This window comes from Sceloporus occidentalis, unplaced genomic scaffold (assembly GCF_023333645.1).
Source record: "Sceloporus occidentalis isolate IW3139 unplaced genomic scaffold, rSceOcc1.0.p SCAF_3, whole genome shotgun sequence".
Taxonomy (NCBI): domain Eukaryota; kingdom Metazoa; phylum Chordata; class Lepidosauria; order Squamata; family Phrynosomatidae; genus Sceloporus; species Sceloporus occidentalis.
In genome coordinates, this window is record NW_028316983.1 from 11401007 (window position 1) to 11545185 (window position 144179).

General features: G+C 41.8%; 1 protein-coding gene across 1 annotated transcript; it reads right to left on the reverse strand.

Annotated features, from left to right (window-relative positions):
* Positions 1-21649: 21649 nt before the first annotated feature.
* Positions 21650-101450, reverse strand: SLCO4A1 (solute carrier organic anion transporter family member 4A1). Its single transcript, XM_089518470.1, has 12 exons — positions 101367-101450; positions 57245-58245; positions 50777-50867; positions 45623-45744; positions 39036-39147; positions 34014-34168; positions 32786-32981; positions 31187-31352; positions 30336-30508; positions 27150-27214; positions 23951-24099; positions 21650-23557 (listed from the first exon to the last, which is right to left on the reverse strand). The coding sequence occupies exons 2-12, from the start codon at positions 58062-58064 to the stop codon at positions 23408-23410; spliced, it is 2199 nt and encodes a 732-aa protein (XP_089374596.1). The 5' UTR covers positions 58065-58245; positions 101367-101450; the 3' UTR covers positions 21650-23407.
* Between the last annotated feature and the right edge of the window lie 42729 nt (positions 101451-144179).

Consider the following 144179-nt stretch of genomic DNA (forward strand, 5'->3'; position numbering starts at 1 on the left):
ACCATATATAAGATAGAGAGATACTATTACCTATTACAGACATGTTATTTTTCTCCTGTACCAGTCCCTTCCTTGGAGATAATTTAAAATGGGAACAAACCACAAAAATCTACACTATCCAAAGTTGATGGCTCATTTAATCTCATTTACACATTTCTTATCTTGATTTTGCTTGACTGGCCTTTAGTGTGGTGTAGTGGTTTGAGTGTTGCACTATGGCTCTTCAGACCAGGATTTGCATCCCAGCCCAGCCATGTAAACTCACTGGTTGACCTTGGGCAAGTCACATTCTCTCAAAGGATGGCAATGGCAAACCCCCCTCTAAAGTAACTTGCCAAGAAAACCCTGTGAAAATGCTAGGTTCTTTTTAGGATGGCCGTGCATCAGAAACAACTTGAAGGGACACAACAACTACAACAACAACAACCAGGGCAATTTAAAAACAGAAAGAAAAAAAACATATTCTTTCCTTGGATATGTAGCACCTATTAGCAACTTGGCAGATGTTCTTGCTCCAGTGGTATGGCTAGTTGTAAAAAAATCAAACAAATCTCAAAACCTGCATTACAGAATGATCAGACTGGCAAATTAAAGTCTATATAAGGGGCAAGGAATAGATGGTTGTGTCACATCTGTGAGGACCATATGAAAATGTCACTTTGCATTCTGTTTGCAGCAAGGCCATCTCAAGGCAATGTTGATTGTTAACCCAATAATGCAAGGCAAATAAATCAGTCAATTCTATTCATGTTTGTTAGCTGAAAAACACTCTTACCATTCCATTTTTCATGGGTTGGTTGACAAGACAGTTTGCTGAGGAGGAATGGACTACAGTGCATACAAATCTGTTTGCCTGTCTGAGAATTAATGTTGTAGGAAAGCCCTTTGCCCTCTGCTAGTGGTATATGGAAAATACCAGCAATCTTTCTAACTTGATGCTTTCAGGCTAGAAGTAGATTTGAAACCATACACGATGATGATGATGATGATGATGATGATGATGATGATGATGATGGTTCTCGGACCAAGCAGCAATCTGTTGACATATATATCTAATCCCTCATTGAATCCAGACAACATTCCAGGACTTCCGCAGACACTTTGTAGACATTGACAGTAATGACTGGTTACTTCAGGTGTCTGGTGAATCCATTTTGGGTTTTAGTCTGAACTTTAAGGTACCTATTCAAAGAGCTGAATTTACTTCAAACTTACATTGGATAGCATCTTCAGACAAAACTTAGAGGGAAGTCCTTGCTCCATTGACAGAGAAGCCGCCAGCCACCACTGTACATTGAGGAAGACAGATAAGAGTATCATTGGCATTGTGATGAGAGTCAGTTCCCAAATTCTGCAAGACATTCCCAGTAGTTTCATATAAAAGCTAAAAGGAATAGGGTACAATACTGATCCCTGATAAATCCCAAATGCTAGTGTCCCTTTCACATACCACACTTATAGCACTATATAACTGTCATCCTGTGGAATCCAATGGGGTTTGTAGTTTGATAAGGAATGAGATCCCTCTAGATGAGAATTCTGAATGCTTCTCCCTGAACTACAAACCCCAGGAGTCCACAGTTTGGAACTATGGCACAGCTAGTGGAAAACTGCAAGGCACATTGTCCTCTCACAGCACATTTGAGAACCACCACCACCACCACCACCACCACACACAACCCATGCTCAGAATTGTAAAAGTTCCAAGTGCTCTAGGGAGTAATAGAAGCAATTTCACCATATTTTGGTCCTTCCAGTTCTAGTTTTAAAACATTCCTGGAAAGAGGGAGGAAACATGACAGAACAGCTGTTCGGGGTATTTCTAGTATAAAAAGAAAAGGCAAGGAAAAAGAATTTTTTAAAAAAACTTTTGGACCTCTGAAGCTTCCAAACATGAGGCCTGCACATTGCTTTTACCCACCTATGCCATAAGATAACAGACAGAAAATCAAACACTAGTTCCACAGAATCACTTTCACATTCAACCAAATAGGACTGAAACCACTCAGTGATCCAGTTTCATAACAATGACAGTGAATGCTAGTGAAGGGTCTAGCTAAATCATCAGAGACACACACCCTTTCCTCAATTCCTGGCATAGCACATCTTTCAGACAGAGCTAAAGTTGCTTCTGTCCCAAAAACAGGCCAGGAATCAGGTTAGAATGGATCCAAATACTGAACTCAACCTATGAAAGCCTGGATATGTGCTGCTATCACTCTTTGAAAGTCCTAATGTTAGAAGAAACATCAGAAACAAGGAATCAGGACTTGGCTGAAGTCTCATCTTCATTGCAGAAATAATGCAGTTTGACAGCATTTTAACTGTTATAATTATAATGGCATATATTTAAACTGTGGTAGCGTACTCATGGGCCAGTTGGAGATTATTTTTCCCCATGCAATTGCAGTGTTGAAACCACTCTGAGCTTTACACTGGATTTTTAAAGGATCTATCCATGGTTCTGAACATATCAGGGGGCTAAGACTGAACACTTTACAAATCCAGAGCAGATTCAACAGTCCACAGTAGTGAAAGCCACCAGTGCCACTACCATGGTCAAATGGAGGTAATGTGCCAGTCTTTGCTTCCTTTTTAGCGTTTTCTTGAATCCCTCTAAGGGGACAGGTGGGCAAGCTGCAGCCCTCCAGATGTTGTTGGACTGCAACTCCATCACCCCTAAACAACTTAGTCTATATTGAGGAATACTGGGAGCTATAGATCTGGACAGCTGCCCTTTGGCCAACCTTGCTATAAAGTAAAGCAGTTTTAGTCAAGACAGCTGTACAGATGTTTTGGATTTTTATCGTTGTTATTGTTGTTTACTTTAGTCATAATTTCAAAGCTCTCCCCCACCCTCTGCAACAACAACAACCTTGGAATTAAGGTAAATCCAAAATGGAAAGTCTGTTAGAAAAGGTGCCGTTTGCCAGATTTTAAAGATTACAGGTGAGGAAGCCAAGCCTCACTGAGTTTGAACAGAACCTGGATTCTGGGAAGCTCAGACAAAACATTGTTATTCTGGCAGAAACAAATGAGATTCAAATGATAGACTTGCAGTGTGTGTGTGTGTGTGTGTCAGTAGCTGGAGAAGAACTGAACCTTATCCTGTCAAACTATAGATAACAAAGGAAGATGTCTGACTTGCTGTAGTTGATGTGTGCCTTCAAGTTACATAGAGACTAAAGAGTGAAGGAGAAGCTGCAGCTTATGAACATAAGGCTGTTCATTTCTTCATTGGTGCTCGAGAACAGCCAGGGAGAAGGAGGAATCTCAAGGAGAGAGCACTGTCTTGAAAAGTGTGTGTGTGTGTGTGTGTGTGTGTGTGTGTGTGTGTTCTCCCTTACTAGACTTGGTATTTTTTAAAATTTGAGTAGCATAATCTATATTGTTTTAAACTGCACTTTTTAAATTGCTTTTTGTCTTTTTAATTGCTGTTATCTTTTATGTATATCTTTTAAGTGTTTAATATTATAAATAGTTTAATTCCATTTTAACTTTCAAATTTTTCATACTTTTAGCTGTATTGTTCTTGTTTTACACTGTAAGCCACTTTGAGTCCCAATTTTGAAGAAAAGGCAGAATAACAATTGCCACCACCATTTGATGGACTTGATGGGCCTGACTCTATGATTCTAAGGTTAATTAAAATCTTCAGGCACTACCCCTGGTAACAGACTCACCTCTTGAGATATTATTATTATTATTATTATTTACACTTATATCCTCCCTTTCAAGGCAGCGAACAGCAAATTTAAAACATTATAATTAAAAAACAATACAAAAGCATTAAGATGTATAAATATAAAATTTAGAAACAATTTAAAAAGTTAAAACAGCCATACTTTAAAATATGTTTAAAACTTAGTAAGAATCAAAACAGTTTTTAAAGTCCACCCCTTGTCAGTTTGAAAAAGCCTGGCAGCACATTTTAAAAAAAATTGATACTGAAAGGAGAGTGGGGCTGGGGGCCTCCTGGCCTCTCTAGGGAGGAAGTTTAAGAGCCTGGGAACAGCCACCGAACCTTCCTTTCTCTTGTTCCCACCAAATAAGCCTGAAAGGGTAGGGGGACAGAGAGAAGGTCCTCTCTGCAAGATCTCAGCACTCTAGTGGGCTCATAAAGTGAAATACTGTCCTTCAAATAACCTGGACCCAAGTTGTATAGGGTGACATCACCAGAAGTCATCATTGGGTCTTAGGTTTGGGGCTAGGATAGTCCTCACCTGGCAATCCTATGGCCACAATTGATCAATAGCCAGGGCTTCAAAGCTGCACTCAGGAATCTGCCAGCTCTTGTTGCACACTGAGGATGGCCTTGCAGAAGGATGCAATGGATAGCTCCTTTTGCTAAAGTGAAAGTTACATAGTCAGGTATAAACCCTAGTTACACCTTTGTGTGCCAACAATAAGATGTCAGCCTATGAGTTCCATAGGCCAGCATGAGAAGGTACTTGTACATGGTTCTGTCACTGTTCCTTACCAACATTATCAACTAGTGTTGAAGAGTTGTTTCTATGGCAGTTCTCCAAGAATGTAGCTCAACATTGAACTGATTTTGAGCTGAGCTGAAGGTAAATTGGCTACACTAATCTGGAGAGCTCTTGCAAAAGTGCTGAATGTCAAATGCTTCTGTTGAATGTTAGAAAATTATTACAGCTGGGGAACATTCAATGAACATTTGCCAAATGCAGAAAGTTAGGAAAGTTAGAATTAGAAAAACTCAGATGAAAAGAATATTGTTCTTTAAAGATAGTGGTGGTCAATGTGTGACCCCGTGATGTTATAGGAGTGCAACTCCTATTTCCTTCACCACTGACTCTGCTGACACAGCCTGATAGGAAATGTAGTCCAACAACAATTGGTTATTTTTTTCTACCCACAAACTGCTATGGATCAATTCAATGTGACAAGGCAGGAGCTGTTAGGTTCCAAAAAATGACAGATTCATAGCTTGCTCAGAGGTGGGCCGTTACTAATTCTTACTCCCTTTAGAAGACTGCAGTGTAATCATGTAGCACTATTCTATGAGGGTTTGGGGTTTCTAAAAATAATTACTTTCCACAAGAGCCTTTGAACCCCATGAATTTCAGCTCCATTTTGAATGTCACCTCACCCAGAAATTTGACAGAAGGCTTCACATACTCTTTCCACTTTCCTAACAGCACCACCATTCTGGATGATTGTAGTGGGAGCAGATTTAATTGCTGACAGCTTTGGCTGATAGATCAGTTACTTGTCTCTAGATGAACAATCTGAAGTGGCGATTTCTCAGATTACCCGCAATATGATAAGTCACCATAAGTGACTCTTGCAGTTGAAAGTAGCATTGAATTTGCCTCCATCTGCATGTCCTCCAGCTTCTGGAGTCCAAGTGGAATAGAAGTCATGTGCCCATAGTTTTTCTTACAGTCACAAATGTCACATCATAGCCTGAAAGTTTCAAACATCTATCTGATGTTAAAAAGGAGCTTCTTTGAGAAAGGGCAATTATTTTTTATTATTGGAGCAGGAAAATGGCATACAATTGGTTTGCTGATTGCTTGTGTTAAGAATAGAAAAAACTCTCTTTGTGCCAACCTGGTACTATAATGTAGATGGGTATGAGAATAATTACTTTTCATTTTAGATAAGAATTTGCCCAAATTCCAAATTCATATTCAGAACAGAGAAACATTGTGGATTTCTCTATTCTGATGTGGATGAGCCTTTCTCAAGGCTGACTTGAAAATGTCAATTACCATCACATTTTCTTGCAGCGGATTCCATATTAGCAATGTGTTATCAGAACAGGATCCTTTCTCTGTCATTTCTTTTTCTTTCTGCATGCAGCCAGCTATGCCTCACTGGAGGACACCTCCAATGAAGATGTGTCAAAGCTTCCCAAGTCTCAAGCAGTCAAGAAATCTGATGCCCTTGTGGACTCTGGATCATCAAGGCTCTATTCAAGATGAATGTGGCCAGACTACAGTTAGGCTCAATAAGGACGGCCAAAAGCACTGTCCTGTGGCTGATCTTAGGGCTCCAGAGGGCTGGGCATCCATATGTGCCCAGCCCTTCTAGCGGAGCCCATGCACCATCTTGCCAGTGCAATGCCCACATGGGGTATGTGATGCTGATGCACAGGCTTCTGCACACCCAAATAGAAGTGGTGGCATCAATACACGCAAGCGCCATTATGGCGCTTCTAAAAAGAAGCCATTCTAGGAACCTTTTTTTAGAGTGCGTGTCAGTGCTGCGCTGTGGGGTTGGCATGGCACCGACTGGGGCAAAAATGGGCACCTTGGAGGCACCCATCTGTATCGCCCCTTAGATGAGGAGGCTGGGCCCTTTTCATGTGTGAGAGCAATGCCAAATGAATATGGAGTCTTTAGGTTGTTAGGAAATGTCTCCTGAAGAATAGGGACCTTCTCAGGAGTGAGGGGTCTTCTTTCAAATGAAGGATCCTTCTCCAAAGGAACTTAACATAGGAATTATTGCACCTAAGCTTTAGATGAGGCTCAGGCAAATTGACATAAATCTCAGAGCCAGCTCAGCCAAGTTGTTGAGAACAGTACCTATAGCTGATGTGTGTGCTCCCTCTGTCTTCCTCCATGCTCCCCTGATGACATAAATCACCATGTGGATTATTCCAACAAAGAGGAGAAGGATGTCATAACTCACTCCCAGGACAACCCAGTTGGATTGACCAATTGGAATTTCTCAGTTGAGGAAGAGAAAGGGAGAAAAGGATGACAGGAAGCTTCAATTTCTGATGATGCTCTCCAGAAATCTGAAGAGATGGCAGAGGCTGAAGACTCCTCTCCTTCAGTGAACACAGGAGGGAGAGGTGTCACACCCAGTGCAGGTTAAATACTAGATGCCAAACTAATTAGGCACTAGTGTGGCACAGGCGATTTAGAAGGAACTGCCCATAAATATCTTGGCAGTTCACTCTCAGCCTTATAGCTGACAACTGTCTTATCTGATTGCTGGAAATACACTCTTGTGTTCCTGTTTTGTCTTGACCTTGGACTAACTACATTTGGACTACTCTATTTAATTCTTGTTGGTCCATTTACAGTGCACCTTTGTCTTACATGGGGATCCGTTCTGGACTCCACTGTGTAAGGCAAGTTCCGTGTGTGCTTGAGCCCCATTGAAACTGTACATGGACTGTACATGCTGTACATGGACTCCTGGACTGACTAATGACAATCCATGTGCTTCTCCCTGCACCCTGTTCAGATAACCTGTAATTGACCAGGACTGGATTGACCAATTGGCATTTCCTACTTGCTTCCTGAGGCACCTGATGGCTCACGCTCAGGATACCCATCACAGGTTTTTTCCCCCACTGGCCAAAAAAATTGCCAGTTATGCTGACAAACTGCTGAGGGTATATTTCTAGACTTAAGAGGGTGACCTTTTACAAAATTGGAAGACACTCCTGGTTTTAAAGAAGGGCTACCTTGGGACTGAAACAAGTATTTCAGTCTTATGTTTGAGGATGTCCCCAACAGGATGCCAGCACAAGACTGCAAAATATATATCTGTGTCCTTCTATCACAAGGGACCTGACATCATGGGTAGGTATTGGGGGATGAGGGCAAGAAGATGACTGGAAAATTCTGTGAATTGTTATCCAAAAAAGTAACTTCCTAAGCTCAGGACTGCATACATAACTCTCCCCTACCTGGATGTGGAAGAACCAGAGAGGAATGGTCATCAAGGCTATCAACATTGCTAACAACATAAACCCTGGCAGCTGCATTCATGATAGAGAAACACTTTGGTGCAAGCAACATCATAACAAAGTTATTCTCTGGAGGACTGCAGGTCCAGGAAAACACATGTCTTGTAGGCTATACCTTAAGCAAGTGGCAGCAGGCACCAAGTTTGAGACCATTGCTTTGACAAAGGGCACAAAAGCCATATGTCTGCCTTTGACCTAGTCGCTTGTTCAAGATCATTTTGCAGGGTATTAATGCTCTTAACGGTTGCCCTCCATTCAGCACCATCCCCTTGGCCCCCTTCACAATGTACAGTAATTAAATGGTCTGTTGAGTGTTCACTGCTCACATTGGATATTGCAGTAATCCATGCTTTCCTCTCCAGTTTCAGCCAAATCTCCTCCATTATGTCAATGAGTTGGTAATGCCATTTTCACCCTGCAAGCAGCTTCCCCCCCATCTTCTTCAGCATATCCCTGATAGAAACAAAGACAGGCTGCAAACCTGCACCTGTGGCATTGCACTTTAATGGAACCTTATCTTTTTGCAAAGTCTAGCTATTGTTTTTCATATTGTTTTAATCCATTTTAAATCTCTTGAACATCTATCAATTTTAACAATTAATTGTGTTGTTGTTTTTTCCTGTTCATGGGAAATTAGAGAATAACATCCTTAAAGAGGCCAGTGACAAACCTCTCATATTGTGGTGGTACATTCGTGACAACTTTATGGTTTGGATGAATGGAAAAGAATATGTAGGGAAGTTTAAATTCTATATCTGTATATCCAAAAATCAAATTTAAATTTAGTACTATAGATGAACATTTACATAATTTCCTTAATGCTCTCCACACTACCAAGAAGCACACAATTAGAATAATAGAATCATAGAGTTGGAAGATACCACAAGGGCGATTCAGTCCAACCTTTTGCCATGCAGGAACTCACAATAAAAGCACCCCTGACAGATGGCCATCCAACCTCTGTTTAAAAACCTCCAAAGAAGGAGATTCCATCACTTTCTGAGGCAGAGATAGCTCTTACTATCAGGAAGTTCTTCCTAATGCTGAGATGGAATCTGTTTTCGTGTACTTTAAATCTATCACTCTGGGTCCTGTTCTCTGGAGCTGCAGAAAATATTTAAACAGAGCTATCATATAACCTTTTAACCTTCTCTTCTCAAGGCTAAACATACCCAACTCCTTAAGTCACTCCTCATAAAGCATGGTTTCCAGATCCTTTGCCATTTTGATCACCTGCCTTTGGACATGCTCCAAATTGTCACTGATCTTTAAATAAACCCACTGATTAACATATTTACCTGGACTCAAGTTCCTGCCATCCCAACCATGTTAAAAGAATATTGATTGCTATCCTCTTAGGCAGTTAGGAGGTAGTCACATTTACAATGATGGCACCTTTGCTCCAATTGCGAATGTCCCTCATTCCAACCTTAAAATTATGGCAACTGCACTGAGGGGTGGAGGACCTCAGGTTATGTTCTTGTTTGTCATGTACTGCCAAGTCAGCTTCAACCTATGGCATTCCTATGAATGAGAGGCCTCTAAGAGACCCTGTTGTCAACAACCTTGCTCAGCTCTAGTAAACTCAAGGCATGGCTTCCTTGATTGAATCAATCCATCTGAAATGTGCTCTTCCTCTTTTCCTATTGCCTTGGACTTTACTGAGTATGATCGTCTTTTCCATGTTATACCATCTCATGGTATGCCCAAAGAATGACAGACTCAATTTAATCATTGAGGCCCGTTACAAACGGGCATAAAGTACGGACTGGGTCTGTATTAGGATTGGAAAGGGGCGTCACTTCCGGACATCCCTAACCCTAATACGGACCGAGTCCATACAAAATGGCGGCGCCCGTTCCACACATGGGCCACCATGTTTACGTAGCAGACGTGCTGTGCCCGCACGTCATGTGGCGCATATGCGTCATATCCGCGCCGCAAAGATAAGCACCATTTTGGCGCTTCTTATTTGCAGCGCAGAGGAGCCTCGCGGTTTGGACGCTGGGGCTCCTCTGCGCTGCAAATGAAGGCGACAGCAGACCGCCCCTTCTGGGCGGTCTGTAATGCACCTTAGTTCAGGGGAACTTAATTTTTTTTCCAAAAAACTTTTTTATTTCTAGCAGAATCACAAGCATTTGGGTATGCAAAGCAATCTTGTAGCATCTTTGTGACTAACTGAGTGAAAGAAGTTGCAGCATCAGCTTTCTTGGACTTGGTCTACTTCCTCAATGGGGTATAATGTCATGGTTCCTCTTAAATTTGGCATTGCTTATGGCTGCAGCATGTCCAGTTCTGTTCAGCAGCAGTGCTTCCTAAATCAATTTAGAACAATTGTCATGTGCTAAATATCTGTTTGATTATAAATTCATCATGTGCTACTTCATAGCTGGCAAGCTAAATTATTTTAAAGGCAAGTCTGAATTAGGCATTTTATCACATCTAGGACCATGTAGGAAGGTCATTACTTCTAGTGTCCAATTAAAAAGGCCAGAGTAGGGGCAGGAAATTATAGTCTGAAATGTATTGTTGGCCTGATTAGAGGGCAGCCAGTCAGACAATTGAATTTGTTTTATGTGTTGTCGTGTAGCACAGCCAGCATAGTGATCTGAGCATTGGGCTATGACTCTGGAGACCACGCTTCAAATAGCTGCTCAGCCATGAAACCCACTGGCTGACCCTAGGCAAGTCACACTCTCTCAGCTTCAAAGGAAGTCAAAGGTGAACTGGCTTTGAACAAATCTTGCCAAGAAAATCCTATGATAGATTCACTTTAGGATTGCCATAAGTTGGAATCAACTTGAAGGTGCACAACAACAGTAGCAGCAAGGTAAAGTTTTTCCTTTGTTGCCTGCAGTTGGGCAGTATAAGTTTCAGTACTCTCCAATTTATGCAAGTCCATAATTTGAATCTCATTTCCAGTACATGTTGATTTCTGCCTCAATAACAATGTTTTGTCTGAGCTTCCCTGTATGCAGGTTCTGTTCAAGTGCAGTGAGGCTTGGCTTCCTAACCTGTAATTTTTAAATCCTGGCAAACAACACCTTTTCTAACAATTTTCTATTTTGGATTTACCTTAATTTCAATGGTTGTTGTTGCTGCAAAGCAGTGGAGGAAGAGAGCTTTGAAAAAATGACATATAAATATATATTAAAATGACATCTAGGTACAGCTGTCTTGACTAAAATTGCTTTACTTTATAGTAAGGGTGGCCAAAGCACTGCTGTCCAGATGTTGTTGGTCTGTAGCTCCCAGTATTCCTCAACCCTGACTGAGATGTTAAGTGATGATGGGAAGTTCCGGTCCAACAACATCTGGAGGGCTGCAGGTTTCCCACCTGTCTCCTTAAAGGGAAACAAGAAGATTAAAAAGGCAGAAAAGCCTGGCATCCTAACACATTGTCTCATTTCACCACAGTATTGGCATTGGTAGCTTCCACTTCTGTGGACCATTGGATCTACTCTGGATTTCTAAAGTGCTGAATCTTAGCCCACAGATATGTTCAGGACTATGGATAGATCCTTTAAAACCTAGGGCCTTATCAAACAGGGTTTTACCAGCTCAGATCCAGAGTCAGTGCGAATCGGTTGATGCGAATTCACGTCATAACGTTGATGTATTTTCACACCTGGTTCCTATCAATGGGAGCTGTTTGTGTGAGGCTTCCGCGGTGCTTCCAAACTGAAACCTCCTTGGCTCCTCATTTTTGTGAGTCTGCTAAAAAGTGAGTTGATGGGATTCGTATTGAGGCTCACTTCGAATTCAATGCGTATTGGTCTGGTGTGGAATCCCAATTTGCTTGTGCTCAGGAACACCACTGCAAACCCCCTGGGTTGCAAATTTCCCATGATGCAGCGTTTTCAGGGCACCCGGGGTGAGGAGCGATCGTTCCATTGGCGCCGAGGTAAGGCAGGGCTGAAACCTTTCATGGGGGTTTTGCGCATGTTTCACATTATCATAATGACGTAATAACGTTGCCCAGTTTTGATCTAGCTTTCGAAGGAGGGAGGCCGCTAGGGTTTTCTCCCATGTCCTTTTACTAATCCCAAGGCTTGGGCACATATCCATATATCTATATCTATATTGATACAGATATGCATATACACATATGCATACATATGCACTCCTGTGCATTTGTAATTACTTACACACACACGCACACGCACACACACACGTACACAGGCAAGCATGCGCTCTTAGATCCATGTCTTCTTGTCTATATATATGTGTGTGTTTATCTTGTCATATGTACAAATGCTCTCTTGTATGTTTGTAAATATACATACATACATACATGCACGCACACACACACACACATATACATATGCAGGATGAAATATTCATATGCATATATAAATATATATGTATATACATGCACAAACACAAAGATACATTGGCATATCAATATCTGTCTCCTTGCATCTATGCATGTGCACGTGTGTGTGTGTGTGTGTGTGTGTGTGTGTGTGTATGTATATTTGTGCTTTGGTCTATACCAATGCAATTTATATATATACCTGCAAACACACAAAGATATGCTTGTCAGGGATGATGGGAGTTGTAGCTCTTCATCTCTGGCTCGAACTCACCACCTTGTTACGCACCGGCCAGTGGTTAAAGCTTTGCTCTAAAGCAGCAGAGTTACAGAGAATAGGCTGAAGACCCTGACAAACTCTCCAAGCCTTCTCACTCTTGCTTCCACAGAAGTCTTCCCACTTCTTCAGGATCCAGCTGGCTCTTGTATCTTCACTTAAGACACCAGACAACTCAGTAGTCTTATATAAAAGATCTACTTTATTCTACTATATACAACTCCAACACAACTCCAATACAACAATACTCCTCACTGCTACTACCCACAAAATACATTAGGATTCATAGCCATTATTATAGTCCTTGGATCATACCACCCACTCTTGTCAGTATCCACCCAGTGGGCGTGTACATCCACTCTCATTGGTTCTCTTATTTCTACCCAGAATTAATGATTTCATCATCTCAGCCTTGACCACTTAACAATTCTCAGGTGTGTTCAATTATCCACTTTACATTTCTGTCCTTGGCATTCAGGACTTGTTAATTCCATTACCTTATACACCTGTGTGGCTTCTAATTGCTTCTACTGAGTCACCCTGACTCTCACATACATGTTTTATTTCATTCACTGTATATCCCATGTTGCTTTTTCCTTAACAATGCTGACATATGCTGACATGTCCCCTTGCATCTATACATGTGCACATGCATGTGTGTATATATATATACATGTGTACATATATATATGCACCATTACACTTTGGGCTATACCAGAAAAAGAAGAAAATAAATTAAACCAATAAAGGGATGGGGATGAAGAAGCAGCAATGGCCACATTATAACGTGAGGGAGCTAGCTAGATTTAACGCGCCAAACCAGGAATTCATGTGAGGCTAAATCGCACCAAACAGGAATTAAGAAGTGACCTCTTTCTTCATCCCGGAAGTGTAAAAGGTTGCGATCCTCTCGGAGCCCCACAGAGCATGCGCAAGGGTCCCGATTCGAATTGTTCAATCCACATTGCATGGTCTGGTGTGGTAATACAATGTGAACTCACTTCAATTTGTGTGAATCTGCATCGCGCGAATTCCCCTAGATTCAAACTGACTACGCAACCCCTCGATTCGGAAGGGCGACCAGGTGTAAAAATACATCAACGTTATGACGTGAATTCGCACTGACCCTGGATCTGAGCTGGTAAAACCCCGTTTGATAAGGTCCCTAGCCTAAAGCTCAGAGTGGTTCCAGAGCCTCATCTGCATGGAAGGAACCATCTCTAGTTTGCCCATGAGTATGCTACATCAGATTAAATATATGCTGCTATAATTCTCTAAAGCAATGTCAGATGTATGTACATACCTAAACTGTTGCTTAATACCCCAGATTACCAGGAGCCTTCAAATGTAAATACAAACAAAGACCTGGTAGAAGATGCCATATCATTCATTCATTTATTCATGATGGCAATGACAAACCTTCTCTGAACAAGTCTTGCCAAGAAAACCCTGTGATAGGTTCACTTTAGGATTGCTGTAAATCAGAAACAATTTGAAGGCACACAACAACAACATAACAACAACAAATAATGGTGAGTCAGTTCTGCAATTGATTCATTGGCTCTGTTCTAGTCAAGATTAACCAACAGATTTCCAACCTATGATTAAATGGTAAATCACTATCCTTCCTGAGGCTTTTAAGTCACAATTTGCTGTTTGAAGGGGGGTGTGAGCTGACTATATTGGTTTCTTGTGCAGTAACATTTTGAAAGATGTTGTACAATGAGGTATCCAGTAACTCTTTGTACAGTGCTTTCATCAAGCTGCACAATGGAAGGCAGAAGGTACCTGGGCACAGATCCATTTGCCCACCCATTGATTGGCCACAGGGGTAGGCACAGTTAGCATTGCATGGTCAAGGAAATGAAGCAACCTTTGCCCTCCCAGAGACCCAGAATGCACCCTAAAGATGCAGGAAGTCAAAATTTCTCCTTTTCCTGACTGCAATGCAAGTTGGACTGTTTCTGAATATAGATGTGCCTCAACACCAGCTAGGGTTGCCATTTGTCCCAGAAAACCTGGAAAATCCCAGATTGAAGGGAATAAAAATGTCCTGGCTGGTTAGGCCAGTTGAAGCAGTAAATCTCAGAATTCTTCTTCATCCCAGGTTGGTGGGTTGGTTAAAACACAACATTGGTGATGAAGCAGGAAACTGTGAAAGAGGACTGGCACTGGCTGGAGCCTCATCCTTCTTTGCAGGCTCTGGTTGCTATTGTACTGAGTAGCATTGCCACCTTATTCTTCCTCCTCCTCCCTCCTCCCTATCCCTGACAGACTCAGAAGGTGAGAAGGAAAGTCGGCAAGTAGAGATGGTTTTGTGTTGTGTAGTGACTGGGTCTGGGACTTGAACCTTGGGCTAGGAATCAGGTGAACTTCATTTTCTAATAGCCTCGAGAGAGTAAAGGGGCTGGTTATTATTAATGGTTAACTTCCCTCTCTTACACCAGCTGGGGGGAAAAGAAGAAAGAGAGAGCTCTTAGCTTGGTACTTGTACTGAAGTTGAAACAGAATAGTAGAAAAAGGGCAGTGATTAATGTGCTGAATTTGCACAATCAGAATTATTAATAGGCATAATTATAATAATTTGCATAATATGAAAATTAGATGTCCAGCTATGAGGGACTAGAAAATAGCAATCCTACCCCCAGCCACTGATTGGCCATGGAAGTGCCTTCAGTTTATGATTCAGTGGAGAAAATGATACATTGTAGTTGGTTGCTCCAAGAGGACAATTTAAGAAAGCATTGCCTTGGCTGCCATCTAGTGGCATTATGGAAGCAGTGGAAAAAGCTTATTAATTCTAAACCTACTAGGGATGTAAATATTTGAGCGTTTCATCTTCTCAGGAGAGGACACATAATTTGGTTGGTTTTCAGATTGTCTGGAGGTTGTGTTTCCTCACCAGTTTCCCTATTCTGTCTGTGACTCCTTTGATGTATGGTAAAAATACCTTCCATTTGAATATTGTAGTTTGAATTCATTACTCCAGGTTCTATTCTCTGAAGCAGGAGAAAACAAGCTTGCTCCATCCTCAATATGGCACCTGTTCAAATATTTAAACAGCATGATCATATCACCTCTTAACTGTGTCTTCTCCAAGCTAAATATACCAAGCTACCTATATCGCTTCTCCCAGGGCATGGTTTCCAAACCCTTCACCCTCCTCTGGACACACTCGATTGTCACTGATCTTTACAATAAACCCACCAATGAACACATTACCTGGATTGAAGATCCTGTTATCCCAACCATCTTAAAAGAATATTGACTGGTATCCTATTAGTTATGAGGTATTCATATTTACAATGATTGCACCATTGCTGCAACTGCAAATGCCCCTCAATACCCAGCTACCTAAGTTTCTCTCCATAAAGCATGGTTTCCAGACCCTTCACCATTTTGCTCACCCTCCTCTGGACATGCTCTAGCTTGTCAACATCCTTTTTAAATAGCAGTGCTTAGAACTGGGCACGGTATTTCAGGTGAGGCCTGAACAAAGCAGAAGAGAGTGGCACTATTACTTCCTTCCATCAGACACTATGGCGAGTTACACACCGCCATTAAAGTACGGAGTCAGTCCGTACTAGGGTTAGGAAGGTGCGGTGCTTCCGCACCCCCCTAACTCTAGTATGAACTGAGTCCATACAAAATGGTGGCCCCCCTTCCACATGGGGGCCGCCGTGATGACGTCATGACCACGCCACCTCTATATGGGGTGGCACGGACGTGACGTCGTCGGTCCGCGCCAGGGCGCTTAGTGCGCCCTTTCCACGGACCAGGAAGGAGCTCTGTTTCAGAGCTCCTTCCTGGTTTGCGGCGCCGCTTTGCTTCACTGGGTGCAGCCTTCAGACGGCTGCGCCCAGCGAAGCAAGGGAGAAAGGGGCCAAGCGGCCCCTTCCTCCTTCTCCCCGCCACCGCGGGGTGTCCTTGGGGCTTGAAGCCCCAAGGACACCCCTTTTCAGGCTGCGGGGAAGCGGCGTTTTTCCGCTTTCCCGCAGCCTGAAAAGCAGCGGATCGGAGCCTCAGCGGCTGCCGTTCTGGCAGCTGAGGCCCCGATACACCAGGGAAAGGGGCAGGTACAGCCTGCCCCAAATGGCCGGTCTGTAACCCGCCTATACCTCTATTGATGCAGCCTAGAATCAAAATGGCCTTTTTAGCTGCTTTGGATAGTTCTTCCTCATGTTTAGGTGGAATTTTTTGAAAGTAATCTTTTAATTGGATTTATGGTTTAAATCTTTTAAAACTTTTGCATCATATTTTGTTATTGCTATTTTGTTTTAACTTATATTGTAAGCTGTTTTGAGTCTCATTTTGGGAGAAACATGAAATATATGTTTATCATCAAACACACAAATTTTGTGGTCCCCAAAGCCCACGCCGGTCCCCTGAATCTGATATTCACCCCAAGACCAGGCCAAATGTGCAGTGTGCAAAAACACACATACTCCCCAATCCCACCCAGAACCCACTCCGTTTGGTCCAAAATCCTTTGGGGGAGTTGTGAAATGGTGTAAAGAAGCGAATGCAGATCAGATGTGATATGATGGTAGTTTTGGCTACCATTTTGACCAGGAAAAGGAGGAATTTTTGCACACTCTCTGGTAGATGTAGACCGTGCCCACAATTTATCCTGATAAAATCCATAGGACTTGAGGGCCAGAGAAGCAGCTTAGAGGCACATATGTTGCAGGAGCACACTTGCTCAGCAACCCACAGTCTGTCCACTTTGCATTTTAGAACACCTGCCTCTTGTCACATTTTTAGTTGTCCAGGGGACTTTCGGTGTAATCCAACATCCCCTTGCACAGTGTAAATATCCATATGTAGAGATACTCTATACCCGAACTGGGCAACCTTCCCGTGCAGTGTATAGTACAGTCATCCTCAATGTTCCTGTATGTGCAATTTCACTTCTACTGCTATCAACAAAATATGATTGTTGCGTTATAGAGAATAATTTGTGTGTAGTGTTGACAGTCAAGGACATCAAGATTGCAAAAGACATTTAGTCCCCCCCCCCCCACCCCGTTAACTAAATAAAAAAAATCATTCAGATTTTTGCATGTATCTAAAAAGTTTCTTTACAGAATAGAGCAAGCAAACATTGCATAGATCCATATTTCTTTTACATGTTCCCCATGTCAGTAAAACAAAAGAAAAAAGTGACAGCATGACAATTCACAATAAAAAAATCCAATCTGTACAGTACATCAGGGGAGCGGCGGGGGGAAGCATCCATCTTAAAACCATAGGACTAATGCACATTGTGGCTGCAGGTGTGGCTTTGTTTACATTCTGTGAAAGGGAACCTCAAATGGCAAACTGAAAATAGATTGGTCAGAAATGTGGATGGGGCAGGACATTCAAGTTTCAATTGGACACCATTGTGTAGAAATCTCATGGCACATTCTCTTATACTTCCATTGTAAAGTAATATGAACCTATCCCAGTGGTATGTACTGCATAAACAAAGGGCTTGGCCCTGATGGAGGAAAGTCAAAAGAATGCTGTATGCATCCCAACAATAGAAAGAAAATGTGGAAGATGCTTCCCTATATAACTTTGCATATTGTTAAGGTGGAAGCACTAGGTATGTGCTTTGCAGTTCAGATTATTAACCTGAATAGGGGAGGCTGTTTAAACTTCAAATTGTCTAGACAAAACTCTGTATGTTTTAAGAAGAGATGGTTAAATCATCAGGACTTCAAAACTATAGGGATTTTAATCTGTGGACCCAGACACAAAATCATCGGAAACAACTGTTCCATTTTGAAGCAGCCTTTTAGGGAGTCAGGCAAGTTTATCTCATCTCCTGGTATCTTGGCTTTCTAACAGAAGATGCCACCAAAGACTGAACTGCGGACCTTTTGCATGCAAAACACATCTTTTGTCATTCAACCACAGTTCCATTGTAATATTCAAACACAAATCATATTTGCACCCCAACCAAAACCCAACCAGCCCCATTTAATTGCATATGGAAAGGTAGCATTTTAAAGGAAAAGTCTGGCCTGCCTTTTGTAGTGCCATGCTAGTTTTCTATGAGAAGGTAGTTTTAAAAAAATAATCAGGAGTATCCAAATATATCTTTTAACTCCTGCAAACTGGAGGAGTATAAGCCAAGAAAAGAATTACTGTGTAACTCTGCTGATTGGGACAACTCAGTCAGAGCAATCAATCAATCCCATTCAAAGAACAAATGGAGTAAAAATTAGAAAAAGCAATCCCTCTCTCATAAATTCACACACAAACACATATTTTTTGGCAATTTTGTGGGACAAAAGAAGTCAGAAGCTCTCATTTTCTCTCCAAAAGCTGAGCATATCTTAAAACTGGCTTTGTCCCTTATTTTTTTAAAAAATAAACTTCATTGTGGTTTTGGTCCTGCAACAAACAATTCCTGTCATGTTCCTCTTTAAAACCTTTCCCAGAGAGGACAAGTCATTGAGTTTCTGTGGCTTTCTTTGAAACTCATTGCACAAGTATACTTGCCTTCACATTCTGCTTTTTTCACTTGAAATTTCATAGGTGGATTGTGTTATTTAATAAAACATGGATTTAAGATCATAACCCACCCCAGGACTTGAGGGGGTTTTCAGCAGACTGGTGATGCCCTTTCAATGCTAATGGGAAGCTCATTGAGGTTATGTGATGGCAGCAGCAATGGTGTCCTATTCACCCCGGGCCTGACATTTTAATCATTCTCAGTGCCACAGAGCAATAGTAGCTTAGTGCCTTTGCAAAAGAGGAATTCAGAGAAACATCAGCAATGGAGGTCTTGCCAAGATCCCAGGGTAGCCTGTTTGTTAATTTCGGGCCTGTTTAAGCTCCACTCTGTTACAAAAGTGGAATACTTCTTTGGTAATGTTTGGTAACCTACAATCTAGAATAAAGCACAGGCCATGAACCACATGTGGCCTCTGGGCCTGTTTTGTGGGCCCCCGGGCCTCACTTCTTTTTTGTTTCTTTTTGTGGCCCCCAGGGCTTTGCTTCTTCTTTTTCTTTTCTTTTTGGTAAAAAACCTGAAAGTAAACCAGATGTGAGGGCCTAAAACATGGCAAAAATGCCCCCCCACAAGGCCTAGAGTGCACTGGGGGGCACTTGAGGGAAAATATTGTTTGCAGTGTGTGTGTGTGTGTGTTGGTATGCCCTCCCAAGGGAGCCATTGCTCCCCCAGTTGCCCACTTCTGTGCTAGAAGACTGCAAAGTGTATCAATACAACTGCAGAAATGTGACAGGAGGGGATGTGTTCAAAGCGTCTCCTTGTCCCAACAGCCATACAATCTGAGCCTGAAAAGAGTTCAAATTCTGCAGCCCATTGTTGTTGTTAGCTGTCTTTGAGTTGACCTTGACTCTGGGTGTTCCTCTGAATGAGACATCTCTAAGACCCTCTATTTTCAATCTCTCTGCTCAAGTGCTGCAGGTTCAGGCCTGTGACCTCTCTGAGTCTAGCCACATGCCAAGAGAGTCTTCCTCTCTTTCTACTGCCTTCTACCTTTTCTAGCACCATTGTCTTTTCTGATGAGTCCTGCCTTCTCATGATGTGGCTAAAGTAAGGCAGCCTCAATTTAGGGCCCATTCACATTACAAAAAAAATCGGTTCTGAAACCGATTCAATCACGTGAAGTTCCTACTCACCCCGAATCTCACACAAGCGAATCCGGGGCTTGCACACCCGTTCCGTGTTAAATGGCCCCTAGCGCGGTGTTTTTGAAATCGGCGCAAATACCGTTTCTTTTGGAAAACCCCGGGTCCTGGGAATGAGAACTTGGCCTCGATCACGATCGAGGCAAATTGAGGGAGGGATTTAGGTCAGAGGGTGGGCAAAGGGCAAGGCATTTCCTCCCCTCATCGGAGGGGAGGGGGAGGAGGAAAGAGCCCTGGGAAGAAGAGAGCAAGGGAAGGCATTCTTTAGGAGCCTCTTTTCCCTGCATCCCCTGCCCAAAGCCCTCTGTCGCTGGGCATTCCTTCCCTTGCAGGAGGAAAAAAATCAGGTCACGAACGGAGCTCATGTCAGGCAACCCCCCCCCCCCCTTTTCAAATTCAAACAATTTTTTTTGAGCAAATATGAGCATTGAATACATTATGTTTGTATTCCAGAGGCAGATGGAGCTGGGCTTGCACTTTATATCCTTGGATCTCCTTGCCTTCTGCAGAGGGGGAAGCTACAAATGTTGCAAACAATCAATGTTACATTTTTAACAATTTTTTTGGAGCAAATATGAGCATTGAATACATTATGTTTGTATTCCAGAGGCAGATGGAGCTGGGCTTGCACTTTATATCCTTGGATCTCCTTGCCTTCTGCAGAGGGGGAAGCTACAAATGTTGCAAACAATCAATGTTACATTTTTAACAATTTTTTTTGAGTAAATATGCGCATTGAATACATTATGTTTGTATTCCAGAGGCAGATGGAGCTGGACTTGCACTTTATATCCTTGGATCTCCTTGCCTTCTGCAGAGGGGGAAGCTACAAATGTTGCAAACAATCAATGTTACATTTTTAACAATTTTTTTGGAGCAAATATGCGCATTGAATACATTATGTTTGTATTCCAGAGGCAGATGGAGCTGGGCTTGCACTTTATATCCTTGGATCTCCTTGCCTTCTGCAGAGGGGGAAGCTACAAATGTTGCAAACAATCAATGTTACATTTTTAACAATTTTTTTGGAGCAAATATGCGCATGGTTTGTCTTCTTGAGCAGATACAGCAAGGGAAGCAAAGGGAAAGCTAATGTTGCTTTTAAAAGCATAAAAAATGCATGGCAATCCCATCCTTTGCCTGGGACAGGGGCAGATCTGACCCAAAAGCCCACAGGTTTATAAAAAAAGAGAGAGAGAGAGAGGCATCTCTCTCCCTGCTTCAGCCGCTGAAACCCCTGTGCCTGGCTCTTTAAAAAGGGAGGACACTTTCCCCGATGCCCTGCAAACGTCACCATGACGATAGCTTGATTGGCAGCAGCCACCTCGCCAGCAGACACAGAATGCATTCGATTTCTAATTTGCAGGTCAAAATGCATTCGATTTCAAATTTGTAGTGGGCACTTGCTAACGGAGCGATTCGGGGGAGGGGCATCCGGATCAGCCCAGTTCCTTCCAGGTCTTTTAGACCAGTATGAATGGGGCCTTAGTCACCTTCACTTCCAAGGAGAGTTCAGGCTTGATCTGTTCTAGGACCCATTTATTTGTCTTTTTGGCTGTCCACAGGATCCTCAGCACTCTTTCCCAGCACAACTCAAATGACTTGGTTTTCTTTATATATGCTTTCTTCCTTATCCATCTCTCACATCCTTCTATGGTAATGGGGAATATAATGGCTTAGATGGTTCCAACTGTAGTGTTTTGTGTATCTTTATACTTTAGGATCTTGCCTAGTTCTTTCACAGCTGCCCTTCCTATTCCTAGTCATCTGATTTCTTGACTGCAGTGTCTGCTTTAATTAATGGTTGGTCCAAGATATGGAGAATCTTTTAACGATTTTGATTCCCTCATTATCTAGGCTGAATTTATGTAGATGCTCCATGGCCATTATTTTTGTTTTCTTTCCATTCAGTAGTAAGCCTTTGTACTTTCTTCTTTAATTTTTCCTAGTAATTTTTCCAAGTCCATTTTTTCTGCTAGTAGTATGGTATCCTCTGAATATTTTAAATTGTTGATGTTCCTTCCTCCTCCTCCTGAGTCTAAACCTGCCCTTCGTATATTTTCTGCATACAAGTTGAACAAATAGAGTGAAAGAATGCAGCCTTGCCTGACTCTTTTGCAAACTGGGAACCTTTCTGTTTTTCATATTCTGTTCAAACAGTGGCCCATTACACACACACTATGGTATGAGCTATGTCACATATAGAGGTGAGCCAGAGTACCATGTTATGATATATTGCAGAGGTAATAAAATGATTCTCACTGAAATAGGATACCCTTTGTAATCACCAAAATGAACCTAGCCATTTGGGCAACTAGTAGAAGACCAGTAGATGTTATGTTTCATGCTGAGCTGTTCAGAAGAATTTACCCTTCCATGAGATGCTTTCTTTGCTTCTAGGTGAGCATTATATTCTAGGTGAGCCACTACATGAATGAGCACTAAAGGAAGAAAAATCAAAACAAGAGGCAAAGTATAGGAAGAAGAAGAAAAAATAGAAAATTTGTGCTGTCAAAAGGCCTGCCGAAGATAAGGGTTAACTGACAAATGCATGGACATCACTTGATAAGTTGTAATTCAGTGACTCACACAGCTGAATTATAAATGGCTTCCTTTGAAAATGATGGTGCTTGAAGTGCTGTGGAAAACTGAATTGTGGTATTTCTCCTGTGGTGACTGATTCACATATGCACGTCACCAAGAACCTTGCAGCCATTGAGGGATGATGAACAGGAAGGAAAAGGAGCAAGACACAAGAAAGGCCTCTGATTTTCTGGCTAGGAGCAGCAATAGGCCAGACAAATCTCACTTATACTACAAAAAGTCAACTTGAATACATGGCCCACAACAGGTGTTTTGTCTTAAGTGCTTTGTACAGGAATGGTCTGAAGCTATGTTTAGCCCTTCTTTAAATAAATTAAATTAACACTGTGATGTCAGTAAAGTTGATGCTACAAACCTTTGTGATATTCTGAGGTCCTGTAGAAATGCAGTCTCTAAAATATACCCCTCACTTGGGCCAAGGAGGAAAAACACAATCCCATGCCCTATCGATACTGCCATCTCGACTGTTCTGAAAGATGGTGGTGCTCCATTTTTTAAAAATGACAACACCCACATGGAGAAAAGCCATCAAGATGGTGGCAGGAGTTTTTCTCTGAGATCCTCCCAACTCCATTTGTCTTTGCAGGAAAAGGCCTCAAAGATCTTCGCAACACCACATTTCAAGGTGGAAAGGCAAGTGCACAAGTGTTGCAGTGTGCTTTTTCTCCACAGAAAAGACTACAATTATACCAAAACTGCATTAAATTACTCACCCTGAAAATTGTGTATGTGTATGAACAAAAATAAAATAATATCAATCATTAACAGGAAGAGACTAATACATATTTTGACACAGTATCTTGTTTGGAAGTCACTTGTCGCATCCAAAGTGCTATACATTGTCTTGAGACTGATGAGGACATTTGCTCTTCTGGAGGTCACAGTTGCCATTTTCAGATGTGTTGGAACTGCCTGGGATGGATTCCGGTGGAGGAGGTTTGTAGAGCAGGCAGGAAAGTAGAAAAAACAAAGATCCCATCACCTGTAATAATAGGAATTGTTATTGTGAGAATCACTCTCTGTGCTTTTCCTTCTCTCTCTCCATCCCATTTCCCTGGTATCTAAACAAATAACTTCATTTATATACCGCTTCATACCAAACTATCAGTGTCTAAGCGGTTTACAATTGTAAGCTAATTGCCCCTAACAATCAGGGAACTCATTTTAGCAACCTCGGAAGGATGCAAGTCTTAGTCGAGCTTGAGCCCTTTTGCTGGTATTGAATGCGCAACCTTATGGTTTTGAGTGAGTGGCTGCAGTACAGGCATTTAACCACTGCACCTCTACCTCTATAGAAGCTGGACAGAATGAAGCCAGAAAGGTCCCTAGGCCAAGGCAGCTAAAATGATGAGGCAGAAAGATAATTTTGGATTACCTTGTATATAAGGCCAGCAATCAGGGTGTATCGACTCATGGCAAAATTCTGGTAGACAAAGCAAGATCCTTGTTCACCACATTGGTTCTGCCAGAGGAGACATGACTTGTCTATCATTGATCCAAAGGCAATTGGTCCTGGAATGCCACCTAGACAAGAGACAGTAATGAGAGATATCTGTTGCCAATATATATAATTATATAATCTTGTCCAACTACTTCAAACAACTTTACAGTATTTGGAAATTTTGGCCCTGTAGAACTCAGTGGAATCTTCCCAGTTGCAATCCCTGGCATTAGATTTGTTCCAAAAGTTTCCATCATAGGCAGTTAGGTCAAGCTTCAGTGATTAAATGTAAATAATAATTGGGGAAGTCTTAAAACAGACAATACCTGCTGGGATCATTTTCCTATATTTTTCAAAGCACCAGTCCCAGTATTATTGTTTTATATGCAAACACGTACACTCCCTTGAATAACAGCATAATTTATATTCCTTGAGTGAATAAAAGCCTTCGGTCTGTTCATCAACACAGGGATCTCTGTACAGCCTTTTGAAACAGCTAGACTTTAGAATGAAATCTTGCTAACATTTTGTCCTGATCTGTAAGTTCAACCATCTATGGTGATCTCCAAGGCATCATCCTTCTAAGAGCGGCAGAAGGTACATATTTTTGACAGTTATGTTCTGCTGAGCATGGAAACATTGGCCTGAATCCTACTGGTTAGTCCTCCCTATGGTAGACCCACTGAGTCAATTGTTGAATAATAAGTCAATATGTAGATCAAGGGTGAGCAAATCTATGGCAGCAGGGGCCAATTTTCCCACTCAGAGCCCCTATGGGCCACATTAGTGCGATCAGTAGGGCAGGCCAGTGGAGATGAGTGTGTGTGTGTGGGGGGGAGGAATCATTCTTTGGCCATGTCTACATGGGTCATTAAAACTGGCTCCTCTCCTCGCTGTAACCTGTCCACACAGGGCAGGACCAAAGCCTCAACTTGAATGTGGGCTGTCTTCAAGTTCCACAGCAAATCCAGGCCATCCCTGCCTTAAAGCAATTAAAAAATACCCACACTCACAAAAAGCCATACCTTTTGCTTCAGATCTTCCAGGAAAATCCGCAGCACTCTGCAGTGACTCTGAGGGTTGTTCTCACTGGCAGGATGAATCGCTTCGTGATTCACTCCTGCCCCGGGTTTGGAAAGCGATTTCAATAGACCCCGAGTTCTCATTATGAAAAGTTTTTTTTCCTTACCCTGTGAGATTGGTTTTTATTTTTTAGGCAATTGTGGTTCCCACTGGCAGCACCACTTTAAACTCCCCTGTCAATCATCTGACATACGCCCGGCGTGGAAATGGGGGGGGGGGGTTTGGAGGCTGAGAGAGTGTGTTCTGAGGCTGAGAGAGTGTGAGGCTGAGAGAGTGTGACAAGGGGATGGCAATGGAGCAAGGCAAGGCTGGGAAGGGAGCTTGGGGGCTGGGGAAGGGACATTGCCAGGCTGGGAAGGGAGGAGGAGCAGGATGGAAATGGAGGGCGCCGGGACCCAGGGGAGGCCTGTGAGAAGGAGGACAGGGCATGTTTTCTTTTCTTTCTTTTCTTCTCTTTTTTTTTGTAAATACAATTAAGCGCTTATATGACAGAGTGGTTGAGCACCTTTGCGAGTAGTTGCTAAACCATTCTGTCGCTTCATTGCTTAGTTTTATTTTTTTAAAAAGGAACCAAACATCACACCAATAATGACAAAACACCACTGGGGGGGATGACAAATCCCAAAAAAGGGGAGGGATGGGATGGTAAACACCCCTCTGCCATTAGTTCCTCCCCTCCAGAATACTGCAATTCCGATCTTTCATTCCCACTTGAAGCTCGACAAGCTTTGGAATCACGTTTTTTCAAAAGAACCTCTTTTTAGCTGGTGTCTGGAAAAACCGGTTCTTTTGCCTTGTCATGATGAAGTGAGACAGAGTCGATCACATTGCGACAGGAACCGGTTTCAAATGGAAACTAGGGTCATTTAATTCGCTCAGCAATCTGATTCTTTTTATAGTGGGAATGGGACCTGAATGGCTTTTTACAGAGTGTTTCACTGTGCCATCCATTGCCGCCATCATGGGTTGTTCTTTTGAGGTCACCCGATGCTCATTGATGAATGCTACGAACCTCATTTTTACCTCAGAGGGAACAGATTTCACCAGTGCCAGCAGTGCTAAGTGGCACAGTGGGATGCATGTACAGACAGCTGTCTGGTATCACTGCAAAATGTGCAGGTAATGGGGAGAATTTGCGGCAGCTTTGGGGCCAAAATATTCCTGAGTATTCTGTCCAGTATAGACCCATTCTGACTGTGAGTCCTGAGACAGGAATAAAGACTCAAGAAAAGGACAATAACACTATTCAAGACAGAATTTGAACCCTGGTCTCCAGAGTCATAGTCCAAAGCTGAAATCATTACATCATGCTGGTACTCCTATAAACCATTACCAAAGTGAATATACCTAAAGCTTTCTTTGGGTTCATTTAAAATGTGCCTGGCTTCTTCTGAAACACACTTTGAGCAATTGTTCTGAACCAATCTGAGGATTGTCTCAAGAGTCCTATTTTTCCTGCTTCCAAAGAAAACAATGGAAATATCATTACTAAGGGAGTGGAAGAATAGTGGATATTAAAATCATAATCATGGGGTGGCTTTTGTATGGAGTGTGTGTTATATGGGGTGTTTGTTGTAGTTATTGGGTTATTTTTAAACAAATGTAATTTTAGACTGTTTTTATTTTGATGTTTTAATTGTTTTAAAACTTTTATTGTAAAGTTTTTAAAAATGTTTTTATTTGTGAGCTGCCTTGGGCCCCTTTCTGGGAGAAAGGTGGCATAAAAATGAAATAAAGAAATAGCTAGATAAAAGGCAGCAGCCATAGAATACCTATTGGGAGGAACCTTTATCAAATGCATGTTTTAGCCAAAGGTTGTTGTCTGGTTTGGGAAAGGTGATGTGTTCAGGCCCTCATCATCCTGAATATCTGACTAACTGGCTTAATTGAGAAACTGTGGTGCTACATATGAAAGCTGAAGCCTTTTATGCCAGTGGGTCACTACGGTCCTACAGCCCTCTTGAGAGGGCGGGTCTTTGCACTGCTCCAGTTTTTAGAACACATTCACAAGCTACACAATTGATGGTCTAATTTTGATGGTGTACTGTACCTAGAGTCCTGACTACAATCCACTGGATTCCTAGAGCAAAGGACCGTTGCCTGTCAGGAACACACCTAGAACACATAAAATAAACATTTAGGAATGATGGCTGGCAGGAACAACCTGTGATAATTTCATAGTGCAATAGTCCTCCATTATATAATTTCATTAAATTGTAGACCTCAAATTAGTGGCTTCCATGCTATGGAACTCCAAATCTTCTCTAGGGTTTAGATAGCTTTAAAGGAACTGTCCAAAAAGATTCAACACTTTCTATAGCTTCTTCAAAGTTCAAACTAAAACCCAAAGCAGATTCACTGGCCCACCTACTTGGAGGCCATCAGCCAACACCTCATATGTGGTTCATGTCACATATTCAAATGCATCTAAAATAAATTAAACTCACATAGGAAAACATATACACACTAGATCATTATGCCAGTTTCCTGTAAGAACAGACACACAAATTAATAGTCAGACAGGTACTCAGAATTGTCAAGTTGTCCTTTTCCAAACTACACAGAAGTGACACGTACCCATCTGATTGCTAGATCTCTCTGGTCATGGATTATATTTATTTACTTTAAAAAAAACACCCAAAGCCCAGTGCTAGTAAAAAGCACTGCTAGGCGCTTGGGTTTCCAGTGAGAATAGTGGATCTCAGACTTGTGTATCTGCTATTTGAGGAGGAAGATGGCTAACCCCATCAAGAATGGGAATTTTGCCTACTTTATGATCCTAGGAGCCACTCATCCACAGGGACTCACTTTCAACAGGATTCACTTTCCAGTTTTTGGTTCTCATCCTTTGCACAACCATTGCATATGTTCACTATATCTGCACGTGGACATGTCTGTTGTTAACTATCATCAAGGCAGCTTTGACTTATGGTAACCCTATGAATGAGAAACCTCCAAGTCACACTATCATTAACAACCCTGTTCAGGTCTTGCAGACTCAGGGCTGTTGCTTCCTTGATTGAGACTATCCACCTGTCTTCCCCTTTTTGTACTGCCTTCTACCTTATCAAGCATTATTGCCTTCTCTAATGTCTTGTCATGTCATATCCAAACTATGATGGTCTCTGTTTAGTCATTGTGCCTTCTAGGGAGAATTCAAGCTTGCTTTTCTTTTGGATTCATGAATTTGTCTTTTTGGCAGTCCATGGTGTCTGCAGAACCCGCCTCCAGCAACACATTTCAAAAGAGTTGACTCTTTTCCCATCAGCTTTCTCTATTACCCAGCTTTCACAATCATCGGGGGTATTAATAGGGGAGTGCAGGGGATGTGGACCACACCGGGTGACACCTCAGAGGGAGGTGATCACCTTCTACAGTGGTCACTCCCTCCGTATAAAGAGACATGTCAGGGATCTGAAGGGTTAAAACACAGCACACAGGGAAATGCTTGATGTGTGTGTGTTTGGCCATGAGCATTCAGCAGTGTGGCAAGGCTGATCAGCACAGCTGAAGCTCATTGGCTCAAGGACACTCCAGTGTCCAAGTGCACGTAGCCATGGATGATGAAACATGTGTCTGGATTGCACAGGAGACACATGACATGGTTACACACCTGAACTCACTGGGTTTGGGAGACCACATGGTCTGGAGACTATATAGACCCAGGGGTTGCAAGGGATAGCTTGTGGGTTTGTAGAAGGAGTTGGATTGGTATGGTTTGGAGTTTTGGCGATCTAGTTTTGTATAATAGCACTGTGAATAAAGAGCACTTTGGGAGACTTAGTTTCTCTGGTGGTTTATCAGAAGAAGCTATAGCATCGGTTTGCTGTGTGTCCCCGGAGGTTATTGCATTGCTGCAGTTCATGGAAGACATCCAGTTGCTGTCATCCCAAATTTGACTTTGGAGCCACGCTTCGGCTTCTGGAAATTTGCCAGCTCTGCTCCAAGGGTCTGATTTAACCCAGGACTCGTTAGAGTTGCTGACAGTGGTTGTTGGACCCCAGCAGTTGCGCTGACAAGACACACCTCTGCTGCCCCACTCCCCCAGGCACAGAACTTCTATTGGCTGTGGCTGCTGGTGGGGATGGTGTGCTGCTGTCTCCCAGAAGCCCCTTCCCCAATGGGGATGGCTGCTGGGTGAGAAAGGGTGTTACCTCCCTTTCTTGCTCTCCCAGCAGTTGCCCCAGACTTTGAACTGGCTACTGAGAGGCAGCAGCACCTCACCAACTAGTGACCACTGGTGGGGTGTGGGGTGCCTTTTGGATCTGGCATGGCTGCTGACTTTCAACCCCACCCCTCCATACACAGAGCAAAATGCACCCCAGCAGCATGTGTATGTGATCAACTCCAACTGGGATGCATTTTGCTCTGGTGTGTTTTTGGGGAGTTGAATCCCAGCAACCAAACAAGCAGTGTCCCGTGGGTTTCAATCCCCCCCTCTCTCTCACACACACAGCAAATTGCCTCCCCTATGACTTGGGCAAGTCACACTCTTTCAGCCTCAGAGGAAGGCAATGGTAAACCGTTTCTGAACAAATCTTGCCAAGAAAACTCCATGATAGGTTTGCTTTAGGGTTGCCATAAATCAGAAATGACTTGAAGGCACAACACACAGAGGGACAAACACACATGATTTATGGAAACCCTGTCATAGGTTTTTCTTGGCAAGATTTATTCAGAGAAGTTTTTTCTCTAAAAGCTGAGTGAGTGACTTGCCCAAAGTCACGCAGTGTGTTTCCATGGCGGAGTAGGGATACAAACCCTTGTCTCCTGGAATCTCAATCCAATGCTCAAGCCACTACACCACATGGCTCTCATTTTCAATCTAGTTTCATTATAACATTTTCAAAAATGCTGGTGTTACTAGATAAAAATCATGCTTGTGAAAGAGAAAGCATTTTAAAAGGCATCTGCTTTTATGCAGAAATTCTTACATTCAGTCCTTGCAAGAGGACATATGGGAGGAGGTTATGGGGGGGGGGGGTGTGTGACACCATCAATTACCGCACCAGGTAACACCAATCATAGTGACAATCATACATAGAAATCAGAAATACAATGTTCCTGACTTTAGTATTCAGCAACATTGACTTGTAGCCAGTGCTAAAATGGAATGTATGTAAAGTGCACATTAATCTGCTGTCAGCACAGTGGAGTGGTATAGTGGTTCAAGGGACAAGCAAATTAGTCTTTTCTGACATGTTTTGAGGAGTTAAGTGTGATTCCTCTGGCTTACCGTAAAGTAGCTGTCAGAGCAGGAATACTGCTTAGGAATGTGAAGAGAATGACAACAAAGATGAAAAGCAAAAGAAGGGTCCTTCTCTCACAGGAAGATGAACATTTCCCTGCTGTAGCCAAACCAGATGAAGGGGTAGCAGGCCCCAAAATGCAGCTGCATTCATGGTAAACCTTAGAAAGCAAACAGCAACAGTACCAATTTAGAAGAAGTCCATGGATACACTACAGATTTCTGTGGATCAAACACGGATCTAAAAAACAATGTCAATCAAAATGCTGTCTAGTAAAGCACTCTCGATAATTCAGCTAGGGAAGGAAAGAAAATACAATATAAAAATCCCCAGGATGCTTGAAAATGGCACAAATATTATTTTCCTCCTACAGCAGGGAACTACAGTCACATTTTGGTCACTGCATATAAGGATGAAGTAATCAGGGTTTTACATCCTTAGAACCTATTTGTTCATTCTTCCCTCCCTGATAGGGGACTTTTGATTTATTTGGTGATTTTAAACACTAGTGGACCTTCCTACTATACTCACTACAAACAAACACCAAACAAACAAAAAGCAATAACAATTTTTTATGTCCCAAAATACTCTCTAAGGGATGTGGGACCCACCAAGTTTTACCAGGGTCCTGGGCCATTTTAGGACCAAGAGAGGACATTTTATAAAGGAAGTGACTCAGTGGTCACTACCGGTTCACTTCCTGATTTTAAAAAAGCATGACATGGAAGCCACTGCTATTATTGATTTTTATGTTAATCAAAATTTGGCTAAATATCAACTTGACCTTGGCACTGGCAAGATAGAAGAAGGGGGGGTGGAAGCTCTCCTCAGAACACACCTTTTTACCACTCTCATGAGTGGTTGATACTTGCTTGCAGCCAGCATGGCAGGGCGAGTAATACATAATGTCATCATTTCCACACACAGGACTGTACATCTCTCGAAGGCAGTCACAGTCCGCATTGCAGGGAGCAGACAGATTGAGGTGGCCTTGTAATAAGACACTGAATAAAACACACAATGGGCAAACAAACACTGGTTGGAATTCACTAAGGTACTGTAGTTATAGATGCATAGCCTAGACTGACTTACACATTTTTCAGTGGTTCATATTCACTATCCCTACATATACACTAGTTTAGGGAATACGTAGGGACCATGAAAGTCCCCTAGTCTTCATGTATCAAACAGCAGTATATTCTGGAGGTAAATACTGAGTGCAAGGACATGTAAAGAATATTTAGCTTATTTATATTCTGCTTTTTGTGAAAACAATCAAAGCGGCGTACAACATTTAATAATGTATGATAGCAATAGCAATAGCAAGTGCATTTTTATACTGCTTATCAGTGAACAAGCACTCCCTAAGTGGTTTACAATGTGTAAACCAACTGCCCCCCAACAAGATGGGTACTCATTTTACTGGCCTGCAAAAGAATGGAAGGCTGTGTTAAGCTTGGAGCCCTCCAAGATCAAACTTACAACACTGTGGCTCCAGTACCACCATTTAATCACTGTGCCACCAGGTCTCCTTGATCTTGGGATGATTTTGGTAGGATATCAAGCAATTGAATATAGAGGATAAGATATATTGTATATTGTATGATTGTACAATTTATATGACTTTTAGTGAACATGAATGATTGAGGTTTGTCAAAGCGGCCATATATACATCCTGGGAATAGCAGTCTTCTACTAGGACTCTCAGCCTTCACATAGATATGCATCTTTCTATCTTTCTCTCAGCTTGCCAAAAAAAAAAAGGCAGGGGAGGGAGTATTCATATTCTACTTGACCCTTGGATTATTATTAGTCCCATAGTAACTTTCAGCTTGCCAAAGTGTTCCCACTGGGGCTCTCAAAGGGTATTTTGTCTTCTCTGGCAACTTTTGGAGTGTAATGGTCCCACTGGGACCCTTAGTTTACATAAGCAGATTTTGTTACATGCATCCCCCCCCCCCCCCCCCAATTTTGGGTTATATATTTTTGTGACAATTCATGAAAGTCATCCCACAAATTTACAGTGGAATAGTAACACAGACCTATATTTGTAAAGAACACAGATATTTATACTTTATCATTAGACATGCTTATATGTTATACGTAAATTTGTAGATGTTTTCTTGCATTATTATTTTCTTGCACAAATTGGGGGATGCCCCTGTTAGGGTGAATTTCTTGTCAATCCCTAGACAGGTCTTTCATGATAAGCGTGTTTGCTTTGCAATATCAATGTACTAAATATTAAGCAGGAAAACATTTTTGGATCACTAGGAAGAAAAAAACGTAACAGAGATGTGAATGAACAGTGTTGTGTTTTAAATAGCTTTTACTGTGGATGTTTTAAATGATTTTTAACGTTAACAACCAAGGTTTTCCCCTGTTCTGCATCTTTAGAAATGCAGTTCCATCCAAGAGAGATAGTTATACTGCCTACCTTCTGTCATACATCTGGGTTACTCCAGCCATGGGCATGTTAGGGCAATCAATAAAAAAGATGAAAATGGCCAACAGACTTGACAGGGTGCAAAATAAACAGAACTTGATGATTCCTGAACAACGCAGCTTAAATTTGTTCACAATGAAACCTCCAAGGAATGTGCCTCCTCCTCCTGCTGGAACCACAAGGTAGCCTATATATAAAAAATAAACAAGAAAGTTCACATTGTAAGATATATTGTTTTATTAAAATATTTATGTCCAGTCTGCCTAGGATCCTGTTTCAGGAAAAAAAAAGCGGGGGGGGGGGGGAATATAAACAAAATAAAACAAAAGTGTTCCTGCATATGAAATTTGCAGATGTTTGATAAATTTGTCAAAATTGAACAAAAACAAAAAACTCTCCCATTTGCACTAGCCACATTTAATAGGTAGGGCTTTGTCCAGCATGTTGTACATAACAGCTTGTTGTTGTTGTTGTTGTGTGCCTTCAATTTGTTTCTGACATATGATGACCCTAAGGTGAACCTATCATGGTATTTTTTTTGCATGTTTCTTGAGAGGGGGTTTGCCATTGCCATCCTCTGAGGCTGAGAGAGTGCGGCTTGTCCAGGGCCACCTAGTGGGTTTACATACCAAGCCAGGATTCAAGCCCAGGTCTCAACAGTTATCATTCAGTGCTCAAACCACTACAGCATGCTGGGCCTAGCAGATACAGAGATGTTAATGGGATGTTTGCCAGGGAAAAAAAAGAACAGGCAACCTCAATTCTGCATCAACGTGGTTGAATATACAGTGATATAAAGTCAATTTTTAGAAGCTAAACATTCAATGTCCTGGGGCTGGATAGATGAACCTGTGGGTAAATGAATGTGGTTTTCTCCCACATTTCAATTTTTTAAACCTCAAGTTCTTTCCATGCTATATATGGAGAAATGTGTATATTTAATTTTTTAAAAATGAACAGGAATAATACTCTCACCTTGTAATGATTGCCATTTTTCAAATCTCACAAGAAAATTGTCTTACTATTCAGTCCAGACTTGGCTTGATATGTTACTTTCATATCATGCTTTCATACTTTCATACATTTGATCCAACAGTGTAACTTAAGCAAATGTTTTACAGGTGGAAAAAATACCAATAAAAATGTAGTAAATAACCACATCCAACTATTTCAGAAGCTGCAAGCAACTTAAAGCATCATGTAATAAGCTTTTTCTTACCAAACAAGGTTGCTGCTTCTGAGGCACTTAAGCTAAACTGGGATTCAAGAAATTTGGGACCAAAGGTGGACATGCCAGCAATAAGTGTTGCCTCCGTTGCTCCAGCCAAGCAAAGGAAGATGAAGGTTGGGTTCTTTAGTAGCAGCAGTACTGACCTGTAAGGTGCAAAGTAAGGGGTGGGGGAAGAAAGCAAGTTGAAAAAAACTGATATCCACCAATGATTTTGTTTATAAATTGACCATTACTCCTTTATGACCGGCTGCTTTCTTCCCATTTCTTGTAAGTTTTTAAAAATTCATTTATTACATTTTTTTAAAAATCCGTGCTTTCCTCTAACGAGGTTAGAGTTCTTCACATACCTCTTTCCTTCACAACAGTCTTGCAAAGTAGGTTGTGGGTGGAAGAGAGTAACTGGTCCATGGTCACTCAGTGTAGTTTTTATGGCTGACCACGGATGTGAATTTGGGTATCCCAAACTAGGCTATTGTACTTTGGAATACCATGAGACAACACAGAAAAGACAAAAGTGTTACTAGAAAAGAAAAAAAAGTGTTTGGTAAAGTGGACGGCAGTAGGAAAAGAGGAAGATCACATTGCAAGTGATAAGATGCCACAATCCCAAGTCTGCAAGACCTGAGCAGAGCAGGGCTCTTGGAGATCTCTAATTCATCAGGTTGTAATAAATCAAAGCTGGCTTGATGGCAAACAAGAACAACAACAAACTCTAAGTCAGCATTTTCCAACCTGTTGTCTTGCAGAAATTTTGGCTTACAACTTTTATAGTTCCTAGTTATGGATGGTGTGGACAATGGGAATTATAGTCCCAAATCTGCAGTGCTCCATATTGAGGAAAACAATGGTACTACACCATTGGAACTCCATCCCTTACTCTCTTCTCTGCTCTCCTTACAGAACTTATATCAGCTATATGAGCATTTAAATGGTGTTGTATGAGAAGAATAGATCATGGTGAACACAATTCCTGTTTTTAAAGAAAGCACCACAGACTGATAGAACAGTTAGCTTGCCCTTAGTACCAAGGGAAATATTGGCACAAATTATTAAACAACAGCATGCAGATGACATAAGGCATGCATAAGCCCTCAGCAGGATAGGTGCCAAAAGATATTTCACCATATCTAACATGTGGTGAGTGTTTGAATATTTATATTCAGAAAATGGTTCCAGCTGTGATCCTTTCCCCTGGGTACAAAAATGGCCCCTGGGGAGCCAAGATGGTCCCAATCATCTGTCCCTTTATTAAGACCAGTGAAATTTATAAATATCCAAGAGGATCTCTACTGGGATGAATCTCTTAAATACACCAGTTTATGGAAGTTTTCGCCTCCACCCTTTCAGCAATGAAATCAACAACACAACTCCAGCCTGAGGAAGACTTCCTGCTTGCCAGCAAACTAAATAAGCCCAATATCATTCTGGCAAGGGTTGCAGGACCCAAATATTCCTGCTAGGTTCTGATGCTAACTTGTGAGTTAGTGAGGTAAACAATAATGATACTGAGTCAAGGCACTGTTGTTTCAGGCATTCATGTTGAAAACCTCAGCTGTGTTCTGCCCTGCCTTGAAATACATAATTATTTGAAGCCATTTGAAGTTTCCAAGCTCCACCTGCCCAGAAGCTCTTAAGAAAGGAAGACATTTCTGGGAAGCTGGTCAAACAGATCCAGGTAACATTCCAGGCAAAAGATTATGATGATAATGATTATAATAATATTTATTTCCTACATGTCTCTTTCTATGGATCAAAGTGGGGAACAAAATATTAAAATACAGCAACAAATAGACACATAACACAGTTAAAAACATGAACACCAATTAAACATACATCATCCATTAAAAGAGCATAACATCAGTGTAAAAAGCATACATATTAAAGACAATTAACTTGTAATCTATAAAACATCTGGATAGACATGCTGGAAGAGATTGGTCTTTAATGTTGTTTTAAATGGAGATAGCTGTCAAATTTCCTTCCATAGGTCATTCCATGATTTGGGGATGGCTGATGAAAAAGTCCTCTGATTAATAGTTGCTAGCCTGGTCCTGTCTGACTAAAGTAAATGTCCTTGAGAAGATCTGAGTGTATGGGATGGATTATATGGGAACAGGGATCCTGTAGTTAACCTGGACTCAAACCACGTACCCCTTAAAATGTACAATAGCCTCAGTTTGGTCATTCTGACTTATGGTGAGAGTTCAGGGTTGATTTGCTCTTGGAGGCTCGAGAGACCACCCCTTTGGAGTGGCATCCTGCTGCCCCTTTCAGCACTAGATCAGGGCTGCAGCAACCTCACACTATGGCCCCGATCTGGTGCTTTGTGGCAAAATGCCGCTCCTTTTAGTGCCAGCAAAAAGGCACCCTTGCCACGGAGGCTTTTCGGTCCTCCATTGGTAGAGTGTGTCTAAATGCTGCACCAATAAATCACCGTGACACCCTCCACCATGAGGTTGGGTGCATGGATTGATGCTGGTGTGGAGGCAGTGTGGGGGTGACCGGCGTGCGTACACCATACCCCCATGACGGTGTCTAATGCTGGTCTGTTTAGCCCCTTAGACCATTTATTTGTCTTTTGGGCAGCCCGTGATATCCCTATCTCCTCCAGCACCCCATTTCAAATGAGTTTATTTTCTTCCTATCAATTTTACTCACTGCCAGCTTTCACAACCATAAATGGGGATCAGATATATCATGGCAAAAGAGATGTTTGCCCATTATTAATTAAAATCTTTTGGAACTTTTATTAAAACACATCTTGAACACCTCTTGCTATAAAAGAACATCACAACTAACTGAACATATATTGCTTGGTTTCTAGGCCCAAATAGGCCCAGGATCATCCTGGCCACAGACTCAAATACTCCTACTAGGTTCAGACCCAAAACTAACAAGGTTGCCTGCCATCACTAAGGTCTTCTAGGATTCTCCCTTAAAGAAGCAGTACACTGAATTCCTTACATAATCTTTTGTCCTCAAGCAACCTGCAGTTCTAGTCTTGGATATTTTGGCACTCAAAACCAAAAGTCAAAGTAATGTCCTTTTGCTACAGACTGGAATTAATCACTGTAAAATAAAGAACACACAGACTGGAGACAGGAAATGGATTCCTGGAAAACCTTCATTGCATTGCTGCCCAGCAGGGATAGCTGTTTCTCTACAATGTACTCAGTTTATAAAGAATATTCCCAAAGGTTGCATGTCTTGACACTCAAGAGCCACCCCATCAAAATTTGTCCAGCACCATGGGATTTGTTGTCCTTCCATGCAAATGAAAAAGATCAGCTCTTTTTTCCATAGGGCTCCCGTACCCTCAGAGGACAGTCAGAAAAAAAGAAGGGGAACTTGACCACTGGGGGGTCCTGGAGGCCACATCTTGCAAACCCCTGGAGTACCATGGGCCTTCCAATTCCCTGGAGTTAGGGATGCAGGACCCCCTTGAACATGGCAAAACCACAGATTAAAAAAAACATTTTTTTTAACTTGAGAGAACACCTCTCTAGGGATCTCTAGGTCCTCCAGCATAACTTTATGGCCAACGTCCAGCAGAATTTGACCACAGAAGGACCTACAAATGCCTAGAGAAGTGTTTTCTCTAGGAATCTCTAGGTCTTCCAGTGTGATTCTATGGTCAACCTCTGGCAGTGGTACACTGGAGGATGCAGAGATTCTTAGCGAAAATATATTAATCAAATCTGCAAATAATCAACTCCGCAAAGTCAAAGCCACAAATGTGAAGGGCCAACTGCATAGTAATTGAATTAATGGAAATTATCCAAGTGCTAACTTAACGTTTAGGTAATTAGAATCATAGATTTGGAAGAGAGTACAAGGGCCATCCAGTCCAGCCCCATGCCACACAGGAACACAAAGTCATGAGGCCAATAACTTAGCTGCTTTGAGTCCCATATTGGGAGAAAAGCTGGATATTAACAACAACAACAAATAATGCAAACCTCAGAACTGCATTTAGACCACTATATTTTACTACTCAAGTTTTTTCACATCCTTACTGGGTTAGTCTTGGCCATTTCCTAATGGGCACTAACACTCTGTATTTGAATTTAATTTCCTCCGGGGAAGAACTGAAGCATAATTTTGGAAAGTGGCATACAGTTAAGAATTCCACTCAAGAACAAGGCAGAAATGTCTTCCATATACTACCATGCATAAATCATACCTGTCTCCTGGCAACCAATACATGCAGGTCACAATCCAGCACAGGCTTAAGCTCTCTTGGAATCAATGTGCATGAATATACTTAATGTTATATCAGACAGCAAGCATGACTTCAAAGATTGTCCCACAAATTTAAAAATAGCATTTTCTAAACATCTGGTTTCATCTTGACTTGTCCATGTGGCATGATTTTAGCTGATGTTATTATGATGGAGGCATTATGGCTCATTCTAGCCCTATTACCTGAAGTCAAAGATTAGAAGATTTAACTTTCTGGATCACAACTCCCAGAATCCCCAAGCCAGCACAGCCATGGTAGGCTTGAGGATGTTCAGAGTTGACATGCAAAAAAATAAGCTTTTCAAGGTTTTTTTTTTTTTCAGCTTCTCTTCAACTTTGGTATCCCCTGGGGTACATCTACATTGCACAATTGATGCAGTTTGACACCACTTTAGCCGCCTTAACCCAGTGCCATTTAATTCTGCGACTTATCATTTTATGAGATATTTAGGCGCCTTTGTCAGAGAGCTCTGTCAGAGAGTTCTCAGAATAAATCACAAATCCCAGAATTCCACAGGATAGAGTCATGACAGTTAAAGCAGTGTTGAACTGCATAAATTCAGCAGTGTAGCAGCAGCCTTAGTCCCAAGATGGAAATTGTGAATGAATGCATTCCTGGTAGCTGGAACAATGATATTTCTGAGTTATGAATAAAGATATTAAAAGTTCATATATTTTCATTTCATTCCAAACACACAGAGACAGAGAGAGACAGTTTCAACATAGATCTCTCTATGTTGAGAAGAAGACACAAGGAGAAGTTCTCACAGTGGGAGGTCTTTAACCGTCTTTCCAAAATCAGGATCTGAAGCTGTTTTTTGACTGCCATCTTTCAGCTGATGGGCTTCCGAAACCCTCATGACAATGTAGCGTTGGGATCCTGAAATTACATGGTTTGTGACAAAAGTCAGTTTTGTCCCTGATATGACCAGAAAATTAATGTTCACGTCAAAAAGCAACCAGAAATGCTCTGCACCCATTCATTCATATTGTGTGTGTGTGTGAGTGTGGTGGGGGGAAAGGCATGGAAAACAATGCCATGCCTGTATCTCAAAAGTCAGTGTGCTTCCCACTTCCAACTTGTGGTTTTTGTGCTTTCAGCAGCAGCTGTGCATGGGATGATTGAGGAGCTAAAACCTTTAATGCATAATCTCCCTGCTTGAGGTGTAAAAGTCAAGAGGAAGGGGAAAACCAACAGGCACATTGTAACTGGAGTATAACCCTATTCCATTTCCATGTATTAAGTCAACAGCAAAGAGGCCCTAATTCAGTATGAAAGATATTCTCAGAGCGTCTACATGACGCATGCTCCAGCTCTGTCCCTGGGGTGTCATGATATGTTACGGTGCTCCTCTGGCACTGCAGCCACATGATGCAGCACCAAAAGAGCACCTTCAAGCCATGGCACCATGGCTATCGTGCCCTTTCCAGGGCGCAAAAAGGAGCTGCTTTTTGCAATTCATTTTTGTGCCCTAAAAAGGCTGGATTGGGGCCATGATGAGCAGTTGCCACAGTCCTGGTCCGGTGCACCTGAAGGAGGCTGCAGGCTACCCCTTAACTTTTTGGAATGGGAAGATTTGAAACCATGAAACAATTGTACCCCGGGGTGGCTATCTGTGGAAGACCAGAGAATGTGATGACCAGAAAGCCAGATTTGTCCTCAGGGTCCAAGGTACCCCATCTCTTATAGTGGACACATGGAGTATATTTCTGCAAAGGCCTCTTTCCAGATTTGAAACTAGACATTCAAGTTATTGAATGGTGTACCTCGGTTAGAGTAAGCAATCTGCCTCTTCATTTGATCATTGTTCTGTGGGTTGGCTCTGCTAGGGTTCCCAAATCTCAGGGCCTGGTCCTGTCTTTCAGGGCTTGGCTCCGCTTTTGTGGTTCTAAGGGCAAGGGGGAAGACCTTTTAAGGCATGAGCATTGCCATGAAACATATTCATATGTATGAATCATCAATGCATACCAGGTGCTGTAGGGCATATTTCAGAGGAAGAAACTAGCAAAACAATCTCTGAGTATTCCTTGTCTAAGAAAACTCTATGAAATAATAATAATAATAATAATAATAATAATAATAATTTGTTTTATTTATATACCACTGTTCCAAAGATTATAGCAATGAACAGCAAGTAAGCTAATTAGCAAGTAAGCTAATTTGCCCCCAACAGTCTGGGTACTCATTTTAGCGACCTCGGAAGGATGCAAGCCTGAGTCAAGCTTGGGCCCTTTTGCAGGTCTTGAACTCACAACCTTGTGGTTTTGAGTGAATGGCTGCAGTACAGGCATTTAACCACTGCGCCACCAGGGCCACCATGATGTCACCATGGGTTGACAGCTGACTTGAATGCACATGCACACACACATTCCTCTTTGGGGAAAAAACAATTAAACTAACTTTGATGCTCCACGTATCATGCTTAATTGCATCACCAGGTCCTGCCTCCATGATACCATTTTTGTAACATCACCTGGACCTTCCCCCGTGACATCACAAGGGAGTCATTCCTTCTCTAGATCTCAAGTGTGGGTCCTAAAATCTCATGATCTGGGATACGTCTGATCTGGCAACACTAGCCTCTGCCCTGACTTCCATTCCATTTTTCTTTTGCTTGAGCTTCTAAAAGCAAATTAAGGCGGGATACAGACCGCCTAAAAAGGGCAGTCTGCCAGTGCCTCCTTTTCCGCCGGCGGGAAGCTGCAGTGGATAAACTGCGTGTTTCCCATTGGTGGAAAAAGAACCCGCAAAAAGCGGGTTCTTTTTGCGTTGCGCTTGCGATGCCCAAGTGCGCAAATGGCACACTTGTGACGTCACAAGAGCGCCACGACATGTGGATGCTAAGCATTTGTCACTTCAAAATGGCAGTGCCCATGTGTACAGGGCGCTGCCATTTTGACGTACGGAACACATACTAGGGTTAGGGAGCGTCTGCATGGTGCGCACTCCCTAACCCTAGTACTGCCGCCGCCACGCCACATTTTGCCCGTGTGTAATGGGCCTAAGTTAATTTGTTTAGTATTTAGTTTACCACAGTTTCCAGTTTCTTCTTTCTACACTGCTTCTCTCAGTTATCAGTACATATTAATTCAGAGCACATCCAAAAACAACAGCAAAACACAATGTCATAAAGCAATCAAAAGCAAAAATTGAAGGTCTGATAGAAATCCATAAATCAAACAGAAGAATAGTGCTTTACTAATACATCAGTGACTGTCCATAAAAAGCATCTGGGGAAGTTTAGATTGAAGTCTATGAAAGCTCATGCTGCCAACTTCTTTCTTTCAGTTAGTCTCAAAGGTGCTACAAGGTTTCTCTATATACTGATTCTACAGACTAACATGGCTATATCTTTGAATTCTCTGACCATCCATAAAAAGTGTCAGAAATATGGACCATCAGAGAATCACAATATTTGGGCATACATTCAGCAGAGAAGAATTTAATAAGCATTTCTCTAATTTGGATTTATCATTTCACTGAAAAAAAGTGTTTATCCTTCCACTATTTATTATTTTCCTCCCCCCCCCCTCTCTCTCTCTCTCTCTATATATATATATATATATATATACATATATATATATATATATATAGAGAGAGAGAGAGAGAGAGAGAGAGAGATAATGCTGGATTCTCAATGAACTTTCTTCCCAATGCTTTATTCCCTTGATGTGTTTTATGGGGCTACCCCATTTTGTGTCCATGTTAGCACCTTTCCTTTCAGAAAAGCTGGTGTGGGAATAATGCTTTCATGAGTTGGCACCTCCAATTCCCAAATTAATCCCAGTTCTTTATTAAGCACTGAGATGATCCTGTTTTATGGCTGTTGGCCAGCTCAATAACATTTCTAAGATTTATAAGAGCATGAAAATTGGCTTGGATTAGACCGGGATGGAGATTTAAAATAATAATAATCACAGAACATTGACCCATAGAAAGAAAACCAATCAGTGACCACACACAAATATAGATGTGAGGCCAGCTGACAAATGTGAATGAATGGAACAGAATGGTTGTCAGCCAGGGAAATCTCACACGCTCCAACTGTTATTTCAGAAAGCACAATCCCGATTAATCTTTCATCATCCCACTTTTCAGCACCTTTTAAAATGTCCTAGTTTTTCTCTCCTCCTCCGGCTTTCTCCCTTTGTCCTCCACTTATTTTGCTTTGTGCAAACTGAGTTCAAAGTGCAAAAATAGCTCTCAGTTAACTCAAGGAAGGAGAGGAGAGAAGAAGGTGGAATCTTGTCCTTTCCAGTAGATGGGCAAAAGCAAACTGTTGTGGCCCCCTTTCCTAGCTTCTGCATTCTTCTTCATTAATGACATTTACACTCTGATGTTGCTTGGCCACATATGTCCTGGATTTTATCTGTGAAATGCAATCTCCACACACCTACCAAGCTGTCCTCAGGAAGAAGGTAGTTCTCTTCCTTTGATATATTGTCTTTTTTCTCGGATACCTCTTTTAGGTATACAAAGGGAAAGAGCCAGCCAAAAGTTAAAGCTCTTCAGAATCAGACTGATCCATAAAGTTAGGCCTAATTGGTTAACCTTTCTGTTGACACCATTTCTAAGTGATCAACAGTCCTGCAAATGGACCAATTACTCTTTTGAACTAGTCTCATTTTTCATTTGCAGTCTCCCTGGCATTCACTCGCACTAGTTAGCCTTTTGGCCTCACTTTGTGAAGACTTCCCCTGCTGCCAGCTTTAGCAGGCCAAGATAAGCTGCTAGGCATCTGGTTTACAAAAGAGAAGGAAACATATTCAGGGCTAGCAGTGTTGGTCATAAAGCAAAGTACAATAACTTTCAAGATCCACAAAACAATGATACCTTTGTTTGGCCAATGAAAATGCAGAAAATGTATGATGCAAAAGAGAATGAAGTAAGCAGACAAAAAAGGGGGAGTAATGTTACAGAGCTTTGGAAGCTATTTTAAAAGTGAATTGCTTACAACTGTAGTTTCAAAGACAGCCAGCAGGTGTAGTGGTTTTGACATGGGACTAGAACTCTGAAAATGTAGGGGTCAAACCCCTGATCAGTTATGGCAAGCCCCCTGGTGACCTTGAGCAAGTAACACTCTCTCAGCCTAAGAGGAAGGCAGTGGCAAACCTCCTTTGGATAAATCTCACAAAGAAAACCCTAGGATAGGACTGGTGTCAATTTAAAGGCACATAAGAACAAAACCTCCAAGTTCTGACAAAAGACGCTAGTTACCACTACGGTGACAATTTTAAAAAGTAGCTATGGGCCTGAATAGACAGGCCAAAATAAAGCTGCTTCAGGTCAGTTTGGAGGTAAGCTGTTTAAATGATGCATGCATCCTAAGAGGCCAGAAGCTGCGCCAAAGCAATACTCCAGTCCTAAGGACAGGAGTGCAGCTTTGGCGCAGCTTCTGGCCTCTTAAGATGCTCATTAATAAATTATTAATATATACAATCAGGGTGGGTGCAGAATGAGCCCAAAAGAGTTGGCAAACAAAGTCTTCATGCTGCAAGTGCCATTGGGCAAAATCCACCATGTATCAAAGTGTTTGTCTTACAATTAAAGGCCTGAAAGGCAGAAAGGGAGGTGTACAAAAATAGAAAACAAACTCAAATGAAGAAAAGGCCCATGCAAAGGCACCAGAGGAGGGAAATATGTGGGAGAGAATTTGTGTTGTCTTTTTTCACTCCCTCCCATATGGAAATAGCCCAGCATGAGGATGGTTTCTTGAGCCCGACAGAGTGTTGAATGATACAGTAAAGGGTATGGCAGTGCCAGACTGTTCTATAAATGAGTTTCTGGGCACCACAGTTGAAAAAGGATATCAAGAAGCTGAAAAAAGGCCCAGAGAAGGGAGACCAAAGTGTTTAAGGTCTGAAAGCCAAGCCTTCTGACAAATGACATAAGCCAGGAGTTGTCTACGTTTATCTTGGAGAAGACTGAGAGGTGACAGGACCACCATCTTGAAATATCTGAAGGGATATCGTGTAGAAGATAGAGCATGTTTGTTTTCTGCAGCTCCAGACACTAGAACATGAATCAACGGATTCAAATTACAAGAAAAGATATTCCATTAGGAAGAATTTCTTTACTGTAAGACCTGTTTGAAAGTGGAATAAACTGTCTTGGAGAGTGGTGGACTCTCCTGTTTTGGAGGTCCTTAAAGAAAGAATGGATGAGCATTTTTCAGGAGGGCTTTAGATGTGCATTCCTGTATGGTAGGGGGTTGGAACAGATGGCCCTCATCATGACTCTATGATTCTATGATGCTTCCAACCCCTCCAACCTCTGGGTCTCAGTAGGGATTATGAGATGCTATGGATTTCCGCTAGTTGTTGATAGACCAAGGATGAGGAAAAGGTACAGTAAAGTTCCATCAACCAGAACAGTGGTATAATTTTGAGTATCACTTTGCTTGCATGGGAGATTAATGCAATGTTCCTGTGGTTACTGTAATCCCTGGTATCCCCTTTCTGAGGACTGGAATGTATATTGAGTGTTTCCAAACTGTGGGCCATTTTTTATATATATATTTCATACTTACTGACAAATTTTAGTTAGAGCTAGAGCAGATTCTGTCTCTGCAGCTTGAAGCAACTCTACTGGTATGACAACTGTTCCTGGTGATTCCAGCCCCCCCCCCCCCCCCACCACAAAGTGCCTGGAGTGCTTAGCTTCCATGGTATTTTCTAAAATTGTGGGTTCATCTTCAAATGCTTCTTCTTTGAACAAATCTGTCATCTTTTCATCTCTTTTATATAATTATTCAGTGTATTGTTTCCATCGTGTTTTTATTTGTACTTGGCCATATAATGCTTATCCTGCTGGACTCAGTAATGGATTTCTCTAATAATCCAAAAATCTCTGTAATAGCAAATTAGAAATCAATGCTCATAGCTGTGTGGCAGGAACCTTGTTCAGTTGTCAAAGTGTGGATCCCAGGGTTTTTCAAATTTGTAGTAAAAAGAAAAAAAGAAACTTTGTCAAGCTCTGATCAAGTTAACTTAACCCTTGTCCTCACCTTCACTGATCAGTCTAGCTCTGCTCCAAAGAACCGATTAATCTGACCACGCTTCTAATAACTTTAAAAAGCTGCCCGTGTACACTTGCTTTGTCTGCTCTGACCAAGAGCATCTGTGCAGATTCTACCTTCAATCTTCTAAATTAAATATTCCAGGGATCTAAACGGGAGACCTTCAATATCCAAACCATGTGCTCTACCACTGAGTAATACTCCTTCCCAAACCTAACCTGGAAGTGGTGTAGGAGTCTCTGTCACTTGCTCCCCCCCCCCCCCCGCAGCCGCAACCTCTCAGAGAAGACATGGATCGCTGTGTGAATAAGTTTGGTTTGAACATACTTGACATACCTGGCAGGCGATGTGGGTAACCCAAGATGGGAATCGCAATCAAAAGGGAACCAGCCCCAGCACCCAAGAATCCTATCCACCAAGCTCCAATCCATAGAGTATTGTCTGGGGTCAGATCAATTCTGGAAGTAAAAGACAGAAGGAGAAATGGATAGAAATCAGTTTACAAAGGGTACCCCCTGATCTTCTCGCATATGAATATCACTCAGAGGCAAACTACACACCAGCTAACTTCCTGTTAGTGAGTTACTATGGAGTTTTGCAAAAGCCAGAATCACTCAACCCACCTTCCCCATTTGGACATTGCCATGTTGGTGAGTAATGGGGGAAGCAGCAAAGACGTAGCCAGCCATTTTCCTTTAGTTCAGGGGTGGGCAGCTATGTAAGGAGAGGGGCCATATTAGCTCCCCAGAGATGGAGGGACCCCACCACACCTGCACCAGCAAAAAAACATTTGTTGTGTTTCCAAATGCCCTCTAGGGGACCAGGAGGATATTTCACCATGTTTTGGGGACACTTCCTGTTCCAAAAAAGAGGCCTCTCTTGGCCTGGGGTGGACCCAAAACATGGTCAAAATGTTCCCCATCCCACCTAGAGAGCGTTTTAGAGCATTTTCCTGATCCTCAGGGGTGCTGGAGGCCCCCAAAGAGGGCCCTCGTGGCTGCATATGACCTGTGGTTTACACTTTGCTACAAATTATTTGTGAGTGTTTCTCACAAAATGAGAGCTGTGGAAAAGGTAAAAAAAAATGAATACAAAACACTCAACCAGAGTGGGCAAAGTAATTCCCCCATCCCAGAGGCTTTTGCAGCCTTCACACTTCCCTCAGTCATACTGAGGAGTCATACCTGTTTCATAGCCATTGGATCCAGTGGAGCAAAGTCAAACATTTTGGGTATCACAGAAGGACAGCAAAGTTTTAGTTAATTTAGGAGCTGTACATACAGTCCTTAAGGGGCAGCACACAGCTGCCCTGTTGGAAAATCATTGCATTCTCTTTCCCCTTCCTCAGATAGATAGGATTTTCCTGCATGCATCTCTACTGTCTTCCACCTCTATTTGCATGCCATTTGGTCCTGCTAAATTACAGGGGCAATAAATACCTTTGTAAGTTGGTAAACAGATCATGTGATCTAAGTGACTTCCTTAGGAAGTTCTCTCACACAATAGATCTCTCCTGCTTTCCCTTCGGTCTCTCCAGGGACGTAGCCAAGGGGGAGGATCTTGGGGTCCGGACCCCCCCCCCCTTCCATTAGAAAAATGAATGGTGTGTGCTGCTGCGCCGCTGCACCCAAGCCCCATTATAATGGTGGCACTTAGTCTGGACCCCCCCTTCCTAAAATCCTGGCTACATCTCTGGTCTCTCCATCACCATGCTCACTCAACTTTCCTCAGAAAGATGGTGAGATACAAACTTCTTCTTTTAACTAAACTATTCACCAGATAGGTTAGGATGTAGCTTCCATGTATATGTAGATTTAAGCCATTAGTAAAGTTTTGTTTTTTAAACTACAAGCTATTTGTGTCAGCCTCAGTTCTTATAGAAGCATCTTAAGACAAAAGAACGTTTCTGCTGCTCTGCTGATTTACAAGCTAGACCCTAACAGGCTTGGCTTTGATAGTTTTGATATTTTTGTTTCCTTACCAAGGGCTGAAGCCTTAGGAAACTTGAATTCCCCTACATGCCCCTTCTTTAGCTGGATCAGGACCCTGGCAACACCGCGGCCCAGACCCGGCCTTTGGAGGCTGCAAAAAGTGGCTTCTTTTTGTGCCCTCCAAAGAGTGCCACAGCTGCAGCTGCGCAGCTGTATGGTGCCCCTTCAGCGCTCTGTCATATGGACGCAGTGCCAGAGGCACGCCATGATGCCGTGCACCATCTGGAGCGGTGCACAGCATCATGGCATCCTGGGGGTAGAGTCAGGATGTGCGTTGTCAAGATGCTGCGCCCCAAATCTGCCCACAGGCAGTATGTATAGGGCCTTAGTTAATACTTAGTTGCATTTTTACTGCTTGGGATGGAAAGAAGGATTTTTGTTGTTGCTGTTTACTTGTGTGTGCTTTCATGTTGTCTGTTGACTTATGTCAACCCCACAAATTTCATAGGATTGTCCTAGACAATGAATACTCAGGTGGTTTGCTATTGCATTCCTCTAATATATAGCCCATATCAACTGATATTACAGCCAGACTGCCCTATACACAGACTTGAGGTTATGTGGATGGAAAGCCCCATTTAGATGAATGGCACATGTGCCTGTGGCATGCGTCCTGTGCCGCCCATGAGAGCAAGCCCCATTCACCTAAATGGGGCTTGACCATGCACAAAATTTGCTTTACACAGGTGTGGTGGGGTCTGGAATGGATCCCCCATGTAAAACAAGGGTCGAATGTACAAGCTTTTCTGTTGCATGTGCTAAACTATTTTCTTTCAGTTTGGGTCAACAGGAGCTGGTTGCTTCCATAACAGTGGGGCACTGAATCCACCCTAGATTTTAATCCAAACTTTAGGGGAACTGTTGAAGGCTGTTGAACCCAGTGCTAAAATGGGCTCAGTGGCTTGCATGCCACCCTTACAAAGAAGGCCAGAAGTTCCTAAAGTTTCGTTCTCCAAGTGTTTTGGACTTCAACTTCCAGAAGTCCCAACCAGTTTGGTCAACAATCAGGAATTCTGGGAGATGAAATCCAAAACATCTGAATGACCAAAGTTTGGGAACCACTGATCTAGGCTTAAATCCAAGGCAAATTAACTACTCCACCGGTATGGAATTCACCAAGCCCTATGGCTTTGGTTAGTGTCATCTTGACTTGCGTGTATCTGCTGGATCCATCAAAGGTAGCAAAGTGGTATGGAAGAGCCCTGGACTCCAGCAAGTCTTCCTAAACTTCATAATACCACTTTGCTCACAAAGCTTAGCATGAACAGCACTTCTGATGGAATTCTGCATCAACCCTATGGTAGGATTAACATTTCTCATTTCATTTGTGGGGAGGAGGACAAGGAAGGGCAGAGACTAGAGGGGGCTCACCTCAAAGCTCTAAGGCCCATTCTGGGATTCAAAGTTAAATTGCAAGCTTAGTTTTTTAAATTAATTTAAGATTAAAGATTTTGTTCAAGATTAAAGTACAAAAAGGGACTCTTTGTGACAATTGTTTTAAAAGAAAAAATACCTTCTGTAAACTTTGGCAATGTTATACACACAGGTCAGTCTTTCATTCTTTTCAGCCAAAGGTTCTGTACCTTTGGTATGCATATACATAAACACAAATACATAATATATTGCATTTGCTGACTACAATAATCATTCGGTATGCAGCAGGTGGGCCAGACATGTAACAGATCCTTTCAAAAACAGGATGTAGTGTGAAATCTGCAGAGTCACAATTGTTGTTTTTCCTAATTATGTCTGTTCCTCTTGGTTGAACCTTTAAAATATCCTTATTCGTCATTAAAGTTCTGGATAGAAAGTGAACCTGCTGTTTGAACATACTAGATCAAAGATGGGGACCTTATGACACTGCCACTATAACTCAATTCTGACTCTTATGACCTCTCACAATTGGTTATGCTGGCTAGGGCCAATGGAATAAGCAGTCCAGCAACATCTGGAGAGCCACATGGACTTCAACTCTTAGTTCCAACTAGTGTAAATCTAATGGATCAATGAGATTTACAGAACTGCCGAATTTGCCATTTGGCAGTTGATTCAGTGGATGTGTTTTAGCTGGGACTAGTAATTGGATTTACTCATTTATGCTTGTGCTACGTAAAACCATTATCCCACTATATCTACTTTGACTGGCCATAATTCTCCAGGGGTTAAAGCAGATTTTTTTAATATCCATGCCAAAAGGGAATACCAAGGACTTCACATGCAACCTTTTGCACTAAAATCATGGGCTCTCCTTCAGAGCTGTGGACTCCTTTTGCTATCCAGAGTGTTGTGAGTCCACTGTTAATATTTAGGAATCCACAACAACTGCACCGGCTACATAATGGTTGGCCCTGTGTCCTACTTTACAGAAGGCATGCCTCTGTTGGAAGGGCTGCCAGAGGTCTATTTAAAAGTGTCCTATCTTTGAAAGCCTTTAAACTGATGTTTAAAGCTAAAAGAAGGAACAGCAGGGGCCTTGAATTGGCCAATCTACAATTATCACCTACTGGCCTTCCACATTGCAGAAATAAAGCAATTTAACACCACTTTAAGTGTTATATTTCCATCCTGTAGAGTTGTCGGTTTGTACTTTTGTGAGATATTCGGCCTGGTCTGTCAGAGAGCTCTGGAACCTTACCAAACTACAAATCCCAGGGTTCTGTAGGACAGAGTCATGATAGTTAAAGTAGTGTCAAACTGCTTAATTTCTGAGGCTGATACGTCCTTGGACAAGAGATGGAACTACAGCCAGTAGTCATGGCTGGTGGTGCCCATGTAAGTGGGGGAGCAAATCCAGTCTGGATTTTAATCCAGACTTCAAAGGAACTATTCAAGGTTCAGAATTCTATGTCTCAAATAGGTTCAACACAATGGACAGCACTTTTAAAATTTGGAATAAAACACAGAGCAGATGCCTTGCCTCATTGATACGGAGGTCATCAGCCACCATTGGGCAAACACAAGGAGCCTCTGATCATAGACTTCACCATCATGGTAAAGATATGGATTTAAAAATATATATTTTATTGAAATTATGTTTGAAAAATGTTTTAACTATTTTAAATTATTCTTTTAAAAATAAAACTGTTGCTTAATTCTTTGTTTTAACACTTACATATTAAAGTTTTAGCTTGATCCTTTCTAAATTATTGTAAGCCACCTTGAATCCCATCTTGGCAGAAAGGTTGGATACAAATTAAATAAATAAATTCATAAATAATTTGGGGAGAGCCTGAGGGCAGTTTGGGAATTATCTTAGGGTTTGCATTCCAGATGCGAGCAAAGCCAAATGCAAAGTAGGCATGGCTGAAGTAGGAAAGGTACAAAAAAGAAAAGAAAATATAAAATATATCGCCTGTAACTTTTTCACACATGAAGTACAATAATAGACAACTGTAGCATGATATAAGTACATTGATGCTAGAAAGAAAAAAAGAAAGAAAGACAGACGTGTTAACACAAAATTGCTGTAAGAAGGGAAAATAAAAAGTGGTTAACTTACTGTCTCCCAATTTCAGTGTAAATATTTAGAAAGACTCCTCCAACCAGATAACCAGCTGCAGGACCCAATATGGCAGCAGTGTAGAAAATGGCTGAAAATGAAAGACATCAAGATTGATGTTTGGAAAAATGCAAAGTGCAAAATGCAAAGTCTGTATACTTAAACTGTGCTTTCAGATATATACGGAATAAATTAGTCATAGCTGTTATGCTCTCAGTGTTTCCATGTTCTGATCTGTTGCATTCTGCAAACAGCAGATATTCATACACCTGAGTCTGTAGAACAAAGGGAAAGTTATTTTTATGTGATTCTTCAGCATAAGTGCAAGCCATGAGAATTTTTGCCCTTTGTGACTTTCTTCAGCCTCACGGCCTAGACTGTCCCTGAGTAATCTATGGATTCTAATAATGATATAATTATGTCACCATGCATCTTAGCTTGGCTAAAATGACTGTCAGTACTCAATCATGAAGGGAAGCAGCACCATCCTATTGTAATCATCATCATCATCATCTTGTAATAGCTGTAGCAATAGCACTTCAAAGCTTGATTCAGGAAGAACTGCTGGCCAAGCCAAAGACAGTGGGCATCTGTCTCCCAGTTAGCTGGTGTCCCCCATTGTCTGATATAAGAGGATATTATAGGCCAACAGAGAGCCAGCATGGTGTAGTAGTCTGGACTATTAAATCCCTGTTCAGCTGTGGAAAGCCACTTGCTCAGCCTCAAGTAAAGGCAACCCCCCTCTGAACAAGCCTCACTAAGAGGACCCATGACAGTTTCGCTTTAACGTCTCCAAAAGTTGGAAATGATTTGAAGGTGCACAGCAAAACAGGGCAACAGGACATCATTTTTCTTGCTTGAGGCATTTGCTAAGTCCACAGCTGTGACTTGTGTGTTGCTTGATCAGCTACAATGGGTACATCTACACTGTAGAAATAATGCAGTTTGACAACACTTTAAGTGCTCTAGCTCCATCCTGTGGAATCCTTGGTTTTGTAGTTTTACAAGGCCTTCAGCCTTCTCTGCCAAAGTGTACTGGTTCCGCACAAAACTACAAATCCCAGGATTCCTTAAGATGGTGCCATGGCAGTTAAAGTGGTGTCCAACTGCATTATGTCTACAGTTTAGATGCACCCAGAATGTGTTAGAAGAGATGCTTCAGTCCCCCCCGGGGTATTCAGGATTGGGCAGGACACATTGGCTGGGATCCAACATCAGCACATAATGCAGTTCTGTGTCCTTTCTCTACTCTGGCAGCATTCAAGTCCCAAGACTGGCAAGGAGAAGGCAGAGAGAAGAAGGAATTCTGATTGTGCATATGTGGCTGGTATGGTCTCCAGGAAGGAAGGATAAACAGGGTGCACAGTCCTTCCCTTCTCTAGAGAAAAGGCCAGAATTGTCAGAATGTACAAGGTCTAGAATCCTGTTTCTCAGTGAATTGTTGAAAGATGAGTCAACGCATAGGTAAACTCAAGTACTTCATTAACTACTCTAATTGGAACTCAGCTTTATTTCTGTACAAGATTTGATGGCAACATTAACCACACCATTATCATGTCAAGAACTGAAGATGTGAAGTAGGTCTAAACCAAGATAAACTAATCGTTTCAGTTGTTTGTGTTGTGCCAGTGTAAGCTTTGCCTGGATTTTCCCAATAATTTTGTAAGTATTAAACCCTTCCAAGTTAAGCAATGACATATCTCAGGCATTGCTAGACATCATATAATACTTATAAACATCCCAGTGACTCATCAAGCTTGCATTATCCATTCTGGAATCTAGTTAGTTATGGATCTCATGGCTTAAACATAAAACCTAAGTTTTGGACTTTCATGCTCCTTCCCCCACTTTTTAAAAAATCACCTAGACTGATGAAGGACACGCTATTGAACAGCCATAGTTGCTTTTAATAAAGCAGAGCTGGGAAAAGCACAGCCTTCCAGATGTTGTTCGACTGCAAGTCCTAGCAGCCTTAGCCACCATAGTTAATGGTAAGGAATGCTGGGAGTTGGAGTCCAGCAGCATTGGGAAGACTAAACAATTCCCATCCCTGTAGTAAAAGGATTTATCTGTGGATTTGGAATTTGTTTTGTTCCTGAGGAGGCCACATAGATATTAGCATGCCCACTCACAAGTCACCAAAAGCAGAGGAGAGAAAATGACACTAATTTGCATTTAATTACATGCCAGTTTAAATGGATAGATACAAATTTTGGGAAAAAAAATGCTGCATTCAGCCCTTTGTATTCACAGATTTTGCATCCAGAGATTCAATCCTCCATGGCTTGAGAATATATATTTTTTAAAAAAAATCATACAGCAAACCTTGATTTTGCCATTTTATATAAGGGACACCATTTTACAACAGCATTGTATTTAATGGGACGCAAGTATCCAGGGATTTTTGGTATTCATGGGGATGGGTGGATCCTGAAACCAAACCCCAGCAGATACCAAGGGTTCCACTGTATAATTTAAATAGAAAAACCATGCACCTCACTATAAGGGCCAAAGTTGTGATCAGGTGTACTTGCTCAACCTGCTGTTTTTTTGATAAGGCAAATTCAAGGGGTTCTTTCCATTCCCAGAAATGTTTATTATTAAATTAATGTTTTTATGAGTTTCTGGACAGGGTTTACAATACAGGCCTATAGCAGGGCTTCATCTAGTCCAAGGGAGAGGGTAGTGATCAAGGCTAGGTTGTTCCTAAGTGGACAAAGCACACACTGTGCCTAAATACAACACAGGGTTCCTTCTATACACAGAAAATGGAGGTGGAACCTTTTGTGCTGGCTGAATGAAAGTGGAGGCAGATGTTAGTATTAGAGGGGGAAGGTATTAACAACCCTGTGTGATGCACCTTTTCAGCACTCAAGCTGCCTAATAGCTACATCTGTGACTAATGTTCCCTTTTGTGCAAAGTGTAATTAATTGAGAAAACTAAAGAGCTGTGTGTGGCAAGACTGTAAGGTTCAGGTGTTCATTTCCCTGTGGAGACAGAGGGAACACAGGTTATTTTACATCTTGCAGGGCACTCACATCAACCAGCAGAGTAGGAATTATCTGGCATGTGCCACCCTCTTTCAGTAAATCTCTGCAAGAATGTCCCAGGCAGTTTAGAGCACTGCAGGACCTCTACACAAATAACCTGCATTTAAATCTTGTTGGTAATTTTTTGGGGGACTTTTTGCTGTTTTGAATCCTAACAGAGAGATAGTCACAAAAGCAGGTAATTCTCCCCTTGTCATCAAGCCAATTGATTCCATGTTGCTTTTACATGGACAACCCATCCACCTTGCAAGGATCCGACCTGGCCATTGCCTGCTAACTCCCTCCCCACAGTCAGAGCATGGGAAAAGTACTAGTTTTGGACCACAATTCCCACAGCCCACCAGACTGCATGACCACTGACCATGATGGCTAGGGTGGTCTTGATGTTGTGATCCTTAACACAGGCCTGAGTGCTACTGTTGGTGCTAATCCATTGAGTCCACTGGATTTAGCCTCTGTGTTGTTTCATGATTCAAAAATTGATTCTAGGTGGAGTAGGAGAAGAAGGTGAGGAGGAATCTATTGAGATTTCTCCCATTTCAAAGTGAATTGGGAAGCTTTTCCCAGGAGAGATGTAGTGGTACATTCTGAAGTGTGAAATCTCATCATGACATTTCCCACAGTATCAGTCCCAAGGAACACCTAAAAATGTTATTGTGTTTCTTCAAGTCATTTCCAACTTAGGGTGACTAAGGCGAACCTAAACACAGGGTTTTCTTGGCAAGATTTGTTCAGAGGGGATTTACCACTGCCTTCCTCTGAGGCTGAGAGAGTGTGACTTGCCCAGGGTCACTCAGTAAATTTCCATGCCCAATCTGGGATTTGAATTCTGTACTCCAGTTGTAACTCAATGCTGAAACTAGTACACGACATTGGTTCTCTATCCAAAAATGCAGGCAGCTGTATTATATGATCAAGATGGTATAGTATCTGACTTGACTGGGTCATGAATGAGTTCTGTATATCCATTCAACCCACAGATTACACACAATTTGATTTTACAAGAGAACATACAGTAAACATTAGAAGGATCCTACCTCATAGGAATGTTCTGAGGATAAATGCAAGGAAGAGCCTGAAGAGCTTTGCACCTTATAAATGCAACAGAGAAGTCCATGTAGTGATGGAAGAAAAGAAATGATCACCAAAATACTTTGATGATCAAAGCTTGCAAAGGTTAGTTTTTGGACCATAACTTCCAGAATACTCAGCTGGCATTGAGCTGTGGTTCAAACAAGTAACTTTTCCAAGATGTCTTGGTCCATTTGGAACTCTATAAGATGGACTACTGCAACTGTGCTAAAATAAGGAGTATTCCATCAAGAGTTCATTATTGACATCAATAGGATAATTTCACTGAGTAATGGAATGACATTTATCATGCTACTGTTGATCTTTAGTCCTTGTTTTCTTTGATCTAAATTATAAATTCTACTTTTTAATCCAATTTAATTTTTGAAATTATGTGGACTGTTTGTACATTAAACCTCTGTTTATATAACCTTCAGCGGAAGTTCCAGTGAACAAACCTAAGAACTTTGGGGTTCTACTGAGTCCTAACATATGGTACAAGTAATGCAGAATATTGTTATGAATTATTTATTTATTAGATTTATAGTCCAAGCTTGTGCCCCAAATGGGACTCAAAGTGGCTCACAAAAAAAAAAAAAAAAAAAAAAAGCTGAATTGAAAATACAATCAAAACACGGCTTAAATCCAACTGCTAGTCCAAACAAGAGTAGATTCATTTAATTGGTTTACCATTCACTCATTGAATCAAGGGTAGGCAACCTTTTTGAACCGGGGGCCGGGTTGCTGTCCCTCAGACAACTGGGGGGCCGAAGCCAAAAAATAAATAATTAAATATTTTTTTTAAAAAAAATTAAATATATAAATAAACCAGGACAAATGTAGGACAAAATTTTCAAATGGAAGACACTTTTTTTAAAAAAAAATGGAGGACAAGCGAAAAAATTTGCTGATTTTAAAAAAATGTTAATATAAATGCATGTTTCTGAGGCTTCTATAGACAATTGCCCCCCTAAGGCCCCGGCGGCAATCGGCAGCAGGAACGGGCTGGGGCCGGTCCCAAGGCCTTGCCGGGCCGCATCCGGCCCACGGGCCGCAGGTTGCCTACCCCTGCATTGAATGGTAAATCAATTCCTATGTTAAGCTCACTCGTTTAATGGTTTTCCTGTAGCAAATCGGTTTTGGCTTCAAATATTAATGTACATTTTTTTACAAAAAAATATCAGATTGAAGAGATTGCAACAGCCACTTGGAAGAAAGCCTATTTATCAATATCTTGTTGGCTGTCAAGTCCATCTGTATGAAAAGGTTTCTCCCATCTGGGGGAAGGATGCTAGGCCAGTTTAACTTTCCTGGACAGGATGCTCCAGAGCAGTTAAAGAGGCACTTTCTGAAACATGGGTATGCAAAACCTGCAACAGTTTTGTAGAAATCAGGTCTATATTTTGAATTTTTTTTAAAAAAAATACAAAATGCCCCAATGACCTCTCATATATTTTGGGCCTCTGGGCTGTTTAATACCTGGGTGCTCTTTCCCAAAAGCAAGTGACTTTCAGGTTTTGGAAAAAGATCTCATATTCAGGGGCTTAAAACAGTTTGGGGGCAGCATAAACAGTACAGAATTAATCCCATGTGCCCTTTAGGGGTCATGGGAACATATTGAATAGCATACATACATGTATATTAGGATGGTCTATGACAGTGGTTCCCAACCTGTGGGTCGGGACCCCTTTGGGGGTTGAATGACCCTTTCATAGGGATCACCTAAGACCATCAGAAAACACATATTTGCAAATAGCATTGAAAATAATTTTATGGCTGGGGGACACCACAACATGAGGAACTATAATAAAGGGTCACACCATTAGGAAGGTTGAGAACCACTGGTCTATGAGCTCTGGTGAGGAGCATGTGCTACCTCAGATGTCAATAAAGTTATATACAGCAAATTATGTAACAATGTGTAATTCAATATGTAGTTAGCCTCCTACATTCATTGGTTTTCCTATTGGGGAATTTGATGATTTGCAGATGTGGTTAATATATTCTCTCTAGTAATCACTGGGTTCTCCAGCAAAATTCTATGGTCCACCTCCACCAGACGTTGTTCATAGAGTCCATTGGTGGACTCAGAGACTCCTAGAGAAATATTCCATTGGATTAAAAAAAATAGCATTCACAATGTATTTATATTTATTTATATTTGTGTTTTCTCACTTTCACAGGGCAGGCTGTGCTCCTAACCCCCATGAATATAGAGGACCAACTGTAATTGGGATTATGTGCTCATAATCAGGATCTGCTATACCACTAACCTATCTTTTTTGTAGTTGAAAATACTGGTAAAGATGGAGAGAAACGAGAACAGGATCAGTCGTGATAACTTACCAATATATACAGGGGAATAGTTGGACTTGACATTTTCATCCAAATATGTCACTCCAAGGGTATAAAGTGGCGTCGCTCCAATTCCATGTAGGAACTGTCCAAGCATGAAGACAAAGCGGTAATTCGAGAGGCTGGAGACACTCTCTGAGCATCTCATGCTCTGATTGGAGGAGCACATGCCCAGGTCCTCTGAGAAGTGTACTTCATATTGGCTGGTGGTGAACTGGGGCAGTGCAAAGACAATGGACCCAATCCCCATGATCAAGACGCCCCACCCAAGCCACCGTGGTTTATGCCCATTGCCCCCAAAGTAACTGACAAATGTCAAGCACACGCAGGCGGCAATGTCGTAGGAGCTGGCGATCAGCCCGCTTTCGTAGCTCTGCAGGTCGAATCGCCTCTCTATTGAGGTGATGACTGTATTAATGAAACCATTCACTGTCATTCCCTGGAGGAAAGAAGCCACACAAAGGAAGAACAAGACTCCTTTGGGTTTATTGAAGAACTGTAAACAATTTGGAGTGAAGCCGCCCCACCCGCACACAAGAGCTTCTCCTTCCGAGGAGACATATTTAATTCCTGCATTGAAGTGGTTGTCATTTTCTGATATCATGTCACAGAGGGGCTTAACGCAAGAGTCCGAAGGGCTGTTTGCATTGGAGTAGAAAGTGCCATTGCTCAGAGGGGTATCACAAGATTCCTTGGGGCTGGGTGTATCAAAAGGAAGGCTGTTCTCCATTGAGTTGGATGTGTTTGAAAAAATAAGTTTCTGGGTACAATTGAAGCCATTTTCTCCCACCAACTTGTGAGGCATTTCCATCAAAGAGGAGCTAACTAGTGTGTTATGCTTTCTTTCTCCTTCTCTGTATCCCTTTTCCCACTCTAAGATTGGTTTGGTGTCCTTGCAACAGTGGATTATCTTCGGTTTTTTGGAGGAGAGAATTTGTCATAAATGTGTGGATGAGTAGTTGGGCAAAGAAGAGATCCTGAGCCACTTCATTCTGTAAATAAAATAACATCAAGAATTAGCAGATCATATTTTGGCCAGGATCCTCTGCTGAAGTTGTGTAATGTAAACATCTGCCTGTGGATTTATGCATTATGTTAAGCAACATGGAATGGTAATGTTGTGTAACTAAATCAGGTACATTATCACACAAGCCCCATTCTTTACACAGTTGTGCTTGTTAAAAAAAAAAAAAAGAAACATACCAGTTTGTCAGCAGCCATTATTGCACATCTTGTCAATTGCACTACTGGGGCTGCATCTGCAATCATGCTCTCTTCCAGACTCCTCCTTAACCCACCTGTCTGCCCCCTGCCCTATGCTCTACACAGCACAGCATGCCTGCCTATACATACACATGTATATAACTATATTAATGCAATTTCAGAATTCTTCTAAAGCTTAAAAAGAAAAGAAATAGAAAAAATACATTAAACCAGGCTGCTTGGGAATAGCAAGGTGGGCATGGGGAGAGGAGGAATCTGTGACATTACATGACTGCCAATATTGCAACTGTCACAGCAACAACATTTTGCACATGAGGATTATGCTGTATATATATTGCATGGAGGGCTATGAACACCTTGTCTTTCATATATATGTATACACACACACACACACACACACACACACACACAGTAGAGTCTCGATTATCCGATTATCAGATTATCAGTAATCTGACATTCCGGATTATCCGACGTCGGATAGGTCAGTGGGCGTGGCTTAGAGCCCTTGCCACGCCCCCAGCCGGAAAGGGCTCCAAGCAAAATTTTTTTGCAATTTCTATTTTTATAATGATTGGAAGGCTTTTCATAGCGATTCAAGGCTTTCCATAGTGATTGCTAGGCTTTTCCTATGACCCTCCGGATTATCCAACATTTTTGGCTATCCGACCTGTGGGACTGCCAGTTTACGTCGGATAATCGAGACTCTACTGTATATATATGTATGTATTTATTGCAGGGAGGGCTATATGAATGCCTTGTCTTAAACGCTTTATTTATCATTCTAAAACAAAATATTCCAAAGTCACATATGGTCATTTTTTATAGACACATTCTCTTGTTGGTTCTTATGAGCATTTTCAGTGTTTGTGATGATATTTTACATTTTAAAATAATCATAGCAGTTTCTGAAACCTTTCAATATATCCCTTCTGTCCACTGTTGCCATTTCTATCTTTCACTGTATGCTCGTATCAGGAGTAGGTCCAGAAAGAGGGAAAACAAATGTAAGATACCAGAAACATAAGATGAATCATCTCTGAAGATGCCAGCCACAGATGCTGGTGAAACATCAGGAATAAATCCTTCTAGAACATGGCCACATAGCCTGAAAAACCCACAAAAAACAATGGATGCCGGCCATGAAAGCCTTCGACTTCACATAAGATGAATAAATGTAAAAAAATTAATAAATAGAAGGTGTCAGGTTCAGACTCTAGCTGGCCTCTACACATAGATAACGGTAGAACTAGAAACAAGAGACTCATTCCCCTATAGCCAAAAGAGATCAAAAACTGAGAGAGATAGAGATACACAAGGGAAATGTGATATTTTCATCCAGATACGTTGCTGCAAAGGTATAATGAAGCAACCTGAAGACTCAAACAACACATCCAGCGCTATTACGTTTACTACTTAATGCAACAAGATCACTTTATTGTAATATTACAGAAACTCCCACAAGTCACTCACAAAAATGCAAAATCTGTCTCTGAGACTGATTTTTTTTTAAATATAAAGTACAGTGTCTTGAATTAGCTCACCTGAAGGAAAACTTGTCTGAACATTTCCCATTAATCGCAGGAGAATGAATAAAATCAGTATTTACATCCCTAAGAATTCCATGCTAAAACATTTTGTTGTAACTCCCACTTGGGCTTCCTTTCCTCTTCAAGAACCCTACATATCTTGAGTATTCAGGAGGACCCTATACTTTTCTTCCTCTCCTCCCCACTCTCTTTCTACTATTAAGAGCTGCTTGTAAATTGCGACTAGGTGTTCCCATTGTCAAAATAATTTTCTTCCAGGCCTTCACATCTGTTTGCCACAATGCAGCACAAGCTTGTTGGTAGATAATTGGACTATGTGCACTCTATGGAAAAATTTGCTTGGAGGCAAAGGCAGATGTATGGGTTTCTTTTTTTTTTTTTTTAAAGAGATTTTTGCCTTTTTGGATTCCACTGTCCCTTAGAAATTGCTGTATGGTAAAGACTGAGTGTGCTCTCTGATCCAAATCACAACCAAATAACAAATTTTGAATGATCTCATGCTGCTTTAATATTGGCAGTGCATCCCAAGGCACTGACAAGGTACAAATGTCCAAACAGGGACACAGCCAGGATTTTGGGAAGCGGGGTGGGGGTCCAGACTAAATGCCACCATTATAATGGGGCTTGGGTACGGTGGGGCGGCAGAACACACCATTCATTGTATTTAACGGAAGGGGAGGTCCGGAACCCATGGACACACACACCTCGGCTACATCCCTGGTCCACAGAACGCTTCCTGGACTCAGTGTTTTAATATGCGGCTGCTGTTATTTTTGTTGTTGTTGTTGTTGTGTGCCGTCAAGTCAGTTCTGATTTATGGTGACCCTAAGGCAAACCTATCATGGGGTTTTCTTGGAAATATTTGTTCAAAGGAGGTTTGCCATTGCCTTCCCCTGAGGCTGACAGTGACCACTTGCCCAAGGTCAGCCAGTGGGTTTCATGGCCAAAATGGGAATTGAACCCTGGTCTCTAGAGTTGCAGTCCAATGCTCAAACCACTATGCCACCTAGCAACCTTCTGACTCACAGCCTTACTGATTGTGGGGATCTTCACATCCAGAAAAGATATCCAGGAGTAGCTTTATTAGCCATATAGCAAAGTATAGTATCATCCAAAATCCACAAGACAGTTACCTTTATTGGACTAACCGAAATGCACGTTATACATGTTGCAAGCTTTCAAAGCCAGTGGAGCTTCAAAAGCTTGCAACATGTATAATGTGCATTTTGGTTGGTCCAATAAAGGTATCACTATCTTGTGGATTTTGGATGATAATATAGTTTGATTGTGGGAATGTTTATGCTAAGCATCTCCTTTGAATATTTATGACCATTTCATTCTAATGCCTAACTCTCAACCATGCACACTCCACATTTACACCTGAGCTTGAATATTATGCTCTAAGCATCTGAGGAAGCAGATTGCAATCTAGAAAAGTGCATGCTAAAACAAGTCTATTAATCTGAAAGGTGGCACTAGACTCTTTACTGTTAGCATGAAAAGTAGGGCTGTTCACACAAACTAATGAACATTTAAGATCACTTTGTTAAGGAGGTTTCTATATTTCTCCTTTCAAACAGTTCATGGTAATCCCATGGGGAAAGTTCTAACACAAGGACACTGACATCAGAAACATCCCCCCCTCCAAAAAAGGGAGAAGGATGAAACAAAAGCAAGAAAAAAAGAAAGAATGTTTAGAAGCGATACCTCCACAGAATGAATACATTCTAGCTAGCTTGTACCATATGCCCAGAACAACAACTCCTGTAATAGCAATTCTGTACATTGTAAAGATCCTCCCTTTTCTACATCATTCATTCTCAGTTTTTTTCATGAGCAAAACATTCTTATTGGAGTGAGAACTGTTTAGTGGAAATGTATATTTCCACTATGTATACAAATGTATTATTATTATTATTATTATTATTATTTAATGTTTAGGTCTGTTATTCAATTATTGTTTTATGGAGCGTTCTTCTGATTAATCTTTTTTGCCTGTTGGCACATTACAAGAGACATGTTACAAAATTTCTCTTAAAATAAAATTCAAACATGAAAGCTCTCTCAGTCAAAATCTCTCAAAAATACTGTACCTTTGAAGGGAGTTAAAAGAACTAATGAAATTCCTCACAGGGATTTTAGTAGGGTTTCCAAAATGATAAGAATGAGGGGAATCCCACCTTGGCATGCTCCTATACCTTTAGCAACTGATTGATCTGTACTATTAAATGATCTCAACTACCAGTACTATTAAGCAGAAAGATTTCCTTCATAGCAAGAAACATATATTGTCTATGCACTGTTAAAGACTATAAATCACCTTACGTTAAAGTACACTTTGACAATTTAATTGTACTGTGCTTTTACACTGCAAGTGACTTTGGGTCCCAATTTTGCGAGGAAAATGGGATAGAAATAAATACAATAAAAGCACTGCAATACTAGCTGATAAAACAATGGCAGTATCAATTTTTACATATCACTGCATATAGGTTACCAGTGATGCCTTCCAGATCAGACTTGGAGCTTGAAGTCCTAAACGCCACTGCATAGAAGAATTCATAATCACGGCACTGGCTAACTATATTTTGACATAGTTTGAATGAAAACCAATGGATTCAAATGACAAGAAAAGAGATTCCAGGTAAAGTTTAGGAAGAACGTCTTACATGTAAGGGGCTGTTCAGCAGTGAAACAGACTGTGCCAAGGGTGCAAGACTCTCCTTTAAACAGAGGCTGGATGGCCATCTCTCAGGAATGCCTTAGCTGTGTATTACTGCATGGCAGGGGATTGGACTCTATGACCCTTGGGGCTCCTTCCACTTCTATGATTCCATGGTGTCATGTACATTACTATTTAAAAAGCATAAAACCTTAACCGTTCAGACACACACCAAGTGAGCCTATTAAGTCCAGAGCCTAAATTATCTAACTGCACCACTAATACTTTGTTAACTTAACATACAATATCCAGTGTTGAGTTGTGCAGTCTCCAGGATAATGGGTTTACCAGGTCAACAGCATTCTGTTCCTTGAGATGACATGGGATGAAACCCTGTCAAATGCTTATGATGTTATAGAGGGAGGATATCTTTTTGGGATATCAAAGAAGTGAGGCAGGCAACTGTTGGGAATGGGGCAGAACATTTTCTGGAAGTGCACCTACACTGTAGAAATAATGTAGCTCGACACTACTTTAACTACCAGGGCTCCATCCTACAGAATCCTAAGATCTGCAACTTTGTGGACCACCAACACACTTTGGAAGAGAAGGCCAAAAGCCTAGTAAAACTCCTTTGGATTTAGGATGAAGCTACAGCACTTAAAGTGGCATCAAAATGCATTATTTCTATAGTGTAGATGCACCCTGGGTCAGCTCAGGGATGTAGCTATGGGGAGAGGGGGGGAAATAAGGACAATGCTCCCAAATAAAAATTCTGCCCCCAATTACATTTTCTTTCAGTCTCCATATGTTGACCACTGCAGAGCAAGACACTGAAAATTGTTCATATCTGGAAGTATTCTATTTGCTGTGTTCATATTCCCTTGGGTATTTTGCCTGCTTCTTGTCTTTGGATGACTAAATTCCATTTCAAAATGCTCAAATGAAGTCTTAAGTTACTGCAATGCTACAAACATGGGCACTGAAGAAAAACTTTCACAGGAGTGGATTGGGGACAGAATTCTTATTCAATGGGACAGTGTTCTCATTTTGCACCCCCGACCCATAGTTACACCTTTCAGTCAGCAGATTGTAGATATAGGAATGAGGGCAGTCCAATTAAATGGGTCTAGATATAGGGCAATCAAATAGGCCCAGAATTAGGACAACCCATAGCCAGTTTTTTTTTAAAAAAGGAAAAAACCCTCAAAACATTTTTGACAGCTAAGCAAGCAATAAAATGTGCCCCCAAGTTGAAGCAGTTGCCACCCTTCCCATCCTTTTGTATAGACTGCATCCACACTACAGAAATAATCCAGTTTGACACCACTTTAAATGTCATGGCTCCATGCTATTGAATCTGGAGACTGTCATTTGTTGTGACACCAGAACTCTCTAACAGAGAAGGCTAAATGTTTCACAAAACAGCGATTTTCAGAATTCCACAGCATGGAGTCGTGACAGTTAAAGTGGTGTCAAACTGGATTATTTCTGTGTGGATGCAGCCAGGGCCATGCATACAGCACACGTGACACATAGGGAGGTTTTCCAGGCTTGATATACCTGCTAGAACTTGTAGAAGGCTCACTACCAGCTCCTTAGGGCATTTTTTTCTAGGTCCCAGAATCAAGAGCCAGTCCAACCTGCTGCTATACAGAAATATGCAACCAAAGCCATCCAACCTCAGTTTAAATACCTCCGAAGAAGCAGACTCCGCTGTACCCCAAGATGGTGTATTCCATGAATAGCTCTCACAGTCATGAAGTTCTTCCTAAAGTTGAGGTGGAATCTCTTTTCCTATCGTTTGAATCTACTACACCATGTGCTAGTTTCTGGAGCAACAGAAAAAAGCTTACTCCATCCTCAACATGACACTTCTTCAAATATTTAAACATTGCTATCATGTCACCCTTTAACCATCTATTCCCTAGGCTAAACATACCCAGCTCCTAAGCCACTCCTCATAGAACATGGATTGGAGATATTGGAAGATATTGGGACCAACCACTAAATTCAAGCCAAGGAGCTCTACAGGAATTGCTGCATGGTCCGTGGATACAGGAAAACAGATGAACATGTGCAAACAGATTTCTTTCTCTTATTTCCTTGTTTCCTTTGTTCTCAATATCGCCTCTTAGGAAGCAATGCCAAGGATGCCATTTTTGGGGTAAATTTGTGAAGATCCTAAGGAAAACTAGTGAGAAATTTACAGTCTATAGTTTTTTGTGGGTTTTTTGGGCTATGTGGCCATGTTCTAGAAGAGTTTATTCCTGACTCTTCTAGAACATGGCCACATAGCCTGAAAAACCCACAAAAAAACTGGATGCCGGCCATGAAAGCCTTCGACTTCACAATTTATAGTCTTTTCTCACTGTGTCCACGGCTGTGGCTTGATCTGACAGCTTCATTAGAAACCATGAGTCATTGCAGGCAACTTAATGAATGTTTGTTGGAAGAATGAAGATCTATTAGCACTTTTGCCAGGAGATGCCAAGGTGTTTTTTTTTTCAAGACAAAAAAGTAAGTTCCCCTTACTAGAGTGATCACAGTGAAAAGGGGGCTCATGTGATAAACTTGCAAGACAAGCTTTTGAGTATTAATTAGTTGCTGCAGGAAGGTAGTTTTACAGGAGAAATTTGCTGCATTTTTATCCTCATTGCAATGTTTTAATGCATTTTAATTTGTTGTTGTTTTAACAGAATAGTATTTTTAATTCTTTAAAATGTTTTTTTACTATTACACTTGGTTTGAATTGTATTTTATTTTAATCTGTGGCTCCTGCCACACTGCAGAATTAATGCTGTTTGACACCGCTTTAACTGTCATGACTCCATCCTATGGAATATTGGGATCTGTAGTTTGCTTTGGCACCAGAGCAATCTGATGGAGAAGACTAAATATTTCACCAAACTATAAATCCCAAAATTCCATTGCATTCAGCCATGGCAGTTAAAGCAGTGTCATACTGCATTCATTCACCAGTACAGATGCAGCCTATGTTGGGGAATGGGAGAAACAGGTGCATATCTTTCAACAGTATAATTTATTCACAAATAGAAGATGAACAACAACCGATCCCACTATACCCCAACCCACTACCCCACCAACAAAGGCTCTAACAATGAAATAAATCAGGCTTAGGCTTCTTTGTAAAAACGTACACAATAGGTTGACTTACAAAGGCCAATGGTTTCATAACATCTCATGTTTAGAGGCTCTGTAACATGTGCACTATAAATGTAGAGAGAGAACTGCACATCAGAAAATGGAGAGTGAACAAACTAAGATCAACTGTACACTAACTGATGTAGAGACACAAAGAGAGAGAGGATGTGGTTATGACCAACAAAGAGGAAATAACATGAATACATGTGACGCCTAAACTCTTAGAGAGACATGCAAAGTAGAAATGAGTGAGCACAGGAAGGCTCAGGTTGCTGTCTCTTAAAATATACCACCTTGGTTCTCATACTGGTGAAAAGGCAAGATATAAAATGTATACATAAATAATTGGCATGAGGAAGCCATGTATATCCATACACACTTTCTCCCCAGTTCCACGCTTCAATTCTCTTCCTTCCTTCCTTCCTTCCTACCTTCCTTCCTTCCTTCCTTCTATTGTACAAACATTGAAGAAGTACAGTGCATATACAGTGAGCATTTGGAATCCCCTGTGGTTTGGTTCCAGCACCCCCATGGATACGAAAATCCGTGGATCCTCAAGTTCCATTAAATACAGTGGCATAGTAAAATGTATCCCTTGTATAAAATGTCAAAATCAAGTTTGATTTTGGAAATTTCTATTTTTGTATAATATTTTCAAGTCGTGGATGGTTGAATCTGTGATAAGGAATCCATGGATATGGAGGGCTGACTGTATAAACAGCTTCATGTTGAGCCAGAGATCTCTGGCACTAGCAAGAAAATAGTGGAGATGGGTCCCCAGCTTTTAATGCCACCTTACATACAAAATCTAGAACATCTCATCCTCCAGTGCCATTCACCCTATTTGTCCACTCACCCAGAGGCCCATAAACGTATATTTCCTGAAACTTTAGCTGCACTCTAAGGGTGCATCTACACTGTAGCAATAATCCAGTTTGACACCCTTTTAAGTGCTGTCACTCCATCCTATGGAAACCTGGGATTCTGTAGTTTACATTATCTTTAGCCTTCTCTGCCAGAGTGCTGGTGCCTCCCAAAACTACAAAACCCAGGATTCTGTAAGATGGAGCCATGGCCATTAAAATGGTGTCAAACCCTGAGACCTGGATATCCCATACAAGAAAAGTCTTCGACTATCAGCAAAACATTTGAACAAGATGCTGTTGCAGAATGGCTTAAACACTTAAAACCCAATGAATAATTTCAAAGACCTTGTTCCCCAACCCATCAAACTACACACAACAGGAAAGCAACCAAAGGCTTGGCCTCTCACTTGATGGTGGGATCTGTCAAAGTTTTGGGCACCAAATGCAATGGTTTAAGAAACAATATGACACAGTCTTTCATCAGATTATCATTTTAATCAGCATAACAAATCACAGGGCCAATTAGGAGAGCTGTGTGGAAACTCAGCTGCAATGACTGGGCAAGAAGATGAATGTTATGACTGAGCTGCCAAATGGCATGTAAAATAATCCTATTTCTCAAAGCACAGCTCAGTGGTAGGTAATCTTCTCTTTCACTTTCACTGGCTTTGTGGGACTTCGATAAGGAATTACTACAGCAAATGAGATTCACCCTTATCTTGTGTTTTCTCATAACTAGGAGTGGTTTAGGCCACACAAAGTGAAATTCATTACATTTATGATGCAATATATGGAGAAGTCTGAGAACTGGAAATATAATGATCTATAAAAGTTAGCACGTCATGGTGTGTGGGACTGATGAGATTTGTAGTTCAATTATTTATTTTTCTTTATTTAGAGCATTTATGCTCCACTTCACACCTTCAAAGAGGCCCTGAGAGCAGTTTATAAATTGTTAATCTGATAGTTCCCTGCCATCAAGTTTACAATCTAAAAAGATATAAAAGACAAGTAAAGAGAAATGGCAGTGTGGGGGAGATTTAATTAGCTAGCTCTGGCTGCTCTTCTCTCCCTCAGAGGCCACAGTCATGGCAGTTCATAGAATCACAGAATCATAGAGTTGGAAGAGACCACAAGGGCCATTCAGTCCAACCCCATTCTGCCATGTGGGAACTCTCAATCAAAGCATCCCTGACAGATGGCCATCCAGCTTTTGCTTAAAGATCTCCAAGGAAGGAGACTCCACTACACTCCAAGGAAGTGTGTTCCACTGTCGAACAGCCCTTACTGTCAGGAGGTTCCTCCTAATGTTGTGCTGGAATTGTTTTTTCCTGTAGCTTGAATCCATTGTTCAGGGTCCTAGTCTCTGGAGCAGCTGAAAACAAGCTTGCTCCATCCTTAATGTGACACCCCTTCAAATACTTAAACAGGGCTATCACATCACCTCTTAAGCATCTCTTTTCTGGCTAAACATACCCAGTTCCCTCATAAGGTATGGTTTCTCCTGGTATGAACTGGCCCTAGGGGTGTCATAACTGTCAACCTCCAAACTGGGACAAATGTAAAAAAAAGTAGGACAAAAGTAGGAGAAAATTTAGGCCCAAATGTAGGACCTATTTTTAGAATGGAGGACACGCAAACAACTAAAAAAAATCTAATAATTTAAAAAAGCATTAATATAAACGCATGATTCTTAGGCATGCACAAAATGTAGGACATTTTGGCATTATTCCTAGACAGATGGCAGAAATGTACTTCCCTTTCTGGCCAACCCCCCACTCCCATTCCAAAACTCACATGACACACATTTGGGCATTGAACATGGCTTTATTTAACATGGGAATCTATACATGGGAAAAATAAACATGAGAAAAATAAACAAGGGGAAATGCATATTGGAAATGGCACCTACCTCCCCCTCCCCCTCCTCTCCTCCTCCTCCTCCTCCTCATTCGCGGCACCAAATGGCACCAGGAAATGGCCCTTTCCCCTCCCCCTGGGCCAGAGCTCCTCCTCCTCCTCTGAAGTTTCTCCTCCTCATTGAGGCTGGCCAATGGCAGACTGGGGCTGGAAACAGCCCCGCCCCCGCTGTTTTGCTATTGGCCAGCCAGCCTCAAGGGGAGGAATTGCTCTTTCTGAGCCCCATGCACGTGCATGCGAGCTGCCTCCAGCCACAGGCAGGCAACTGCTGGGGGCGGTGCGGCTGCGCCAAAGCACTGCGCACAAAGAAGGAGCGCGCAGAGGCGCAGGAGGAGGCAGCGGCAGAGAAGGAGGTGGTGGGTGGCCAACTGGGTGGTCAGCTGGCCGGCCGGCCACATCAGCAGCCGGAGCGCTGGCCGCATTAGCAGGCCAGGCACCAGAGCCGGCCCCAAACCTGGGAATTAGCTGTAACCGGGACAGGACTGTCCTGGTACCGCTAAAACCGTGAATGTCCTGCCTCCTGGCAGGACATGACAACCCTAACTGGCCCAGACTCTGAGATCCTCTGGAGAAGCCCTTCTCTCCGTCCCAACACCATCACAAACACGGTTGGTGGGGCTGCAAGGGAGGGCCTTCTTGGTGGCTGCCCCTAGACTCTGGAGCTCCCTGCCCAGGGAGATCAGAACGGCTCCTTCCTTGACAGTAGAGTCCAAGAGAGGACTGTGTTGACCATGTTCACACAGGCATTTAAAGAATTGCTATAAGGAAAGGCTGGTATGTTGGACCAGTTTAAAAATTCTTTCTAATGTTCGTTATTTTAAAAAAAAAATTTTTTTAAATTTTTTTACTGTTTTTTAATGCTGTGAAGCCGCTCTGAGTCCCAGTCCTGGGAAAAGAGTGGGATGGATGGATGGATGGATAAATAAATAAATAATTTATTTCCAGGCCCTTCACCATTTTAGTTGCCCTCTTTTGGACACACTCCAGTTTCTCCACATCCTTTTTGAATTGTGGTGCCCAGAACTGGACACAATATTCCAGGTGAGGCCTGATTAATGCAGAATAGAGGGGCACTATTACTTCCCTTGATCTAGACACTATACTTCTATTGATGCAGCAGTTGGTATGGAAAGAGGGCTTCTCCTCAGCTGCTAGGAGCAAAGCATGATGGTGCTATGCCTGACTGCTCTTCTCTCCCTCAGATGCCACAGTAGTGGCAGTTGGTCTGGAAAGAGGGCTTCTCAGCTGCTGGGACCAAGGCATGATGGAGCTGTTCTCAACTTCTCTCCTCTCCATCAAAGGACACTGCATTGACAGTTGGAAGATGGAGGGAGGGCCTCTCACAGGTTGCTGGGACCAAGGCATGATGGACCTGTTCCCGACATCTCTCCTCTCCATCAGAGGCCACAGCACTGGTAGTTGGTATGGAGGGAAGGCCTCTTACCAGCTGCTAGGACTAAGGCATGATGGCACTTTGCCTGTCTGCTCTTCTCTCACTCAGACATGACAGCACTGTGAGTTGGTATGGAAGGAAGGCATCTCATCAACTGCTGGGACAAAGGCATGATGACTTCTGTTCGCTTCCTCAGAGGTGACAATAGTGGCAGATGGTATGGAAGGAGGGTTTCTCCTCGGCTGCTAGGAGAGAAGCACAATGGGGCTGTGCCCGATTGCTCTTCTTTCCCTCACAGGCCACAGAACTGGCAGTTGGTATGGATGGAGGGTCTTTCATCAATTGCTGGGACCAAGGCATGATAGCACTCTGCCTGACTGCTTTTCTTTCCCACAGTGGTCACCGTAGTAGCAGCTCATATCCAGGGAGGCCTGCTAGGACCAAGACATGATGGCATTGTCCCTGACTGCTCTCCTCTCCTTAGGATGCCATAGCATTGGCAGTTGGCATGGAGGGAAGGCCTTTCACCAGCTGCTAAGACCAAGGCATGATGGTGCTGTGTGCCTGATTGTCTCACCCAAACGGTGTGATGAGGACCAATGCTGGGGAAGACTGTTTGCGTAACTGACTCAAACACTCATTATAGACAAAATTGACTATTAGCAGCTTTTAGTGGCAGGGGTCAGTTCCCATGTCAGTGGAGTGGTGAATCCCCCCCCCCCCAAGTTTGAGTCTAAACTTTGGAGAAGGTTTAAAGGTACTGAACTTATTTTGGAGGCAGAGTTGCTTGGGTAGCTCCTCTACAGTATGGATTAAAACACAAAACAAATTCAATGCCACACTGACAGGGAAGTCACCAGCTGCCACTGACAGCCTTGTTTTAGGAAGTCATCCAGGGATTGTGAGAACCAGTATGATGTGGTGGTTTGAGTGTTGGACTACGACTTTGGGAGACTAGGGTTCAAATCTCCACTTAGCCATGAAAACCCACCAGGTCACGTTGGGCAAATCACACTCTCTAGTGCCAAGAAAACTCCATAAATTCACATTAGGATTGCCATAAATCAGAAAATACTTGAAGGACCACAACCATAGATTCTATTGTCTTCTGAAGAGTATCTTAAAGTCATTAAACCACAAAGAAAATGACTCACACAGATTTCTAACAGTAAATCCTAAATGTCAACAAGCCAAATTTCAGAAAATCTCCTATCCCAGTCCCAACAGTCACCCATCCTTGATGATAGAGACAGATTCACCCCATCCCACCTGCTCAAATTGCATTAGTAACATATATTGAATCTGTTCATGGCCTATCAGGATTATCCATATTATTTCTGTCACAGATGATAAATTCCACATGGAAAAATGTAATCCCATCTTTCATTTACAAAGTGGGAGTTGGGGTCGGGGGAGAGAAAGCTTGCCAAGAATGTCGCAAATTGACAGGAAAATGGAATGTTCCTATTCAGATCTCCAGTAGAAAGGAAGAGTGGATTAAAATAACTGAAGCACTTGTGGTGTTCATAATTTCTATCAGGGACCCCGGAACTGTTTTTAAGTTGGTGGGTTGGGGGTGCTCAACATTGGCAGCCAGGTTCTTATTAATTTTCCGTACTGGCAGGAACTTGCAGGGGACAGCAAATTGCTTTTACAGACCATTATTATAGAAAGATCTATAAATAGAAAGGCTCTTACAACATATACATAGAAGCACAACATATACATAGAAGTGTCTTCCATGTGCTCAGTGAGCTTACTTACTCCCAAGTAAGTGCACATAGGAAAGGTTGCAAGTAGCCTTTACTATTCCTGGGAGGGTTCAACAAGAATCACGGTCGTAATATTTCTTCTTGATCATTTAGTGCATTTCTGACAGGCTTATCAGATGATTTTCTTAACTGAATTTTAAATGACAAATTTTAGATGTAGATTTTGTTAAAATATGAGCACATCTTTTTAAATTGATGTGTGTTTTAACCAATGTGTTTTAACTAATGTTGTTGTTAATTGTTGCTGCCCTCTGCCTCGGTCCATGGGGAGAGGTGGGTAAGAAATAAGCATATTATATATTATTATTTCTAACTGCTAATTCCTCAGGAGGGTCAACTACAGAAGGGTCTTGTTGGTCCAATTTTGCCAGATCTTTTCAAGAGGGGCTTTGCCTCCCCAGTCTAGACTTAGGGGAAGCTCGATGCCCTGCACTTGCCTCGTTTCAAGGTACTTCATTTCCATGCACTGAAATTAATTACAGCAAAATGGATAAGAGTTTCTTTGACGATGAAGAAGAAGCCATGAACACCCATTATAAACACTGATGTGTCCATAGTTTTTTGTGGGTTTTTCAGGCTATGTGGCCATGTTCTATAAGAACATGGCCACATAGCCCGAAAAACCCACAAAAACTATGGATGCCGGCCATGAAAGCCTTTGACTTCACACTGATGTGTCCATTTAGACGTTATGTTGGGCTGGATCAGCCTTCCTCAACCTGTTACCCTACTGATATATACATACCCACATACTTCAGAGAGTAAGCACTTTCCATGGTCACATATGCTAGGGAGTTATAAAGTGTCCAGAAGGCACCAAATCAGGGCAGGCATGGCAAGGCTATCTGACAGTTCTCCCGATATGAGTCTGCTCAGATCCTGGGATACTCAGTATGGGTCTTCTTTCCATCCCATCACCTACATTGTAGAAATAAGGCAGTTTGAGATTGCTTCAAGTGCTGTAGCTCCATCCTATGGAATCCTGGGATTTGTAGTTTTGTAAGGTCTTTAGCCTTCTCTGCCAAAGAGTGCTAAAGCTTCATAAAACTATAAATCTCATAATTCTGTAAGATGGAGCTATGGCAGTCAAAGTGGTGTCATCATGCATTATTCCTACAGTGTAGATACACCCTATGATGCTTTTTAAAAATCCTGTTTATGTGTATGTTGTAAATCGTTTTACTATTGGTCTATGAAATCTTGGAGGTTATGAGGATCAGCAACTAGATTCAGGTCATGGAGCTCTACAGGAATCACTGCCAGATTCATGGGTACAGGAAAAGAGAAGATGTGAAAACAGATTCCTTTCTCTTTCTTGGTTCCTTTTTGAACTTTTTTTCTCAGTACTGCTTCTTAGGAGGTAAGGCCAAGTATGCCATTTTGGAGATATACTTGTGAAGATCCTGAAGAAAACCAGTGAGAAATTTACAATCTGCTCTCACCGTGTCCACAGCTGTGATTTGATCTGACAGCTTCATTAGAAACCATGAGTTGTTGGGGCAACTTAATGCACATTTGTTGGAAGAATGATGAATTATGAGCATTTTTGTCAGGAGATTCCAAGGCAATTTTTCTTTTTAAAGGGGCAAGAAATCTGCCTTTAGGGTTTTTATGTACTTTTAAATATTAATGTTGAACTTCTCTAGCAAATGGATTTGTTAAATGTTACTATCAATTCTCCCACATGCCCATGTTCCAAAAGAAATTAGCTCAATGGCCATTTACTAATTACAGAATCATAGAGCTGGAAGAGACCACAAGGGCTGCCCAGTCCAACACCCTGCTTTGAAGAAAGATGCCATCTAAGCACTCCTGACAGCCATCTAATCTTTGTTTAAAACCCTCCAAAGGAGACTCCACCATACTCTGTTGCACAGCTATGACTGTCAGGAGGTTCTTCCTAATGTTAAGGTGGAATCTCTTTTCTTGTAATGTGAATCCATTGCTCCATGTCCTAGTCTCTGGAGCAGCAGAGAGAAAGCTAGCTCTGTCCTTAATATATAACATCTCTTATCACATAGGAGTAAATAGTTGACCATCTCAGTTCAAGTCAAACTTCTCTCCTTACTTTTCTGCTTTTAATTTTTAATGTTTTTCAGTGCTCTCTTTTCTCTTTAAACAAATGGAGAAATTTGTCCTTGTTGTAACAGATAATTAGATACTGCTTATTGTAGCAAGTGTGCAAATCACATACAGATAAAGAAATTAGTGCCTTGTCCATTCAGAGCTATACCACCTGTAAATATGTAGAGATGAAATGGGCAAACTCATCAGCTAAATGTTATGGCTAGAATTCTGTTGGTGTTATATACCTATGTAAGACCCCTTAAACAGGCAGCTGTACTCTTTCAGCAGTTGTGCTATTGTGCAATGGTCAAATTCAGTACATGGTTGCATACCTTCTGATGTTTCAGTCATGAAATCCAGCAGCATGTGTGGCCAAGCAACGTCACAGAATGGTCAAGTAAATGTTAATATTAAAAAACACACAAGCTAGGTATGGCTGAAGCAGTTTGCTTTTGTCTGAGCCTACTGGGAAAGGCAAGGTTCCAGCCCCCTCCTCTTCTCTTCCCCACTGCTGCACTGATTCAGGGTAGGGTTGCCATAAGTGAGGACCTCCAAACCGGGACAAATGTAGGACAAATGCAGGACAACGTTTTCAAATGTAGGACACATTTTATAAAAATGGAGGACACTCAAAAAATTGAGGCTTTTTTTAGAAATGTTAATAGAAATGCATGTTTCTTAGGCATGATCAAAATGGAGGACGTTTTGACATTATTCGTAGACAGATCACGGAAATGTACTTCCCTTTCTGGCCGCCCCCCTCTCCCCATTCCAAACAGCACATTTGGGCATTGATCATGGCTTTATTTTAACATTGCCTCTTGCATATTTCAGAGGCTTATTCCACAACCAAACCCTTTGGGTTTAACACTGAACATGGGTTAACATGGCTATGCATATAGAACATGGTTAAACAAAAAGTGGATTTGCCCTCGGTTTCAGGTGTCTCACCAAGTATACTTCTCAGAAGTGTGTACTTGGTCAAGGGACTTTGGTTTTTCTTCATTTTGACTTGTTTTGTCTGTATTCCACCCCACTAAATAAAGGAGACATGAAATGGAGTTAATGGGTACAAGTTGTTAAACAAAAAAGTCTTGTGAGACTCTGTAGGCAAGAGGTGCACCATGTTAAGAACTGCATTAAGCACACTTAGGCTGCTGCCACACTGCTTTCACTCTCATCACTCCATCCTATGGAATCCTGGGATTTGTAGTTTGTTGTGGTGCCAAGGCTGGGCTTTGAAATCTCAGGCATAAGAGAGGCAAAAGGCTTGGGCTGCATCTACACTGGAGAAATAATCTGGTTTGAGACCACTTTAACTGTCTTGGATGAATGCTATGGAATTCTGGGAATGGTGGTTTGTTCCAGCACCACAGCAGAATGGCAGTTAACCCCTGGAAAGCTCTCTGACCAAGGTGACCAATGCCCTCGCCCCAAAATGTAGGGCACCCAAGCAAAAATATGTAGGACATGGCCAAAAATAAAAGCTAAAAACACCCATGTAATTATAAATCCATGCTTCTTAGCCATGATCCAAATGGAGGACCTTTTGAAATTTGACAGAAGAGGACATGTCCTGGAAAAGGAGGAGGATGCCTGGTCACCTTGTCTCTGGTCCAAAATACACTGCAGAAATAAAACAATGCTGGACTGAAATGCCCAGAGTTCCTCACCAAAGCTGCATCCACACTGAGGAAATAATCCAGTTTGAGAATGACTTAACTGTCCTGGGTTAGTGCTGGGGAATGCTGGGAACTGTAGTACATTGTGGCCCCAGAGCTATCTCTGACAGGGAGTCCCATAACCCTCCAAACGTAGTTGAACTGCAGTGCCCAGACTGCCTCCCCAGGTGCATCCACACTGAGGAAATGGTCCAGTTTGAGACTGCTCAGTGCTGGGGAATCCTGGGAATTGTAGTCTATTGTGGCCTCAGAGCCATCACTGACAGAGAAGTCTCAATGTCTCCCAAACACTAGTATTCCCAGGATTCCCTAGCACTGAGTTAAAGCAGTCTCAAAGTGGGTTATTATTCCTGCAGTGTGTGTGAGAGATATAAAAGCTAGGGACTGGATTCATTTGGAGGATCTCTGTGTCCAAAACACACTGCTTGGACTGCCAGGGCTCAGTGCTTGGAATCCTGGGAATTGTAGTTTATTGTGGCATTGAGCTTTGGCAGTTAAAGGGGTCTCAAAGTGCAGAGGGGGGGGGAGAGAAAAGCCAGGGAGTGTGAATGAGAAGCTCACCTTGGCTGTGACTACTCTGAGAGGAGGAGGAGGAGGAGGAGGAGGAGGAGGAGGAGGGAGGGAGCCAAGGGAAGTGGCCAGGACCATCAGCCTCCTCTCTTCCACTGAAGACTGCTGGCAAGAAGCTCTGCCCCCCCGCCTCCTCTGTGGACCATTCAGCTTCCTTTTGTCAAAAGAGCTCTGGTGCCACAAGAAACTACAATTCCCAGAATCCCATAGCACTGAGCCATGGATGTTTAAGGGGGGGGGGGTCAAACTATTTCTGCAGCCTTTTGCTATCCCAAAGCCCTTCCTATTTACAAGCAAGGCAAAATCTCTTCCTTCCAAGCCATTGAAAACCAACCCAAGGGGAGGGCTGATTGCTTCTTTCCCATTGGTCAGCTTTGGGAGAAATTTGCATATTCCAAGGAAAGGTGTTTAGGGCCTCAAAAACGACCCTGTGATAAAGAATTACAACAATACTGAGTGGTAGACATTTAAAAGATGAGGCATTTAGACTCCCAGGGAAACAGGAACGATTGATGGCCTTTTTTTCTTTGCTCACTGTAACCTGAAAGTAATGCCTCTTGCAGGGTATATATACCAAGTGGGCTGGCAATAACTCTGAGTGGCAGATGTCTTGAAGCCCTGCTCTCTAGGCTAAGCCAGGCAGGGAGGCGGGGAGGGTGGCACACAGACACAGCCATGGGGAGGGCTGGAGCTGCCTCCAGGGCCTTGCTGGGGGGGAGGTCCTGGGGGAGGGGCCAAACTGGGGCGGGACCATGTGGCCCCGCCCCAAACCAGGAAAGTCCCGCCCCCAGGCGGGATATGGCAAGCCTAATTCAGGGCAAACTACTTTGGTACTTTGAACTCAATTTGCAGCAACTGAAGTAAGATGAGGACTAAGAGTGAAAATGGGAGTAGGAGAGAGACATTTTAAAAGCAGCTGAAAAGTGGGATACCAACAGCAACAATTTATTTATAACACATGTCCCACCAAACGGTGGAACGTCAAATGTACCGTAATCAAAAACAAGAAAACACAACATTATAAATGCTAAAATACTAAATAATATGCTAATATACTAAAACAAACTCCTTATATAGCTAGAATACTAAAACAAACACTACCCATCTTGGCAACCTTGGGCACACACTCAGCAATCTATGAATGCAAGGGAAAGGTCTTCATCCTCTTGCTATAAGAAACTATGAGGCAGGCTTGTATTAAGAGCCTTGCCAGGGAGCTGTATAGAACCTTCTAAAAATCCCATGTTTCGTTGCCAAGAAAACCTACTAACACTCAGAAAACATGGTGCAGATACTAAAGATGTTTGCATTTAAGCACCACTGTTTCTTACCCAAGTGGGTAAGATCCTTCTCCAGCTGGAGGTGTAAAGTAAGATTGCTCCACAAATATGGAGCCAGATCCTGAGAGGCTCGCAACCTTGATAGAGCCATATGCATTGGGATGTTGGAAGTTGGGATGACAATGGAGGACAAATAACCCTGCCAAATTGAGGCTTTGCGGGGCAGGGTATGTGGCTGTGTAAGTGGAGTTCCATAAGCTTAACTATTTCCCATGGTCTAAATCAGGGGTAGGCAACCTTTTTGAGCCGGGGGCCGGGTTGCTGTCCCTGAGACAACTGGGGGGCCGAAAGGGGGGGGAGCTTCCACCCTCCGGGGGTGGGGCCGCGTGCCGGGGGTGGAGCTTCCACCCTCCGGGGGCGGGACTGCATGCTGGGGGCGGAGCTTCCACCCTCCGGGGTGGGACTGTGTGCCGGGGGTGGAGCTTCCACCCTCTGGGGGTGGGGCTTTCTCTGCTCCCTTTCCCAACCTCCCGCTGTCTGAGAGACAGCTAGAAGGGGGAGATTGGGAGAGGGGGTGACAGGCGCGCGCCTGCTCCTCCTGCCCTTCCGTGGACCCCAGCTGCCTCTCAGAGAAGCAGTAAGGGCCCGTGAGAGGCAGGAGCAACAGGCGTGCGGCCCCAGCTCCTGTCCCCGGGGCTTTGCCAGGCCTGAGGTGTCCTCCGAAAGACACCTCAGGGCTGCCAAAGCCCCATGGGGAGGAGGAGGCGTGTGCCTGCCCTCTCCTCCTTCGCCCCTTCTTTCAGCCGAAAGGGCTCCAAGGGGCCCTTTCAGCCGAAGGGGAAGGCCGAAACCACTCTCACTGTTAAAGCAGACCTTTTAGCATTGAAAGCACTGAAAATACACAGAAATGCACTTTGGAAAGTCACACTGTCTCACCTTCAGAAAGACTGCATGTCCCATAAACTGACATATCACCATCACTACCACTCTCCTTGTAAAAGCACACCTTTCAGCATTGAAAGCACTGAAAATACATAGAAATGCACTTTGGAAAGTCACACTGTCTCACCTTCAGAAAGACTGCATGTCCCATAAACTGACATATCACCATCACTACCACTCTCCTTGTAAAAGCACACCTTTCAGCATTGAAAGCACTGAAAATACATAGAAATGCACTTTGGAAAGTCACACTGTCTCACCTTCAGAAAGACTGCATGTCCCACAAACTGACATATCACCATCACTACCACTCTCCTTGTAAAAGCACACCTTTCAGCATTGAAAGCACTGAAAATACATAGAAATGCACTTTGGAAAGTCACACTGTCTCACCTTCAGAAAGACTGCATGTCTTCATCTTTCTTCCTCCCTCCCTCCCTCCTCCTCTTGCTCCTTCTCTCCTTCCTTCCTCCTTCTTCATCCTCCCTCCCTCCCTCCTCCTCTTGCTCCTTCCTTCCTTCCTCCTTCTTCCTCCTCTTCTTCATCCTCCCTCCCTCCCTCCCTCCCTCCTCCTCTTGCTCCTTCCTTCCTTCCTCCTTCTTCCTCCTCTTCTTCATCCTCCCTCCCTCCTCCTCTTGCTCCTTCCCTCCTTCCTTCCTCCTTCTTCCTCCTCTTCTTCATCCTCCCTCCCTCCCTCCTCCTCTTGCTCCTTCCTTCCTTCCTTCCTCCTTCTTCCTCCTCTTCTTCATCCTTCCTCTTCCCTTCCTCCCTCCTCCTCCTCCATTCCTCCTTCTTCCCCAGCGCTTGCCCCCGCCCCCTGGGAGGCCAGAGGCCATCCCAGGGGGCGGGGGGAAGGAGCGCTCCGGCGGCCCCAGCGCTTGCCCCCGCCCCCTGGGAGGCCAGAGGCCATCCCAGGGGGCGGGGAAACGGAGCGCTCCGGCGGCCCCAGTGCTTGCCCCCGCCCCCTGGGGCGGCGGCAATCGGCGGCAGGGTCGGCCAGGGGCCGGTCCTACAGTGCTCGCGGGCTGCATCCGGCCCGCGGGCCGTAGGTTGCCGACCCATGGTCTAAATCCTCTTGTTAGTCCTGAGTAGGTTTGAATAAATTGATTCATCTACATGTTGACTCATTTTTTTAACAACTAATTCAATGGGTTTAATCTAGTTGGGACTAACTGACAGGATTGGGGGCGGGTTATAGACCGCCCATTTGGGGCGGTCTGCACCCGCCCCTTTCCCCAGTGTATCGGGGCCTCAGTGTGCAGAGCGGCAGCTGCTGAGGTCCCGATCCGCCGCTTTTCAGGCTGCGGGGAAGCAGCAAAACGCTGCTTCCCCGCAGCCTGAAAAGGGGTGTCCCTGGGGCTTCAAGCCCCAAGGACACCTCGCGATGGCGGGGAGAAGGAGAAAGGGGCCGCTTGGCCCCTTTCTCTTTTAGTCCGCTGGGCGCAGCCGTCTGAAGGCTGCACCCAGCGGATTAAACCAGGAAGGAGCTCCGAAACAGAGCTCCTTCCTGCTCCGTGTTCAGGGCGCACTAAGCCCTAAGGATGTCACGTCACGTATGGAAGGGCCGCCGCCGTTTAGTGCGTGACGAGCACGCACTAGGGTTAGGGTGGTGCGGAAGCACCGCTCTTTTGTAACCCTAGTGCGTGCTCGTCACGCACTAAAGTGCCGGTCTGTAACCGGCCCTAGTTGCTCATTCTTGGATGGTCCATAACTGTTCATTGGGGCCTTCAATGTTTCACTTTCTCCACTGGGATTGTAGAAACAACCACTGTGCTTTCCCCACTCCACAATGGGACATTAAACAGGTACATTGGTAGAAACACACTTGGTTGCACAATGTCGGTATTCATCAAAACGATGGTATAGTGCACTCACTGTGTTGCCACATGAGTGTAGAATTAAACTACACAAGCATGATGCAGGATTTTGGACTATATCATCTATCATTTATTTAATCACACCAATTCACACTAAAGAAACTCAGATCCTACATCAAAGAGATGGAGTGTAATTTTACACTCATGGAGTTTTTTAGAAAATGATTCTATGATACAGATGATGAAGAGACTGGCAGCCTCAATAAAGAGATAACAAGGAAAGCAGAGGTTACAATGTTAGACTGGGATGTGGGAGATCTGAGTCTATCCCTCAGCAAGCTATGAAACTTGTTGGGTGACAGATTTATATAGGCCAGAATTCTGTTGGATCATTATACTAGTGTCACTTCATATTTTCATACTTTTATACAAGCTGGCAAACATTTCACCCTTTTCCTACAACACAATGGAGTCACCTTAAAAGTTTATCTGCTTTCCCTGCCCTGTGTACTGGAATACCTACTGGAACAACTACCAAAAAGAGCCATAAAATGTCTCCTGGAAGAGTTGTTTTATAATCCTGTAGCACCACACTTTTCTCCAGCTGCTCTGTTTCATAGGGTGGTTGTGAGGGAGGAGAAAAGCCATTTATGCTACCTTGAACTACTGGAGGAAAGGCAGGATTTAAAAAAAAAACAGTTCTAATACAATTCAGATCTTACATACGGTAAATCTTAACTGTGTTTCAATTTTTTAAAAAGGGCAAACATCATAAACCATGGTTTGAAGTTGATTTTTGTAGTAAAGCACAATTGAAATGAACCATAATTTCTCCAGGTTCAGATGTCACAATTGTCCGTAGTCTAAACAGGGTTAAAAATCTTCTAAATTGTTTGTAATTGTTGTTGTTGTGTGCTTTTAAGTTGTTTCTAACTTTTGGTGACCATATCATAGGGTTTTCTTGGCAAGTTTCTTCAGAGGGGGGTTGCCATTGCCGTCCTCTAAGTATGAGAGAGTGTGACTTGCCCAAGGTCACCCAGTGGGTTTACATGGCTGAGCCAGGATTTGAACTCTAGCCTCCAGGGTCCATCACTCAAATCACTACACCACGCTGGCTCTAAAGTGTGCATCACAGCTATGCCTCCACTATGAACTTGTTTATGTTCAAACACTGTTAGCTGTACATTGTCTTCTTAAGTACAGTCTATACACCAGAGCCCTCCAGATGCTGTTGGACTGTAACTCCCATCAGCCCTAGATGGCATAGCCAGTGGTGAGGGATTATGGGAAATTTGAGCCATCAACACCTGAAAGGCCACATGTTTCTTATGCTACTATAAGAAACTATGAGGCAGGCTTGTATAAAGAGCCTTGCCAGGGAGCTGCATAGAACCTTGTGAAATACCCCTGTTTAGTTAACAAAAAAACCTACTAATACAGTACTCTGAAAACATGGTGCAGATATTAAGCATGTTTTTGGTTAAACACCACTGTTTCTTCTTAGGTGTGAGATATAGTTCTCTAGGGGTGAGCAAAGGGATATAAGAAAATAAATTCACCACTTAAATCAAAAGACAGAAACAGCAGCTTAAAGGCTGCATGCAACTATTCCTAAAAGTATAGGAGAAAGCCATATATCTAATCACTGTTACCAACTGTAATGATTTTTTTAAAATGTACTGAGCAAGCACAGAATCAGATGACACTTGCATCCTCCCCTTCAGTTTGTTTCCAGTTCATGATCAATAGATTCATTTTGTCATTCTATAATGGGAATAGATTCGCAATCCATTTCTGGCATCACTCCATGAAAGACTAGCAGTAGAGTCTAAGTGGAATTTTGTATCTGCATCCATCAATACAAACATCTTGTTTCTTTAAAGAGCCAATACTTTTTTCAAGTGTGATGTTGCAGTTCATAAAAACTGAAGAAAATTCAGGGTTGCCAACTCCCTTTTGACTCTTTGACTATGATTTGAGAAAGCTTTTTCATACATTTGAAAAAGATAGTTTTCAAACTATCTAGAGGTGTGTGTGTTGGGTAATGTAGGTGTTGTTCTATCTATGTTCATGTCAATGTTTTATGTTTCATGTAGAATGTATGTTGGAACTCAATAAAAATTATATTTTAAAAAAAGAGAAAAAGATAGTTACAGGACAAATGTTGTTTGAATGGAGAGCCAGTGGTGTTGTGGTTTGAGTTGGGACTAGACTCCAGGAGACCAGGATTCAAATTGCCGTTCAGCCATGGGTGACCTTGGGCAAGTCACATGCTCTCAGCCTCAAAGGAAGGCAAAGGCAAACTCCCTCTGAACAAATCTTGCCAAGAAAAGCTAGTGATGGGTTGTCATAAGCTGGAAAGACATGAAGATACACAACAACATTGTTTGAATCATTCCTTTTGGCTGTCTTCCCAGGACAAAGCAAATTACAAAGTAACAATTCTCTATACTCATGTAAATACAGCATCAGCATTGGAGGAAACATTTCCATACTTTCCAACCATTATCAGTATACCCCCCCCCCCCCCCCCGCCCCAGTATCATGTTTGGTGACTTGCACTGGCATAACAATCATCTATTATCCTGGCAAAGGGCACTTTTTTGAATAGAGGGTAGTGACAACATTCCCCTCCCATTATCATAATGCCACTTTACCTCTGCTGCCATTTTGACAACCCTGCTGTCTCCTATGTCAATGTAGTTACTCTGTCTGATAAAATCATGACCAGAAACCCTCCAACATTTCAGATGAAAACCAGGAGATGCATGGCCAAGCAATATCAGAGTGTGATCAAGATGGCAAAAGTTACGAATGAGAAAGAACACACAAGCTAGGAGATGATGCAGCAGTTTGCTTTTGCCAGAGCCTACTGGGAAGAGCAAGGTTTTACCTTCTCTTCTCCTCCCTGCTGGGTTAATTGAGGACAAACTACTTTTGCATTCTGAAATCATTTCAGCACCTCAAAGGACAAAGGGAGAAAGTGGGAGGAGGAGAGAGGAACTGGGGCATTTTAAAAGCATCTAAAATGGGATGCAAGAAGATTAATCAGGAGTGTTCCTGCCAAATTGGGACAGTGGAATGTTATATGACTATTGCCTGTTTAAATGTCAGTTTTCTTCATAGAAGGTGAGCAATCCATGGTGTGGTAAATATCCTAAACATGCTCTACACCCTATTGTAGTTTCATCTTTAATAGAAGCAGTTAAATCAGTTGGATTTAATTGTGTACTGAGTCACTACTATTCAGCCAGTAACTGGATGTGTCTACTGTAGTCAGGACTAACCAACAGAACTGAGAGCTATGTGTTTTCTTAGTAGATCTGGTAGAAGTAGGATGCCACTACACACTGCTCAAAAAGCTCAAACCTGAGTTGAATCTAGAGACATAACAAGCTTGCCGGAGTCATGAAGCAAAGTCACCTCATAGCCAGAATTTAAGGAAGTAACTGTTTTGTGCAACAAACTGACTAGGGAGTTTATCAAACGGGAGGAATTTCTCTTAAATTCGAATGAAAAGAAAGTGGGGCCAGAACGCATTCACTTGAAGTCGCTAGTTTCGTGCAATTACATGAATACGCACTGCATTCGAACTGGCTCCCTATTGCCCCAAAATAGCACATCATTGCCCGAATTTGCGTGTGGCAGTCTATCACGCAATAACGTGAAACCACATGATCACGTTCAGACTGACTTCCCATTGTCTGAATTTGTGTGTAGTAGGTTATCATGCAATAACGTTAAACCCCATGATTATGTTCAGATTGTCATTAGATTATACTTCCAATTCCCCTTGTCTGATAAACTCCTACGTTTCTAGCAGTAGCTTTGCTCATAACTGGAAGGATGAATTCATGAAAAAGGCAGGTATTTCATCTCAGTGGATGGTGCCAAGATTGAACGTTGCTGCAAGAATGTATTTCTCTAAGCCATTTTGTCTGTACAGCTCACATTGCAAAGTTGTGTGTGTTACTGTTGGAAGATTGATAAAATGTTTTGTTCTTGTTCTGGTAATGCGAAACACAGAATCATTGCAATGTTGTACTTTTACAGCAATTAGAAATGTAGTAGCAGGTCCAGGTTATTTGAAGGACTGTATCTCCTTGTATGAGCCCACTAGAGTCTTGAGATCATCTGGAGAAGCCCTTCTCTCTGTCCCACCACCCTCTCAGGCACGTTTGGTGGGAACAAGAGAGAGGGTCTTCTCAGTGGCTGCTCCCAAGCTTTGGAACTCCCTTCCTAGGGAGGCCAGCATGGTGCCATCCCTACTATCCTTCAGACACCAGGTAAAGACATTTTTGTGCAGTCAGACCTTTTAAGAAGATGATAAGAGCTGGGTTTTTAGTGTTGTGCTATATAAATTTTAATGGTTTGCATTTTTAACATGTTATATTTTAATTTATAACTGTTTTAACTCTTACAAATTTTAATGGTTTTTAAATTTTACATTTATATATATTTAATATTGTTGTACTGTTTTTAAATTGTATTGTTTTATACTTGTTCACCGCCATGATTCCCTATATTGGGAAAAAGGCAGGATATAAGAAAATAAAATATACCCAAGCTGATCTTACTGATTGCGCTTATGATTTGAATGGGACAAATGTCTACATGGTACCAGCTACAATTCTGAAAATATGTTTCATATCAAATCCCAGCGAAAATAGTTCAAAACGAAAAAGAGAATTTAAAACACAAGTCATTTTCAGCTTATAGCAACCCTAAGGTGAACCTATCATGCCATTTTCTTGGCAAGTTTTTTCAGAGGGGGCTGTCATTGTCTCTGAGGCTGAGAGAGCATAACCTGCCCAAGGCCACCCAGTGAGTTTACACAGCTAAACCGGGATATGAACACTGGTCTCCAGTGGTTTTTTTTTTTGGGGGGGGGGGGACGAGGGAGGTCAACCTAAATCAAAATATCAGTTTTGGTTAAAACTGGTCCATATTTGTGGATTCCATACACTCCAACACAGCCCTCTAATCTCCAATAGTTGTTCACTGTTGCTACATATAATTCATTGAGGTTCATGTACATTATGAGATATCATGGATCCTGAAAACTTTGCAGCTATATTGCTTTACTTAAACAGAAAAGTTCTCAACGAAGGAGTCATTTTTAGCATGGAAATGTGCCAAGCTTAATACTTTCTTGTGAGTATTTGATATGTATCTTGGAAGGTGTTTGACCTGAAACTCGATTGAGACAGTCAATTTATCTACCGATATGGGGGCAAGAAACAGCTCTGTTTTAACCACAATGTCTAGCACTCAAAGTAAGAACACCTAAACTTACTGTGAAGCACACCGGAAAGAAGCTTCCCACAAAAGGAGAAATATATTATCTGACTGGAAGGCTGACAGAAGGTTTTTGCCTTAAAATTTGACCAAAGACTTTCATAGCAAAGAGTTTACCAGGAAACCGAGTATGCTTTGCACTCACAGACCAGCTTGCAAAAGTTGCTTTTTGGACTACAGCTCCAAGTTTCAGGGACTTGGGCTGAAATAGTCCCCCCCCCAAACAAAACAAAACAAAACAAAACAAAACAAAACAAAACAAAACAAAACAAAACACTTTTCTTAACTCTTAATCTTGGAATGTCAGCTCTCAACTCTTCCAGTAACATTGATCTAGATCAGGGATGGACAATTTTGGCAAGTTAGGAAGCCACAGTTTTGCTCTTAGAATGTAGGGGAGGGAACCAGCGAGAGCCAATGTAGAAGACCTGAGTTCAAATCCTCACTTGGCTAGATAACTCATTGGGTGATTTTGGACCATTCACTCTTTCGCGAACAATCTACTTCACAAGACTGTTCTGAGGATAGGTTCATGTAAGCTATTCCAAACTCCTTGGAGAGCGCACATTATGAAAATGTCATTAAACAAACAGGACAGGAGGGAAAGCATCTTCCTCAGAGTCTCATTTTAAGAGTAGAGATATCAAGAAATATGTAAACTACAAGGTCTTCTGTTCATTTACCTATACCCACCCTCTTCTGCCCAGCAATACAGCACTAGGTGAGGACAGCACAGGACTTCGGCATACATGAGCAACTTTTATTATCATTTTATTTATTTATTTATTTATTTATTTAAAAAGCCAACAACTTTAAAGCACTTCAAGGGCCACCCAGTCCAACCCCCTGCTATGCAGGAACTCTCAAAGCATCCCGACAGACAGCCATCCAGTCTCTGTTTAAAGACCTCCAAAGAAGGAGATTCCACTACACTCCGAGGGAGTGTATTCCACTGTCAAACAGCACTTACTGTCAGGATGTTCCTCCTAATGTTGAGGCAAAATCTCTTTTCCTTTAGCTTGTATCCATTGTTCCGGGTCCTAGTTTCTGGAGCAGCAAAAAACAAGCTAGCTTCCTTCTCAATATGACATCCCTTTAAACATTTAAACAGTGCTATCATATCCCCTCTTAACCTCCTCTTCTCCAGGCTGAACACCCCCAGCTCCCTAAGTCGTTCCTCATAGGACATGGTTTCCAGGTCCTTCACCATTTTAGTCACCCTCCTTTGGACACGCTCCAATTCCTCCATATCCTTTTTGAAATTGTGGTGCCCAGAACTGGACACAGTATTTCAGGCGGGGCCTGGCCAGAGCAGAATATAGTGGCACTATTGCTTCCCTTGATCTAGACACTATACTTTTATTCATGCAACCTAAAATCGCATTGGCCTTGTTAGCTGCCGCATCGCACTGTTGACTCATGTTCAACTTGTGATCTACTTGGACTCCTAGATCCCTTTCTCACGTAGTTTCATTCAGCCAGGTGTTCCCCATTCTATATCTGTGCATTTCATTTTTGCGCCCTAAGTACAGTACCTTACATTTCTCCGTGTTGAATTTCATTTTGTTAGCTTTGCCCCAGCTTTCTGGTCTATTCAGGTCATTTGAATTTTGATCCTCTCCTCTGGGGTATTTGCTACTCCTCCTAATTTGGTGTCATCTGAAAATTTGATAAGTATGCCCCCAATTCTGTCATCCAAGTCATTGATAAAGATGTTGAATAGCACTGGGCCCAGGACAGAACCCTGTGGGACCCCACTGGTCACTTCTCTCCAAGATGAAAAGAAGCCATATTGGGCCAACTCAAACAAGTCCCCCCATTGCTATCTCTACCTCAGGAGTGTTTACTTTGCCTGGTACTGGATCCTAAGAGTCTTACGACTGTGTCAACAGCACCAGGTAATGCCAATGTTACTGGGCAGTGAATCTGTTTTTTGGTTTCAGGGAAATTTTTAAAATAAGTTATCCAAACCCTCTTTTGGGGGTACGATTTGGAATCTTGGACAACACCTTTAAAGTTCAACTGAAAACCCAGAACAGTTTTCACTGCCTCAGTGACGTGGGGGCCAACCACTGCCACTGGCCTGTATTTTCTCCATCCTTTGCACCAAAGAACATCTGCTGAACTGAAGATTTGGGAAATGAAGCTCAGAACCTTTTGTAATCATCAAAGCATGACTGCAGCCCCACCCTGAAGACAGTAGATAATATACAACAGGGATAGACCAAGACACTGAGCAGCCTGAGTCAATATGAGTTCCTTCCAATTACACCAGGTGTGGGAACTATATGGCCCATGGGACACATGCAGCCTGAGAGTCCCATGTAGTCCTTGGACCTCTCACTAACCCCCAATGAAATTACCACAAATGTCCCTATTAGGCTGCCAAAATGCTCTCTTTGCACCAGTTTTTAGGATGAATTTTAAAAGGAGATATCAAAGGTGCCAAATCCCATTCCTGAAATAGGTATAAAATCCAACTCCTTTAAAGTTGGAGCTACACCCTAGGGCAGATTCAACATCACATTGACATGGGAATCACTGGCTACTAATGCTAATAAAGTGGAGAACTAAAGCCAGTCAGAGTAAAGAATACTAGCCTAGATATTACAAAGGAGGCTCCCTCCCTTCTTTCTTCCTAGAAGTAATTTAAGGACACCAAATATAACCACAAGTCCAAAACCTTTGATAGGTCAGTGAGGGCAAAGACTGAAGAAGTTACTTTTTGGAATGCCCCAACCTGCTTCCAGTCAAAGATTCTGGAAGTCAAAGGCAAAACAAGGGAAACCTTTCCAAGTTCATGGAAGAAGGAAAATGCCAAAGGCAAGAGAAAGGCAAGGGCCCCATTAACATTTTTTCTTCCCATGATGCCTTTTTGAAATGAAGAGGGGTCAATTGGGCCACAAATTTGTTCCCAGTGCTGAAAAAGAACCTCAGTCTGCTGCAATGCCAAATGGATGTGGCATTTCTCCCTAACATAAAGGGAGAAAAGGATGGATTGTGTTTCCATTGTCAGGAGAAAACATCTGTCGGCATTCCAAAGTAGCTCATTTTCCAGCAGTGGCAGAAACGGTCATTTAGCAATTGGGTCTTATACTCCTGAGAAACACCAGCATCTCACAGCAGCTGTCACGGGGGATAGGTTTCCTTGGAAATTGCACATCCTTCAAAAGGATGTTCCATGCCATTAAAGTAAAGCACATTTTGCCCTGTGAATCAAAGGATCCCACTGCCTGTTTTTAATGAGAGAGCTGCTCTCAACTTTCCCTGGCCATGTTCAGTGGCTGCTCTACACAACCTACAATCATAGCAGAGAGTGAGTTGGTCTGGTGATGCAGCTCAGGTTTGATGGGACAAGGAATCCTATTAATTGCTGTTTGTTCTTAGTTGCCACCTTTTAGATTGTCTAGGAAACCCAGTGTCTAATAGGAGGTGGAATCTAGAGCATTGGTTCTCAAACTCTGCTCTTCCAGGACTTGAGGTCCCATACATCCTGAAGTCCAAACACCTGCAGGATGCGACTTTGAGAACCACTGAGCAGAGGTTCTCAACCTTTTGTCTTCCAGCTGTTTCAGGCTTCAACTCCCAAAATTCCAGAAGATTCATCATATTGGCTGGGACTCCTGGGAGCTTAAGTCCCAAACATCTGCAGGATAAGTTTGAGAACCACTGATCTAAGTTCTAGAAAACCTCTGCAGAAGCACACACAATTTTTGAAAACTGTCCTCTTAAGATACACTCCTCACACCATTCTGGGGTTGAAGGGCTGGGAGCCAGGGAGACCTTATTCTTGTATCTATTGCAAAGTTATCAAATAGACAAATAGATGGACAGATTGATAGAATATATAATGTTTAAGGCAGATGACTCAGTCCCACCATGCTGCACCAGTTTAGCCTGGAGAACCAAGTGTGACACAAATATTGTGAAAAGTTCATAAAGTGGGGGTTAAAGCAAAGTAAGTGCATAAATATTCAGGTTTGACTTCTGCTACATCTGGACACAAACGTTCCTTCCTGTCTACTGTATATATTCATGTATAAGTCTAGAAATTTAGGTCAAAAAACTGACCCAAAAAACCTGAGTCAACTTTTGCACTGGTCAATTTAAGTACCGTATCTTAACTCTTATTTAAAAGAAGCAACCATCTCCTGGTGAAAAGCAAGAGTATAATACATGAAGCACTACCGCCTCAATGCTCTCATCCATCCAGTCTTAAGAGTAAGCACAAAGAGTTATGTCTGCTGGAATTTTGTAAGTTCTTGGACATTGTTTTGCTTTGCTTCATCCTTTAGATCCTTTGCTATGTTCCCCTAAATTTTACCCTCGACTTATCCACAGGTCATAGCAAAATCCCTAATTTTGGCCCCAAAACTTGCCCTTGACTTATACATGAAATTGACTTATAGTTGAGTATATACAGTAACTTCCTGAAGGGGAAACAGGACCGACCAAACTCTGTTTCACTCTGCCTAATATCTTGAGCTACATCTTGCCACTGTGTCAGTTTCACAAGGAACCTCTTTAGTTTCTGCTTAAAGAGAGCAGTCATACCTGGGCAGAGCTGACTGGAGAAAGCAGGCAGGCTCCTGGAGGCTCCTGGAATGTCAAAATATCTCAGCTCTAGGAAGGCAGAAAGATTCTTCTTTCTTTGGATCAAAAATAGATTCCCACAATGGGTCTCCTCTAATGGGGAGCTGTTGGATGAGGAAGTGCAAAGATAGTTTGGGGCCATGTGGATCCAGTGACAACTGATCAAGCTCATGTTAGTGGGGTGGTGAATCCCACTGGAGTTTGGGTCCAAACTTTGAAGGAGTTGTCCAACTTCTTTCTAGCACCTTGAATAGTTTCTTTGAATTTCAGACTAAAATCCACAGAAGATTGACAACCACCACTCACACAGGAGCCATAACTGTGTGTGGCCCTGCAACAGCATATTGCACACCTGTTTCCAACTCCACCTGAGACAGAAACTGACTGCCTATTATACCATTGAAGGCATGTTTATGAATTCAAAATCATAACTGGATGGCCTTTGGAATCCATACCAGCTGTAAGATTCCATGAAAATCATGTTTTATTTCCTTAGGTAATGGCTTGGAATATTAAGTTCTGAGTATTTTTCTCAATAAAGTACCACATTTTATTTTGGGAGAGAGTGATTAAAATAATGTAATGCATTCTTATCTGGGTGGATTCCAAACTAGCACGTTCTCCTTTTGCCTTGGGCTTCTCAGCCAAGCTACTAAACAGATGTGTGTTAATTTTATTCATGTACTTATAAAATCACTTCTTTCCTGCTTTCAGCCCTAGCATGGGCCACCAAAATGGCTTATATAACTGGGTGGGGGAAGAGGACAACCATCAAAGAACAAAGATTAAAACTAAAACCTTCAGATCAAAAGGAGTAGATTTAAAACTTTAGGTTAGCCATCGTAAGGTGAAGGTATCTTGAAGTGGGAAAGCTTGGATACTAGAGCTTTAGATATATCCCAAAATCAGGCAGGTTATTGTTACTAGATTAACAGTAAGGATAAAGCCCTTTGTTGATCAGTTGATCAATTCTGCATTCTATGGGACCCTGGGACTTGCAATTTCTCCCCCTCTTCTCAGCCTCACAAGTTACTTTTCCTACTTAAAAGTTACTTTTTTACTACTCCTCTGGGCTGTGCCTTGGGACAGCTATGCAGTCTCATGAAAAGACAAGATACTGGAAATGTAGTGTTTCATCAGTTTAAGTCGCTATGCGGATTCACGTCGTAACGTGAATGTTTTATCACATCTGGTTGCCCTTCTGTTGCCCTTCCGAATTGAGGGGGAATTGAATCCAAGGCAAGTCACGTGATGCGAATTCATGCAAAGCAGAGTGAGTGCAAATTGTATTACCACACCAGTGCAAACCATGTGGATTCAACTATTCGAATTGGGACCCTTGCACATGCTCAGTGGGGCTCTGGATGCCTTCCTCCTTCCCTGCCCCCTCCTTAGCTGTCATCCTTCATCGGGCTGAAGGAGCAGTCAGGGGAAGATGAGATAGGTGGCAGGGTGGCAGAGAGGACGAGATGGCATGAAGGAGGAGGAGGGGGATGAAGGATCAGGACACAAGGGGCCAAGGGGAGCGACATCGGAGTGATCTTCCACACCAGACCAATTCAAAGTGAAATCGAAGTGAGCTTGAAAGTGAATTCTGTGAATTCACTTTCCCCCCCGATTTCACCAAAACGAGGGGTCACTTTGGAATCACTGCAGAAGCCCCACGGAAGGAGCGCCCATAGAAAGGAATCTTGTCTGAAAACACATTCACGTTATGACGTGAATCTGCATCATTGGACCCACAGTCACCCTGGATCTGAGCTGCAAAAAGCTCCAAAAAGCTCCGTGTGATAAACACCTGAGTATCTTTAACTGGTATGAGCCTATCTTTGGAAAGTTACTTTGGGGAACTACAGCTTTAAAGGAGATATCCAAAGAGTGGTGGCTATTTGGAGGATAGAATTCATCACCCTGGATAATTCATTTAAGGTCCTGTCTAAAACCCAAAGCAGATTCACCACCCCACTTATATGGAAGCCACAACTACCACTAGGCCCATTTAATTTATGTCTTTCTACATCATCCTCTCCTCAGTGTTGTGCCTTTTAGATGCTTTGCGTAAAAACACCCATCAACCCCAATCATCATGGCTACTGGTGAAGGATGATGAGACATGTAGTCCACAACACCTGAAGAGGACTGTGTCTAAGAGAAGGTCGGACTGCACTGATTCACAGCAGCCCTACACATTTTCAGGCAGGGTTGAACCCAGGACTTTTTGAAGAGAAGGCATATGCTCAACACATCAAGAGCAATGGTTTTTCCATTTATCAGTATAGTCATTTTAAAAGGGTATTTATCTGTGGAAAAATATCACTACTGATTTTTTGGGTTAATATTTAAGAATATTTTGATTTTATCCATCAGCTAAAAATCAGATTGTTAATCAGTTCTTGTTATAGTGATCAGCTATTGGAAGGCATTCCCAAATTGACCTCCTCGGAATGTTCACTCTCCAGTTGGGAATTGTCGTTTTTAATGGTATTTTAAGGTGGGAAGGAGATTGGGAATTGGATTTTATGTTGTTCTATGTTTCTACTTGTGGTTTGTTGTGTTTTATTTTTATTGTTCTTATGTTTGTTGTTATCTGTCTCGATCCAATACAGGGAGAGGTGGGATACAAATTATTTATTATTATTATTGTTGTTGTTGTTGTTGTTGTTGTTGTTAACTTTTTTATTATTATTTATATACCGCTATTCCAAGGATCATAGCGGTGAACAGCAAGTAAGCTAATTAGCAAGTAAGCTAATTTGCCCCCAACAGTCTGGGTACTCATTTTAGCGACCTCAGAAGGATGCAAGCCTGAGACGAGCTTGGGCCCTTTTGCTGGTCTTGAACTCGCAACCTTGTGGTTTTGAGTGAATGGCTGCAGTACAGGCATTTAACCACTGCGCCACCAGGGCTCCTAATGATCAGGCTACCAAAAGAAAAAAGGGGGAAAAAGCCAAATAGTGTAGTAGTTTGAGTGTTGGACTATGACTCTGGAGACCAGGATTCAGATCCCAGCTTGGCAATGGAAATCCTCTGTGTGGCCTTGGGCAAGTCACACTCTCTTGCCCTCAGAGGGAGGCAAAGGCAAATCCCCTCCGAAGAAACTTGCCAAGAAAACTCCATGATAGGCTCACTTTAGGGTTGCCATAAGTTGGAAATGACTTGAAAGCACACAACAATGGCAACAAACAAAAAAGCAAGAAAGAGGGAGGCAAAAATTAAAATTATTAAATGCTCAACGTATCTGGTATATTTTTTTCTTTGGTCTGGTGATAAGTGGTCATTTGCAAAGAACAAGTGAGTGTGTGTACATTAATGATTGTGTCAAAGAGGGAATTTTAACTGATGTAATTTTCTCCATCATTCATGACAAGCTGCACTTAGCAAAATCCCTTCATTTGCATGATGGCTGTATCTCAGCAACACCCTTTTAGTGGATTACATTCAGACTCGGCGAATTCACAAAGTAATGTCCTGATAAGCACTGAGTAGCCTCACCTCACTTAGATTAGAAGAAATTATGTCACCTGCAAGCTCTTACTGGATGTCCCACAAAGGATGTACAGTGGGCCCTTTGTATCCATTGGGGTTTGGTTCCAGGACCCCCCATGGATACCAAAATCCATGGACGCTCAAGCCCCATTAAATGCAATGGTATAGTAAAATGATGTCTGGTACATAAAAAGGCAAAATCAAGATTTGCTTTTTTGGAATCTATCTATCTATCTATCTATCTATCTATCTATCTATCTATCTTCAAGTTGTGGATGGTTGAATCCATGGGTAAAGAATCTGTGACTATAGAGTGCTGCTGTATATAGAACCTTAGAAATAAATCAGTATCACCCTATGAATAAAGTGGTAAAGCTCTCAAAACCACCTGCCATGGAGCTGAATTCAGTAGTGAAAGCTCAATGCAAACATATGTCATGTTTGGGCAGGCTAAATGATCCAATTCCCTGGAATTTCTCTTAAGGCAAAATCTATAATCAATTTGTGAATTCACTGTCAGGTGAAACATCAAGAGGAATTTGGGAGGAAATCCAAATGAATGTCCAAAATGTTTTAATGCAAACCTACAAATGTTTTTTTTCAAAAGTAAGGCTCACTGTATTCAGTGGGACTTGTCCCATGTACCTTTACATTTGACTGCAGCTTTGGTGTGGTTCTTCTCAACAATTGGACATTGCCATGTAGTTTCACTTGCAGTGAATTTGATGGTAAAATAAAATAATGTTCTTTATGTAATCTATGAATAGATTGGTTTAGCCCAATTGTGAGGGGCAAAAAAGTTTTTAGAGGAAAAATAAAGGCTTTTCAGAGAGGCTTCATCCCTCCCTCCCTCCCTCCCCCCATTCTAACCCTATAAGGTGACATACAAAGATAATTATAAGGTATCTATTTGAAATGATTGGATAAGATAAGAGCTGTTCCCAGTGACATTTTAGCTAAGGTCAAACAGATGACAGATGCTTACTATCAGCTTCCATTGAGCATGGCCAGATCATGAGACTCTGGATGAAAATGGATAGTGATTTCTCCAAAGCCTTAGGCATGTTTCCATTGGTAGTTTGCTCCTATGACTCTTGAAAAAAAAAGTTAATGATTCTTACTTTTAATCAACTCCATGAGCTATTGCTCTTATGATATAGGAAGAATCTATGCAGATAACACAATTTTTCAGCTGTTGGGGAGTTAGAGTCTTGTTGATGCTCCTTACTCACAACTCATGAACCAGGAACTGGCCCAATATGAACAGAGACAATGCACAAGTATGGGTGATGCATGAGGTTGTCATGTTAACAGTTGACTGTGCTACAAACTAACTTTTTAAAAAAACTAACTGATTTGGTGAGGGAATAGGGATCAGGGCTATTTGATCACATACCTGATAATTAATGGCACAAGAAATTGTAGTTGCAACAGCAGAGTTAGAAAACATTTTGATTTCAAAAGCTTGCATTGGAATTTTTGTTCCTTTGCAGTTGCCATGATAAAGTCATGGAACAGCCTGGACTCCAGACTTTTTGTTACCAGCAGCATAACATCTGGATTTTGGAAATTTTTGTTTTATTTGGGCTGTATCTCCCAGAATCCACCAGTCAGTATGGTCACAAGCCACACTGACTGGAACATGCTATGAGTAATAGTCAAAGAAGTAGCTTTTCCAAACACCGATAAAATCCCACTGCTCCTCCCCTCACACAAAGTGTGGGTGTTAAAATATAATAAACTTAAATTTGCTGTCCTTTAATTTTAAAGTCTGACATAAACCCATTAAACATAAGGAGCCCTTTCATACTATAGTTATAGAACTATGGTTCCCCTTTAACTGCAATGGTTCTATCCTATGGAATCCTGGGATTTGTACTTTAAGGAAAGGCATGTAGAATTGTCAGCCAGAGAACTCTAGAGCCTCACCAAACTACAAATCTCAGGATTCTGTAGGATGCAACCATGGCACTTAAAATACGTAGTGCTATAACTGTGTAGAATAAAAGGAACTAGTTGTGGGGATGTTTTGCTCTTCCCAGCATCTCTTACCACTGGCCATTTTAGGTGTGGCTGATGGGAACTGATGTGCAAAATAACCAGAAGGCCAGGTGTACTTGGTTTTGTATTGCTACTAAGCATCTACATGCTTTCACCACCACTATATGGGTTCTGACTATGCCAAGGGATCTTGTAGCATTTTTGAGACTAGCTGGTAGCATGTACTTTTGCAGACCTGAACTTTTGTAGACTTTAGCCTCCTTCCTCAGACGGGGAGTGCATCCATGAAAGCTCATGCCATCAGCTCCTTTCTTTCAGTTAGTCTCAAAAGTGTTACAAGATCCTTTTGCATACTGATTTTCCATGGCTATGTCTTTGAATTCTACCATACAGGTTTTGAGAATGGTATCTATTGTTGTATTGTTGTTTTTAATGTGGATTTTTCTTACTGCACAAGCAGTTGTATCCATTTGCCTCTTTCCCATTTGCACCTAAGGAGGTCCACTGATTATGTCACACATTGCCATGTGGGCTTATACTCATCCCATCTAAGTTAGTCACTGTTTTCCTAGACCAATAAACTGACCTCACTCAAGGTCCCCTGCTTTCGATATGAATGGGACTTCTAGTGAGTCATACTGAGTTCCCATTTAGCCGTGGAAGAGGACAGTTGAAGATGCATGTGTGTGGGTGGGGGAGACGTGTGGCTACGTGAAGTAGCTGCTATGAACCTTACAAAGGTTTTCCTTTAAACTTGGGTCAGGAAAACCCAACCTTGTGAGAGAGTTGCGTGTGTTGTGTCTTCAAGTCGTTTCCACTTGTAGCATCCCTTTAGTGAACCTATCATGGGGTTTTGTTGGCAAGATTTATTCAGAGGTTTGCCATTGCCTTCCCCTGAGGCTGAGAGCATGTGATCTGAGTTGCAAGAGACCTCAAGGGGCATGAGGCCCAACCCCATTCTGCCACGCAGGAACACAGTATCAAAGCATTCCCAACAAATGGACATCCAGCCTCTCTTTAAAACCTCCAGAGAAGGAGACTCTACCACACTCTGAGAAAGTGTGTTCCACTGTTGAACAGCCCTTACTGTCAGGAAGTTCTTCCTAACATTTAATTGGAATCTCTTTTCCTGTCGTTTGCATCCATTGTGCTGGGTCTTAGTCTCTGGAGCAGCAGAAAACAAGCTTGCTCCATCCTCAAAGTGGCACCCCTTCAAATATTTAAAGAGGGCTATCATATCACCTCTTAGCCTTCTCTTCTCAATGCTAAACATCCCCAGATCCCAAAGTATAGTGTGAATACTGTGTCCCATCCTGGGCACCACAGTTCAAAAAGGATGTTGAGAAGCTGGAGGTGTCCAAAAGTGGGGGACCAAAATGGTGAAGGGCCTAGAAGCCATGTCTTAGGAGGAGAGACTTATTTTGCTTGTTTTCTACTGCTCCAGAGAACAAGACCTGGAACAATGGATGCAAGCTCCAGGAAAAGAGATTCCACCCCAACATTAGGAGGAACGTCCTGACAATAAGGGCTGTTTGATAGTGGAAGACACTCTCTCAGAGCATAGTGGAGCCTCCTTGTTTGGGGGCTTTTAAACAGAGGCTGGATGGCCATTTGTTGGGCATGCTTTGATTGTGAATTCCTGCATGGCAGAATGGAGTTGGACTGGATGGCCCTTGCGGTCTCTTCCAACTCTACAATTCTTTGATTCTATAAGTCTCCCCTCATAATAATAATAATAATAATAATAATAAATATGAAGTCAAAGGCTTTCATGACTGGCATCCATAGTTTTTTGTGGGTTTTTTGGGCCACGTAGCCCAAAAACCCACAAAAAACCTAGTAAGAATAATAAAATTTTATTTATATCCCCCAACAGAAATAAAAACACATAGTAAACAAGAAAGACAGCATACAAAACAAACCCATTATCCCTCCCTTCAACACAATTATAAGGCATTTTGGCTCCCTCCTCGGGACACATCTCACAGACCCCTGAGCCCCCAATCTGGGGAAAGCAATGCAGGAGAGAGAGAGAGAGAGAGAGAAGGGGGGGGGGATAAAAAGGCGTTTCCCGCCATCTGCAGGTGGATGACCGGAGGTAACCCCAGCCTGCAGAAGAGCCCCTCCCTTGAACTGAGCCATTCCCAGCCTCGCCCCTTTCCTCTGGCGCGGTGCATAATAGGCACCTGCTCCAGCAGCTCCCAGGAGAGACCAAGGAGGAGCCGGGGGGGGGGGGGACTGGGCGGTGGTCGGGCGCCTCGACGCGGGAAGGCAGGCGCCCTTTTGCACGTGGCTGGCAGCGGCAGCAGAAGCAGCAGCAGTGGCTGCGGAGCCTCCCTGCTTCCCGGCTGCAGGAAAGGCAGCAGCAGGCATCCCCCGTTTGCCCGCCTTCTTCTGAGGAAGGCTGCGCTGGGGAAGGAGAGCATTGCTTGGGGGGGAAGGAGGCTTGAAAGAAGGGTGCCTCGTGTGGGGGCCTTTGCTCTCGGAAGAGTACATACAGAAGCAAGAAAGATATATATATATATTATACTGTATAGACACACACACATTGCGCACATTGTGTGTGTGTGTGTGTTACAAACATACAGACTCTAACCATTAAAGGACAACAAATACACACACACACACACACACACACTATCCATTAAACAATAATAATCACCATTATTATAATTATTTCTTACCCATTCCTCCCTTGAGGCGGGGAACAACAAGGGACTAACAAGTACATAACATCAGTTAAAAAGGCATATCTCTTAAAAGAACATTATGTGTGTATGTACACACATATATTTTACACACACACTCACTAACCATTAAAGAGCAACAACAACATTACACACACACACACACACACACACATATATGCACACATACACTATTCTTTATTATTATTATTATTATTATTATTATTATTTCTTACCCACCCCTCCCCATGGATCGAGGCAGGGAACAACAACTGACCAACAAGTACATAACATCAGTTAAAACCACAACATCAGTTAAAAAGACCTATCAGTTAAAAGAACATACAATATATTTCACTGTTCCATGGAATTTTCAAGCAAGAGGGTACCATCAGTGAAAGAGGCAAGATATCTATCTATGGACAGTACTTTCTTTAATGGTAGCATTGCTTGGTAATTCTAAAAGCAGTCTCCATGATAAACCATCTCTTTTGTCTCTTTTCACTCATAGCTGCTTCTTCCTCCCCCCCTTTAGAAAAGGTATCTGTTTTCATTGCTGCAAGCCGCCTTGAGAAGCAGTTCCAGGGAGAGACAAGATATAAATGAATGAATAAATAATAATCCCTACTGAGGAGGGGATCTGTCTGAGCCCATCCTTGCCAATTCCCATGTCAGTCTGAAAGGCAAGAAAGAACAGGGCTCTTAATGATCACCGGTTTCTGTCTGATTTGTCATGCCATAATAATCCATCCGTGTTTAATAGTCTCATCTGATGCACATTTCTTTCTTTCTCCCCTTGTTTTCTCTCCCCCTCCTCCTTCCATCAAGTCTTCTAAAATATGGTTCATCAGATCTTGGAGAGAAACTGAATATTATCCCACTCTTACCAGAAATAAACAGGGGACTCTGTTTGCAGAAAGATTCTCCAAGGTACAACATCAGATGCATATTTTAAATAGCTCATTTGGGTCCTGGGATGCATCTACACTGTATAAATAATGCAGTTTGACACTTCTTTAAGTGCTGTCGCTCCAGCTTATGGAATCCTGGGATTTGAAGTTTTACAAGGTTTTTCGCCTTCTCTGCCAAAGGATGCTGGTGCCTCAAAAAATACAGATCCTACGATGCTGTAGGATGAAGCCGTGGCAGTTAAAGTGGTGTCAAACTGCATTATTTTTACAGTATAGAAAGTGGGAAGCACCATGAAAACATGGCAGCATTTTTTTCCTGAACATAGGATGAGTGCATCACACTCAATATGCCTGTCGTTTTGAGCGTGTGCATTCACATTTTTTTAAAATAAGAGGAGTACATCCCACTCAACTTTGCCTTCATTTTTGCACAGGTGACAAGTGCTTGGTTAGCATGGCCTCCATTTTTGGAGCATGTGAAGATTAGTATTGTCTGCTTTTCTTGGCCTGGATAGAGTGCCTCTCACAGTTTTGAGCATGTGAAGAGTGCACCTCACTCAGCACTGCCCACACTGTTTCACAGGTGAAGAGTACATCTCACTTAGTATTGCCTACATTTTTCACTATAAGGAGAGTGCATCTATCGCCAGTGTTTCTAAATTGGACAAGAGCGCCTCTCGCTCAGCATTGCTCACCTTTTTGAGCATGTGAAGAACGCACCCCGCTCAGCATTGCCTACATTTTTCAGCACAAGTATATCTTACTCACCTTTTGAGCATAAGATAAGTGCATACAACCACAAAGTGCATGACCCAACCACAAAGAAGGACAAGGCACCCAAGAAAGTAGAACGGTCAAGAGAAATGTAGAACATGACGAAATGAAAGCTTAAAAACACTCATATAGATATAAATGCGTGTTTCTTATTCATACTCAAACTGGACGACATTTTGGAATTCCTCCTGGACAAAAGGCTGAAATGTAGGACATGTCCCAGAAAAGGAGGACATCTAGTCACCATGCATGCTTCTTACTCAGGAATGCCTACATTTTTGAGCCTAAGATCAGTGCATCTCGCACAGCGTTGCCTATATTTTTGAGTATGACATGTCCATCTCACTCAGTATTGTCTACATTTCTGAGCATAAGATCAGTGCATCTTGCTCAGTACTCCCAACATTTTTGAGTTTAAGATAAGTGCAACTCGCTTGGGATGGCCTGCATTTCTGAGCATGTGAAAAGCACATCAGGTTCAGTAGTCCCTGCATTTCTTAAGCACAAGAAGAGTGGATCCCAGCCAGTGTCACCCACACTTTTGAGCATGGGAAGAGCACCACTCACTCTTCCTGGGCCTTCTCCAAAATTAGAAGCAAGGAAGAAATGGCATGAATACACAGACACATCTCCACAATGTCACCTTTTAAAGAATGAAGGGAAGCAAAACTGGGCCAGAAAGGGTTGAAAGAAAGTCCTAGCTTGATCCATCTTCTCCTTGGACCAGAAATAGTTCTGTCTCCAAAGGAAGATCTGAAAGAGGGTTCAATCCCACTTCCCCCAAAAAAGAAGGGCTGGGGGCGGACTATAGGCTCCCTCCTCCCTCCCTCCCTCCCTCCCCCCCCCCCCCCTGTTTCTCTCATCCATCCTCAGCCACTGCATCCCTGCTGAGTGCTGAATCATCTCCAGGCTGCTTCTGCTCGCCTTCCTCACCCAGATGTTGCACCAGCTCCACCCCGCCCGTGTTTTCCCCACAGCCACGCATGGGCCCAGATGCCCCTTCCTAGGAGAAAAAGATGCTCCTGAGCATCACCAGGCGACCAAGCTAAGTGCCACCGGGTGCCTAGGCTCACCTGCAGACTTTCCTCACCCATCTTGATCCTTTCTGTTCCCAAGTGGATGGGCTTGACATGTGTCAATCCCTTCCTGAGCATTCCCGTAAAAGCCCGTTTCTCCCCCCTTCCCTGGCTGCCTGCCATGCATTTTGAGCCTTGGAGAAGCAAGCAATCCAACACCAGGGTTTGGGTGTTGGCAGCACCCTTTTCAAAGCCAGCCAAGAAAACGGATCAGTCGATACACACGTGCATGCAAACACGCATCACCTATAGAGGCATACATGCAAAGAGTTCTATCCAGCTGTGCATCCTCTTTGCTCCATTGCCATTTATTCTCCCTTCTAAACAATCTCCTCTGTCTTGCCTTCAGTTGCTTCCTGCCCATCGCCTCCCAGTTTTACCTGTCTTTTGGGCACCAGGGCTCTCCGATCTCCTCCGCTCCTTTCATCAGTCTCTCCTCCTTTCTCTCTGCTTCTCTTTCTCCCCTCCCTTCCATTCAATCTTTCAGGAATCCCGCCCACCTGCAATGAGCGACGTGGGGCCGAGCCAATGGGGGAGCCCCTCAGGACCGGTGGCCTTATCTCAGCTCAGCCAATCGCACCCACGCGAGCAATCAAGGTAAACCAGGAGGATGCATCCGCACTGCAGGAATAATCCGGTGTGACACCGCTTTTAACTGCCATGACTCCATGCTACGGAACTCTGGGAGCTGTAGTTTGCTGATCAGAATAGCAATGTATCACCTCCAGCGTCAGAGGCATACTGTGCCACTATATATCAGGTCAGGGGAAACGTGAGGTGGATAATGACAGATGATTTCCATCTGGCATTAATCTGAACATTAAAGTCACTATCCAAAGTGCTGAATGTACTTTGGGAGAAAAATTGGCATCTTTAATGTTCAGACTAAAATCCAGAACAAATGCACTACCTTAATGACACAAAAGCCACCAGCTGCCACAGAATAGGCAATCTATTGGTCATTCTGGGAATAGAATGCTGGTCTAGATACACCAATGGTCTGACTCAGCAGGACTTTATTCTCATAGAATCATAGAATTGGATGAGACCACAAGGGCCATCTAGTCCAACCCCTGCTGTGCAGGAACTCACAATCAAAGCAGTCCTGACAGATGGACCATCCAGCCTCTGTTGAAAAACCTTTAAAGAAGGAGACTCCGCCTCACTCAAGGCAGCATATTTCACTGTTGAACAGCTCTTACCATCAGGAAGTTTGGATGGAATCCCTTTTCCTCTAGCTTGTATCTGTTGCTCGAAGTCCTAGTCTCTGGAGCAGCAGAAAACAAGCTTGCTCCATCTTCAGCATGACATCCCTTCAGATATTCAAACATGCCTATCCTGTCACCTCTTAATCTTCTTTTCCCCAGGGCAAACATACCCAGCTCCCTAAGGCACTTATCTTAAGACATGGGTCTCCAGACCTTTTAGCATTTTGGTCGCCCTTCTCTGAACACACTCCAGACTGTCCATATTCTTGACTTGTGGTGCAAAGAACTGGACAAAGTATTCCAGGAGAGGTCTCACCAAGCAGAATAAAGTGGCACTATTACTTTTCTCAAATAAGACATTATACCTCTGTTAATACAGCCTATAATGGTAATGGCATTTTAGTTGCATTTTTAGCTCACTCTACTAGGATTCCTAAATCCATTTCACATGTACTGTTGTCACCCATTCTATATCTGTGCATTTCATTTTTTTTCCTGCTTAAATATAGTACAGTTGGCCCTTCTTATACACTGATTTTTTATACATGGATTCAGGCATCCACAGTTTGAAAATGTTCAAAAAAAGTATAAATCTCAAATATCAAACCTTGATTTTCCATTTTTTATAAGGGACACCATTTTGCTATGTCATTATATTTAATGGGACTTGAGCATCCATGGATTTTGTTATCCACAGGGGATCTTGGAACCAAATACCAGCATATAACAAGGGCCCTCTGTACCTTGCATTTCTCCCTGTTGCAATTCATTTTGTTAGTTTTGGCCCTGATGTATATTCTGTTATAGCCATTTTGAATTCTGATCTTGGCTGCATCTACATTGCAGAAATAATCCTATTTGACACTACTTTAATGGCTATTGCTCAGTGCTATGGAATTCTAGGAATTGTAGTTTGCTGTCCTGCCAGATCTCTCTAACAGAGAAGGCTAAACCTCACAAAACTACAATTACCAGAATTCCATAGCATTGAGCCATGGCAGTTAAAGTAGTGTGAAACTGGAGTATTTCTTCAGTGTGATGTTGCTCTTGTCCTCATGTCCATTGGCTACCTCTCCTAATTCAGTGTAATCTGCAAATCTGATCCAAGTCATTGATAAAGATGTTGAATAGCACTGAGCCCAGGACTGAACCCTGTGGGACCCCACTGGCCACTTCTTTCCAGGATGAAGAGGAGCCTTTAGTGCACACACTTTGGGTTCAGTTGTTCAATTGTAAATTCACCTAATAGTTGCATTGTCTAGGTGTGGACTGTACATTGTAGAAATAATGCAGTTTGACGCTGCTTTAAGTGTTGTAGCTTCATCCTATGGAATCCTTGAGATTGTAATTTTACAAGGTCTTTAGTCTTTACTGTCAAAGAGTGCTGCTACCTCACAAATCTACATATCCTGGTATTCTGTGGGATGGAGCCAAGGCAGTTATAGTGGAGTCAAACTACATTATTTCTACAGTGTAGATGAAGCCTAGCCCACGTTCTACTAACTTCTTTGCAAGAATATCATGCAGGAGCTTGTCAAAAGCCTTGATGAAATCAAAGTACATCCTCAGCCATCCCTTCATCTACCCTAACCCTTTATCTTATGTTCCTCCTGAGACAGCTGCAAAAGTGTAGCCAGATAAATCCACAAGGATTCAAAAGTGATTTTTAGGTACATGATTAACTAAGTGAAACCTTTTAAGTATGTTTTATGTTTTAAATTCTACATTGTTTAATTGTATTTTAAGGGGGGTGGGTGGGTTGAGGGTTCAGACTGTATATTTTAATCTTGTAAGCCACCCTGATTGCATTTTGCAGAGAGGCGGGATATAAATAAATTTTATTGTATTATTGTTATTGTTATTCATGTTCAGAGGTAGTCTGTAACTGAAACCCACTTGCTGGGAAACAATAAGGAAAGAAGGTGGTTGCTTTTATTCTGCTTGTGTGTTTCCTCGATTCATGTGGCTGCCCACATCTGGGAACAAGATACTGGAAAATATGCATGTTTGGTTTGATCCAACAAGGCTTTTCTTACACTGTTATGTATAATTAACATATGGAACCCACTACCACTTTTTGGGGAATTAGAAACTGAAGATGACTAAGACATGGAGTAGTTATAAAGGAATGAAGGAAGTTCCTCAGGTATAAATGTACAATATTGAATACTGAAGTCAGGGTCAATCGTGCTAAATGTCAGGAGCTGAGTCATTCAGCTTGCCTGTCATGGTGTGAAGTGTTAACCTGGAAGAGCATAGTTTTACTTGCTTGCTATTTACTGGTGTTAATGTGCAATTAATACATTATTAATATGTTATTAATACAGAGAGCCAGCATGGTGTAGTGGTTTGAGCATTGGACTATGATTTTGGAGACCAGGTTTGAATCCTGGCTCGGCCGTGTAAACCCACTGGGCAACCATGGGCACATCACACTCTTTCAGCCTCAGAGGATGGTAAAGGGCAAACTCCCTCTGAAGAAACTTGCCAAGAAAATGCCACGATAGGTTCACCTTAGGGTTGCCATAAGTTGGAAATGACTTGAAGGCACACAGCAACAGCCACAACCACAACAACAACATGCTATACTGTACTATGGGAAGTGATGGGATATACAGTGGGGTGTTAATTGCTAGAAACTATTGGCCACATTCTTTTGTGGTTAATGTGCAGACGGAAAGGAACTGAGATTGCCTAGAGAAGATCCAAGGTCACTTTCTTGGGGAAACTGGCAGAAGGAGAAAAGAGGAGGGCTCCATGGGAAAAGAGAAAGTAACAAGTATTTTGCTTCTGTAACAAATGAAAATGTATCCCTTCCAAAGATTTGAAATCGTATGTGCTTTAATTATGCCTTGCTAAAGCTTGCTGGTTAGTTCTAACAATCAATAACTTTATTACAGTAAAAAACCAACAAATCAAAAATAAAATGACACGTAAAATTACATTTTATGTTCTAACAACACCCATCTCTGGTGTACATCACTAGTTGCTGAATAAATGTTATATGAATTTCACCACTGAAGCCTGGATTTCTGAACTAAGTGGTTACTGGATTGACATTATAGTACAGTGGGTCTCAGGTATCAGCTGGGGTTTGGTTCCAAGTGGATGCTCAAGTTCCAATAAATACAATGGCATAACAAAATGGTTTCCCTTATATAAAATGGCAAAATCAAGGTTTGCTTTTTTGGAATATATACATATACATATACATACATATATATATATATACATATATATATATATATATATATATATATATTCAAGTCATGGATGGATAAAGAATCTGTGGATACAAAGGGCTGACTGTATTTCCTGTTTCTAGATATAGATGCAAAAGCTGGACCATGAAGATAGCTGATAGGCAGATGATCAATTGCAGACATGTGGTGCTACCTGAGGGGATCATGGACTGCCTAAAAGACAAATAAATGGGTCCAAGCCCAAACTCTCATTAGAAGCCAGAATGATTAAACTGAGGCTATTGTATTTGGTACATATCATGAGATGGCTTATTCGAAAAAATGTTAAAGCTGAAGGCATTTGGAAAAAAAGGAAGACCACATTACATGTGGATTGATTCAATCAAGGAAAGCATGGATTGATTCAATCAAGGCACTTGGTAAGAAGAGGTCTTTCTTTCATAGGGTCACCATAAGTTGAAAGCAGGCAACAATAATAAAACACTTTTTAAGATAGTGAAAACACACCCACACACAAATGCGCACATGAAAGAAAAAAAGGGAAAGGAAATAGGAAAGACATACCAATCAGGAGCAAAAGATAACAGGAAAAACATCCTTACTTTTTGCCATGTGCCTTTGGTTTTCACCCAGGCATCATGCCCACAAGGATTGACTAATTTTTAAAATTTGACTTATTTCTTTGTTCATGATCAAGTACTCCAAAGTTACATTACCCATGTGTCTAGTGTAGCTGATTGAAATATGTGTGTTGTTTGCTTTCAAGTTGTTCCCAACTTACCACGACCCTAAGGTAAACCTATCATAGAGGTTTCCTTGGCAGGTTTCTTCAGAGGGGGTTTGCCATTGCCATCCTCTGAGGCTGAGAAAGTGTGACATGCCCAACATCACCCAGTGGGTTTTCATAACTAACTTACTTTTTTATTTAACATTTCCAAATGAATCCAAAAAAATGTAATGTAATCACAACTCTTGTAAGGTATATTACAGACACTTCACATTCCACTTGTTTACTTTTGAAGAAACAGGAGTTAGGGCATGGAGGAGGCCAGGAATATAAGCAGATAAATGTGTTCTGAATCAAACTAATTTCATTTCTCTTCCCTTAGCATTTCATGCTATCCTGGAGTCTTTTGTCCTGTGGTTGGATGCAACCCCCAGTTTGGAAACCAATGAAGAATTGGTCTTCTTCTTCTCCTTCTCCTTCTCCTTCTTCCTGGAAATCATCCAGAAGTGTCTTTTTGATTGTTTTAAATTATTCTTAATTCCATGGTTAGTTTAATTAAAAACAACCTTTTGACTGTTTTTAATCTTTCAGTGATTTTTTTTATTGGTACTTATCTTAATTTTTGTAAGGCTCCTTGAGTCCCCATTGGGGGGGGGGGGGGGAAGCAGGATGTGTGTTTATATGCCCTCAAGTTGCCTACTGACTTATGACAGCCTCATGAATTTCATAGGGTTTTCTTAGACAAAGAATATCCAGAGATGGTTTTTGCCAGTTTCTTCCTCTGAAATATAGCCTACAGCACCTGTATTCATTGGCAGACTCCCACCCAAGTACAAACCAGAACTGCCTTTTCTAAGATCAGACAGGATCTGATGCCTTTAGGTTATTTAGGCTGCTGAAAGGCAGAATACAAATACATAATTTGCTGCTTGGTCTTCTGGTTTGGAAATGAGCTGGATGGCCTTATGCAGGATGCCTTGAGGCCTAGTTCTGGAAAAAAAGTCCAGTACCTTGAGCAAGTTATATGCTCTCACACTCAAGGGAAGGCAATGGCAAATCTCCTCTGAACAAATCTTTCCAAGAAAATCCCAAGATAGGGTCCTATTAGAATTGCCATAAGTCACAAACTACTTGAAGGCACACAACATCATCAACAACAAAAGCAAGAATAATATAGGATATTTGGAGGAATTCCTCCCATTTAAACCCATTTACGCATGGGAGAGAAAGAAAGTAAATAAATATATTACTCATGATCAGAGTTTTAAAAGATTAGTTTTGGGGGCCTACAGCTCTTACAAAAGGGCATTTTGAGAACTGTAGTCCAAAAGAAAGCAACTTTTCTAAGTTGTTCCCGTGACAGGTACATGGACCTCTCATGTGAAGAAGCATCATGCATTTGAATGCATGATATTGATAACATGCAAAAGGTCTCTCCTTTGTAACTAGCAGCATATAAACTTCCCAGATGCATCTGGTAGGCCACTATTAGAAGCATTCTTTAAAAACATATGCATAGAAAGTTGTGTTGGCCACACAGCAAAGTACAATAACATCCAAAATCCACAAAACAGTGATACCTTTATGTGGTGAATCAAAATGCCTGAAATACATAAGGCAACCTTCATGCTTTGTGTTTTTGATGCTTCTTTGTTTTGTGAATTTTGGAAGTATTCTTACAGTGTGTCTTGACTACACCATATGTCTAGTCTACACAGTTATAGCAGGTAGATCCCACCTTAGCTGCCATGGCTCTACCTATGGAATCCTGGGATTTGTAGTTTCATGTGATACTGCAGCTCAGAACAATGAACTCTTTGACAGAAAATTTTAAGTGAGGATATAGAGAGGAGAGACAAAGGGGCTCTCCAGACGTTCTCTAAAGGGCAGCATACAGCTGTGCCTTTACTGGCCAGATCGGGGCTGCGGCAACGTCATACCGCGGCCCAAATCTGGCCTCTGGAGAGCACAAAAAGGAGCCACAAAAATTGGCTCCTTTTTGTGGCCTCCAAGGGGTGGCATAGCTGCAGCAGTATAGTTTTATGATATCCCTTCGGTGCTGCATCATGTGGACTGGCACGCTGTGTGGACCAGTGCACGCCAAAATGGCACCATGGGGCGGAGTTAGGGTGTCCAGCGGGAGGACACTGCACTGTGACTCTACCCACAGGCTGGCACAAAGTGTCAGAAAGTATAGCCCCAAAGTCTCAGGGTGCTGAAAAAGATTGTTTTATTTTTACGAATAGCCCTTTTGGCCTAGAATATTTAATAGCCTTCTTCAGGAACTGTTAAAAGAAAGAAAAGAGACAATACATAAATGACAAAAAATATAACTGGAGAAAAGTTACAATTTGAAATATCAGTTTTGTATACATATATCTTGCATATGTGTGTGTGTGTGTAAACATATATACATACATACAAAAATGATATTGCAAGTGTAACTTGTCTCTTGTCTCATAGTTTTTGTTGTTTATATTATGCCCATTTTCTTTCTTTTATCTTTTAACAGCCCCCTGAAGAAGGCCATTATATATTTTGCGGCCAAAATACATTGGGATATTTGTAAGAATAAAACCATCTTTTTCATCACCTCGAGGCACTGTCTCCTCCCAACTTTTGGGTGCTACCAGTCCTCTTTGTTTTTCAGAAAATTTTAAGTGTTTTATTGAACTACAGATCCGAGGAGCTTTTAGGAGGGACCCATGTCTCTTAAAGCGGTATCAAAATGCTATGTGTGTGTAGCTACACACATATCCTGATTAAACCAAGCCTTTAAAAAACAACACAAAGCTTTTATATTAATGTTATGAGAGTTCAGTCATTCTGCATACATTATCCATAGTGACCTTTAAAACACTCCTGTAAAGTCGGTCAGTTAGTAGGACAATCTATGTACTGCAGGTTGTAGAAAAAGAGGAGAGGCTTTACCTCCATGAAAGGGAAAGGAAGGAAGGAAACAGTTAAACCCCCTGTTATAGAGCATCACTTTGCCAGTCTCCAGAGCTGCCTCTGTGCAGCTGCTAATTAGTAAAACATAAACCAAACCACAGGAGATCCTAATCATCAATCTCCTGCTTAATATCTCATTTGGCCCTGAGAGACTACGCTGCATTAGCTATCTGTGTGCAGTTCAGATAAAGGAAAAATCTGGGAAACTAGAAGGAGGCCAGAGTCAAAACAGGTTTTTGCCCCAGCATACGTGAGTCCTTCCACTCCTGAATGTGTAGTCATTAATAGCTATGATGTCTGGAGCTTTAATAGTCTTAGGGTTTGGGGATTCTGGGAGATGAAGTCCCAAACACCTGGAGAATCAAAGTTTGAGAACTACTGCATTAGAAAATTCAAGGTTCCCCCTCCCCAAACTACTAGGAGGAATAGCTAATGCTCCAGAGGACAGGATGAAAATTCAAATTGACCTTAATACATTAGAAAGCTGGGCCAAAGCTAGCAAAATGAATTTCACCACAAAGAAATGTAAGGTACTGCACTTAGGGCAAAAACATGAAATGCATATATATGGGATGGGGGACACCTGGCTCAATAAGACTATGTGTGAAAAGGATCTAGGAGTCTTAGTAGACCACAGGTCAAACAGGAGTAAATGGTATGATGTGGCAACTAAAGGCCAATGTAATTCTAGGCTGAATCAATAGACGTATAGTGTCTAGATCAAGGGAAGTAATAGTGTCATTCTATTCTGCTTTGGTCAGACCTCACCTGGAATATTGTGTCCAGTTCTGGGCCCCACAATTAAAAAAGGATGTTGACAAATTGGAGCATGTCCAAAGGGGGGCAACTAAAATGGTGAAGGGTCTGGAAACCATGCCTTATGAGGCTTAGGGAGCTGGGTATGCTTAGCCTGGAGAAGAGACGGGGTGATATGGTAGCCCTGTTTAAGTATTTGAAGGGATGTCACATTAAGTATAGGGCAAGCTTGTTTTCTGCTGCTCCAGAGACCAGAACACGGAACAATGGATGCAAGCTCCAGGAACAGAGGTTCCACCTCCACATTAGGAGGAACTTTCTGACAGTGGAGCACACTCCCTCAGAGCATGGTGGGGTCTCCTTCCTTGGAGGTCTTTAAACAGAGGCTAGATGGCTTTGATTGTGATTTCTTGCATGGCAGGGGGTTAGACTAGATGGCCCTTGTGGTCTCTTCCAACTCTACAATTGTATGATTCTGTGATTCCATGAAATCCCAGGACTTTTCAGCCATGGAAGCTGGTTGGGTGACTTTGGGCAAGTCACAGTCTCTCAGGCTTAGATGATGACAATGGCATACTTCCTCTGAATAAATCTTGCAGAGAAAAACTTATCATATGGTCAAATCACTTCTAAAAAAAACCTCCCTAGATCCCCTGGAGAGAAATAAGGACAGACTGGTCTCCCTATTACCATTCTTGGGCAAGATGATCAAGAGAGCAGTGGCCTTCCAACTCCAAGCTGTCTTGAATGAAACCGATTATCTGTACCCATTTCAAACCGGCTTTAGGGTGGGATATGGAGTGGAGACAGCCATGGTCGCCTTAATCGATGATCTCCATCTGGGCACAGACAGGGGAAGTGTGACCCTGTTAGTGTTCTTGGACATCTCAGCGGCTTTCGATACCATTGACCATGGTATCCTTCTGGAATGCCTGAGGGAGTTGGGTATAGGGGCACTGTGCACCAGTGGCTCCGATCCTACCTCTCGGGTAGGTTCCAGATGGTGAGGCTGGGGGACAGTTGCTCTTCTAGAAAAGAGCTAACATCTGGCATCCTCCAAGGCGCCATCTTGTCCCCCATGCTGTTTAACATTTACATGAAGCCGCTGGGAGAGATCATCCAGAGACATGGCGCATAGGGTATCAGTATGCTGATGACACCCAAATATGCTTCTCTATGTCCCCGACTGTTACAGTGACTAAGGATGACATCTCCCCTCTGAATCCCTGCCTTGAGTCGATAATGGGCTGGATGAGGAAAAACAAACTCAGGCTGAATCCAGAGAAAATGGAGGTACTTGCCATAGGATCCTTAGGCCCAGGGAAGGAAATTTGTCAGTCATTCCTAGACAGGGTCACACTTCCCCTGAAGGATGAAGTTCGCAGTTTGGGAGTACTTCTGGATCTGTCTCTACATTTGTCATCTCAAGTAGATGTGATTGCCAGAAGTGCTTGGTATCAACTTTGGTTGATACTCCAACTGTGACCCTACCTCGACAGAAAGGACCTTGAAGCTGTAGTACATGCTCTGGTAATCTCTCATCTTGATTTCTGCAATGCGCTGTACATGGGGCTACCCTTGTACCAAGTTTGGAAGCTTCAAATAGTGCAAAATGCGGCAGCCAGGTTGGTCACCAGATCCTTGAGATTTGGCCACATAACACCTATTCTGAAAGATCTACACTGGCTTCCAATTAGCTTCTGGGCACAATACAAGGTGTTGGTTATTACATTTAAAGCCCTACATGGCTTGGGCTTGAGTTACTTACAGGAACGCATCTCCCTATACAATCCGCCCCACACTCTTAGAACAAATGGGAAGAAATTGTTAGAGATACCAGCATCTAAATATGTTTCTACTTCCCAAAGTATAGCTGCCCCCACTCTATGGAATGGACTCCCAGAGGAGATCCGCCTTGCTACATCCCTGGAAACTTTCAGGAAGGCGGTTAAGACAGAGCTTTTCCGACGTGCATTACAACATTACAACCTGGCCTTCTATGAATTACAGACTGTTCTGTATGGAACGAGAGCATCTGACCCCATGATTGTTGATTTTATGTTTTTAACTGTGGTTTTAACTTGTGTGATAATAATGTTGTAATGTTTTAATTGTATTTTTTAAACTCTGTTGTGATCTCGCCTTGATCCAATTTGGAGAGGCGGGAAGATATAAATAAACTCTATTATTAGTTTTTTGTGGGTTTTTCGGGCTGTGTGGCCATGTTCTAGCAGAGTTTCTTTCTGATGTTTCGCCAGCATCTGTGATGCCAGCCACAGATGCTGGCGAAACGTCAGAAAGAAACTCTGCTAGAACATGGCCACATAGCCCGAAAAACCCACAAAAAACTATGGATGTCGGCCATGAAACCCTTCGACTTTACATTAAACTCTATCATCATCATCATCATCATCATCATCATCATCATCATCATCATCACCATCACCATCATCATCACCATAAACTGAAATTGGCTTGAAGACATATAATAACAACAAATAGTAGTCATCATTATCATGGTTTGGTTTGGTTTGGATGCCAGATGATAGTTTATGGTTCATCTTGAATCCAGCTTGAAAAGCTGCACCCTTTCATTTTTCAGACTTTACTAGTAATTGTGGCATCTTGAATGATGAATACACACTCTCCTCCTTCCAATTAACTGTTGTAGAAATATAGTGCAGAAAATATGTTTGCTTGCATGCCTCTCTCTCCTCAAGCATTTGTGTGCACTTATGTGTTTGGAAGTTTAATTCTGTATTTGTGTACAGGCATACATCTGCTTATGTATCTGTTACATATGGCAGTAAAGAAAAAAAAAGGCAAAATAGATAATTTCCTGTCCTCTTCCAGAACAAAACTGTGTGATGCCCAAGGGCATGGACAGAGGGTAACTGCAACTGCTTTAATCTATTCCAGGCTGATGGGGAAAGAAGGAAGAAAACAAAGGCATTATCATGCCAAGGCTGAGAAAAGGACACAATGCAATTTGGGGCCTTGGAGGATTCATTCTTTCTTTAATGGGAACAGAGAGTCCCCATTAACACACACACACACTAACAAGGCTGCCATCTGCTCTTTTGCACCCTTAAGTAGCTAATTTTTGCTGATAATGAAAGAGGATGTGCACAAGACTACATTGGGTAGATTAGCTGCTCCTGGTTTTGCATTTTGTTGTTGCTGTTGTGTGCTTTCATGTCAAAGGGATCTTCTTCCACATTGGAGATTGCTGGTGGCCCTTCCCATACCCAGTCAGTGCCATGCACTCAGAGATGGACTCTCCAGACTCCTGCCTCAATAAATTTAGGGTACAAAGTGTTGACTGTGGCTCCTGAGTCTACTAACATCTCAGTAGAGACTTGCTGTGGCTCGGCCCCTACCTGTGCTTTTACCATAGGTCTTCCCCAGAGGTTTAGCTTCAAAGAAGCTGTCTCATTTCCACCACCAAGCAGCAGTCCTGTTGTTTCTCCTCTCTCTTTTCAGGCAAAGAAGACATGGTCAAGACTGGGATCTCCCTCAGGGAGTTGTCCTGATCAGGGATATCTGGGAGTTTAACAAGGATGTCTGCCTTAGAGGTTCACATGCCCACCTGCACTGGAGGATGTCTCTTGCAATGCAGCTCCAATCTCACCTTGGAGACCCTTGGTACCTTGGGCATTTGGAGCCACAGTTGCCACTGGGCCAGTCTCTTCCTTTTTGCTGTAGGCACTGATTCGCACGTCCTACAACTCATATGTAGATTTCTTCTTAAACTGAGTAATTTCAAACCCAAACTTCTGAAGCTGCCCCCAGATATGTCTCCTCTAGCTAAAATCGCTAGATCATATCTTTCCAACTGTCCCTTGCTTGCACGTACCTGCCTTTGGGAATCCTGGTCGGGAAAGGGGTTCCTGCTTTGGTAGCTGCTTGATTAGAAGAGAAATGGCCTGTCCTCCTCCAACCATCTCAACTGCCTCCTTGTTGGTCATCTTTCTCTCTCCCTACCACCAGTTACCCTTGGGTGCAGAAGACCACGTCTGTCTCTTCTTGGAACAAGGCCCATGATGACATTTTGTTGTAGGTCCTACATTTAATTTCTATAGGACACATGAGAGAAGGTGAAAAAAATGAGCAATAAACACTGGATAGGAAAGGGAAAAAACCAATCAGCCCCCCCCCCCCCCCATAGGCAAAAGCAGTGTGGGAATTATTACCAACAAGGAGTTCTTAAAGGAAAGTTTAGAGAGCCACTATGGTGTTTGTTGTATCCAGTTCTTAATGCCAAATTTGGCCACACTTTAGTTTAAAAGTAGCAGAACTTTGCAGCCTTCTTTCTAAACTCTACCTGTCTTAAGAGGTAAAAGGTAAAGATAGTCCTTTGACATGAAATTCTAGTAACCAACTGTAGGGGTGGTGCTCATCTCTGTTACTAAGCTGAAGAGCCAGTGTTGTCCAAGGTCAGCTCCAGTGGTCATGTGGTCAGCATGACTGGACCAAATGCTGTTACCTTCCCACCAAAGTGGCACCTATCTATTTACTTGCATTTGCATGCTTTTGAACCGCTAGGTTGGCAGTAGCTGGGACTAGTGCAAGAGCTCACCCCACCATGCAGCACTCAGGCCTTGAATTGCCAACCTTCCAATCATCAGAATTAGCATCTTAACCATTAAGGCACTGCATCCCTTTTTGTGTCACCTACAAAAACCTCTGGATTCTTTGCAATTAGCCTTTTTTTTTTGTACTAATGTTCCAAGCTCTGAGTTAAGACCATGCCCTTATATGCACATAAACCAAATACTTCTGAACAGTGCTCCATTTTAAAGCTGGCCCAAGATGTTTTGATACTTGGGACAAAGGAGAATTTTGTGACATCCCTTCTATTCCATATACAGAAGGCACGTGGACAGGTGGATGGGATAGGGCCCTCCACCACACTACAAAATGCTGGGACCTCTATTTGTCCCACTACTAGTGAGTATTCAAGACTTTTACTCAAAGTCCCAAGTCAAATCTCAAGTCTCTACCTTCAAGTCTCAAGTGAAGTTTCAAGTCCTTGCAAGATACTTTCAAGTCAAGTCCCTGTGCTCTTGGCGGTGAGTCTTGTCTGCTGCTCCTAAGAAAAGCTTTAGAAAGATTCTCCTTTCTCAAGCCCGTTGCCTAATGTGTTTGCTGTTCCCTTCTGAGAAATGTGCTCCATATTTTGGGCTTGAGGCAGAGATTTAGATCTACTAGGCAGCCTGTCCCCTCTGCACATTGGAGCATCCTTCTAAAGATTTTCCTAGGAGCAGCAGGCAAGACATATTCCCTGTTTCTCAGAGGGGAACAGCAGACATGTTAGGCAATAGGCTTGAGATGGTGATTAAGGTCTATTTGTCAGCCTGTCCCTGCTGCTCATTGGAGGAGCATTTTAAAGCTTTTCAAAAACTTTAGAATGTTTCTTCCTCCTTAAGCCCATTTTTTTGCTGTTCCCCTCCAAGAAATGTGCTCCACCCTTTTGGAGCATGTTTGCCTGCTGCTTGAAATGAATGACGCCATGGATTTTCTTAACATAGTCCTGGGTTAGGAAGCTAGGAGGGTAGCTAGGAGGGTGTTAGCGTAGCCTAGAGCATTTTATAATTGTAATTGAAGGTTCTTTTTGCAGCCATGAAATGCAGAACCCAGTCTTTTTTAGGCTTGTAAATGCCAAAATGCATTTGCAAGCTAAAACAAAGCAAAGCAAAATACCATGGGTCTTGCTTTTCAACCAATTCAGTTTTCTGACTAGCAGAGCCCCAGTCCCTAAACTGTCAGATAAGTGAGGACTTCTTGTATGGCAAATGTAAAGTACTGATTCCATCACATAACCTGTTGACAAAAAGCAGTGAGGTGGAAACATTGTTCAAAGGAGAAAAACCATTGCCCATTCTGTAACATTTCTGAATGTATTATCTACTGAACATTATGAATGTATTATCTACTGAACCAAGGCCAGCAAGTCAGATGCTAAAAATGCACAAGTCACAAGCCGAATTGAGTCAGTGTGTCATTTATTGTGGAGCTTAGTCCAAGTCAAGTCATTGCAGAAAAGTCTTTTTTCACTACTGCCAAATATGGGAGTTTTCTTAATGACGTCCTGTGCCCCTGTGTGAGAAAGTGACAATTCTCTAGGTGACAATTCTAAACACTTGCCCCTAAATTTCAAATTCCAGCATTCTGTAGGATGCTGCCATGGCAGTTAAAGTGGAATATAGTGTTCGGTATGAAAAGGCCTCTGTCAACTGCCCAAATCATGCCTGGCTCTTCTCTGAAATATGATGTGACATCTCTTGGTTATCTGAAACAGGACACTGTATCACATCATCACCATGCCATGGGTTCAAACAGTATTTTTCTACAGCTTGTTATTACTGTCAATTTGAAAAGCCATATACCCCAGGAAAAATGAGATGATTTCTATGGCACAGTACAGACCGACAAGGAAACACCAGCCCATTGTGCTGCGCAGCATTGCTGCAGCAACCAGACTGCACAGCACAGCCATGCAGTAAAAAAGGAGCCTCCTGGAGCAGCTCCTTTTTTGTGATGTCGTAAAAGCTGCGTTGCAGCCCTTACAACGCTGCTTCCTTTTATAAATGTGTGGGCATTGAGACACCCACACGTCATCAATATGTGCCTCGTGTGCACGGTACCGCTCAAAAATGGCACCACCCGCACATACTAGGGCTCGAGAGTATATGGTTCGTGCACTCTCCCGAGCCCCAGAATCGCCACCACCACACCACAAAGCAGTCGTATGTATCAGGCCTATGTTAGGTAAAGCTGCTGAAAGCATACACTATATTTCACTGAATTCTTTTTCTTTGTGAAAAGCCTCCACAGTCAGGCTATTTTCCTCTTAAAATATTTCATCATGTTGCTCCCAGCTCATGTTAGCTAAAGCTCAAGAATAAGGGTAGGGAAGTATAATTTTACAATGGATATATATACTTAGTCTGGAAACCAATTAGGGGACTTACACAAGCATAATTCTACCTTACACTTTGATATGCACTTTTTGAAGCTGAAGGTTGGTATTCCTTTCCTCCTTCTGCAATGACCAAAGCCCACCTGGAGATTTAGTATTTCAGTCCAGTACCAACCTTCTCTCTCAGCTATTCCATGGCTGGTGGAGAGCAGAAGGAATTGGAGAAGTACAAAATCTTGGTAGAATACCTTGATCTGCATCTGGTATGGGGCCATTGTTGTGTGTCTTCAAGTCATTTCCATCTTATGGCTATCCTCAGGGGAACCAATTACAAGGGTTTATTGGTGGGATTTAGAGGAGATTTACAATTGTCTTCCTCTGAGGCTGAGAGAGTGTGACTTGGTCAAGGCCACCCAATGGGCTTCCGTGGCTGAACAGGGATTTGAAAAAGAGAAAAAAATGCTCATCTTTAACAACTGAATGACATGACTACCATCCGAAGAAAATACCATGTTCAGTTGTAGTTGCGTTCAGTGTCTTCTATGTTTGTTGCTGTGTCCTTCATTGATTCTAACTTATGGTGACCTTAAGGCAAACTTATAATGGAGTTTTCTTGACAAGATGTGTTCAGAGGAGGTTTTTCATTGCCTTCCCCTGAGGCTGGGACTATGTGTCTTGCCCAAGGTCACCCAGTGGGTTTCATGGCAGAGCTAGGAATTGTACCCTGGTCTCCAGAGTTGTAGTCCAACCCTCAAACTACTACGTCATGCTGGTTCTTATTTTAGTGAAATTAAAATCATTCTGGGGTTTAGTGTGAGCTTTGTTAAAGGAGCTATCCAAGGTGCTGAAGCACAGCACTAAAACAGATTCGGGACTTTGGATAATTCCCTTAGTGTTTAGACTAAAACGCAGAGTAGATTCCCACTGACTCCTATTTTATTAAGAGAATGCAAAGTATAAAGGAAAATGATTGTGTTAATGACGACGATGACAATGGAAGCATCAGCTGCCCACTGAGTGCCTGAGAGTCTATCCCACCCCTATTTTGTCCCAGTGGCACAAGGTTTATATCTGCAAGGCCTGAGCAGGGCAGGACAACAATAAATGTGCCTCCGCGTTTGTTTCTTGATGCAACAGGGAATAAGCAAAAGTTGTTTTCCCCATCCCAGTGAATCATGTGGCACTACTGAAGGCACTGACAAAGAATTACACAACATCCAAGAATGTACAACTGTGTGTATTGGTTATGCTTATGGAACTCCACTTATTTGATAGTGACATGCAATGGCCAAAAAAAGTGCAAGCACATGCATCAGGGAACTTACATGTGGGTGAAGCACCAACAGAATCCAAGCCTCAGCTTGATGTGGGTGAGATGGAGAGGAGATACTTTCTGTTCTACATTGGCCAGCAAAACATCTTCAGTTAGCCTTGCCTATCATTCTACCTGTTACTCACTTTCCCTCTCCACCCCAATGTTTGTAAAATTTCCTCATGGGGTTGCTTCAGCCCCAGATCCTTTCCATTGCCTTTCCCCATACTTTTTTCCAGCTGCACCACTTACTTTTTGAGGTGTGATAACCAAAACTGTACATAATATTCAATGCACTATAGTTTTTATAAAGTAGAGATGGGAAACATAGAGCCTGTGAGATGGCTATAGCCCCATACTTCTTTTCTAGAGGACACATAATTGCCCTTGCCATTGAGACTCAACAGCAGAATTGCTATCCAAATTGCAGCAGTTTCTCCTATGCCTTCTCTTCCATTCTCCAAGGGGGACCCTCTGCCATCGTCCTGCACCAGAGACAGCCACCATAATGTGGCTCCAATGAATTCAGATTGTCCATTGTGACTCCCTGAGGCCTCATTGTGATTTTTTGGTCCCTGTGGTTTCCTTATTATGTGCCTTGAAGTCATTGCTGACTGATGTTGATGCTTAGGCAAACTCATAATGGACTTTCTAGATAAGATTAGTTCAGAGGGGGTTGTCATTGCCTTCCTCTGAAGATGAGAAAGTGTGACTTGCTCAGGTCACACAGTGGGTTTCCATGGCAGAATAGAGATTTAGACTTAGGTCTCCCAGAGTCCTAGTCCACCACTCAAACCACTACACCATGTTGGCTCTCAGGGTCCACCTAGCCCTGGTCGAAAAACATTATGCTATTGACAGCTGTACATCACAACCACAGTGCATCAGGTCAAAATTGTCATTTCATTGTTCACCACAACCCCATGATCTTTTTCTTTGTCAGTCAAGTGAATCTCAGACCCCATATATGTGAATTTTGGAATTTATTGGCTCAATATTCTTGGACAAAAAGGATTCTAGTTTGAGTCCTGAACACAAATTAAGCCGATTATGTAAACTGCACTTTTTTTTCTGCAGAAGGCTGGGGGTGCTGAAGTCAGCAAGTTTTCATTTTTTTATAACATTTGTGTGTTCTGCTTTATGCTTTCCATTTCCTGTGTAAAATTTTCCCAGCATAACCAAATGCCTACATAAGCTGCCCAGGGGCATGAAGAGACTGATGTTCATTTTTAACACCTGTTGCAAGCCTGTGCCAGTTTTTGGTTAGTTCTGAGCACAACAGAAGTGGGGGGGGGGGACTGTGTGGGTTTTTCAGAGGAAAATCAGTGATGTAGCTATAGGGTGGATGAAGACATTGCTCCCCAAATATGAATTCTGCCTCCCAATGAAATTTTCCTTCAGCTTCCCTCCCCTCCCCAATTTTCAGCATTACAAAGAGTGAGACAAGGAAAATCATTCCCACTTCAGCTTCTTGCATTTGCTATGCCTTCATTCCCTTAGTCACTTTGGCTGCTTCCTTTTTTTGACCTTTAAATACTCAACTGTTTTTTTTAAAAATATAATTCAGACAATAGTTTTGTCAGTCTGGAATATCAGTATGCAAAGGGATCTTGTAGCCCTTTTGAAACTGACTGAGCGAAAGATGTTGTAGCATAAGCTTTTGTAGACTTAGAAGCTGTACAAAGAGCCCTAAAGGAGTGATGTCCCACCGCCTTTTTTGGCGCTGGATTTGGGATGCAGAAACCACATACCGCAGCCCTGATCTGGTGCTTTGCTGGCCCAAAAAAGGCTGACAAAATGCTGCTCCTTTTTAGAGCGGCAAAAAGTCAGCCTTGCTGTCATGGTGGCTCCTTTGCACCATTTGTTTGGTGCAGCACATCTAAACTCTGTGCCAAAGAAATGGTGTGATGCCACCTGCCATCAGGGCAGAGTTGGGGCATGCAGTTGCTGTGCTCCCACTCCACCCTGATGCCGGCCTTTATCGCCAGTCTGTTTAGCCCCTTAGTCAACTTCCATGCATCTTAGGACATCTTTGTATTTTTAAGTCTCAAAGGTGCTACAAGATCCTTTTGCATACTGAATTTTTAAGTTACTCTAGTGCTAGAAAATTGGGAAGTGAAGGAAATTTCATGAGGGAAGCAAACTTCCTGTTAATGGGCAGTCCTCCCACCATCCCTGAAATACCTTTAGCTGCAGCAGATCATCTGATAAAATTGAAATGAAAGAATGGAGGTCTCACTGCTCCATCAAGTGGAGAAAAAGAGAAAGAGAAAAGATGGCAAATATATCAAAGATGAGTCACTTAAGGTACATCCAGACTAACTGGAATGTCCCATATTTTGTTCCCATTCTTATTGTTTTTATACTGGCTTAAAATAAACTGACCTAAAGAATAAAAAGTCTCTGAACATATTGGGAGCTGATAGAAAATATTCTGGGATACACAAAATATGTATGGGTTTCCAAAACAAAATCCAAGACTTTCTGATCTTTTTAATCAGTCTGCATGCACCTTTATGTGACCCAGCATGGCGTAGTGATTTGAGTGTTGGACTATGACTCTGGAGACCAGGGTTTGATGCTCAGCCATAAAACCCACTGGGTGACTTGGGCAAGTCACATGCTCTCAGCCTCAGGGGAAGACAATGGCAAACTTCCTTTGAACAAATTTTGCCAAGAAATCCCCATGATAGGTTCACATCAGGGTTGCCAGAAATCGCAAACAACTTGAAAGAACACAGCAGCAACAACAATAACATTATAAATGTGTAGTGTGAATGGGCACACCTCTGTCCCAGAGCTCTAGGCTCCAGTGGAAACCCTTCCTGAACCAGGGTGATTGACACCTGCCACTTGCTGCTCAATTTGGAATTTATCCAAAAAATTCTCCGCATTTCTTTTGCTTTCGTGCCCCCTGTGCCCAAACAAATGTTTGAAAATGTTGGGTGAAACTATTTTGGTATCTTTCTCATGCATAGATTTGGGTGTGGAATATCTGCATTCAGTTCAAGATTGTGAATATGGGGTTGCTTGTGAGTATGTGCATTGCCTGTTGATGTAAACTATGCATTGATGTACATGTGCATTGCTCCTGGATTCACATATGCAACTGATTGTACTTTATTAATTGATAGAATGTATACCTTGTCTCTTTTTGGGGATGGCATCCAAGAAAGTTTACAGTAACTTATTTCATTTTATTTATATCCTCCCTTTTTCCTGATTTTTTCTTGTTGTTGTGTGTCTTCAAGTTGTTTCTGACCTATGAAAATTGCAAGGTGAATCTGTTGTGGGGTTATCTGGGGCTGAAAGTGTGTGACTCACCAAAAGTCACCCAGTGGATTTCTGTGGATGGGCAGGGAATCGAACTTTGATTTCCAGAGTCGTAGTCCAACAGTCAAACCACCATAACATGTTGGCTCTTTCTCCCAAGATAGGGACTCATTTAATTTAATTTAAAGCAGGGTTAAGTTAAAATCTTATTTTACAAAAGTTAAAAACCAATTAAATAAGAGTATTATTAAAAACCATTGGTTAGAACACACAGTTAATCATAATTGATAATAAAAGATAGGAAATATAGGCGCTGTACAGACGGGCCCTACGGGATGCTGTCGTTACGTGCGAGGGGCGGCGCTTCCAGATGCAATCTGCCCCTCACAGGTGATGAGGGCATCAAAATGGCAGTGCCCTATACATACAGGCACTGCCATTTTGATGTGATGGACGCCTAGCGTCCGCACATCTCGGCGCCTTTGTGACACCGCAAGTGCGTCATTGGCAGCTTGCAGCATCACAACCACGCAGCAGAAAGAACCCGCTTTTTGCGGGTTCTTTTTGCTGCGCAAGGGAGCCGCACGGTTTGTCCACTGTGGCTCCCTCATGCAGCAAACCAGGACGGTGGGAGACCGCCCTTTTTGGGCGGTCTGTATCCTGCTATAGCTCCTTTTAGGAATACACTCTCTAGAATTCTTCATTCCAAATGTCTCCCATGTTTCAAAGCCCTGGACCATGTAACTTGTATTCGGTCTACTGTCCAGATGTTATCTATCGATGCTCAGTGTTGACACCACTGTTCTATCTTCTTATAGTACCACAGTTCTAAATGATACTGGATGAGGATTGAGCACTTCTTCAAGTCAAGGACTGTCTTCTATCAAATAGGACACATGGCCACCCTAATCACCAGGCACCCCTCCAAGAATCCTTTCTATCCAGCCCTGCTTCATCCTTTTCTGCCATTGATGCTGCTTAGTAACATAAGCTCTCCAATGCTTCCACCTGCTGGAGAAAAAATTAAATACACATCCAGGATCTATGCATTCCTGATAGTAAACTAAATGCAATTTTTAGTCCTGACTACAGGACTACTTAATCAATACAGTTTTTAAATAATTGTTGGCTTAACTTGCCCCATTACTTCAATGAATCTCTTCTAGTTGGGATAACAATGGGATATATCCCAAGATGCTCAAGTTCAAATCATCTGTACCACTCTTTTCTTTTGGGGCTGTGTCTGCACTGCAGAAATAATGTAGTTTGACACCACTTTAACTGCCATGGCTCAACACTATGGGATTTGAGGATTTGTAGCTTTATGAGATATTTAGCCTTCCCTGTCAGAGAGCGCTGGTGTCACAACCAACTACAAATCTCAGAATTCCATAGCATGGAGCCATGGCTGATAAAGTGGTGTCAAACTGCATTATTTCTGCAGTGTAGAACAGGCCTGTGCTTCTTTTTAAACCCTGATCAGTCTGGGGCTTATCTGAATGATGGAAGGACATGTTCAGAGCAGCTTCTTACCTCCTTTCCAGTGTACTTCATTTTTTTCATCCTCTCCAAACTGTTTTTTCATCATTCAATAAGCAGAATGCTTTAAATGGCTCTTTTTTGGATGGGGCTCATGAGTCTATTGTCATGTCCTTTATGCCCCATGCTTGACATGAACTACCATATGGACTACCCCAGAATGCCCATCTCCCTACCACAGATTGATTGTTTTAATAATTTTAGATGAGATTGTACTACTGTTATTTATTATTGTTATGTGGGATTATAATGTTATTGTTTGGAGGGAGGGATAATGGGTTTTATTTTGTATTACTGTTTTTTATGGTGTTGTAAGCCGCCTTGAGGTGGGATAAAAATAAAAAATATTATTATTAATATTAATATTAATATTATTTATTAAGGAGGGACTGATGCTGCCCTATACTGGGGAAGAAGGCAAGCAATTCAAAGAAGGAAGAAGAGATTGTTTTCAGGGGGAAGGAAAAAGATAACTCCATCTGGGAGTATGTCTTCATTTCCTACCCCTCTGTCCTCCTTCTGGCTATTGGTTCTCTTTTTAAATTTTTTTTTTTGCGGGGGGGGGGGGGGAGTTGGACTGCGTTCTTTTCTGTGAGACAGCTCCTCCAAAATAGTTCAAACGATTCAAGCAGAATTCAGATGTAACAAGTTACAAGTAAGACAATTATGTAAATGAATACTTTTCTGAGTAAAGAAGGGTGCAACCAAGGTGCTTATTGCTTGGGCAAATAAGATGGCTTACCTCTTCCACCTTCAGTTCTGGATCCGGGATGCCCCCAGATGTTATCATAGCTAAATCACCACCATTTTTTTTTTTTTTTAAGTCGGGGAGTTTCTAACTTCAAAAATTGGCTAGCTGAACAAGGCTTCGACCCGGGATACATCTGGGTGGCGGCATCCCACCTAGATTGGTGGCAATTCAGGTATGATAACATCCCAGATCCAGAATTGAAGCTGAAAGAGATAAGCTGGCTTATTTGCCCAAGTGATAAGATCCAAAGTTATATTTCAAATTTAAAACAATGAATGAGAAGGAAGTTCCTTTTTTGGTGTGTAATGAGTAACAACTTCTGATTATTTTCAAAAATATTTTTTGAAGGACATTTAGGAACGCATTTTGATAGCAGTTTTATGTCATTCCTTTAAATTGGTGAGAGCTGTCCTGGAGACAGAGGTTGAAATCCTACATTGTCCAGTGTTGCATAAGACATAGAATAGAATAATAGAGTTGGAAGTTACCAATCCAACTCATTACCTTGCACAACCAAAGCGTTCTTGACACATGGCCATCCAGACTCTGTTTAAAATCCTCCAAAGAAGGAACACTCTTGCAAACTCCAAGGCAACATATTCTATTGTTGAACAGTTCTTACTGCCAGTAAGTTCTTCCTAATGTTGAGGAGGAATCTCTTTTCCTGTAGCTTGAATCCATTGCTTTGTGTCCTAGTATCTGGAGCAGCATTTCTGAACTTATGAAAATCTCAGCACATTAATTTCTTCATAGAATAATAGAGTTGGAAGAGACCGCAAAGGCCATCTAGTCCAAATCTCTGCCATGCAGGAAATCCACATAACTTTTCTCTAATTCTGCTTTTTCCCACCAAATGCATGTTGATACAATTTATTTCAGTTGACTGCCTTGCAAAATTCTGCAAAATGTGACATTTGATTGAGAGCTGTGTTCTTATCTATTCTTTAAGGAATTCACAAACATTGAATTTCCCAAGTATCTCTAGGATCAGTGAAGATATCTAATGTATCCACTAAGGGACCTCCCTAGATGTTCCTTTCACAGTAATTTAGCTAGCAGCAATCACAGCAAGTATTCAGCATAGCTTAATGCTCTTTCTGCATCCCAGACTCCTTGTTACCTACAACCTAGGGTGCATCTACCACTATAGAAATAATGCAATTTGACACTGCTTTAAGTGCTGTAGCTTCATGCTAATGGAATCATGGGATTTGTAGTTTTATAAGATCTTTAGCTTTCTCTGCCATGTCAGCATTACCTTAACATTAGCATTACCTTAAATATTGGGGAAATTAGCTTTGCAAGAGGCTGATTTGTCCTGCTTACTTCTACTGAGGACAGCAAAACAGGGGAGTATACAAAGGAATAGTCCAGAGTCCAGTCCAAAGGTCACACAATACCAGTCAGTCAGTCACAACAAAGGACAGAGGCAAGAGCACAGTCACAGGGGCAAGTCCAGAGGTCAGATAACCAGAGTCATGAATCAAAAAGGAAAGAACAACAAGGCTGCAAGACTGATTATTGGCTGCAAAGAATCTTGTAACTGGTTGACTTACCGAACCCAAAGGGTGCTCAACAATGGCTCTTTTTCATCTTGGAGAGAAGTGACCAGTGGGGTCGCACAGGGCTCTGTCCTGGGCCCAGTGCGATTCAACATCTTTATCAATGACTTGGAGAACCAAATTGGGGGCATACTTATCAAATTTGCAGATGACACCAAACTAGGGGGAGTAGCTAATACCCCAGAGGACAGGATCAAAATTCAAGATGGCCAGCTGGGCCAAAGCTAACAAAATGAAATTCAACATGGAGAAATGTAAGATACTGCACTTAGGGCGCAAAAATGAAATGCACAAATATAGGATGGGGGACACCTGGATGAATGAAACTACATGTGAAAGGGATCTGGGAGTCCAAGTAGACCACAAGTTGAACATGAATCAACAGTGTGATGTGGCAGCTAAAAAGGCCAATGCAATTTTAGGCTGCATCAATAAAAGTATAGTGTCTAAATCAAAAAAAGTAATAGTGCCACTCTATTCTGCTCTGGTCAGGCCCCACCTGGAATATTGTGTCCAGTTCTGGGCACCACAATTTAAAAAGGATGTGGAGAAACTGGAGCGTGTCCAGAGGAGAGCGACTAAAATGGTGAAGGGTCTGGAAGCCATGCCCTACGAAGAATGACTTAGGGAGCTGGGGATGTTTAGCCTGGAGAAGGTTAAGAGGTGATATGATAGCCCTGTTTAAATATTTGAAGGGATGTCATATTGAGGAGGGAGCAAGCTTGTTTTCTGCTGCTCCAGAGACTAGGACCCGGAACAATGGATGCAAGCTCCAGGAAAAGCGATTCCACCTCAACATTAGGAGGAACTTCCTGATAGTAAGGGCTGTCCGACAGTGGAACACACTCCCTCAGAGTGTACTGGAATCTCCCTCCTTGGAGGTCTTTAAACAGAGGCTGGATGGCCATCTGTCGGGGATGCTTTGATTTGGATTTCCTGCATGGCAGCGGGATGGACTGGATGGCCCTTGCAGTCTCTTCCAACTTTATTATTCTATGATTCTATCTCTGCATCTGGAGGTCTTTTAAAAAGCCTCTGCTTCTCTCATTTGAAACCTATTAGATCTCCTCTTGGCTTCTAGCCTGGAAGGATGCATCAAAGGCTCATTGACCTGTTTTTGTTCCACAGGTCCTAGCACCTGCAGCCTTGAGTCCATAGAATTTGTTTCTCCTTCTGCAGCTTCCTGAGCCTCCTCTGGGACTGCAGATCCAGGCAACCCCAGATCTGTCCGTGTCTCAGCCTCCTCCATGTCTTCAGGGTCTGAGTCTTCTGACTGTACATCTAAGTCAGGCCCAGGGCAGTCCATGACATGGGTAACCTTTAGGATTGTTGGCAACTGGATATACCAGTAATCACTGAGGAGAACTCTAAGTTTGGTTGAATTAAGAAGGTTTCATTTTCAAAATGCAGAGTGCTATCACACACATACAACAGCAGTTCACACAGACATTCAGAGCTAAGTGAAATGGAAATATGAAAACTGGATAGCAGATTTTGAGAGTTTTTTTAAGAAGCGTGATCTTGGTTTGTCTGAAGAGTAGACCACGGAAAGCAGGAGTGGCTCACAGTAAGGTCTGAGGGTAACACAGCATGGTGTGCAGCCTCCGACAACTGTCTGCATACTGTGTGCACAGAAGATAGACTTTTGGGGACCCATATTTATACCTGAAAACTAGGCTTTGGGGATGGACTATCTTGTAAAGTAACAAAGACTTGATGTTCTTTCCCAGGAATCAATGGGATTCCAGACTCATTGATGGCTTTAACAAGCAAAAGGAAATGAAGAGGACTTGGGGAAAGGAAGAAGCAATTAGTATACCCGTTCAGTCTTGATTGTATTATTACCTGGATTATCCACATGCCCCTGGGGTCTTTGCTCTTTTTCTTCTTGGAACCTTACCTAGTATTCCTAAACTTCATTGTGACATCTCAAGAACATACTGGCTTCAGATATGAAATATGAAATTATGGGGACCCCAAATACAGTGTGGTGTATGCAAGGTGTGCTAACACCTTCCTCTTATTATTGGCTATATGGGCTAAGGATTTTGAAAATCACAACCCGAGAGCACCCAGAGGCTCCATGGTTCTCCCTCCTGACTTAGATACTAAGTCAAAGAAAACTATTGATCTGTTTATACATTCTGATGTTCTAGACTGATCTCTTTTTCTCCAGGGGTTCTTTCTCACTACACAGTTATAGCCCCATGATTCCACTTTAACTGCTATATGGCTCTCTCCTGTGGAATTCTGGGATTTGCAGTGTGGTGAGGCATTAGAGCTCTGTGGCTCAGAATTCTAAATACCCCTCTGGTGTCACAACAAACTTCAAATCACAGGATTCTATAGGATGTTACCATGGCCATTCCAATGAAAGCATGGCAGTACAGCAGTGTGAAAACCCCATAGATTATAGAAGAACTGCATACATTCCTTCTCCATTCCAGTGACCAGATGTGATTCTTCAAACAGTGGGTCAATGACTAGTGAGAGCCTGGATGATGTACTGGTTCACATGTTGGGCTGGTTTGGGAGATCCAAAATCTATTTTTCAGTGGGTCTGAATCTCACTGGTGACTTTGGGCCAGTTACTCTCCAGTGCTTATGCTACACTGCAGAAGACATGCACTTTTTTATATATATATATATTAATCTTTATTGAATTATTTACAACATAAAAAGGGCAGTACCAAAACATTTCCAAATTCTTATTCCAATATTTCTTAACCCTCCCCTCCCCCACCCCACCCCCTCACTTTCTATTTCACTTACTGCTTATTTATTAGCTATAAAATCTCTATTTCTCAAAGATCTATCATCCTTACTTCCTTATCTCATCGTCTTTCATTCTATTTTGCTTAAATCCTAAGTTTATACAATAATTAACTCTTTATCTATAATACTACACAGCAACGGTATCACGTATCTAACGTAATTTCCCTTCACTCCTTATTACCTTATTTAACCTTTCCCTTTTGAAACAATTCTCTTATTCTCGACCAAGTTAAATTATCTTCTTCTCACATTTCATCTTTTAATTTCAAAGTTATGGTATCAATTTCTATGATTTCTAAACACTTTCCTAACCAATCCTCCACTTTTGGCACTTCCTTATTTCTCCAGACTTTGGCAATTGTTATTCTGGCAGCGGTGATTAAATAAAATAGTGGTTTCAATTTTGGTCTTAAATCCTTGTTTTCTACTGTGTTTAAAAGACAGAGCTCCGGGACCAGAGGGAATTCCAATTGTAAAATTATTTCAATTTTCTTGTGTACTTCTCTCCAGAATTTTTTTATCAGAGGACAACTCCACCACATGTGAAAAAAACTTCCTGTAGTTCGTTCACATTTCCAACATTTTCCTTTATCATTTTTATATATTTTCGCTAATCTATTCGGTGTCATATACCATCTGTGCATCATTTTGTAGAAATTTTCTTTTAGATCCATACACAATGTAAATTTTAAATCCTGTCCCCAAGCTCTTTTCCACGCCTCGTACTGTATGTTCTTCCCTATATTCTGTGCCCATACAATCATACAATGCTTAATTTGTTCTTGTTCCAATTCAAGTCTCAAAATTAGATTATAGAAATTTGTTATTTTTTTCTTATCCTTATCCATCCATATGACATCCAATTCTGTCTTCTTTAACGTTATACCTACATTTTTTCTGTCTGCTTTATATTTTTCCGTTAATTGGTAATATAAGTACCAATCTATTTTGATTCCCTCTTTTAGCATTTCTTCCCTAGATTTCATTGTAATTTTTCCCTCTATTATCTTTACATAATCTTTATATTTTAGCCAATCACTTCCCTCAATTCTGCCCTTCTTTAATATTGCTTCGTGAGGAGAAGCCCACTCTGGTAACTTTGTATAATATTTTTCCTTGTATTTTGTCCATACTTTATATAATGCTTTCCTTACAATATGCTCTTTGAATTCCTTGTTTAGTTCAACTTTATTCCACCACATGTAGGCGTGCCACCCGTATCTTAAATTAAATCCCTCTAAATCTAATAATTGCTCATCCTTTAATTCCACCCATTTTGTTATCCATTCCAAGCAACATGCATAAAAATATAATTTCAAATTTCGCATCCCTAATCCTCCTCTTTCTTTGCTGTCTGTTAATATTGTCCAATTGATTCTGGCTTTCCTTCTTGCCCACACAAATCTTTTTAGATCCCTATCCCATGTAGTGAAGATCCCCTCATTATGAATTATTGGTAGATTTTGAAATAAAAATAGGATTTTTGGTAAAACACTCATTTTTATTAGAGCAATTCTTCCCAATAATGATAATTGTAATTTATTCCATTTTTCCAAATTGTTTTTTATATCCTGCCAACTCTTTTTATAATTATTATCAAACAGATCACTATTTTTCTTTGTTATATAGATCCCTAAGTATTTAACTTTTTGTTGAATTTTTATCCCTGTTTTCCCATATAATATCTCCTGTCTCTTTTTTATCATATTACAGGTAATCATCGCTGATTTATCTTTATTAATTTTTAGTCCTGCATTTTCGCCAAATTCAGTTACTATTTTAAATACATTTGAGATATTTTCAATGGGTTCTTCAACTATTAGAACCACATCATCTGCATAAGCTCTTAATCTAATTTCTTTCCCCTTAAATTTAAATCCCTTTATTGAATTATCTTCTCTAATCTTATTACATAACACTTCCAAACACATGATAAATAATAATGGTGACAATGGGCATCCCTGTCTAGTTCCCCTATTTATTATACAATCTTTAGTCCTAATTCCATTTACTATAATTCTAGCCTTTTGTTCCTTATATATTTCTTCGATCCATTTCGTCATATTCTGTCCTATATCCAATTTTTTAATTATTCTTATCATGAAATCCCAATCTAAGTTGTCGAAAGCTTTTTCAGCATCAAGAAATATTAGTGCTACTTCTTTCCCTGGATTTTTCTCATACTACTCAATTAAGTCAATTATGATTCTTATATTTTGTTTAATGTGTCTATTTGGTAGAAAGCCGCATTGATCCTCTTTTATCCATTTTCTCAAAACAATTTTTAATCTTTCTGCTAAGATATTGGTAAAAATTTTGTAATCCGTATTTAATAAAGAAATAGGCCTAAAATTTTGCGGGCAGTCCTGCTCTTTCCCTTCTTTAGGTATTAAAGTTATGTTCGCCTCCCTCCATGAATCTGGTATACCTTCTATTAAGATGTTATTAAATATTTTTTCTAATGGTTCTAATAATTCACCCTCGAAAACTTTATAGAAATTTAGTGTATATCCGTCTGGGCCTGGAGCTCTGTCTCTTTTCCCTCTACTAATTGCCATACTTATCTCTTCTTTCGTGATTCTTTGATTTATCGTTCCTCTAATGTCTGTTTCCATGCCAATTTTCTCCACTCTCATAATATATTCGCTTAGTCTGTCCTGTTCATGCACTTTAACACTGCTTTAAGTGTTGTGGCTTCACCCTATGGAATCTTGAGATTTGTAGTTTGTTGCGGCACCAGAACTCTCTGATAGAGAAGGCTAAATACAGTCAACCTTCCATATCCACAGATTCAACTAATAATGGTTTGAAAGTATTCTAAAAAATTGTAGGAGCTGTACTGTAAAAGCCCCAATCCACCCATTGTTGTTGCTATTAACTTTATTTATATCCCACTTCCCCTCCGAAAAGATTTGGGACTCAGGGCAGTTTACAATTTAAAACAAGTACAACATAGCTAAAAACATACTAAGGTTCAACATTAAAATGCAGTCAGCCCTTCATATTCATGGATTCTGCATCTACAGATTCAACCATCCATGACTGGAAAATATTTTTTAAAATTCCAAAAAGCAAACCTTGATTTTGGCATTTTATATAAGGGATACCATTTTCCATCAACTGTATTTAATGGGACTTGAGCATCCATGCATTTTGTTATCCACGGGGGTTCCTGGAACAAAACCCAGGGGATAGCAAGGGCCCACTGTGTATCAGGATATTACAAATCCCAGAATCCCATAGCATTAAGCCATGGCAGTTAAAGCACTGTCAAACTGCATTAATTCTGCAGTGTGGATGCAGCCTAGGCCTGAAATCCTTCATGGACTGTTGTGAATATTAGGTGGGGAGAAGGGTGGTGATTAGGGTTGCCAAGATGAAGATGGCACAGGGTTCCTCTTGTTATACTGTTTAACTGATTCTGGATCATGAAGGCTTACCATAATGTTCTGTCAGAAGGAGCGATAGCACCTCTCCGCATGCTCCCAATGCAAACCTGTTGTAGTCTCTCTTTCTTCAACAGGGCTATTTATTGGCTGGTGGAAAGGGGGGTTGGTGGTGATGGGAGCTGAGAAGTGTCCCATAGATGGATGCATTGCAATGGCATTATTCCCCAGAGGATACCAGTTACTGTGTGTACAGCTATAGGAATGGGGCAGGATACTTCTCTTCTGAGGCTGTCGCCTCTCTTTCCACCCGCTTTGCATCCCCAAACAAAACACTTTAGCAGATCCTGATGTTTCTAACATGTAAACTCACCCACTCCATTAACTTAAGTGGGATCGATCACAGGCCAAAAGATAAATATTTGCAGGAGCTTCTCATTAGCTGCCAGATTCTGAAAGGTCTTTTCCTTCCATTCAGTTGGTGTGTAAATGTTCATATTTACAAAGCTGCAGATGTACTATAAGAAGATCTGGAATATCCTAGTTGGGCAGAAGAGGGCACCCTTGGCCATTGCCAAAGCACACTGCAGCCAGAAAAAAATGATGTACCTCAAGGGCATGCTGAGGACAGATGCTATGATGATAAACTACAGATCCTGGGTCATAGTAGGAGAGACTGTGGCAGGATCAGAGAACTATCTAATTCACAGGCAAAGAAGGAGACAGAGGGAGATGCAATTCTGAAACACATAGAGGAAAAACAGAAAGATCTCTCCCTCTCATGATTTTTCCCCATTGCCTTTTTTGCAGCTTCTGCCTACTACACTGCAGAATTAGTGTAGTTTGAGATCACTTCTTTAACTGTCCTATGGAATCCTGGGATTTGTAGTTTTGTGTAGCAGTAGCATTCTTTGACAGAAAAGGCTAAATATCTCACAAAGCTGCAAATCCTATAATTACATAGTGTTAAGCCATGGCAATTAAAGCACTGTCAAACTGCATTAATTCTGCAGTGTAGATGCAACCCAAGCTGAAACTATCTGGAAATGATGCTGACTGAGGGGAAAGTATTTTAGGAAAGGGAATATACAAAAGGTAGCGACAAGATGCAGGGGATGGTTGGACTGCTTTTACCCACACACCCCTTTTGCTGTTCAAATGTGTTTCTCTCCGTTCCCCCTTTCTTTGTTGCTGGCATTGCTCCATCTGCCAGACTGGTGGAGTTGCTGCTGTTTAAGTCTGGTGCAATCATTTTCTTACTGAGTTTTAAACTGATCTGGAAATGCCAAATTGAAGAGGTATAGTGAAATGGAATAAACCTCAGCAGATCTCATGAGAAGAGGAATAAAATGTGGAATGTGCCAACCCTTACTTCTACCTTCTTGTTCTCTCCTTCTTTAGATGTCTTCCTCGTGGTCTTCCTGTTTGAAGGATAGTGTATCAACATGCATCATCCTACCAGACAAATTTTATATGAGAAAAGGATGTCTGCCTGACAATGGTTATTGGGAAGAATTTGAGTGGCAAGGTGAGGGCAACAGTGAGTTTATCAAATCCCTGACCTAGAATCATAGAGTTGGAAGAGACCACAAGGATTATCCAGTCTGCCATGCAGGAAAAATCAAAGCACTCCAGCCTTTGTTTAAAAACCTCTGAAGAAGGAGACACTCCAAGGCAGCATCATACTCCAAGGCAGCATATTCCACTGTCAAACAGCTCTTACTATTAGGGAGTACTTCCTAATATTCAGGTGGAATCTCTTTTCCTGTAGTTTGAATCCATTACTTCATCTCCCAGTCTCTGGAGCAAAAGAAAACAAGCTTGCTCCATCCTCAGTATTTAAACATGGTTACTTAACCATTTAACTATTTATACATCTTACCCTTCATTTTGAACACATCTTGAAAAGTTACTTTTTGGATGGTAACTTCTGTTGAAATAAAGTCCGCTCAAGGTGCTGCTAATGACATTCAAAGCCCTAAGCAAATTTGAAATGTGAAGGAGGAAACGTTCCACAACCAGGGCTTCTAATTGGACCCAGCTGGGCCTCAAAATGGAGAGCATTCCATATCTGGGCTGATATAGCTGTGTTTCCACATAATGTATTGATCCCATTGATGGGATACAGAGGAGGACCTTGCTGGGAGACATCAATGCTTGGCAAGTGGGTGAAGCTATTCTTTCAAGTATCCAGTATCCCATGTTGCTGAACCTTCTGAATGTTAGCAGGAGCCTGAATTCAGACTGTGGCTGTGGCTCCTATAAAGTGGTCTAGTATGAGAGCAGCTACTGAGAAGGCCCTCTCCTTTCCTCCCAGAAAAGGAAAGGGCAAACCACCTCTGAGTATTCTTTGCCTAAGAAAACAATATGGAATTCATAAGGTCACCATTAATTGACAAATGACTTGAAGACACATACAACTGAAGATGCCAGCCACAGATGCTGGTGAAACATCAGGAATAAACTCTTATAGAACATGGCCACATAGCCTGAAAAACCCACAAAAACTACACATACAACTGTTACTACTACTATTAATATTTGTACCTAGTTACTTTCAAATTTTGATTTGTAGTAGCTGTTCTTCAAGAGCTGTTCTTTAATGCCAGGCTGATGTCAGAAAATGAATTTCTGTCCTTTTGAGACTTGTTCTTCTTGACATAACCATCAAGGGTACAGCAAATAATAGTGTTACTAACTAGTTTCAGTTATTGTAAGAATATTTGATATTTATGCTGTCAGAGTGCAGTAGGTTAGTGCTGTGACTTTATGGTTATAAAAAGGTATAACAACTCAATATGCTCATAATAATGTAAAAAGGGGGGGGGAGCCTTACATTTATTGTTTCAGGAAATTAATTTTTTAATTAATATTTTTACATTTTACAATACAAATTATTACGCTTTCTTCATACAAATATATGCTTTAACACTTTATTTATTTTATACTAAAATGCACCTCAGTGCACCCCTTCCTCGAAGTCACTCCCATCCATATACTCCAACCAAAACTTTAATTCATCTCATGAAGGTAATGTTCCATCTTCTTTTCTTAATACTGTTTCAATAAATTTTTTCCATATTTCTTCAATATCATTTCTTTTCCATATTCCTTTCTTCACTTTCAATTTACATGTTAATTTATCATTAATCATTATTTGCCAGACTTCTTTATACCAATCCTCCAGTTCCACATTTATTTTCGTTTTCCAACTTCTTGCTATAATTAATCTCGCTGCTGTAAGCAAATTTGTTACAAGATTTCTTTCTTCTTTTTTCCATTCTACATGATTATACAGTGATAGCAATACTATATTTGGTTTTCTATCTACTCTAATATTTTCTATTTCTAATATTACTGTTTCCTATTTTTAAATATATTTACAGTGCCACCACATATGTATATATGATCCTACTTCATTACATCCTCTCCAACAATATTTTGAATTATTATTATCTATGTTATGTAATCTCACTGGCATTAAGTACCATTTCCAGATCAGCTTATAATAATTTTCCTTAATTCGTACTGATAGATTCTTCAAATGTCTTTGTTCCCAAATTTCATTCCATTCATTTTCACAAAATTTACATCCTAATTCTTCTTCCCATATCTCTTTCCAAATATTGTGGTTTATTTCTTTTCTTTTATTCTCCATTAATATTTTATACATTTTGCTAGTTATTCCTTTCATACTTTCATTTCCCTCTAGTTCTTTTCCTTTCTGAATTATTTGTGTAAATTGCATATATTTTTTCTTTTCTCTATTCTTTTTCTTCCAATTTTTGAACCATTGTTCTATTTGCATATAATGAAACCATGACATTTTCAATCTCTTCAATATAAGTTTCTCTTTTATATTTTCTCTTCCTATTTTTAATTCTATCCAATTTTCTATTTTATCTATCTTCCTTTCCTTTAATTTCTTATCTAATAAATTTCTTAAATTCTTTGAGAATCACTTTACCATTATTATTGGTAGGAAATCAATGTAAAGATAGGACAGGAGGAAGTAACCTGTGAATTGGTTACAGAAACCCTCAAAGCTGGATTCCATGCATGTAGGTTTTATCAGGAAGCAACTATGAAAACTCCATGTGTTGCCTTCCTGTCTTTAACTGGGAGAAAGAAGATGAAGGAAGTAACTTCAGAAATGGGAGGAAAGAAGTACAGTGGGCCCTTGTTATCCGCTGGGGTTTGGTTCCAGGATCCCGTGGATAACAAAATACGTGGATGCTCAAGTCCCATTCAATCCAGTGGCATAACAAAATGGTGTCTCTTATATAAAATGGAAAATCAAGGTTTGCTATTTGGAATTTATACTTTTTCTGAATATTTTCAAGCCGTAGATGCTTGAATCCATGGATAAAAAAATCTGTTTATAAGGAGGGCTGACTGTAATGCCTAAGCCCAGTAATTTAGACATACACCTAGGATATGTCTATGTGAACCAAATGAATAGATTACCTCCCCCCTCATGACACCCTATCTTCACAATGCTGGGCCAAAACTCCCTCTGGGGTCATAATAAATTACCCAGCCATATGATCAGTGCTGGGTGCCCCATTCTCAACCTCAGAGGAGTGACTTGTGCCAGCGGTGGTGGGTGACAGAGTGGGACCCCTCCCCCCCCTGTGTACATAGCTGGTAGTGGGAAGAATTTGGGGCAGCTTTGGGGAAGCAACCTAGTGCATTCTGGTCAGTGTAAACTGTAAACCCATCTCTAGAAAAGATAAGACAGGGACTATGTAGCTCCTCCTACTGGCTCAATTCAGGCTACTTCCTACACTGCTGGTGCTTTAATTTCCAACAGTTATGATGAAGCTGGCAAACTCTGTTGCACAAAAGTTCGGGAGTACTCCTAGACTCAGCTTTGAACCTGGAGGCTCAGGTCTCTGCCATGATCAGGAATGCTTTTGCACATTTAAAACTTGTGTGCCAACTGTGCCCATTCCTTGAGACACTGGATCTGGATCTGGACACAGTGGTACATGCCTTGGTTACATCCAATTTGGACTACTGTAACGTGCTCTACCTGCAGCTGTTCAGAAACTTCAGCTCGTGTAAAGAGCTGCAGCCAGGCTGCTAACAGGGGCAGGTTATAGAGATCACACAATGCCCCTGTTGAAACAGCTCCACTGGCTGCCAGTTGGTTTCTGGGCACAATTCAAAGTGATGACCTATAAAGCCCTATATGGCTCAGGTCTGGGCTATTTGGCATACTGTATCTCCGTATATGAGCCGACCCAGATGCTGAGATTCTCTGGAGAAGCTCTTTTCTCTGTCCCACCACCATCACAAGCACGGTTGGTGGGGACACGAGAGAGGGCCATTTCCATGGCTGCCTCTAGACTTTGGAACTCCCTTCCCAGGGAGACCAGAATGGCCCCTTTCTTGATGGCCTTCCGTCGACAGGCAAAGACCTTCCACTTCAGACAGGCATTCAAAACAGAAAGCTTTTAATGACCAACCTAGGGTGTTATATTGTTTTAATGCATTTTAAACATTTTTATCTTTTTAAACTATGTGATATCTTAACATGTAATTTGTTTTAAATATTGTAGCAATTTAATTCTTTTTTAATGTACTATTTTTGTATGCTTTTAATTGTACTGTTTTTTTTAATGTTGTAAGCCGCCTTGAGTACCAGTCTTGGGAGAAGGGCGGGATATAAATAAATATAATAATAAATAATAATAATAAATGGCACATCAAACTCTCTTAACAAAAGGCTAATGTAGTATATAACCTTGATATTCCCATCCAGAGCTGCCTTAGATGTCCATTTATTCAAAGGTTCTGGAGGAGATTATTCTCAACTTCTTATTTATTCAAGGCAATTAAGAAATCCTGAAAACCTCCCTCTATCCCCATTTGCTTGCAGCTATGGTAGGTACAGCCATAAAACCATTAATGAGATTCCAATACAAGCTGCCAGTATAAAAGGAAAAGTGATTGTAGAACATGTTCCATCAGGAATTTTGCAAGAATGCAAGTCTCTTACTCTCTTTGCTTTTTGGCCTTCTAAAGATACAATGCACACCTCACAAGGCCAGCTCTACCATTAGAAGAGGGAAACAGACACCTCAGGCAGCAGAGTTGGGAATGTCATGAAAGGGCAGAAAATTGTTTGCTATGTAATTTGTGGGTGTTTTATTTTTACTGACAAGGATTGAAGAGAGATGCTTATGGGATTTTTTTACCATGTGTGCCAAAATAATTTGGCTGGCACCATGTACTCTGACTTGTAGAGAAATGAGCTGCCCTGCCTCAGGCAGCAAAATATGTCAGCATACCCATGAAAATTCTGGCCACACCACACCACAATCGGAGAAGATTTTATCACTGCTCATGAAAACTTTCCAATTAGCTGCCAATAAGAAGGAAAAATATATCACATTTGGCATTGAGGCAAACCTTAGATAACAGGAGATGAACAGACCAGTCAAAATTCTGATGAACCAGAAGAACTAGAGCAGTTACTGCCCCACATAACCCCAGCCCACAAATCACAAAATGTGGATTTAATGCATCCAGTTGCAGTAGATGGCTTCCATGTGGGGTAATGCTTCCACTCCAGGTTCAGAGTTTAAAGTTACTATCCAGGGTTCTGAACTTGATTTCCAAATCAATTCAGCACTATGGATTGATCCTATAAATTTCAGAATACAATCCAAATTGGGCTTACTGCCGCACTGACACTTTAGCTGTCAACTACCACTGATTGTATCCCTGTTAAATTCAGCATCTAAGAAGCCAAGGCCAAATTGTGACTTGTGCTTAGTGGGGAGTGGGTGGGAGACAGATGTAGCTATTGCCCATTCCAAATGGGAATCTGCCACTTATATATTTTATAGCTCCTGGTGCAGAATGATTTCATCTAGCCTTGGTAGGGTAGGTCACTGCTAATTACCTAGAATGAAATCCAGCCTTAGTCTTGCCTTTCTCTTCCTCATTAATAAGAAATGAATATGAAAATTCATTCCAGGAAGATTTCACTTGTGCACACATTCCCATGGTTTATTTAGAACTCACTGCTAAGACATAAATGTTTGAGCTGTTAACATATTGTTCATAATCCTTCCCTGGAGAACATGGTGCTCCAAGTCTTATGATAAATCAGTTAGCTTTATTTATTAGGAGAGGTTTGTTGTTATTAGGCTAGCATTTGCAAGCTGCAAAACTGCTCCCTAACAGCAGCAGTTCTTGGGGAATACCTTCCCTGAATCTTGAATTGGTGCCAAACTACATGTTACAGAATGAGCTCAAGAACTTAGGAAGAGTCCTTGTAGGTTAGAGCAAAGGCCTTTCCACTATCACATTCCATGTGGCAGCCAAACAAGCCCAGAACCAGGGCAGTAATACAGCAGAACCCTCCAATGATGTCTCTTTGGCGGGATACAGACTGCCCCTTTGGGGCGGCCTGCACCTGCCCCTTTCCCCGACGGATCGGGGAAACACAGCAGCCACGGAGGCCCCAATCTGCCACTTTTCCTGGCCTCAGGGAAGCGGCAAAATGCTGCTTCCCTGCGGCCTGGAAAGGGGTGTCCTTGGGGCTTCATGCTACGTGTGGCAGAAGGAGCTCCAAAACGGAGCTCCTTCTGGCGCCACCGAAAGTACGCCACAAGCGCCCTGCAGCGACACCAGGATGTCACATCCATGCTGTGCTGTTTGGCTGTGGTGCAGCCGTAATGTCATAATGGCGGCGCCCATGTAGACAGGATGCCGCCATTACAATGCTGCAGTTACGTGCTAGGGTTGTGGGGCGTCTGTAAAGGATGCCCCAAGGCAAACCTAGCACGTATCCAGACCGGCACTTTGCGCCAGTCTGGATACCGCCATAGCTTCTTTATCAGTGGAGTACAGTACACCTTCAGTATCCACTGGGGGTTTCTTCCAAGACTTCTTGGGGATACCAAAATCCATGGATGCTCAAATGGCTTACAGATCACTTAATATACATTCAAATCACCAAGAAAGAAGATGCCAGGGATTTCATTAACAATAAGAAAATTGCACTAATCTGCCATGTAAGCAAAGTGCTGCTCAAAATTCTAAAACAAATACCTTTACCATGTATGGAGTGAGAAAGGAAGAGGCATTAGGGATCACACTGCAAACAAATGTTGCACAATAAAGCATACTAAAAAATTACAGAAGAAAGGTCCAAAACACACTGCAGAAATAATCCAGTTTGAAACCACCTTAACTGCCCTGGCTCAGTGCTAGGGAATCCTGGGAATTGTACTTTATTGTGGCACTTGAGCTCTCTCACAGAAATGTCTAAATGTCTCACAAAACTCCAGTTCACAGAATTCCCTAGCACTGAGCCAGAGCAGTTAAAGTGGTCTCAAATGGGATTATTTCTGCAGTGTGTTTTGGACCAAAATCAGATTTTGGTTTATAGATTATAACAAAGCCTTTGATTATGTAGATAATGAAAAACTATGGAGCAATCTTAATGAAATGGGTGTGGCACAGTTTTTGGTTGTTCTGATGTGTAATCTGTACTCAGAACAAGAGGCTCCGATCAGGGCAGAATATAGAGAAACAGAATATCTTCCAATTGGTAAGCGGGCCAGGCAAGGCTGCATTTTAGCACCCTATCTGTTTAACGTGTGAAGCAGGATTAGACTCGGAAGAAGGAAGCATGAAAATTGGAGAAAGGAGTACCAACATTTTAAGATATGCAGATGACAGCATATTACTAGCAGAAAATAACAAAGACTGGTTACAATTGCTAAAGAAAGTCAAAGAAGAAAGTGCTAATGCAGGCTTACGGTTGGAACATTAAGAAAGCTAATTTAATGACCACAGAGGATCTTCTTACATTCAGTGTAGAAGATGAGGAAATCATAGAGTAACTATATTTTCCACTGGGGAAAAAGGTATACAAATGCACTTTATAGTCAGTGGAAAACGTATACAAAAATGTGCACATTGTTAAAGGTATAGATAGATATACATGAACTGGTGAAAATCTGCACCCAAATGCATACAAATTTCTAGGTAGGAAGGGAATGCAACGTTCACAATTTCATGTGAATAAAGCAGGGGTGGGCAACTGCAGTGGGGAGAGGGGGTTCAATATTGCTTCTTCACACTTTCAGCAATCTAAAAATGTTTTGGCTGATCTGAAAACATTTTGGCAGTGTGATTTTGAAGCTGTGGAAGGAAGATGCACACTGATGTATTATATCTTTGTTAAAGAAGTATGGAAATATTTTTGAATTATTCTGGGAATCCTGCAAAAGTGGGACTGGGGGTGCATGTAACCCATGGGCCCCACTTTCCCCACTCTGGAACGAAGGGCTCAGAATGAAGATGGGATCTAGAAAAATACAATGGAACTGTGGCAGAGTGTTTTTTTTTTTTACATCCCTTTTCTCCCCACTTTGTAGTATACACGTTATTTCCTCCCACCCCAGTGCTCCAGTTGCTGTTAGAAACATACCATTTCTCTTTGTTAACATCAGCCATCTGGGAGTTCTGAACCCCGTATTTCATTGTTAATTCAAGAAGCAAGCACTTGAAGTGTTAGAAGTTGGAAAACAAACATTCTGTGGGCTTTGATGATAGGCTTAAACACATTGGCTATGTGACAAAAATAATCTATTCAGCAACAGGGTAAAAAGAGGATCACATTCCAGGAGGATACAAGTGTCTGCCTGACAGCTCCCACTGAAAGGCTCCATAATTGTTCAGCTGCATCTGCAAGGTATCATTTGAAAACCCATATCATTGTGCAAGTAATGCTTATGCTGTTTCACTTACTAAAATTGCATATCAGCCTTAGAATTTAAATTTTAAGAGTCACCTAGGAGCTCATCATACAACTCTTGTTATACCACAATTGCACTGGGGCTTGTTGCCAGGGGCTTATGGCATGAGATTGTGGCTTTCCCAGTGCTGTACCATGTTGCTCCACTGGTGGGTCATTTGGAAATTAATTCTTCTCCCATTTGAAATGGTCCATTAATGACCTCATCTCTTGCTGGGGTTGAGTAACTACTTTGGGTGTGACTGTCTTAAAATAGTTCATTGTAATTTTGGGAGCACAGTGTGTGTAGTGTGAATGTGGTGTAATTTATCCTTCCTTGGAGATTCCCTGAATATCTCTGTCATAGAGATTACCTCCAGTGGTTGGGATGAGAGGACCAAAACAAAACAAAACAAAATGACAGCCTTAGAAGAAGGCAAACCTCCTCTGGATAAATTTTGCCAAGAAACCCTAGTATAGGATGGCCATATGTCAGAGTTAATGAACACGTATAACAGTAAATGATATCGATGATTCTGACTTTGGTATTTGATATACCAAAGACAGAAGAGGACAAACCAATATATTCTAAATCAGAAATAAGATTAAAACTATCACCACTGAGATGAGTACACAATTACCAAGTCTGCATCCATGGATATCTTTGTTTACCCATGTGATCAGCCAGTCTTTGCCTTTTTGTATTTTATTTTTACTGCACAGGTCAAAACTCTTCTTTATTTTTTTTTAATTTTTTTTTTATTAGATTTTACACATTTCATACATTGCAGTCCAATAAAAGAAAAATCCTGATACAACTTAAACTAAATACATCCTTATATATATGTTATCTTCAACAATCTTCCGATATCATCTTCACCATTTGGAACGCTTCCTTATAGGTGTTATAGACACTGTATCTTCAAAGCCTTTTTACTTAATTACCCTAGAGTATCTATATTTTTATTTTTGTTTTAACCTTACTTTCTATCTTTTTATACATAATTTCCCCTCTGAACCTATCCTACCCATCGTGTGGCATTTCCCTATTGATCCATTTCCCATCTTATAGTAACTCTTCTTTATTACATTTTTAAAAGCTGCATTTTTCTTACATGTGCTTTTTCTGAAGTTGTACATATGATTTGCATACATTCCTCCCATTGACCCAAAGGCACATTGTTATTGAATTTTTGCACACTTTGAAATGTGCACTTTTTGGTGTACACTTTGAAAAGTATCCATTGTAACAGTTGCATTTTAACTGTCTGGTTTAATGCAGATTCCAGAAGACAACGCTCTTATAGACTGAGAAAAGCGTGCATAGAAACTCCACAGGAGTGAATTCCTTGCACATTCTGAGCACCCAATGAAGCAATTATAGATTATTATAAAAGGTTTTGTGAAGGAAACTTTGACTGAGGTCCTGCATCAGGAGATGAAGTGGCAGAAATATAACTCTGTCTCTGTAGCTATATTTTTCCAACTGCTACCCTTCAAAATCTCCTTTTTAAGTAATGCAGCCCTCCCCACAACAATGCCATTTCTGTATTTCTGAGATCAGGTGGGTGAGGGACCTTGCATCCCCTCTCATCCGATACATTCCCTCTCATCCGCTTATTCTCCATCAACATGGAAGAGGCTTCTGGTTTGTGCAAAGACCATAAAAATGAATAGTAATATTGCCATCATAATTCATAAACAAGATGCCAGACTTTGTTTTCTGAAATACACCAGGTTTTAAAAAACACAGGCATGTCCAAGAACAGTATCTCTCCCAGTCCTTTTCCAGAAACAAGTGGAACTATTTCTTGGAGGAGGTGTTGAAAGAGCAGGGGGTTATCTTGGCCAACTTCAGAGCCAATCTAAACCTAGCCAAGGGGAGCTCTCCCTTCACCAGTTCAAAGATCACTCAATTAGTTTTGTGGCTCAGTGGGGATTTGAATACAACCATCGTCCAAGTCTGAAACACTGGCCTCAGAGTTCATAGAAGTTAAAGCTTCATGCTAGAATAAATTAATTGGTGCAATCGACCAATGAAAAGCTTCACCACAGATGAAAACTCATCCAGTGCCAAGTGGCTCCATTTACTATTGCAGAAATCTATTACTGTGCTCCATTACTAAGGCTCCATTATGATGTTGAATCCACAGGATGCTGAGATGGGCTCTCAGTAAGCGTGAGCTTTCTCCAACTGAGGTATTCAGACTGACTGAGATCCTTTTTCAAAATCCCAAAATGTATTTAAGCTACTGTGGAAATGTTTAAAAAGTACCCCTCCAACCCTCAGCAGGCCTTGAGGTTCTCCTCATGATGATGATGATAAGGAGACAGAGAATTGGAAGAACCTTCCTCTCCACCAGTCCTTCTGTCCTGTCATTGGAGTTACTCCTAGCTCTAATGTTTGAAAGATTTAATACACAAATGGATGAAGTCTAGCCTAAGGGCCACATGCAGCCCCTGAACTCCAGTTGTGCAGCTCCTGAAGCTCCTGTCCATTTTCCAAAGCCTTACAAACCCCACAATTTTCTTTTAAAATGTTTTTCATTTGGATTTCCAGGTATCTTTCAGCCAAAAATCACATAGAAAGCCCTCGAAATACTCAAAACATCCAGCACCATAGAGGAGTCCCTCCAGAACACCCCAATTGCTCTATTTTCTTTAGAGGCCTTCTCAAGATGGCAATAGGAAGTGATGCAATGTCACTTCCAGATGCCATTTGGGGAAGGACTGTGATGAAGACAGAGGTATTTGGGAACAGTGTTGGTAGTGGCCCACATAGTGGGTTGGGAAGGGAATAGGGACTTGGCTTCCATGTAGTTGCTCACTCCTAATTTAAAAGATGCTAAAAGTGAAGTGGGTGCAATTTGGATGGTGCAGAGAGGAATACAAGGAACTATTACATTTGAGGAATACCTTCCCTTTGGAGGTCCTCATGACATCAACATTGGCTTTCACACTGGTAGCAAGTTAAAACATGGCTTTTTAATAAAATCTTTGGGGCCTAATTGATTTCTTCCAGAATGTACATGAACATGGTTTTAAAATGGTGTAACCTTTTTATTTG

Bases quoted from the DNA above. Each gene is read 5' to 3' on its own strand.
- SLCO4A1 (XM_089518470.1), bottom strand. From the start codon at position 58,064: ATGGAAATGCCTCACAAGTTGGTGGGAGAAAATGGCTTCAATTGTACC. The intron at 39,148-45,622 runs GTATGTCAAGTA...ATGTAATTTCAG, and splicing joins TTACCCACATCGCCTGCCAG to GATCCCAACGCTACATTGTC. The intron at 24,100-27,149 runs GTACAGTACACC...TCTCTTGTCTAG, and splicing joins GATTGTAGTCAGGACTCTAG to GTGGCATTCCAGGACCAATT.